The following is a 106,350-nucleotide window of genomic DNA, read 5'->3' on the forward strand; positions in this document are numbered from 1 at the left end:
GTATAAGTGACTAAACAACTTTAAAGAAGCTTGAAGAGAAGCAAATTAAAGCAGTAAAGGCATCACAAAGCTGGCCGACAGAAAACTTCAGTGAATCATTATAATATTTATATTGGAAGTTCGGTATGATGGTGTGAAAGCCAGACAACCAAGATGGAGCTGAGCCTTTGAAAACAATAACTGAAGGAGAAGACAGAGTAACATCTTATCAAATATTGACATCAAATACAATTAACAGTTTAAAACCTTGAGCAGCTGGCCAGCATGTATTGTATTTACTTAGGAGTACCACTGGATTATTTAGGATTTGGATCTAGAGACAATTTCATAGCTAAATCCTTCAACAATGTGGACTGTGAAAATATTTCTCCCTCATTCCCTCAGTTGACTCTCAAAAAGTTGAGTTGAGCTAAGAAGAGACTTTCTGACTCATCATTGAACTTAGACCATTAGATTGCGTTTCTCGTTTTTTGACTAGACCATATTTACATTTAGTATTTCTAACAAAAAAAGAATACTGCAATTATTTTACTTTGTCTGATGATGAAGATAATGATCTTCACATGAAATAAAATCAACACTCAATGAAAGAGCTTCCCCAAAGTCAAGTGTCTTTTTCATAATTCATTTCCATTTATATTTAATTTAACATGTTTTACATTGCAAGCAACTTTCCAAACAAATATCACCAAATGTGAGCTCTGTTCATTTGATTATGTTAATTATAATAAATAAATATACACTTGCTGTTTTATCTATGTGTTATTTTTAGTGCTAATTTAAGCCAATCTGTCACTTGTTTGGCACCTTGCAAAAGTAGAGTCATTTTAATAATTAAAGCTCGACTTGGAGCACAGTTTGTAACAAATTAGGTGACAAATATTTTCAGCCAAAAGAGATTAAAAACCTTTTTTTTGTCAGCAAATTAATTTAAATGATTTACTGAAGTACATTTATTTGCAAACATAAAGAAGTATTCTAATTCAGATCCCAAACTGAAGCGTGTTTTCTCACCTGGACTTTCAGGTGTGGCCTGATTCCGTCTCCACAAGGACCAGGTGCGATCTCGGGAAACGGCCAATAAGAGTTGAGAATCAGGTGAGAAGGCCATCTGGGTAACGGTGAGGGTGTGACAAGGCAGCATCTGCAGCTGACGCCACGTGGCTGTGCTCCACAGCAGCACTGCTGCGTGCTCTGCTTTAGAAGCCTGGAGACGCAGTGACGAGAGAACAATTTAAAAAGGCAACGAAATGAAGACTTGCTCTATTTCAAAAGAATGCATGCAGCGTGTACAATGTACTTCATCTTTGTTGTGAAGATTCAGACATGTGATTTTCCATGTGCAATAAACACTCATTTCTACAATACAGTCTACCTCTTGTAAGTCAATTAGATATACACCTTTCAAGGTCATCCTACAGGGTGGATTGGACCCACTGCCATGTAAGTTTTGGCCCCGAGGCCTCATGTTTGACAATCCTGTTCTACAACCGTCTCATTCCTTTTGCATATTTAATTGTTTAGGAAAGTTTCACAAAGGGGAAAAAAGCACAATTATTTTTGCTCACAAATCACAAATGGAACTTCTGATAAAACGTAACGCTGGCTTTCATAAGAGATTGTGAGGGAACATGAATAAAATAAAGAGGATCAGACGACAGGACAAAAGGACAAGTGATATTTATGGGGCGAGTGTGAATCTATTTGCCCGCACAGGAAGGTCGGGGAAAAGGGTAGGTACCCTCATTACTTGACTGACAGCACAGTTTAACCCTGGCTGGTGTGTGCTGTTGTTAAAAAAATTTTTAAAAAAAGCATTTATGTCAGGATCTCCTATCTCCTCTGATCTGATGGCCCTTTGTGCAGCAGGGTCACGTAGTCCTAGCTGTGACACGGTCTCCGGCCCTCTGGTCATGTCACACTGACCTTGCACGCGGATGCCACCACCGTCCTGTTGCTGTCAGACGCGAGACAGAACATCTCGAAACCGTGGCCGTAACTGGAGACAGGAAAGGACAACCGCAGAGTTAATTTGTGAACAACACGCGCTGAATAAATGCAAGGACAGACGCAGATCTCGGAGACAGACAGGTGAAGGGAGGAGGGGAGAGAGAGAGTGCTTTGTGTCTCACAGTAAATTAAGTATTCTGTTATTTCAAAGCATCACTCTGACAAGCTTCCAGGCTGGAGCCATCACCACTCACTGACAGGTAAACAATTAGACAGAGTGTGAAATTAAAATACTGATCTGTGATGACTAGTCCTTCTCCCGCTGACAGAGATGAACAATGACGATGCTCCGGCTAATCACTCACAGCCTTAATTGCTTTTAGCTTGCTTTCACCTGGCTGTTTTGAAATGTCAACAAACCCAAATTGCAGCCTGTAACTCATTGGAAAGAAGTCCCTCCCCCACCAGGAAGCTTTCAATTGCTGCAGCAATTTGGCTGCAACAGTGAAAGTATTATTTATGCTACAAAAATAATTCAACCACTTACTCATTTTAATGTTTCTATAATGCAGTAAATGATTCGATGGACGACGCCAAATGAAGGTAGAAAAACACTTTCGAGCACACACAATGTCCACACCTCCAACGAATGCTTGTGCCATACATCATGTTTATGGCAGATTGACTGCGATATGGATTTAACATTGGCCCTAAATGGAGGTAATATATTCTGCCGGGAGGAAAGGCTCATGGGGTGGCATGAAACTGGGATGATAATGATGGTACAAACAGCATCAAGATACTGATCATCTTTCTGATAAACAAACACAATTCCATCCAGAAATGTTTCTTCTCCAAAAGTCATTTCAAAACTTTGCATTTTACTGAAAACAAAACGGTACTGTCCCACACGCTGAAGACATATTTTGATACTCACAGTTTCTGGACCTCAGGCCAAAGAGTATTTTGGAGAAGATGGTCCTCTGGCGGTGGTTCTGTATATACATGCACGTACAAATGACACACAGATATCCGTTACTATGCCTTCGGGAGACATTTTCTATAGATATACAATAAAACTTCATCTATCACTTTCCAAACCATGAGCTCAAAACACGGGAGGGTCCATGTATTGCCCATTCATTCCCAGCTACATATGCCCAGTCGTCACATGAAACATACAGAGTCAATGAGAGGTTTGGATTCCCTTGAGTTCCTCGTCCACTCCTGGACTCGCCACATATATTCACCTAATAATGTGTTTATTTGTCTCACGAGGAACATCACTTTTGTCCTCACAGGATGTGTATGCAATCGGATCGACATCTTCACCAGTAAAGAAGAACGGAGTGCCTCAGACATGTGCATGCACGCAAAATACTAAGTTAACCGCAGACCTTAAAATCCTTATATAACCGTCATTTGCAAAGCTCTGAAAACTGAGCTGTTTTAAAATTCAAATACAATCAGATTCCAATTTACTAAATGAGGATTACACCCAAGTGACCACTATAATTTTCCTCTTTTAAATCCCTGCGCCACTAACGCGCAAGTGACAGATGGGACTTTCAATGCATGTGTGTTGGAGTGGAACCCCCCCCTCCCCCTCCCCAAAAAAGGCCATAAGTACCATAAAGAGAGACAGTGAGAAAAAGAAATGTACTGAGAGCTACATGCTAGAACGAGAAGGCGATGATCACCTTGAGACATTGTTCTTCCACATTTCCATTCGTTTCCCACTTGCGTTTCGCTTGCATGAAATCCTCAGCTCAACGACCTGCTGCTTCCCCACACCTCACCAAAAAAGCTATTTCGAAACAACTGCAGCTATATCTGCTGGTTCTGAACGGCGGATGGCTTTGAGGGGGATCAAATCGAGCCGAGTGCCAATCCTCTCCCTCACGCCGAATGAAATGCACAAACCCTGTTCGCCTTTGTGCTGCTTGAAAGTGAAAGCTACAGTCCTTGCATTTTTGTTATTGGTCATTGGCTTCCCATTTAGCCTGATTATTAATTTCTCTCCCCGCCTGCGGAACTCAATCAAACGAGCGAAAATGCATTGTTAACAACAGTCTCCACGCCCGGCTGCTCCTTACATAGCCCAGGGTCATCGATACTTAAACTTTGCAATCACATAAGCCTGCTTCCTCATTAGCATTGCAGATTAAGGAGTGGTTTCAATCGTGCTGATGACAGCCCTTGACACTTTCTAGCCCAGAGGTTTTGAAACTGTGCTCTATACTCCCTTCATTTGATTCGCCTTCATTTTTGCAATTAGTTTCCCTTTTTTCCCCCTTGTTCTATCATCTATTTGTGTTTTTGGCTAGTTGACCATCTTGTGCTGCACAATACCACTATAGTTTCATATGTTATTTAGTTGATGTCGATTTTAAATACAAACTCTCTCAGTCTTTTCTTTTTCTTTTTTTTAATCAAACCCCTACTACTTATTACCACTTCTCGGCTTTCACACAAACCACCTCGTGGCTATAACACCATCACTCTACTGCAGATTTCAGACACTATGCACTCCATATTCAGAGCAATAGCGAACTGTCTGTCCAGCTGCATATCAGTGTCTTTTACCGGAACGTCCAACGACAGGCAGGCAGGAGCTGTTAAGTGTGTGCCGCGGCAGCTCAAAGACCACTATGAAACAGACGATCATACTATAGGAAGGACAGGCATGTCCTTTGGCTCTAAAATGATGAAATAGCATGGTTTAGTACATTGTCAGCCAGGACAATGAAATACTACAAATACAACCTACCAGTCAGGTTGAGTGGATGAAAGTAACGCTCCTGGTATTGGTCAGATGCACTGCTGAACCGTTCCTCTCCATTGGTTTTTGGGGCAAGGTCTCCTGTAGATTTAAAGAAAACAAGAAAGACAAGAATTTCTACTAATTTACTAAGATGCTGGATAAACTCTCGAGCGAATAAGGAACCGCTGTTGCCAGCTACTGTGTGCAGTGAAATTGATTTTCAAGTTAAAAACTGATTAGCAGACAAAAGCTGGACTCAGAACCTGAGCCTTGAAGCGTTGGTTTGACTGAGCTGAACAAGTGTTTTACCTTGAAATACGGCCTTGTTGGAAAGGCCCAGGGCAGGAGTGCTGGCTCCTTCTGGAAGGTTAGCACAATCCTGGCAAGGATCACACAAGTAAAGGATGAAAAGGACTTCCACACAGCAACATATGTAGGACTCTGTGTCCAATCAGCTCATAATACAGCTAACAACCTCAAAGAAATCACAACATAAGGTACCTAGCTTTTCGAGACAATATGCCATTTCAAAATACATGCACTATACACAAAAAGTAAGAGACATTTGGCTTTAGGGTGAAATTTATGGAAAATGTAAAACGTTCATGCGATGCGATATACTATCGTAAAAGTAGAGTATTCAAGTAGAAGTATGCAATTGTGATTTTGTTTCAGAGTGGTATCTTTTGGGGAAATCATATCGATATAACAGTAGAACCCAGCATTTAATAAAATCAATTAACAGGACAAAAAAAGGTGAAAACTGAAATCAGGAATATGCATATGCATGTTTTGGTCAAATTTGCATTTACGCAAAAATCTTTTCTCCATCAAAACTATGCATAGCTAATGCACCTTAATTTTCTGCCACCATCAAATCTATCAACTAACACCAAACAAAGGTTAACACACACACAAAAAAAGCAGTTTTTGGCATTTGCAGGGGCAATTTGGTAATTTTTTCAAGGGAAGACAAGAAGTGCATGGAAATAGCAAGTCTTTCCAATTGGATAAAATAAATTGCTATAAGGAGCTTTGTGACGACAAACAAAAGTTCTTACCAAACACAATTTTTCTTCATGATTTTTCAAAATGATTTAAAAAAAAATTATTATTCACATGACAGCCCTGAGCTAATCCTAATGCAAAAGACACCAATTCAAGTTTAAGCAAGACATAAATCTGGGTATACACTTACACTGGATGTCAGCAGTTTCTCTTTTGACGTCCCGGAGATGTTGGCAAAGTTTTCCACAAAATTACGAGGCGCTTGAAACACTCTCAGCACCTTCTCGTCGGCGCCAGACACAAACTGAAACCTTCCCACCATGGCGAGACACTGCATGTCGTATCCGTGGATCTGCGGCCGGGAGATTTCATGCCAGGTTGCCTGTCGTCGTGAAAGCCACAGAAAGATATCTAAAGATGGCTGCTGGAGGATGCGGCAGCCTTTTTCAATAGCTCTCTGTTGTTCCAGGATCGTTTTCTTGGCCCTAAATCCAGGGCTCTTGAGAACAAGCCAAAGACAACATTGATTCTCCTGTTCAAATGAAACATTTCCGGGAAAAGATGCAAAGTGTTCTCAAAGGGAAAGATGGAAGCCTGCACTAAAGTGACCGGATTTCAATTGACGCTGTGGCAATAATCCAAACTGGCATCCTGGATAATGTAATGGGAGTCACAGCCTTGATTATGTTTCTACTCCAACTGAATGCTAAAATACTATATTTCACCCAACTTCGAGTAACTTCAGAGGGACAAACTTATAGCGACGTTGTTTCTGTCGCCTTTCCCTCTAATGTTGGTATCCTGCAGCACTTAAAGAGGGTAATCAATCAATCTCAGCGGGCCAAGCCTGGACTCCATCCCTCAAAAACATACATCATTACTTCTGAGGAACTCTTTATTACTTAGTCACAGCAAACTAAAATTCAATCAGGGACAGGGCCTGACCATATTTTACAAACCACAGCAAGTAGGATATATATTAGCTGCTGACTATAATCCTGTAAAGGTTAATACGACTTGCCTGTGTGGAAGGAAGAGCTGCATACTAAGTAAACATTGCTGAGAGGAGACGGGAAGAAATAGAGCGGCAAATAATTTGAATGGCAAAACATTCTTCAAATGCTAATGTCAACATGTTGATGCCAAGTGTGTGAAACATGCCCTCTGTTTTATATAGTGTCCCATGAATAAAGAAATGTGGTGTGGTAACACATTTGCGAGGAGATAAACCTGAAATAGCAGCCTTTCACAGGAATCAAGAAAACATCTCCTTGACAACAAACCCTGATGGTTTAAATAAATACAATATTCTTATTTATGATGTCGCTTGAGATTGTGGTGGTATGTCAGTCATATTATATACAGTAAGTATTGTGTGATCGCAGGGTAACTATTCCTTGGAGCATCAAGCCATGTTAAATGTATCTGATTCATTGGAATGCCAAGGAGTTTTTAAACTGTAAACACACACGTATGCAGAACACATATCAGTGCAGAACTTGACTGTTGTGATGATATCTCAAGCATTGCCTAATGGATCATATTTTGTCCACTATCCTGTCTTCTCTTCTTGAGGACTGAAGCTGTGGCTTGAACATGAATTGTGAACTAAGTTTAACTGACTTCCTACTCTGGCCTGGTGTAACTGGGGAGCGGATCAGTTCTGTGTTCTCAACTTTCCTGGATTAAATTTTGCTTAGTTGTGATTTGGATGCAATCAGTTCAGTTTTTGTAGTGAATGAATGTTCTCCCCCGTACTGACAAGCAGTTTTAGAGTTACTTTTGGTTTGGTCATGTTTCTTCACATTTTGGGGTCTCTCCTGATTGGTCATAATTCATACCCATGTTATGAAACTCTACAAAGAGCAACTACTCACCGATTAGTAATGTTGTATCTATTTATGTCATTAACGTCCATAATCAGATTTTACATAATCTATTTTCCAGACATCCATTTCTCTGTTTCATTTTCCTGTTGTTTTTGGGTTATCGCTGTAATTTTGCGTAGCTTACACTACCCACTGAGGCATATTTTCCCCTGCAGACATAATTTATCAAATTAATGATGTCTGATTTACCTGTTTGCTGCCCTGCTTCCTCCACGGCGTAAACAGTCTCGTGGTCTGGTCTGAGCCCACACTGAGGATGAACTCACCCTCAGGATCCCAACTCATATCTTGGACTGCATTAAAGTGACCGGATATCGCAACTCCAGGTCTCCATTCCTCCTGGATAGAGAGTATTGTATTAGTCCAGCTCCAACCAGATAAATAGCTTACAATTTCCACCATGTCTGCTCCCTACATGTAACCCCAAGTTGATAGTAGCAACAAGTTTGAGCCGGCCATTACAATATGTAGATTTTGCAAAGATTCATTTGAGAATTGGATCTCATGTAAAACATTTAAATTTATGATCAGCATCTTCAGGCATGTGCTGAATTTTTAGCAAACCTTTTATTCACACGTATTTGAAACCTGTTTATATCTGGAGCCGTGTCAGGACTTTGGCATATCTTTTGCAAATCCAAGAAAAACACATGTTTTGCCACAGAGTGGCAGGGTCTGTTTGTGCCATCATGGCAACCAGGAAGGAATTCTGATGTAATTTGAACAGGAAATGTAGATCTAATGTTTGATTTCACATTGAGGATAGTATGATGGAAAAACAAAAACTATGTGCTAAAATACCATCCTCCCATAATACTGAAGAACCACATGTTAAAGGGCAAATGTCATCAAGGGGACACCCAAGACCAAACAATGACAGTGGAAATGAAGAAGTTGATTGAAACCTGTTAAGTAAAATAAGGCAACAAAAAAATATATATATATATCGACGTCAGGAGTTTTTTGTTCTAATGACTTTTTGATGACCATTCAAGCGGAGTGGGTTGTTGCAATTGCAACAAGACAAATGTATATTTTTTTGGAGCAAATCAAGTCAAACCATCACATGCAAATTAATCAAGAAAAAAAATGTTTTTACTGCATCAATTTGTGATTCTGACCTCTCTGTTTTGGTCCTTACACCAAAGATGCAGAGCTCCATGGAAAGCATGAGCCATGATCATGGAGCCATCTGGACTCATCTGGCAGCCGTAGAAGCCCAGAGTGTTGCCACCAACCTCCCCGACACGTACCTGGTGTGAAAGAAGAAAAAAAGAAAAGAAAAAAAAACGTGTTATGGAGCCTTCAGATCAAGAACTCAACTGCCTCTCCATTGGCATCTGACATCCAATGGGTGAAGAACATTCAGTTTCTGGATCGGAGATGATGATTTGCTGCAGACAGAGATAAACACAACATGTAACAACATGGATGGAGAATAAGTGTCACATATGGAGAAAATGTATTACATATTGCAGCTATTTTTGAAAGTTGTGACTTGAACACCTGCTCCCATCCAATATGACACATAGCAGAGGTTCAGACTTATTTTGTGTAAACCTACATACATTAATTTACAATGGCACTTTCTGAAACTTAAGAGAGCACAAGCAGAGATGCAAACTCTACCAGCATCATCTGAGAGCTTTGTGTTGTTCTTTCCCTATTTTGTGAAGGTGTCCACTTCGAATATAAAAGGTATTCATCCATCCATTGGTTTCCAGCTTTAACAGCATGCCAGTCCATTACAGGACCAATACAGAGACAGACACACACAATTGGCTAATGCATAATAAAAGAAGTTGCAGCCCAGTATATCACATCTAACAAAAAAAAAAATCATGTGAAATGACAAAGCTTGAGAAAATGGAAAGGTTTCCATTAATTGGATTAGTTAAATAGAATCTGACCCCTGTGTCCTGCTCATAAAGGCGAGTGTAACCCTTCAAACAGGGGTCTGCGCTTCCACTCAACAACTAATCCATTGCTAAAAACCACTGCCTCTCAGGAGAGATCAATGCTAGAAAAGCTAAATCACTCTTTCAGGATCGGCACCACGTGTCTAATCGAGCACGTCTTGCTTGTGTGCATACACACAGCATAGCGTTGAACTTTGTGGATTCAAATCACCACCCGGGGCACACAGTCAATTTTGATGCAAGTGCAGTTGCCAATTATGCAGACAAATGAAAATTTACTCCAACTTAGGTCATTCCAACTCACTTTAAGTTTGCCCTAAAGTTATTCAAAGGTGAGGAGAGAGAGCGAGAGAGCGAGAGCGAGAGCGAGAGAGAGAGAAGCAGAGGAGGTGAAATGAATTAGAACAAAATGTAAAAGATTCACAGTAACACAAAATAAACTAGATTTTTTTATATTCCTAAAATTATATATATTTAAAAAAAAAAAAAACATTCAATTCTTTATTCATTGGCCCATTCATTGCAATTAATATCCATGGACAAGAGAAACGACACACCAAAAGAGGAAACAAGACAAAATTAGAATCTTCTCCAGTTGCTTGTATAAACAGATGGATTATATGCAGGATTATGGATGGAGATCAACTGCAAATATATAGAAATTAATTTTAAAAAATTTAAACCCAAATTAGCAGGTTTTTGTAGCTGTTTTATCAATGAGCTGGAAATAAATGAGCCAGTCGGTAGCTCATACACAGAAAAAGCTTCACACCAGAGTCTCTGTTTTAGTCTCGGAGGCACCCTGCTTTTCGTTGTCTTCATGATATGATTATAGAATGAACAGATTTCAGACTGTGTAAAGACTTAGTGAACACTTTTTAGACCAGGTTAACCCATCACTGCTTCAAGTTAATAAAACCTTTATTGTGTCTGAGGTTTGAGATCTCTCCCCTGGGCCTAGTTTTACTCTTTGAATTAGTCGCTGCTGAATCTATCTCAGAGAGCAAAGTTACCCCCACTGCACTGTGATCTGAATTCACATACAGATAATATGGCATTGTCTCCATCTTTAATTGACGTTGAATTATGTGTATGTGGGCTGTGAGGAAATACGAGGATTTAAATGTGGAGTTGTAAAGCTTAGCCTGCTATCTTCTCTCGAAAAACAAAGTGGGGGAAGCAGGTTTGGCTGCAGCGGTGAGATGAGGCAGACTGCAGAGGAAACACACGAGTCTGTCAGGATCCTTGTTAAACAAACACACAAACACCAGGGCAGGAGAGCATGCGTACTGTGTCTTTGCTGTGCCTCTACTGTACGTGGCGGAGAAGTGAGGCCCTCAATCATTCAGTCTCCTCGGCCACTTGTGCTGGTCATCAATGACCTTCAAAATAATGCCGGCATGCAGGCTGAAACACAGCGGAACTAATGACTGCAATAAAAGCTCGCCTTCACTTTGAATGGCATGATCCTCCAGCCATCCAGAGAAAGAAAGAGAGGGAGGGAGAGATCGAGCAGGAGGAGAGACAGCCCGGAAGAAACATAGATGTCGAGATTGAGAGAGAACGAGATGCAACATTAAGCACATTGATTTTAAAATTCTGCACACAAGAGCCCGCCGTAAATCATGCAAAAACCCACAGAGGCAAAAAGCGGTCATCTGTCTTGTTTACGAGAGGAGGAACAATATGGATGCACGGCACGCCTTATCGCCGGGCAGTGGGGATATTGGGTAAGGGATAGCACAAAGACGTCAAAGTTGGGAAGGCATATATCATTTCTGGAGAGAGAGGACAAAGGGTGACGAGCACTAAACAAGCTGAGCCAAGATGTGTTGAGCACAGAGTTTCAGATGAGTGATTCAGACACAGCGAGAAGCAGCGGGAAGGAGTTTCTCTGGATGATGTACGGCAAAAAAGAGTCGGAATGGAGGCTGTAAATAAATACTTATAGCATCTCTACAGTTGTCAGCCCATCTAATCAGTGTGGAGTCAATTAGTGTTTCGGAAATGTTTGAAAAAACATGAGCATAAAAAAGTTGGCCATTTCGTATTTTCTTGCTTTAGGAAGAAAGCTGGTTCCAATCCCACTGCCGTCGGATCACCACTGAGAGCCCCCTGAGCAAGATCCTGAACCGCCAACGACTCTGCTCGCCTCACAAAGGGCAACCAGTGTAAAATTTATGCCAAATCAAACTTGCTTATCACATGATCCGTCTTGGCGATCCTAGAAGGGAGCAGCCAGAAGCCTGCTGCATATTTGCAAGATGACTTGTGTGACTTTCTGGAACAGTAACTATGTTAAGCATACAGTGACTGAGGTGGGAGCAAAGGTCAGCTGACATTAAGTGGAGGGTATGGTGACAGTTCACCAGTCCATCAAAGGGCAAACACACACACGCGCACGCACGCACACACACACACACAATCAATTTAGAGTTGGAAATGATACCTGACAAACCTATGCATAAGGCAAATATGCAAATTAAACACACAAAAAGTCCCCCAAACCTGCAATCGAACCAGCGATATTCTCACTGTGAGGCTAACCTACCACATCAATATATTAAAAACAAAAATAAAACACACACACACACACACACACATAATTTCCTCCCATATGTGCACACAGAACGCTATGAATGAGGATACGGTTATGACATCAAAAATGTTTTAAAACATTACTCAAAGATTTTTTTTACTCTATATTTAGCCAGGAGAACCACATTGAGATTAAGAATCTCTTTTACAAGTGTGTCATGGAGAGATGGGGGGGGCCGAAGGTCTTGCTCAGGGACCCCCAGTGCATGTGTTTGGGACTTATAGTCATTTCTTTAAAATCCAACCTGCGTTGCAGTCCTATGACTCATTTTCAACATAATACAACAAAGGAGGAATGTACGCCAAAACATTTATGCCTTAAAGCAGCATATACTGAAGCTGTCTGCCTCCTCTTTGTGCTGCAGGACGCTCAAGAGTAAAATAAAAAAAATAAAAAAATGCAACTTGATTTATGTCTTTAATGATAAATGGACATCTATTGAACATTTCATTACTTGAGCAGTTTTAATGTGCCTACACATGATCAGTCACACAGACACACACAGACATGCAAAGTGCTTGCACACCATTGGGAGCAGCTTGATTTAGATTTGAAGCTGCTACGTTATATTTTCTACATCTGGTTTTATCTTTGGTTTACTATAAAGCCTTTATGGATATTTTATGATAAAATCATTATAGTCATTTGCATTTACTTATACATGAATGTTTTTCATTATTGTTTGATTAGAGAATTTAGTCATTATTAAGCAATATTGTATTCTTACACTCTCAAAAGATAACGTCTATTATTTGGAAACCCTAAGCCCATGTTGGCTTTGTTTATGTATTTTTAATTAGTGTTTACACCAAACTTGACTTCAAACTGATGCTAGTTCCAAACTTCTGAGTCAGCGTTTCAAGAAAATTATCCAGTCAGCAAATCAATACCATCCGGTGTTTGTATTAATTAAAAATATTAACTCATTATAGCCCCGAGAGCTGTTCTTGATCTGCCCTGTGGTCAAGTGTCGAAGTCTGAAAATAGGTTATCGCTCAAACACACACATACCAACTGATAATCCCTCCAGGCGTTGTGCTGGCCCGCTGTGGTCAGTCGGAGATGTTAATTACCAGTGTGTCTCGTTAGCAAGATGTGCTTTACGCAGCAGTGGGCCGCGACCACCCCACTGCTAACCATGCTTTCTATTAAATCTCACCAATTACTCTAATCAGCGTGAAGAAGTGGAGCGCTTCTTTGTAAAAACTGACTAATTAAGACACACATGGCTGGTCGTTTAGCGCCGTGAACTCTGTCATGGCCAAAAGAAGTTTTGTGTGACCAAAAAAAAAAAGAGAAGAAAACACTATGTTAATTCTAACATGTCGCAAAATACAAATAAATGTTTAATTCACTGGTGTTGCATTGTTGTGCGCCTGTGTGTGCATGACGGAGCTTCAGAGGTTAAGCTTCCTTTGTAGGCAGGGAGGCTGTCAGTTCAAAGGGTTTGAAATAGAAAGGGAGAGAAATAGAGAGGAGACTCATATGTGATGCACTTTCACATTCAACAAAAAAGGTTATTCCAGGTGGGATGGGTTATTTTCTTTTATGGCATGAAGAAGAGGAAAAGAAAAAACTTGAGGAAAAAGACATTGGCCACACCAGACATGATGCCCACTGCTGCTTTTTCTTTTCCTACTGACTGCCTTTGTCTCATCACGCTCAGAAGAATGACATCGGCGCTGGCTTCAGGCCCTCATCATCATCCCTTTGTCAGAGGGGGACAGTGAAGATTTTCAATGCCCCCCCCCCTACTTCCTGCTCTCTTTGTTGCTCGTCGTTGTGGATGTGAATGATGAGATCAAAGGTGCAGAAATGCAACTGATAACAAGTGTGGAATTTTTCTCATCGCCCCCACAATGTGATCACACACAGAGTTGCCCGCTGCTACGGCGAGGTGAGCTGGCTCTGTGGGATCACATGGGGTGGGGCACGTTTGAGGACGTCAGCATGTGAGGGTAGTTGTGTCTCTCGTTCGGAAATTTCCTGACGTAACAAATTGTTCCCATATGTCAGGCAAAGGGAAAGGTAATCAGAGGTAGGCCTTTGCCACCTGAGAATAATTGTTGTGTCTATTTAGGAAAAGAAACTGTGAGCCAGATGGGCAGAGAAGTGTTTTTTTTTTTTTCTATGCCATCCACACTTGTGTTAAATTTAGCCCCATTCTGGCACAACAACAGCTGCAAAGAGATGAGGTGGAAGGTACAGAAAGGAAAGAAGGAGAGGGATGACAAAAGAGAAAGAGAAGAAGAGAGAGAGAGAGAGAGAGGCAAGCGGTGGATGGAAAATATGGAAGGTGGGTGTGAGGAAGGCAAGGGAAGGAGAGATCATGACGAAAAAAACTTTTAAAAATCAGGGTAATGGTGGAGCAGAGGCTACGGCAAGCGTTCCACCTGCCTCCCCGTCGCTTGTTGAACGTGTTGGGGAGTGGGCTGTAAAAAAGGGGGTTCGGTATGAGTGAGTGAGTGATAGAGAGGAAGATGGGGGAGGACAAGATCTGCTTCTCTAAACTCACAGTGGTGCGCCGGGCTCAGCGCCTTTTCATCACTGTCTATCACTTCTATTCCTGACACCTCAATGTCAGGCAGGGAGGATGCCGACGCAGGGGCCCTGACAGGAGGAGAGGGGATACCGAGGAGGGCTCAGGCTCCAGATCCCATCACTCGCTACTGAAAGGAAAGCTGGCGGAAAGAGAGCAGGGAATAGGGAGTATGACTCATAGCTGTGTGTGCCTGAACTTCTTACTCCGCCATGCACTCTCCTGGTATTCCAATCAACACTGACCTGCTCGACCCACACTCCAGATCCCTCCTCGGGAGCCCAGACGATCATGGTTTTGTCCATGGAAGCGGAGAGCAGCCGAAGAGGCTGTTGCAGCTCTCCACCTGCAGAGGGAGACAAGGAGACATAGGACGTGTAAACAGGAGAAGCAGATCCAGCAACAGGCAGGTTATCAGGCCACAGTAACACCTGCAATCAATGTACAGGTGCATCTCAATAAAAAGGAAAAGTATATTTCTCATAATCTCATTCAAGCAGAAAGGTTTCCTTTTAGGTTAGATTAGAATGATTATTATTATTATGGCGTTTTTGACACTTATACAGAATTTAACTGAATTTCTTTTCAAACATCAACATATGCCAGCAGTAGATATTGTAATTTTATTTTTGTTACATCATTTATGGGCTTTTTACTTTTTGGTTGGATAAACTTGTTCCAGGCTGAATGAATGTATAAGAAAAAATAACAAGAATTTAGAATGGAATGGAAATATGAAACTACATTTAAGACAATGAGTGTGAATTTTGTGTTGAACAGAATAAGTGACTCCATTTGCACTTGTGCTGGTGTTGCTTTGCTTCCTCAAAGTTATCTGATCGTGAGATGTATGAGGACGTGTGTGGAGTCATTCTGATGTAATAAGCTTTTTAGGAAAATAAGAGTTTAAAAGAAAACCTCCATCCATACTTCCCTCGAGATCTCATTAAGGCAATAACTGTTCAAACCAGTGTTTTTGTTCCTTTTCAATTTAACAGCCTCTTCCTCGCTTTTGTAACCAGCAGCACTGAACGACAAGGACGGGGACACAGTGACTCTCTTCTTTGTAGGCAAGCCAATCCATTTACTTCCACTCGGTTCTTGGGAAACCCAGAAAATGATGGGCACATTGGAGGGGGAATGACATTTGATTTTTTAAATGAAATATTTTATGGTTAACTTCGCTAATGGATGACAGAAAGGCCTTAAAAACGGCTTGAAATGTAAGACAGTGCACAAATTGATCACCCTTAGCAATCGCAGCTTTCAAATTAAGATACCTTTGAAGAAAGGAGGCTGCCAATGGACTCCATAAACCCAGTTCTCATGTCCTGCCAGCACTGTCTCAAGGGTCACAGCATACATTAAGGACACTCCTGCAACACACAAAAAAGGGAAAACAAGGAGTTTTTCTTCAGGTATACTTTGCATTTATACTTTAAACATTCAAATACATGCCGACATTGTGCTTTCAAAAATCCTATACACGAGTCAAGAAAAGGTTGTGGGAAACTGATAGGAACAAATATGCATCCATACTAAGTACGAGTCAGAACCTGCCATGTGCTCAAAACATTAAAAATAAAACAGGTCTTCATTTGGCTAATTAGGGGCTTTTCTCCAATTGATTCTGTGTGGCGCACTCACCTTTCTCCTTCACTTCAAAAATGTCCTCTTTCATTCTGATGATGTTGTGACCGTCCCCTGTGGCAGTGTCTGTGTGAGACTTGACACACAGCTTCCACACTCTGATGAGAGAGTCCTGAGAGCAGCTGGCTAATAACAGCTCCACACCTGAAAGGATCACAGGGGGAAAAAAGAAAACCCTGAAAGCGGCTCTGTCTGAAAGTTATTTCCTCCAGCTCTTAAAGTGTCCTGCTGTAAAAAAAAAAAAAAAAAAAACAACAAAAAAACTATCTGTCTTGCTGTTGGATTGTTTACTCTACTGTGGTGGCTTGATGGAAGGCATGTTGTTGTGAAACACGGTGGTATTGTTGCGGTGAGTCGAGGAGCTCATGGCCCAATAAGTGATGAGAAAACCTTTGAGATCAAATGAATTAAGTTTGGCACCTCTGGCTTTGACAGCTGTTTAGATTATATTAATAAAACCCACGAGGATATTTTCAAACTAAATGCGAATTTTTTTACTCGAGTCATGAGCAAATGCTTAATTCCTCAAATTAACTCAATGAGGAAACCGTACTTACTACCAACACTAGATGGCAGTTTGTCTGTCTTAAACATATGTGTTTGTTATCTTTTGTTGATGTTTTTAAGTTAAAAATTACAACAAATCTTTCTAAATTCTGAAGCCCTTCATTTAGATAATATTAACAGTTGTAGTTATTACAGCTGAGTCAAGTTGGACAATGCAGAGGTGAGTTTTCTGGGTAACTTTGGGTATTTCATCAGTTATCTGTTAGAAGTGTAATCAAAGCACAAGACAGCTTTGCTCCCGACTGTGATTCAGCCAGTAAGACAGCAGGAGGGCAGCCTAAATCTGCATAGACAGGTGGTAAACAAAGCACAGCACATTATTCATTTGTGTCCCCATCTTTCACAGCGTGTTTCAGTTTTAGCCCAGTGATCCGACTTTATCTCTGCCAACATGAAGAAACTAAATAAAACCTCTTCTATTATTAACAACTAAGGCTATCGGAGCATCAGGGGAGAGCGAAGGAAGGCATATATGGTTTGTCAATCAGGCAGTATTGATCGGGATGATGACAGCGATGATTTGATCTGGCGCTTCCCTGAAATGCTGCCACAAGTCCTAAACTGATGAGCGTCTTGCAGTCTTTTTCCCCCACAGATATTATATCTTCCGACAGAAATACACTTGTTTCATCAAATAAAGATTTCGTTTGCTCTAAATGTCCACTTACAAATGCAGCTCAAAAATTTAAAAAAGGTAAAAGTTTGGTTTTCTCCATAGTTTAAACCAAAGATTGAAACTTCCATATATTTACATAAATACACATAAATTGCAATATTATATCATTCAAACCTTTATTGTGTTATCTTCATAAGGTTCGATTTTAAGAAGTACGAAAACATCAGATCGTCTTATAATATCAGATGTTTTATCTTCTTTTAAACCAACAATCAAACCTTAGTGATCGCAAATGAAATGTTGGCAATGTTTGAAACGAGTGTCAAAATAACCGGTTTATTTTTATATGCATCTGTACTTGTTTCATTATAACATCATAAAACTGTAGTTTGTTTCAATTTGGTTTAGTTTGACTTCATGTTGGATTATCAGCTGAGTTCATTAAAGAAATAATATTACAACTATTACAAAACAAATTTCAAAAATACAAATAAGATGAACATCCAAATAGAATCTTGTTCCATTCCCAGATATTTAAAAGATACTACGAACTGGCTTTTTGTGAAGCTGCACAACCATTTTTTTTTTTTTTCAAAACTACTATCACAGTAGAGTTTTGTCGTTCCAGTGGGAATACTTCATATAAACAAACTTCACTCTCTTTGCTGGCTTGCAGCCTGGCAGCATGGAGGAGGTCATAGACTGTGAGTAGGAAGGAGACACTGGTGAAGAGTGCTGGTTAAGGAGGTGAAATGGCTTTTACACAGTCAGAACAGTGGAGTAATGAAGTGGCCTTGAAGAGGATTACACAATTAGCTGAGCCTGGACTGGATCCATGTATTACTGTGTGTTATCACAATGCAGTGGATAACACAGCGGTTGGTGATACGAAGCAGAGAAGACAAACTCACATAACCCACAGTGCACTTGTTTGCTTTATTCAAAATATTTGCCTTTTTCTTTCTTTGTTTTAAGTGTTTAAGAGATTTTGCCATGCCTTCTCTTCAAATACAATAAGGGCTGCGATTAGAAACCTCATCCCACCTTCCATCACAAAATTATCTGCAGGTTATTTGGGGGTTTTTTTTGCCTGGAAGCTGATCACCATGACAAAACAAACAGATAGGCCAAACCTGCCTTCCTAAACACATTGAGGTGAAATTAAATCTTTCTAACTTAACACATCTTCGACCTGCTGAGGAAATTTTATACTGCTATTACTGTCTTTAAAACATAAGATTAGAGCCAAGCTCCCTTTGAAACCATAATACCCCCAAAAAGCTGACAGGGACCGGGAACATATGGCGGTTTTGCTCCTCAGACTGCAGAATACGGATTAAGATGAATCTCTTTTTCAAAAGCACTTGAGTCTTGCAAGGTTTTTATTCCTCAACCTAAACTTTATATATATATATTTTTTTTTTTTTTTTTTTTTGCATTCTCCCTTATTTTAACCTTACATTTATACGTCATAAAATAAAATGAAGCAGAGCTCACCTGTTGACGCCCACGCGACCCCACGGACCCAGTCTTCATGGCCTTGCAGCGTCATAGCTTTCTTCAGCTATTTAAATAAATAAATAAGTAAGTAAAAATCCTGCCGACAACTTTATATATTGAAATCTCTGATCTGACAAGTGAACGAGCTGCTCCTGTCTGACCATTTATCACAACGTACCTCCCCACTGGCCAGTACATACAGATGAACCCGGGAGTCGTCACCTCCGCAGGCCAGTATGGGAGCTGTGAGAAACAAGGGTTGCGCGTGGCCATGTCAGCACACCCACGTACACAGCAGGATGCATACATTAATATCACTGTCTAGGTTTCATAAACAGAAGCGAGGTGAAGAAGGAAGATGAAACACTGCATCAAACAGACGGTAGGCATGTAAAACAGCACGACAAAATGACATGAGACACTTCAAACACAGGCCACGATTTGAATATGACATTCGGTTACAGGCACCAAAGCAATAGTGTAAATTGAGATGGATAGAGTGTGTGCGTGTGTGTGTGTGTGTGTGTGTGTGTGTGTGTGTGTGTGTGTGTGTGTGTGTGTGTGTGTGTGTGTGTGTGTGTGTGTGTGTGTGTGTGTGTGTGTGTGTGTGTGTGTGTGTGTGTGTGTGTGTGTGTGTGTGTGTGTGTGTGTGTGTGTGTGTCACAACTTAAAGGATGTCTCTGTAGGAACAGCTTAGGCTTACCTCTGCTGCCTGGCAACAGCACCAGAGAGACATCCATCATGAAACCACTGCCAAACGTTAAGTTATGGAGGCACTCAGCTGAGGAACACACATGCACCGAGTATTAAAATCTCAAATGCACAACAATGATGTTGCTTTCCCTGCTTTATTATGCTAAACATGCATGAGCACTTCTTCTTGCAGTTCTCCACGTTTTATGATCTGTCTCACCTTCTTTGGGGAAGCTCTGTGTTTTTGAGTGTACATACAGCCACCACCATTACATTTACACAGATTTTCATCTGTAAGTATTTAACACAATGACAAATTACCAGAAATGCTCACAATAAAAGAAACTCAAATGGGTGAGACCGTAAGAAGTGTTGAACTAAATTTAAAAAAATAACATTAATAAGTCTGTGGTTGTTGTGTTACATGTTATTTTTTGGGAGAAAACATTTCTGACCAAATTAAGAATAAAGATGTCGCTTCAGTTTTTTAATTACGAGCAGAGTAGTTACATTTTCAAATACATGTTCAGTCACCTGCATAATACAGCATTCTAAATGCGTGGGGAAACTACTGATACAACATCCCACATGTGATGCACTTTAAGTGAGCTCTGCAGCAGAGCAGAGATGACGCAAGTGATGATGTGGATTTGTTAACCTTGCCATTCTCCCCAGTACCCAGGAGAGGGCAGCAAATCTGTAACTGTGCGAGTCACCAAAGTCTGAGTCTAATATTCTCTGTATATAGCAGCAACACTTTATAGTTACAGTGATTTCTAACTTGACACTACGCAATGAGTGAAAGTACATCACAGGTTGAAAGGTATGTTCAAAGCCACGGCAACTAAGCCAGTCATAATCTGAAATTAAACTTGTTTTGATACATTTTTATTGTTTCTATAATACTAATGATGCATTGTCACGACCACAGAATGAGTAATGTTTCTTTCTGCATTATTCACCTTCTTTGGTTTCACTGCAGAGCCACAGTCTAACTGTAGAGTCAGAAGCAGAGGAAGCCACCAGGATCTCTGAGTTCTCCATGTAAATGGCATCCATGGCACAAACCGGCCCCGTGTGGCCCCGACACTCCCCTGCCTGGCTGAACTGAAACCAAGAAGAAGCAAAACAAGTGCATTCAGTATAATAAAGGCTAAACATAGCTGCAGTGTGTCATATTCCGATGACAAGTTTCCCAGGCGACCTGACATAAGCTTGAGTCAGAAGGAGTCTTGTGCAGCAATTATCTTACCTTCCCATTTTGGGCTTCCCAAAGGATGAGCCGATTGTCTGAGCCTCCTGACACAAGGAGACACTCTGGAGCTGCAACAAGAATAGCTTCATTCAGTTAAAACAAAAGAAAATTCTGATTCTACAGAAGACAACACTTTGCAATTGGTTTGTTATTCCTTTGGCTCCAGTCGACACGGGAGGAACGCTTCCATTCCCTAAACAAAGTAGTAAAGTCCCAGCTGTAACATCTTTTTTCTATGCATGTGTCTATAACATGGCACGATAAAGATATAGGACTTGTGAAGTTATGGTGTTGGAGCTCTGCATTATAAAATTAAATGGCAGTGGTTCACATGGAGGCCTTCATGACGAAACTGATTTGGGTGCCTTTCTGTATTTCGCTTGTTGAGTTTCAAACCAACTTAAAACACAAAACTCTGAAATGTTAAGATTTTCCACACGACATGATTTCCACTTACACACAAGGACTAGTCAGATTATTCACAAAAGCACAAAATCGGGGTGAAGAAGAGTTTCTGAAGTTGAGCGAATTGAACCATAAGATGATAATCAGCAATGCAAGCCTCAACACATCGGAATAGTCGTCAGACAGTGCCCGTTTTCGCAGCCTCCGTAAATAAATAAATAAATAAATAAATAAACACAATGGTGACAGTGAAGTGGCCCATGTTGAGGTTGCATCCAGCAGGTTGACAGTTGCATCAGTCTCTTCCTCCCGTCACTCACCGCCATCCTTCCTATGAACCCACTGAACAGCATTCACTCTGCCTGTGTGTCCATTCAGCAAAGCGATCACTGCTCTCTCCTGCAAACATAGCAAATTATACGTTTACTTAAGTCATATACAAATCATTTACTTAAGCACTGGTTCAATCAGCGTTGGCTGCAACGCGAAAGCTGAAGTTGGCAGCGGATTAAAACTCGTTTTTCTACCTGAGGATCGTAGAGAGCCACAGAATTACATGTTCCGAAAGCAATGATCCCTGAGCGGCTCCAAGAAACTACATTTGGTGTCCTGTTTGCACAACAAGCAACATGACATGTTTCAAACACGGCTGCCGCCATGTTGGAAGTGAAAGTTGTGGTGCAACTGTAAATGCGTCCGTTGACCAACAAGACGGCAGACACAATAGTTCCCGAACAATTTCATGATACCGCATCTTAAATACCACGATGTACATGTACACAGACTTCATGCCATTACAGTAAGTATTGTATTTTTTAAATTCATGTGTGTTCGGTATATTTTTATACATATGATTTATGTCGCATTATGCTGTTGAATATTGAGTTGACTTGCATCTGTAATGTTAAGTAAATTCCAGTAGATGGCGGTAGAAAATCATTAAATCCCGAGAAAAGCTCGCAGCAATAAATCAAGCTGATAAAATCAACACTTTTTTCATTTTTGTAATTTGAATGAAAGGTTTGTACTTCTTGGAACACACTAAGGCTTAAACTTTGATTACGCTCGAGATTGTACTGTACTGTCGATATCATAATGAACATCAAGAAGTGTGCACATCTTTTGGGCAATAATGCAGAAGAAGAAGAAGGAGAAGAAGAAGGAGAAGGAGAAGGAGAAGAAGAAGAAGGAGAAGGAGAAGGAGAAGGAGAAGGAGAAGGAGAAGAAGAAAACAACGATACTGTCTAACTGTCATAAATTAATTGTGATAGCTTTAAAGGGGATTTTGACAGGGTCCAACAGCATAACAGAAGCACATTTTACTGCTTCAGATTAAGAGAAGAAAAAACCATTGCATCTCCCCAAAGAATGACACCTGACATTTTGAATTATTTTTTGCGTTGCTCCATCAACAGTGAGGATGCCATGGTGCACACACTGCTATGTCAGTCTGTGTTATCCCCTTGCCAAGTCTTGATTGAGGGTGACTGGTCACAGCTGAGCTAGCTTCCAGCCAGACAGGCTTGCTTGGTAAAAGAAAAGGAAAAAAAGCGGATGGGGTGGGGAGAGCCCCTGGGACTTTTGGGTTTTAAAGGTTGTTTTGTTACAAGAAGTTTCCAGACACTCATTTGACATGATTGGGGGGGAGGGAGGGGTGTGTGTGATGTTGTCTGTGAGGCCTTGAGACAGTGTCATAAATAACAACGAAGCAAAGATAAACAGGGATCTAGAGCCGAATCACATGAGGAAGTGAGAAGGGATGGAGGAAGAGTGGCTGGGTCCTTTTGGCTCGCCTTTGACCACGCTGACTTGTCAAATATAAGCGTGACAAAGACAAAACAGACACACTGTCACCAACATTTGGGAAGAAAATAGATTATGTTTGTCTTCTTGTTGGTTTGCCTCCTCACTTTGTCTGTGATATCCACGTTTACAGAGGAGGCAGAGTTAGTTAACCTCTCAATGGAGAAACCCCATACATCTTTGTTTTTAATTTCAGGAGTGTCAGTTAGGCAATAATTGGGATGCAGCCAGACAGCTATGTCTCCAAACAAGTGTCTCTATTATCTCTTCAGTACTTTGACTAGGTATTCATCATCTGCTTGTAGGAAAATCCATGTACCTGCATACATAAGGCAGGGCTAATTTGATCAAATCAAGCAGGTCATTGCAGCCAGGAAGGGTTTATTGAGGGAAGATCCTGTCCTACTTTTCAGGACTGGAACAAAAGAGTATAAGGTTACGCCTTTCTGAGAGATGTTTTGTTAACAGGATTTGTATCACATCATTTAAGGAAATGTGTAATTCCAATTTTTCAGTAGAAGTCTTTCTTTTACCCTGTGGTTGTCCAGGAGAGCACTCATACTGTGGTTTATTCTGTTTTGTATTTTATGTTATTGCTCATGGAAAGGGTGAATTATTTATTGCTTTCAAAATAATGTCAATTGTGAATAATTGAAATCCAATAATTAAAGGCTTTATGTTGAAAATAGCAATTGCCCTCTTTCATTTTAATGTGCTCTATGTTGCCACCAAGCACATTTTAACTCAGTGTAACCGAGGAGCTGTAAAGCCATTTCAAGAGAGTAATTCAGAGTGCCTGTAATAAACTTTATACTTGTAGAGGCCCCTAGAGGTTGATGGATTATGGCAAGACCTCCCATACATACAATGTTTTTTTCTCACTGCATTCATCTCCCTACTCACTCACACGTAAGCTGAATTTGCCAATGTTATTAACTATGTTGAAACAGGGCATGTAGTCAGGTAATGATATTGCACCTTGGGCCACATGTTGGTGTAGTGGCCAGCACATAGTAGCAATAAAACCCCTGGATCAGGGTCTGGGGGGCTGATGGGTGTGGAGTTTGAACGTTATCCATGTACATGTGTAGGGTTTCTCCCAGTACTCTGGTCTCCTTTCAATGTCTGAGAACATGCATTTATGGCGAATTGGTGACTCTATTGTTTCTATAGATATGAATGAGCGGAGTGTGTGTGTCTGTCTCTCTGTCTGCCCTGCGATGTTTAGGGTGTACAGTACTCTTTCTTTGTCCATTTTAATTTGGGATCAGCTCCAGAGCCCCACAACCCTGAGTTGTAAAAAGCGATATAGAAGATGGACGGATGGATATTACACTTTGAATATCTTGAATTGTATGCTTATTTACATACAGTACATATGTGTTTAGTTTCTGAGTGTTCTTTGTTACAGGTGTAGTATATGAAGATTAACTTCCCAAATACTGGATAATGTGCACAAGCTTGCAAATTCAACTAATGGCCAATTATGTGTGTCACTTCCACATATTCCCACGTGTTTACATTTGCTGTGACTTCAAACTGCAGAGAGCTAGTTTGACAAATGAGACAGCCTTCAGACAAAGACATGCTGGATGAAAACAGAATGATAATGAGTATATGCAAGGTGTCCCTGATTGTAGAACATAAATAGAGGGACAGGAAAGCCGAGCTGGGTGTCTGCACGGCACAGTGCTGCTTCCTGGTTTGTTTGTTTTTTTCACGTGCAATTAAATTAGCCTTTTCCCTCAGGGCGCCTCTTTGGCAGGTGGGAAGCAACAAACGACAGACAGATGACCCTCTCCTTATTAACACCAGTGGTTCAGTGTGTCCTAATTTAGATTGCAACACTAAACTGTTTTATTTGAGACCCATTTCTGATTCTGTTGTCATTTTGTTTGCAGGAGAAAGCAGGCCAATAATTTTTTTTTCCTGACGAGAGCCAGCGGAGCATTAGCACCGACGCCTGTAAGCCAAGCAGGATTAAACGCATCTGACATTATCAACAACTCTGAAAGCTTTAATGTGTAAAAGCACTCAGGGTCAGTAAGTGAAAACAACGACATAGCCAGCTAAATAGCTATCCAGCACCTCACCTCAATTTGAACTCTTTCTCTTCACGTGGGCCTCTCGGGTCACTGTGTCGTGTTAAGAGAATGAGTTCAGCTGCAGGTCTCCGTCAGGGCCATGGTAGCCTTACATGTAAGCATTCAGAGTCATACGCCTCCTGAACACAAATGTAGAAATTATATTGTGAAAACTATACATAAAGCATTAACCTACAAAACATACTTGTCTAGGAATATGTATAAGCTGGGTCAAATTCATGTAAGAACATGTCTTTTCTTCATATAATGGGCTTTTTATTTCCCAGAAGGAAAATGTCTACTATTATCAAATGCAAGAAAAATTACAATTCAGTATTTTACCACAAGCCTGCCTTTGAATCCTAAATTTGAATCTACTTATCCAACTCAGTTTACATCTTGAAAAATCATGATCTCTTCAGGCTCAGCAGTTCCCTGCTCCGGGAGCTGCACAACCAAAAAGAATGATGCAAAGTGGGGGAGAGGAAGAGAGAGAAGTCAGCACTTCGGATGCATGGAGAGAAAAAGAAGCAGCTGTTAGCAACACAATCACACCACGCATAAGCATCTTTTATTTAATGAGTGATATCCTGGGACTGTGCAAATGATGTGCAGTATTCACAAGCGGGGCTTCCTGTACTTGCACAATGTTTCAGGCAAATTGTCAAAATGCAATGTGTCTAAAAGACATCAGAGCCGGAGGAGCAAATATTGAATATTGTGGAACAAATTAGATACTATTTAGCCAAAGCAGCTTGTTTCAGAGCTTGGAGCATGGCACTGACAATGAGAAAAGACACTGTATTACATTTGTTGTAGATTGTGGATATAAAGCTTTTTGTCTGAGTTATTTCTTCTGATTATTACTTGAGGTATCAGTTTTTTTTTATCTCTAATTCTTCCTCTTGAACTCAGCTATGGTGCTTGGAATATTTTGAACCAACACAAATTAATACTGCATTAAGCCCAAGTGGAGTTTCTAATCTTATCAGTCAGAAGAGAGCCTGGGTGCAGATTAAAAAATACATACTGATATTATCTATGTGGTGGAATAGCTATTTATCAAAGACATAACCTTGTCCGGTCATAGCAGCCAAACTGCTTGCATGCCTTCATAATGAGCCATTGTACGTGTGTGTGTGTGTGTGTGTGTGTGTGTGTGTGTGTGTGTGTGTGTGTGTGTGTACATGTCTGTGTATGTGTGGAGTGAAACCAATGTAAACAGGGAGGGGTGAACTAAAGCATAGCTCTGGGGTTTTAAATAAATACTGGCTGGGCCTGTGAATTGCGTACACACATGCACGCACACATGCACAGAGGGATTGTCTCCAATGCTGACACAGAGAGCCAGCCAGCATCCGAACTTGATAATAAAGCAGGCAGCAAAAGCCGTCACTATATCTGTCCTCTGCTGTGTTTGTAGTATGAAGTGCTCACTGCTTGTAGTCCAATAACTGCACTTGTAAAGTTAGAAATTAGCCTCTGGAGCCACTTGAGGATACAGTGATTTGAATGAGATGAAGATCAAGGCTACAAAAAAAATATAATAAGTCCTATTAAAGTGTCAAGTCAGTGGGCCACAAAAGAAGAGGAACTGTGTGTTCCTTGGATAAACCGTTTGTTCCTCATTTCAGTGTATGACAGGAAGGTTGAGAGAACTACTTGTCTGAAACTTCTAAATGTATCATGTCACAAGGATCATTTATTAGTTCCTGTTAAACTTTTACACCGAAATAATACACTTTTATGACTATTTGGTGAAATGTAGGGGTCAAGTGTGGAGGTAGAGCTGCACAGTGGCACAGTAGTTGGCACTCTTGCATCTTAGTGGAGTTTGCATCTTCTTCCTGTGCATGCAGAGGTTCAACATGCAGTTTAACGTAATTGGTGACTATAAACTGTAATTGTAAATATCAGTGTGAGTGATTATGTCTCTCGCTCTCTGTTTGCCCTGTGATTGACTGGTGACCTGTTCAGATTGTATCCCACCAATCTCCCACGATCAGCTAGGATTGCCTCTGGTGTCCAGTGACCCTGAGTTGAATACTCAGTAGAAGATGGAGGCACGGAGAAATGTTGACTGTTGTATGTGAATCGAGACTGGGTCATTTCAATTTCTGGATTACAATGTTTCTGTATGTACATACTGTATGTAATCAAACTATGTTTACCCGTCAATGGAGGCTCACTTCTCGGTATTATACAGTACGCAATACAGATCTGTGTGTTCCAGTTTGTTTTGGGGTTGTTGTTTTTTTACACAGTAGCTGCCCTTTTATATTTTGTCAATGTTTGCAGTTTCAACAACAAACGAAAGTTTGCTCAAAACATAAATATACTTTTCCCAGGCAATGTTATTGCTTTAAAACCCTTTGTGGCTTTGCAACCAATGTAACCTGGAGCAGCTCAGATGGCAAGACTGTGAAAATGAGTGTTTTCTCCACAGAGACCAAAGCTCAAGTTTGCAGCATCCACTCATGCAATCCAGTGAATGGACAGACATCGCATGTGAATGAGTGCAGTCAGGTTTGATTGGTATGTCTGTTGTGTGTTGAGGATATGAGGAGGGATTCTCACTCTGGCGGAACAATATAAGATTCTGTGTCTCGGGGATCAAACTTGAGCTGCGATGTGAGGAAAGCATCTTTCTCCCATCTGCTCGGATGGATATGTGATACATTTCTAAAAGATACATTCGTACACCAGGTGAAACTTGCATGAACTGATAATCCATCCTCAAACATCAAATCCTTTTTTGCATGTTGTAGTCTAAACATAGCACACATGTAACATGCTTTCTTTTTTTTTTTTAAATAAGCCTATTTTTTATGTGACTGCACAATTCAGAAGAACCAAATATGAGCTCTTTGTACACTCTGTGCAATTCCAAACAGATCGGTTCCACGCCCATCATCCAAACGGGATAATTTTTACTTTGAAACGTCTGTATCGTCACGTCATTAATACTTGTTTGACCTTAGGAGCACCTCTGCAACTGCACTGGGCTCTACCTCTGCAGATGGTCAACAGCTTCTTGCACACAAGTTACAATGCGGTTTGTAGTCCATTTCTTGATGTTAGTCAACGAAAACGTCCTCGGTGTTCCTCAAGCATATGGTCAATCTATTGTAACGTTCTTCTGCATGCCATACATATGTTTTATATTGAATTCATCGTCAAACTCTCTGATCGCTAACATGTTGTTTCAAAGTTAAATTAGATGTGTGCTCTCCCATCTCCACATCTCCTCCCCCAAGCGTCCTTGAGCACGACACTGAACAGTGGGTTGTGAATGAGTGAATGTAACTAACAGAGTACAGTGCTTAGGGGGCTCAAGAAGTAGAAAAGTGGAAATCCATTTACCATATTGTAATTAATTTTTCTTATTTATATATTTTTTCTTTCCAAGAAAAAGTGCCAGGGTATAGTGGGGTTCTGGTCCCCTCACTTCCCCCTGTGATATCCGCCTCTGTTGACAGTAATCTAAATAAGCGCATTGACTTTAATGGTGTGTGTGTGTGTGTGTGTGTGTGTGTGTGTGTGTGTGTGTGTGTGTGTGTGTGTGTGTGTGTGTGTGTGTGTGTGTGTGTGTGTGTGTGTGTGTGTGTGTGTGTGTGTGTGTGTGCTGCAGTCCGCTCCCTGCCGTATAGTTGAGTAAACTCCGTGAACGTTAGCGGGCGCAGCGGCACAGCCAGCCACCGAGCAGGAGTGGATTAATACGCCGCGTGTGTGTGTGTGTGTGTGTGCAGAGCCGCTCGGAAAAGAAACCAAAAAAGAAGAAAGAAAGAAAGAAAGAAAGAAACAAGACTGTAGAACCAAGTGAGAAACCCCTGCAAGGTCCGCTGCTCCTCCAGCCAGCTCTCAGAGGGAAAACGGCTCCCGGTTCGGTGTATTGTGTGTCGGTGCAGGAGGACTCGGCGGGAATGGCTTCATCTCCGTGCGGCAACACGAACTTTGATTCCGGGCTGGAAATCAAAACCCGATCGGTGGAGCAGACCCTTATCCCCTTAGTTTCGCAGGTGAGTACCCCAGCGATTGTTTAAACGAGCTCTCCTTTAGCTCCGGGCACTTTTCTTTCTTCTTCTTCTTCTTTTTTTTTTAAAGCGCAGTTTGAAGCCGTGTCGGGGCTTGTTTACCTTGTTTGTGTGCGTGTTTTAGTCTCGTGCAGCATTTTACCCCACGTGTTAAAAATGTACGCAGATGTGACATTGTTACTGTCATGTTGGTGTTACACACAGTCGTTCCAGCTGAGTACGATCATTAAGCCGAGGAACCCTGGGAAGCGGAGGCGATCCAAACTTTATACAACCACAGTAATAAAGACTTACGACACATTTGTGTTGTTGTTGTTGTTGTTGTTGTTGTTTGTAATGGAACATAATTACATAACAACTAATGCTTGAATACGGGAAAGTAAAAGCTATAACCGATGACTATTAACTATCAACTAGTCCTGATTTTAATTGCAGACTTTGTTTTTTCTTAAACGAATTCTCTTGAAAGCAGAAGTCATACAAGTTTTCACAGTTGTATTCTGTTTTGGGGGTGTTTTTTTCATTGTGACTCCAACTTCTCTAATTGGGCCACTTTAAGGCACGTGTTTTGTTTTTCAATAAACAGTAGACGTTGAAAGACCCACTTAAACCCCACTGCACTCTCTCAACAACTCTCCCATAGCACACTCCAAACAGTAGTCCCTGCTCAAAAAGCATGGAGTTCAGGTCGATGAGTTAATTACTTATTTTATCTTAAAGTGCAACAAAGTGGCTTGTGTCCTCCTTGCTGCATTATATGTCATTTTGGGAAGGTTGAGTGAGACCCACATCAGCTTATCACACATGCATGTTGATTAATAATGTGACACTACTTAAAAGTAAAATAGGCTTAAATCTGTGTTTAGCATGTATTTACACTTGCCATACTATGAGTGTAAGTCCAGTCACATATTGTTTATTTATTGACTATATCAGAGTACAGATCTTTTTAAATGTCATATTTCTGTATGAAAGCAGTGGTTAATTTGTTCAAAAAGAGAGAATGTCCTTGTTTGAATTAAATTGCAGCAAATTGAGTACAAAAGGTCCAATTTCTCTCTGTGGTATTGCCACATGGTGGTCAATGTGGTTTACTATTAAACTTGTTTTTTGTCTGAATAGAATGAGATTATATTCTCCAATATCAATTAAAATGGCATTTTTTTGTCTTGAAATAAACTGAATATTTTCCTCGATTATCATTTGTTTGTCATTAGGGGGTGATGGTAGGTCCAGAAACAGGTTTATTTTATGGTGCTTCTGCTTTGCCACTGCTACATCTTTCAAAGAATAGGGGATGACAACTCCTTTCATAAATGATCACTTCCCCTTCATTTGTACACAATTGTGTTTCAAACATATATTTCCGCATGTCCCATCTTCTTAAATTAGCACAAACAAACAAGATAGGAGATCAAGAATGCTGTCGACTTTCTCTTACCTAACTTTTTGACAAAATGCCTTTACTACCAGCTATATATGGCTCCTTAATTAAAATCATTTGCAACAGAAGACTTACTAGAAGATGGATTGATTGGGAAAAAAAAACAACAAAGGTTTTTCTTGGCAGAAGGTTGTAAATATCTTGTTGTCTTCAGTGAAAGTGAAAGGCAGCTTAAAGCTGCTGCACTCTTCAACTCTACTGCAGACTGAAAACAGCAGTCCCTCTTCTCAACACTAAGGTCAAGTCAATAAATTAATCATTTTATTGTATATCCCAACCAAGTTCCCTTGTAAGAATTTGTCCTCAAACTTTTGTGGGGAACTTGTAGAAACAATAAATGAACGATTTTATATAGCTTCTGCATTTTCCACTGCAGAATGGGTAATGAATGAATGGGGAAGTGACCACTCCTCTCATAAATGGTAGTATTCCCTTCAGGTGGAAACCTGTAAATGTCTCGTCGCTTTCAGTTGAAACCAAAGGCATCTCATGGTTGGATTGAATGAGTGTGGTTAATATCCTCATTGGGGGGGCCCTGTGGCGCTTTGTGCCCCCCCCCCCGAGTACCCCGACTGCCCGCTTCCTCCCTGTCATCACACTGGCTCATTCTAAACATGTAAGGCCATCCTGTACTGAATGGATATGGGTAAGTTATCAACACATGATAGCAGTGTGTGCTTTCTGCTTTCTTACATTGGCAATCAGTCATTCATAAGTACATCCAAGTAAAAGGTTTTTAGGAGTTTGCGCATATGGTATGAGACATGAAGGGATATGGCCAGATAAAGTTTGTCCTGTGATGCAAGCAGCAGTTTGTTTACAAATGGTTGTACTTAGGGCTTTTATAATGCTGTGGGAATGTGTTCAGTAAATCTGCTGTCGTTATCTTAATGGTATTTACTCTGCAGCAAACTTATAGTGCACTTCGGCCCGTTGTAAGAGCCTGGCTGTACTCCAGTGTATAGTGTAGGAGAATGTGCCGTTCACTCTCACGGCGTTCAGCATATCGCAGGCCGCTGTTGAATGGTGGGCCTCAAGGACAATGTTTCCTAATTTTCCTTTTTCTCAGTGTGAGGCATGTCCCCATAGCAACAGAGCCCTGCAATGCTGAAAGAAATCACATTTCCAAGGACTGTCAACTCCCTAGAACTTTTTTTCTCTTTTGTTGTTGCTGTGACGTCATCGATACATTACGCTCGGTCACTGTTGACTGCTACATTAGTTCCACCTGCTGTGTGTGTGATTTTCATGGTCCCATGCACTAGATTAGTGCAAATGCTCACGAAACATGCTTAAAATTGTGGCGGTTAGTCGATTTACAGAAAGAAAAAACCTTCTGCTGAACTGATGACTGAAGACTTGTCTTATCATCTATCAGACAGCACTATGGATTTTTTTTTTTTTTTTTACTTTTTACTTTATATGCACAACATATGGGTGCAAGGCTGCTCAGCCAATGACAAACTAGATGGAGGAATTCTGCCACATATATTTAAGCCACATAAAAATGTGACTTTTTGATCCTCAATGGATCTTCTTGTGCACAACATTGTGTTCCACACTTTTAGAGCAGTGTTGACTTGACAAACTTCCAATAAGGATCTACGGGTCTTCAATGAATGATTTTGTGGCAGGCAATCCTCCGTCAACAGTTTAAAAACAAATGCCTGTCCATCCTGATATCGTCTCTTCTAGCTGACACTGGGCTGAAGGCAGTGTACATCCTGGACCAGTGAGCACAGAAACGTACAATGAATATATCCACACATGCTCCGGGTGAATATGAACACTAATTGTGCATGTTGTTGTTGTAATACCTGTGTATGTTCGTAATTATATGTGGTGACTTTCTTGTTGTTTCGGCCTGGTCACTGCACCTTACACCACATGACACCTTGAACTGGGACCAGGGAAGACTGATGCTTAACTGAGCTGTAAAAATTTGATTTTCACCTTAATGTTTTTAAGATTAGGTTTGGTTAACAATTAGGTTGCTGAGGTGACATTTCTGAGAATCAATGCTGCCTTCCATTGGTTTCAATGCAATTATCCTCCTCGAAGCACCAAGCTTGTAGGCTTTATTGTAAAGCGTTGTACATATTTATGTATGTGTGGTTGCATTTGAATTGTGATGGTCGTGAGATATCGATCAAGGAGGAAATGAAAACCTGATGTTTGAGAAGGTATCATGTGGTGCCCTCTTCTTTTAGTGTGACTCTCGTCTCCTCTCCGCTCCTCCTTGCCTCGTCTTGCTCTGACGCTGATATCCTCGGGCCGTGGTTATCAGCTTCACTCCCACCACAGGGTGTAATTATAGGCCTGGGAGACTCCCTGGCTTGCACCACATACAGTAACTGGTTAGATAGATGAACACGGTCCCACCCACACTTTTTCTTTTCATGCTTGCATGTTCACCTGTCACATTCACCATATTCTTTGTGTGCGCGGTTTTTGCTCTGGCAGTAGATCTGAGTGTCAACTCAAACTCGATGTTATGTTATGCTGCTCTCATTTTTCTTTGCAATTTAGATATGTAAATGTGAGTCTTGTTTATGTGAAGTTCTACCTGGATATTATTGAGGTACTTTCTCCATTTTTGTCTATATTCTTTTGGCTTTTCTTCTAAAAAGTCTTTGTAAAGCAGAAGATGCCTCTCTGGTCGAGGAATATGCTAACGTGCTTTGCTTCACCTTTGCCGTCACGCTCATTCTTTGGGCCTCTGCGGGGCTAATGACTTGCTTTCGTGGTGGTCAGACATGTAATGGGTATCACATGGAGAGCTGGAAACTAAGCGAACATGTCTGCTGTTGTTTGTGTATCCTACCTGTGATGTGGTCTGTGGCCAGCTGGAAGGCAATTAGCAGTAATCTGGCTGCTTTTTCTTTCAGATCTGAGTTCTATTTCGAAGTGGTGATTAGTGAAATAACAGTTCTGTTCCTGGGCTTTTGTGAGGTGTGTTTCTTTGTTAAAATCCCAGCCGTCCAGTCTCGGTGCCAACATGGTGGTCCGCACCGCTGAGGTGTAAAGGTGTGGTTTTTGAGGCAGAATTGTGTGGGAACGAATAGTACGATGGGAATAAAATCCACCACTTTGATCAGATCAGTGCATGTTTAAACACTTGTGACACCTCGGCCTTGTGATTACAAAAGCTCACCCGTCTCCATCATTTTTCTTCAAGACCGAGCCAGGGAATTCTTTTTTTCAAAGATGTTCTGCTATAATTGGGCCTGGAAAATCCGTTCTCTGTCCAGGTTTGTTAGCATCGACTTTGTCATGCTTCCAGGGGTTCTGCGACGCTTGCAGTTCTACCGTCTGATGTGCTAAAAGGAGTGAGTGTAAAAAAAGCTTTTTTCATGTTCATTTTGCTCACTACAGGATTGAATGGTGTTTTTATAACCTATACAAAAGCTCAGTGGTAGCATTACTATTTTATACATAAATGCCGCATTAAAGAAAATGCTGGAAAAAATAACAAACTGGCCCAACACGCACTCCTGAACTAACGGTTTTGTAAGCACAGCTATCAATCAGTATTTCATCTTTCCCTCTGGAAATATTGGAAATGGAGTTTCATTGAGGTACGAGGCACTATTTCCTTCTTAATATGCCTGGTCCTGTGGTGGAGGCACATGACAAACGTCCAGGTAGTGAAGCTGTTTTTTTATATCCAGACAGAGAGGCATTACGGTTGCCATGAGCCCTAACAGATTTGCTTCCTCCACCCGAATGATGATAATGAAGACAAATGGGTCTCTGGCATGAAAGCAAAACCACACAAGGATTACATAGTTGTGCAAGAATGCATGCATGTACACATCCACAAAGCAAAACAAGCCCATCTTACTGAACAAAATACACTTTTGTTTTGTTCATTACTATTTCCCCGAAAAGTTTTGGGAATTCCTTTGTGTTTCCTCTGGCTTCGTATTTGCATCCATTCTGATGGAAACTCGATGAATCTGCGATGGTGGTGTGTTTTCACCTGTGTTTCAGTGTTGTAACATGTTTTCGGTGTTGGTCAGACCAACAGCTTGTGGGTCACCATTTTACCCGATTGGCCATTATCAAACCTTGAAGAATGGCCAGTGTGTTCGTAAACACTTAACAGGTAATCATCTGTCTGAACAGAGATTATCTTTCATCTCCTAAGGAGACGAGCAGAACATGTGGTTTGGTGTTTTGTTTCAGCAGATCCCTGCAAATGCATGAATCGCTGGGTATGAGGCCTGAACAATAGTCGATAGTAAACTCAGACAACAGCCTCATTTCACCCAGTTGAAATGCGATGTAATTCCACTCAACTCCTCCATGTTTTCTGGTAAAGAGGGTGCATTAGTCAGCTAACTTGGTCAATTTGAATGATTGAGATTCATGTTCTTGATTGTTCTGTGATTACACTCACTCTTCCAAAGCCTTTTAACTTGCACTCTTTTTACATCTCTCTCTCTCTCTCTCTCTCTCTCTCTCTCTCTCTAGCTATTGCTATGTGGGGACTCATTACAGATTGCTATTTTCATGACGATGCATGGACCTTTCTTCGGCTGGTATACTTACAAATGTTTGTTTTATTGTGTTTTGTATTGAGAGTGTGATTGGGCACGTGTGCCTGAAACCTCCAAATAACCCAGGCCTACAGAAAGTCGTCACCTTAATGGTGACAAAAGCTCTCAAACCCTCTGTAATATAAGTTGTTAAAGCTAAAACAGCTTTTAATTGTCTCAAAGAATATAGCAACGACAAGACTTATTTGCTGTCTCAGTGAGGCTATTAAGGTATTGATTTTACCTCCACACTACTATCAAAGAGTCGTAAATTGGCATTATCTGTATCCACATTGTCCCTGCTGTGTATTAAACAGGAAATGAAAGCATTCTCTTTAGAAACCTGTTCAGATTAGTTGGGTTAGGCAAGTTTTTATCATATCAAGCACTAACATTTCTGGATAAGCAGTGGGTTTAGATATATCTGCTTTTACTAGGCTTCTATCCAAACTAACCAGGACATATTATCTGTAAAACTATGTTCCTCTTTTGCTATTATTGTTTTGAATTTTATTTTCATCACACACCTAAAAACTATTGCTTTTTTAACATCAAGCACAGCATACATTTACTGTGTGTAAGATGTCATGTCTTGCAGAGGCTATTAAATGGCTCAAATTCTTGTTAAGTATGAAGTGGCTTTCTGGCCTTCTTTCAGACTGTATATACATTATATTTTTGGTTTATGATGATGAGAGTGATGAGACATCCCATAAGTGTGAGTACACAGGAGGAATTCTCTTATCAGTGGGGAAATGGTGCCTAATGTAGCGTGATGCTTTGTGCTGTCCAGCCTCACGTAGAGAACCCTGTGGAGTGAAACAGATGCATGAACACACGCCAGAAGTACAGACAAGGACATTCTTCCTCTCATTAATTACTTTTTAGTTGCACAGGGAGCCATCTGTGAACTCCAGGGAATAAGAACTGTAGTTTTACTGCCAGTCTTTGTGTGAAAGGTGTTTTCTGTTGATTTAAAAAAAAAAAAAAATGCAACATGATATGTGTGTGAATTAGGGCAGCACAATATATCCCAAATTTATTGTTATATTGATATTAACTTAAGATTGACTGAACTGTAACTCTTTCCAAATTAAGGAATTTTAAATATGAAATAATTAATTGTAGATGCACATGTGATTGGAAAAACAGCAAAAAGAGCAGTGTTATATGATAGAACAAACTTCCAAAGTAAAAATACATCAGCATTATCTACTCAAGTGTTTGTATTTATAGAGTTTCATACTGTCATCACAGTACTCAATAACATTACAGCATGTCACATGTCAACTGAATATCATGCAGTATTGCTTAGAAATGTATTTTCTTCTTTAAGTCCTGCTTCTCCTCTCAGCATTGAAAATAATTTGCAAAATCTAAACATGTACACAAACATAATGTGTCAATGTAGAATCTGTCAGGACAAAGGACGCCAAGGACAGCATTCCACTCACTGTGATCTTATCGGCATGTACTCTTTCATTTGCCTTGTCATGCATTGCCAGAGATATCACAAGGTCTATCTATATCATGTGCTGCCCAGACAACCCCAGGTAAACACATCACTATTTGGCAGGCAGCTGTTCATCTCCCATCAGTTTCCTGTTGTTTCCTTCTTGACTTAGGGATGATCCCAGTCTGGATGACTCATCATTGCACAGGACACTTATTAACACTGAGGGGTTAAAGACTCCACAAACCCCAGATTTCGTTGAAAGCTCTGGAATTATACAATTTAAAATGTTTCTCCAAGTGTTATGAAAACCTCTTCACTCATCATTTTATCTTGGACACTCAGCAGTCACAGCATCAGCTACACTTTTATACACTATTTGCTCGTTAGAATACAAATCCAGTCACATCCCATCAATCTAATGCTTCAAACTCATTGACATGGCCATTGTGAACTGCTGATGCTTCAAAATGGTGAAAGTTTTTTGTTTGTTTGTGCCAGACAGGCTAAGTAGAGAAGATTCCCAATTGATAACAGAAATGAGAGAAGAACAACTGGTTTGAGTGACAGAGAGGAAAGAGGAAGCAGAATAACCTCTCGTTTAGATTCAGGTTTGCAAAAGCGGGTCTATGAATATTACCTGGTCTAGTGTGTTATGGTTTTCTGTTATGACCTTTACATGGTGGGTTCACAACTGATTATTGAATAGTCATAATCCGAGCTCAGTTACTGAGCACATCTGTACCTGTATGTGCATATGTACCTGTCTTTGATGATTAAATGCGACAGGACAACAAATGTCACAAATCTCTCATGATTTCACACTGAACACAACTGAACATCCTGGATAGTAGTTTCTACAGTCATCGGATCTCAATAATGCAAATGATCCTTTGGGTGTGATGGAAAACATTTGTACCCTGGATCCAACAAGTCGGTCTCAACTGTGTGATCATCTAATTACAGAATCAAATCTTTGTGGAATGTTCCAGCACCTTCCAGCTATGAAGATTAAAGGCAGGGTTTTAGGCTCAAGGGTGTCATACCTGATATTGTTTGTCTATATCAAGCATGATGGACATACGAACTGTGGGCTATTGGTTGGTGAGAGGGTTCAGTCAGGCACACTGGATAACCTAGCAAATTGAAAAACATATTCACATACAAAATTATTTTCTGCAATGTTGCGATCAGATGTAATTTCTAATGTTCCCCAATATGCATGCTGAATCGCAATTTTAAATTGTTCAAATAAATTATGGAAAAAGTGCATTAAATGGGAACGTTTTCAGAGTGCCAATGTATTGTTTTTTGGGGGGGTGGGAAACTGAGGCAAACTTTTAGAAAAAGTGTCTATGTTACCATTTTACTGAGCAGGCCCACTTGAGATCAAGTTTAGCAGCATATAGCCTCTGAACTAAAATCGACACCTCTGGTTGACGTCATTCACCGACCACCCCTAAACTTTTATGATCCTCTCAAGGATAAACTCACTGCTCTCCTCACATCACAACATCAACATACCAAAGAAGAATCCAGCATTTGATAAGTTGAATTAAGTGAATTAAGCTGTAATGGGGAAAAAAAGCAAATGATTAGTAAATTAGAAAATTAACAATTACACGAGAAAACAAAGTTTACTTTTGGTAAATATGGCAGGGCTTTTCCTTTATTTGTTAAGTATTGTTAATCATGTAGAATCTTGCTGTGTAATTGTCTTAATATTTGAGGCCAATCAAAGTAGAAATGACTGACATTCCAAAGCCGTCCAAGTCATCATATTTGTTCTTCTCTTCCTCTCCAGCAGCATCATTGCTGACTGTACCGCAGAGGAATCCTTCAGTCTGGCTTGTATGTGTTAATTGCCTTCTTCGAGCGTCTTTGAACTTCTCCCCTCTCGATAATGAGTTCTTTTAAAGAGATGAGGTTTGACATGACAGAACAAAGGGAGTGTGAAGGACAGCAGGAACACAGAATACCAGGCATTTTACTTCTCTCTTCTAATACCGAAGAGTTTGAAATTTTGGAACAATTAGATTTGGTGCGTCACACCAACCTTCCTACTTTATTCTTATATACTGTATATTGGACACCATCAAGTGTTGCACAGGCATGAACGCAAATATTAACTTTGCATGGTCGTGCTACTTTCAGCTAGTGCAGCTTTGAGTAGTTACAGGGAGTACGTGTTGCATTGCTTCATTTTACGAGGTGACTTGAGGGTGTAAGGAAGTATCAGTATGTACGAGGCTGTAGCACCTTGTTTGTATGCCTTCCATCCTTCCTCTGTTGCTCTGCCCAATTTCCTGAATCTGTTTTCCTGTCACACACCTAACTCTCCAGCTCTCGCATTTTCTGTCTTCAGCCTTGTGCTGAGGTTCTTCCCACCTCTCTTCACTTAGTCCACTGTTTTCTCACTTTTAAGCTCAACCTCTCTGGAGAGTCCAGTGTCCCCATATCAACTTATTAATTATGCAGCCCACTGAAAACCTAGCCAGAGGCTACAACTATTGCACAGAGTCAGAAAAGCTCTGTTTTGCTATTCCTCTTTGGACCTGTCCCTTTTTCTGATGCACTGTAAACTGATACTTAATCCCCTGTGAGGCACCTATTCATAAAAATAAAAAAAACTGCAAAGGGGATAAATAGCCTGTAACCAATTGAGCTAGAATTAGCCTGCCCCTTTCTTTGACATAGAATAACTGAGAGAGATCAGGATGGTGGTTTTCTTATTTCTTTTGTGTGAGCATCATACATCTTCAGGGGGGATCCAGCAAAGTGTTAAAAAACACAATTGTAACAAGATAGCATCTCGAACATTGTGAAAAGACTCTGAGTCAAGAATAGGACACCATCATTTCAACTCGAAGCTGATAAAAATGCACAGAAGTAGAAGTCTGAATAAATCAGGTATTGCTCTACAAACTGTACAGGATAAACCCATATTTCACAGGTTGTTCTTAAATCCAGTACGCGGTGACAGAAACCAAACACAGCAGGGCAGACTGGCAAATCATAGTAAGCAATAAATTGGTGCAGCTTGCATAGTAATATATGAAGGCAGCTACTTTTGCTGGCTTAAAGCAGCGTATCGCGGCCACTGATCAACAAAATTGCAGATGTCTTCCTTTTTTTCCCCCAAGTCTAGTGATATATGTTTCTGATTGATTACTTCTAAAGCCCTGAAAGCTGTCTGTACTGATAGGGGAGTTCAAATCTTCATTCTGTTTCTGGATGCCTCTTACCGCAATTTGACAGTCGTTCTGGATGGGTGGTTGTACGTGTGCATCTAATGACACATACTCAGAATGGCAACACCTATAAATAAGTTAAAGTCAGCCTCATCCTATTAATACAGTTGTGGTTGTTACAGATATTCTGTTGGGCCAGTGAACAGCTAAACATGGCTTTTGAGGTGCAGATGGTTAAAATATATAATTTTCATTTAAATAAGGCAGTTATTTAATAGGTTAACATGTTTCTGTTGACCCTTATTTTTGTGTATACATGCTTGTGGATTAGTACATTGTGGTGCTAGTTAAAATATTGTATTTACTTTAAATAGTGCATTGACAGAAGTGTAACTCATAGTCATAGATATGTAGAGGAAATATGCTCTTTACACCTCTATAAATGTGTTAAAAAGATCCCATGTGTGTCACAGTGCAGGCCATTATGCAGTTAAGTGAGGAGGGGCTGCATTCCTTCGGGGGCTCATATTTCCAGCTCCTACAATGTGCATCGGTGTGTGCAGCGTCTGAAACTGTGTCTATGTATTCTTTATTGGGGCATCACAACCGGGGTGAAATGTCAAAGTCTCAAAGGGTGAGACCTTTATGCACTCCCATTCAGACTGGTATGCATGAGTTAGCGCTTCCCCCAGGGACCCGGCCTCGTTCACTCACCACTATCATCAGTGATTGATCCTACTCCCAACCCCTACTCCTGTGACACACTTCATTGATTTATTAATGTCATCATTCACATTTTATTGGCTGTTTCTTCTCATATATTAAACTTTATCTAAGATTTTGTTTCACTCTAGAGATAATTTGTGGCTTTGTGGTCATTTTCCTCACTTGACGTCTTACCTTTCTTTAACTTGGAGGACATTTCAGTCCTCGAAATCGAGAGGACTGCAGTACTGCTGCCAGCTTATCAGTTATTTTATCAATAAAAGACACTTCTTTTTATTTAATTTGTTCCTCGCAGAGGATGCAGAAACCAAATATGCTTTCTTAGCATTTGTATTCAACAAAAACAAGATATATTAAGGCCACAATAAGCCACCATCAGGTGTATTAGGTCAGCATCCTCCAAGCAACTAATGCAGTCAGTCCTTTTATTCTGCAGAACATGGTATCACTGAGAAAGGCTGTCACAGTGGGTTGGTTAAGCCACACTCGCACACTGTTTGCCGCACACTATTATTTGTCCATTACTTGTAATTACCCATCATGATGACTGATGGAATGTTTTCGTGGCTGAGTTGGCAAACAGTTGGGATTATCCTGTTGAGGACTTCATACAATTACTCAGTCATTAAACACGACTCGGTGTGAGGACAACCTTGGAGGGGCGGGGGCAGCTTGGCAGTGGCTTGGTCGTATTGTTCGTACTTCCAGGTTCGTCAGACAGATTGTTGTCATCCTGCTCGGTCGGATCTACGGAAAGTGACTCGAGAACAAATCTTTGAGCAGTTGCGGCTGCTTTCTGTCCTCTCCTGGGAGCGTCAATATATCCCCACACGGCGTTGTCCTGTGATTTGTTTCTCAAAGTACGGTGTTGACAAGGACAAATCGGAAGTTCAAAGTGTCTCAATCGTTTTGATTTCCTCCTATGTAGATGATTGATCTGGAGACGCATCAATGATCGGCTGCTTCGATTCCACAGTTCCACCTCTTTTCACTGCTACTCATCAATCTCACCAAGATAATTAGATAACAGGATAGAAGAATACAATAGAGTCTCATCGGGAGCTTAAGTATGCCCTTTTCATGGGCTTTCATATCAAGTTTCAACAACACAAAAATGTGGTGGGTGATAATCAAAGCTTGTTTCGCGATAACACGAAAGTAGAAGCACTGCTTTGGGCCACATTGTATTATTTTTTAGCCTTTTGAATGGTTTCAAAGAAAAAGATTAGTCACAGCCAAGGCAGTTTTTTTCTATCACTCGTTTCACTTGTTGCTTTAGAGGGTGTTTCATCTTACAAGGTGAAACTGATCTAAATTATTCAACTTGTAGGGTAAAATTGATTTTATGGTTGAGTTTGTGCAGTGTGTCATCTTTCATGCACATTACATAACAGAAAACACCTTGAGATTATAGGGTTTAGCTATTCAATAATATGAAATGTTGGTCTGCTATACCGGTCTGTATGTGAAACCCTCCACAAAGGCATTTCTGCTCCTTTGCTGATATAAATTGTCAGTTACAGAACCACACATCTCACTAAGTGAAACTAAATAGGACTGTAAAGTACGCAGGCTTATGAGGCACGCTGTTAGGAAGTTGTAAACTTTCCTCTGAATGCTGCCAGCTGCCGAATCTGATTGAGACTTTGAAGACCTCACACACAGATGTCACATGTGATGTCCCAATGTCCCCCTGCTGTGCTTTGCTTCCTTTGTTAGGTTACATTTCCTTGCCAGATTAAACAATTACCATATCTTCACTCTAGGGAAAGCACGAAACAAGCAGCCCTATGAAATAACCTGGTCTCCCTTGGAACAAAGAGCCCAGTGTAGCCTGGAGAAATCTGTGACTGCATGTGGTGTAAATTTCCAAATGGGTGGGATCTCATCTGCATCGCCTGCTGCCTGCTGCCTGGGCTCGAAAGGTCTTTGATATTGCATCTTGGATGTTTTGCGAAAACTTGCCGACATCAAAGACATCTCTGCTGTCAGGCTCGCTATATTGGTTTCGCTGCAGTAACTGGTAGAGCCACGTTAAAACAAGTGAGAAAACTCAGTGTTGTCATTATCCACTGTTTGAGAGTGTTACATGCTGACATGACTTGCTTCACACCCCGGGAGATTTGGTTAATGTACCCTTTACCTTGTACCTTTAACCATTAAGGCATACATTTTTATGCTGTAAACAAAGGCATGTGTGCTCTGGTCATTCACTTCCTCTGGTATATTTATTATTTCTGTTGTCCTGTGTTATGGTCAGCTGCATTATAACTATTATCTGCTTACTGGAATGAAAATGTTTCACCCATCAACTAAATCTGCACTAATGATACGCCAAAAGAGATGTGTAATTTTTTGGATTTATTTTTCATTTGACAGCAAACCTCCTTTGCTTTGTGTTTTGCTCAAAACATATCCATCTAAACTACAAATGCTCAGCTATTCCTTTGAAAAGCTCATTAACGAGTGGTGATGCAATGTTTTTTTTTTAACAGGCTGGGAAGTCGAATGTATCGAATGGCTGCACATTCACGGAGGCAGACAAAGTGCCATGGATCTTTTGATGGGCTTTTAAACTGAGCTCATAAAAGGGCATCGCCTTTCGATTAATCATGTAAAATCATAACGTATGACAAATTTGTATGAAATTCTTGTTTGTTATTCACCTGTAAGTTACCCAGAAATAATTGTTTGGGTTTCACAGCAAAGCCAGGCCGTGTTCCACAACGGTAGTTAGTGTCATGGTCTGGTGGTCAGCAAACGGATGAAATCAATTCCCTTCCCTCCCACGTTCCCGTCTTAGTTAACCTTGGATTGTGGTTAACAGAGCAAGAATTGATCCACAGACATATTGTGTTTGTTTACCCCCCTGCAGGGACCAGTGTATCAGAGGTTAATCTCACTAACAGTGACTCATCCTGTCCATTCGAAGCATTGCTCTTAACTGTAAGCAAGCAGTTCAGTCCAAAGATTTTAGATAAAGGAGTTATTCCTGATGAAGATACATTTTGCTTTGTTCGGTCTGTACTTTCTCTCAGCCAGACCGGGTGTTTCTCTCTGTTTTAGCTGGCTTTCCTTCGTTGTTGTGTCCTCTCTGCCGTTCTCTGGCCTATCGCTCCATCACAGCTGTCCATCTGTTTTTCTCCCAGGTTTATCATCCTCTGTTATCAGCTGCTAGTTCCTCTGGGCTTCCTGCACCTCATATTGGCCTGACTGATTACACTGTAGCAGCACTTCGTTTCAGGAGATATCATGTGCTCCTGTCAGTTCTTCCACAAACAAACCGGGTCACTGAGCTTTTTCATCTTGCGATACTTCCAGTCTGTTTTCAGGCCACTTCAGCACAAACAATTAGGAAAACTGTTATGGTCTCTACCAATAAAAGGAGACTGTTTTACTAACTGTCTGTTTAATTTGGCCTGTCAAAATTTGTTATCCCATTAACTGCCACAAGCTCAGGTTGGAGTAACTCCGTAGAGCTCTTCGCTCAGCACACTCAGTGGGCCCACTTAATACTTGATAGATTTCCTATTTCTTTTAGACAGCAGTGATGGAGTACCAGGCAGCATACTGCCTTTTCCCCCTTTCCTTTGAGCTTCTCCTTCCTGAGTAGAAACACATTTCCAGCTATGGCACACAAATGGTAAGCCAGTCTGCTGCTAAGCCCCAGAGATGAATGCCTCTCTAATGTGAAACAATCACAAAAATGTAATCTGGAAACCCCAAGCCATGTTTTCATCCCTGTTTGGAAATCCATCTCTGAGAAGTTTCACAGAGGCTATGAATGCTTGAACCGTGGCAGAGCACCAAGGATCAATGCCAAACTGGGCAGTAATTGGGATTATATTCGTTGTTTATTTGACAGCAAATGGTCCCTAGGAAAATATGAGCTGTGTTTATTGGTTTCTCTGCTCTGTGCCAACTTTGCAATCTTGTCTGATGTTTTGCCTTGGCTTGTCTGCCCACACGTGTGTAGACGGAGCTGATTGACTGTCAGATTGCTTTAACATCGAGCCCATTGACCTTCACAGTCATAGCACTTGCATAAGGAAGAACTGCTTACTTCAGACCAGGCTCAAAATATGTTTAGATCGAGCATTTGACTGACTCTCACTTTTTTACAATTTGTGTGTTTTTGGCATTCTTTCAAAGGCTGATCCAACAAGAAAAATTACAGGGGTCAGCAATCTCCACATAGAAATAGTTGAATTTACATACCCATTGTGAACCTGATGTAAGAGCTGTGTCCCGTGAAATAAATCTGCATTTTACATTATTTCTAAGGGGGCTTCCTGGTGAGTCAGCTAATTTAATCAAGCCTGACATAGTTTACTACAAAAAAAAATAAAAAAATATGCACATTGCAATAAATCTTGCAGTTGTGTCACGGTGCAACAAAAAATGTTGATATGATGGGCGGGTTATTGTGTGACACATTGCTGTGCTGTGAGTCATTCAGGGAAACCTCTCATTTAACTATGAAATGGTTAGATCCCATCTCATATTCAAATGGATAGTCATTGTCACGTTGGAAGAATAGAGCAGAAGTGACAGTTTCTCGCATGGACCTTTATCGGAATACGAGTGATCAACCAGTTTTTTTGAATTTGTGATTCAAGTCGTCGTGGCCGGAGCTGAGATCAGATCCTCCAAAGCAACAATGGAAAGCTGAGCATGAAATCAGTTTTAGGGCCTGCTTTAGTCTACAATAGTACTTTTTTAATCAAATGGGGAAATGATTTGTTAAAAAAAAAAAAAAAAAAAAAAAATCTGGTGTTTGTCAGTGCAGTCAAAACATCCATCTCATCCCTCTTTCTTCTATAGCACTTTACCACAAACACAGAGACACAGCCACCCACACACACTCACATTCATACCTAACGTTAATTTAGAGTCACTAATTAACCTCACATGCATGTTTTTGGACTGTGGGAGGAAACTGTAGTAACCAAGGGAAATTCACTCATTCAGAACAAACTCAGGGAATAGTCTTATCTGAAGGTAACTCATTGTTTTTGTCAAAGTGTAAAAATTCCATTTATGCTGGGAGAAGCCAACAGGCAACATTTTAGGTACATATTCAATCTACAATACAGACGTGAGAGTTGTATAAATCTTGTGATTTAATTGTTGACAAGATAATGTATATTCACAATATACATTTGAATCTTTGCACAAGGTCTAAACACAGACAATCTTGGTTTTAATATGAAATTAAAGACTAGTATCAAGGTGGTCATCCAGAATGCTCATGAGCAATATCTTTAAATATTTTTAAAGTGAAGAAATAGGTTTAAACATTTGGAAATATATATTTTTTAAAGTATATCTAAACATACTGCCACCGGTCCCTGCTAAGCAAACATTTAGGTGAGAGGAGACGCTCCCCTAAACAGAGGAGACGCTGTCAGAGCATGAAAAGCCTGGTGTAAGTTGGGCTGCATGCCGAGGTGAGCCGCCGCCTCAGGCTGCTCTGTCTGACTCTGACCCCCACAGTATATTCCGAGGCTGCTTCCCCAGGTACAGTGCGGAAGGGAGCCTCTGAACTGTGAGGGCAATAGGAGCAAGATTGACCCAGCAGTTGGGCTTTGTTCAGGGCACATCTCTACTCTCCTTGCTTGACCCTCTCCCTGACTTTCCTTTTGTCTCTCTCCTCTCTCTCTCTCTCTCTCTCTCTGTCTCTCTCTCTGTCTCTCTCTCTCTCTCTCTCTCTCTCTCTCTCTCTCTCTGTTTCGGTCTCGGTCTCTCTCTGTCTCCCTCCCACCTACTATCCTGAGAATTACGTGAGCAAGGAGGAATGAAAAGATGTATTGTGCTAGGTTGAATAGCGTGCGCGCGTGTGTGTGTGTGTGTGTGTGTGTGTGTGTGTGTGTGTGTGTGTGTGTGTGTGTGTGTGTGTGTGTGTGTGTGTGTGTGTGTGTGTGTGTGTGTGTGTGTGTGTGCGCGCCCGCGCGCGCATACAGAGCTCTTTTCTTTATGCTACCACTGTGCAGCTATGCAGATACTTTGGCCTTGGCATGCTGCTGTGGTCTGAAGAGTAGGGAAGGTTTTTTTAACCAGCAATATATTTGCCATCCTCTCCATATGGCAGAGTCCAGTGCCGCATGCACCACACACAAAGCATGCTCTGACAGCACCCGTGGCATATTTTGCTGCTGAAAATACTTTTTCTCTAGAAAGAGGCTTCATTTCTCTCCAACTTTATATAAGTTGTTTTAGTCACTGAATAATGTAGACAGTGAAGCTTAGTCAACTCAAGCTCTGGACATTGCTTCAGGCTGCTACCTTGACATCAAGTTGGGAACCAAAAGCCATAGTCTCAACACAATATACCAGACAGTGAGCCAGCAGTGTTTATGTGAGGCTTTACTCTGTGGAAACACAGAGAGAATGAATCGAGATTCCATCATGCCCCATTTTTAATCCTTAAAAAACTAAGAACTGTCTCCCCTTAACGGAGATCTGTTGTTATCACTTCAGGCAATGCAGTGATAACAACAGATTTTTGTTGTTTTCTGTTGGTGAATGTACATTACAGACAGCATAGACACTTGGATTGAACTCTCAGCACTCATTTTGAGAGAACTACGTGCTCAGCACAGATTAAAAGACAGCCAAAGCCGGTCGCCCACATCTGTGCAGACTTTTAAACTCATTACCTCGTTCTTTTATCAGATGGGTCTTGATGTACACTGAAAGTTGTGCTTTATGGAAATCTGGACCTTTCTATTTTATTCAAGTTGAAAGAAAACTGTTTTTTGGGGGGAAAATAAAAATGTAAACTGTGACTGCACAAAAATGAAGCCCCACCTGAATGTAACATATCCAGGAATGTAATTGTGGTCAAAACTTTGTTTATCATGGTTGTGTGAATCAATTGAATAAAAGACGTTCAAGGAATACAACCGATTCAGTGTGATTCACTCTGGGTCACTAAAGAAACGTGATACCCTGTCAGGGGTCATTGTGCTTCTTAAGTGATTTGTAATATGCATTGGTACACAGCTAGTTATCACTCATCAGCGATAACCTTTCTCGTTGATGTTTGCTGTGGATTCACTCTGCCTGTCCACGTATTCAAATGTCAACTCTGATTGCTGAGCCAAAGCTTGAAGGCCAAACGGTGCCCTTTTCTCAAACACGTCCAACCAGCTAGAGTCTGATAGATTTCCAAACTCTACTGCTACCCTGTGTTCTGTTGAGCTTGTCCTTACTGTCCGTAGGTCGTTTTTTTTTTTTTTTTTTTTTTTCCATCCCTGTTTCCCTGCCCACGTATCTGCAAGCCTCATTACTCCCCCACTTCTGTCTGTCTGCCTCCATCAGTGTCTCCGCACGCTTGTCTGTCTCGCTGGCTGAATGTCTGTTGACGCGCGCGAGCGAGTCGGCTAAGGTTCATGTGATGTGCTCATCTTCTGATTTGTAACCTTTGTCACATGCCACCCGCTTTCTTGCCCGTCATGTTTACTGGCGCTCTCCACCGCCGTGATTTTAATCAAACAATGAAAAGTGGCTCCAGGAGCTACAGGATCACAGACAGATGACAACACTGTCAAAAACAAAACAAAGCTGCCAATTACGGCTCGCTTGAGCAGTAATATATGTTTACAACTTTGTATTCATATATGAAGAAAATGTATTATGTGGTTTATAAATATTAACCTCATCATTCATCTATCTTCTACAGGGAAGATAGAGAGAAATACCATAATAATAAAAAAAATACTAACTGCAATAAATTCCACAAACATGATCTGATCTGAGCTGAACTGATAATGAAAGTAAGTTTGCGTGTGACTCAAACATGCATTCTTAAATTTCAGAATTTTCCAATATTTTCCATAATGCAGTGTGAAACAACATTTTTTTCACAAGTTGGGAGCAGCAATTTTAAAGTCAGGCTGCTATGAGGCTCATTTAAAGGCAGATAAAGGGGGGGGGGGGGGGGGGGGGGGAGAGTGATGCTCGACTTCTCTCTGTGAGCTCCATAGGTTCATTACAAATAGCTTAGAGTCTGTCTGAGCCGATAAGACTCACTTTCACCCCCCCATTTCCCCAGTTCCCTGTCCCATACACTGAGTCATTAAAGAGTATTTATTGTGTTTATGCAGAAGTTATTAGGTAAGTATCCAGACAGACTTGCACTGTTCATGGTAATAATTGTGAATAGCCACTTATTTTCTCTAATTTACGGAAAACGGGGTGGATGTCTCAACCAGGCAAAACATTGTGCCACATCAGTACTGAGTGAATTCTTTCCATTGTGCTTTTCTTGTTTATGTTGATGCTTATGGGGGTTTTAGAATTATTTCAGACATTAAAATTCCCACAACAACTCCTTTGTCAGCTGACAAAGGTGGGTGTGTGTGTGTGTGTGTGTGCGTGTGCGTGTGCGTGTGCGTGTGCGTGTGCGTGTGTGTGTGTGTGTGTGTGTGTGTGTGTGTGTGTGCATTCATGCATGTGAGTGAGTGAGAGGGAGAATGTAACATGAAAGCAGTTCTGAATATAAGGTCTAATTCCTAAAGAATGCATGACCAGTCAAGACTACATATGGAGGTGGTTTGGTCAGCTTTAATGCTAAATTGAACTGCAGCATTGTGGATATAATTCAACATCGGAAACCAGAAGACTTCTTTTGTCTTTGGTGCATTTTTCTCCAAGTAACTCTCCATTGTGTGTGAAAGCCGCTGAAAAAGCACAAAACAGGTTCTTACATTTCTCAATTTGTCAACCTGTGTACATAAAATAATGACCTTTGAGTGGATTAATTTCTTTGGAGAATAAAAGGGTCTATGCTCTCGAACTTCTAAGTTATTGTAGTGAAAGAGTGGGATGGTGCAGTAGCTGAACTCTAGAACATTTCTGCTGGTATATGCTCACGTGGTGTTACAGTGAACCCTAAAGGATGCAGCTTAAACATTGCAAGCTGTTACTGGAGTGTGTTGCAGCAGTGCAGCTCAGGGGACACGCTTCAATCACTTACTGTGCACAGGAGGCTGATAGAGGAGAGAAAGATGAAGGCGAGAAAGAAGAGTGCTGAAGTCACAAGGGAGGGGATTTTTAAAGCGAGGACACCAGATATTCTGTGAGGAAGAAGGGAACACAAGGTGGAGTGTGAGGGAGATGTGACATGTCCTTCTTTATTCTCTTCTACTCCTTCACCTCTCCCACCCTCAATCTGCATCAGCTCTACTCCCCCTCTAACTCGTCTCCCTTTTCATCTCCTCGTATTCTCGGCTCTGCCTGTCGACCAGCGCAGCATCGAACTCTTGTCTGCTCGTGGCCAATTTGGAAGGAATTTGCTGGCCCATTAAAGTGTATGTTCAGTGCGACTTTCATCCCTTTCCTCTTAAGTCTTTTTTTTTTTTTTCCCACCCCTCGAATGGTCCCAAGTGAAAACCCAGCCATGTCTCTCCTTGCTGCAATAGAGACCAAACTTAAAACTTGGGCTTTTTCAAGGGTACCACGGTGCAGATTTAAAAACAAAAGTAAAGCCCGGAGACCTTCCGGAGAAATCCACATGAATGAGACAAACAATGATGGTGTCCTTCTGAATGCAGTTCTCCCTGCAACAGTGATCCCTTTGTGCTGTAATTGGCTGAAATGAGATTGGTAAGTATGTGTTTTCTTTTGTTGCAAAGTGATCCATATGCTGTTGCGTTAATGTAATGAGACTTGTATGCAACTCTGTCCTTGTATGCCAGGACAGAGTTGCATAACTTCCTACAGACGATATTCATTCTCGCTTTTGTCCCCTTTTGTTTTGTTCCCTTTTCTCTGCACATTATGCCACCCAATTGTTTTCTTCCTATGTATACAAATTCAGACATACAGCAGTGCTGCAGCCAAGTATTTATATCTGCAAACACTTGCTTCTATTCATCCGTCTTTTAAACAGCTTTTGTCCAACTTAGGGTTATAGATTGCTTGATCCCAATGGGATAATGGCGAAGGAGGATACAACACCCTGGACAGGTCGCCAGTTCATCACAAGATAAGCACGGAGAGACTCGTACGCGGTCACATTCGCACCTTCTGGTAATTTAGGGTCACAGATCAGCACATTTGTACTTTAAGAGAAAATTGCAGTGCCTTAAGAAAACCCACGCATGAACTAAAACAACACGCAAGCTCTCCATGACCCAACTTGGATTCAAACTGGGGACCAACCATGTTTATGTTGTGACTCACACTCATATATTCTCCTTTATAGATGTTGTCATTTCTTTAGAAATATGTTTCTAGTGTTTTTTGTTTTTTTTCTAATGTTGTTTTTAAAATAATATTCACTTTGCAGCCTGGTGGTCTCAGCAGGATTTGATCGGCTGAACGGAAGTAACAGATACAATTGAGACAAATAAGCAGGCAAGCTTGCCAAGCCCAGCAGTCATCGTGATGAACATCTACAATATGCATTTAATAAGATCCCCCAGCAGGCCTCCGGGATCGGCTTGTTCACACTCACTTTTATCTGGCTGGTGCTGTCGAAAGGACTTTTTTTAGTTATTAAATAACAGGACTGACACAAATTCCCCCCAGGAGGAAAGGCTTCGAATTGATCTGCTTGGAGTAATCCACATTTTTTTTTTTTTTTCCAGAGCCACACCTCTTTATCGGCAATTTTCTTGAGAATGGAGCAGAAAATGGTCATAGATAATGGCTCTGATAAAACTTCCTCCCTAGCATTGCTATTCAGTGAAACTCAGTCAGTAGCCATGGGAGGCAGTCACAAACGTTTCCAGCTTTTGTTATACTCTGATTTATAGTCATTCTCTGCGACCTTGAGGTGTTGGTCCTGATTTAACGCTAACCAGCACATTCATGTATTGTGCTGCTCAGAGTTGGTCGCTGTTGATGGCCTTGTAATTGTCATCCTAATAATACACAACAAAGAGATGAGAGTTGAATGGGTGAGAATTAACTGGTTGAGTACCAGAGGGAGAAAATCATGAAAAAGGGAAGAAAATGCTTAAGCTTATAAAACCTTCTCTGAGATCACAAATGTTGAGGACCTCCTGATGTCCCGTAAAGCTTTTATGTGTATACACAGGCGAAGTATTTCTGAGGCAATTTGAGAAAGTCTGAAAGACTGACAAATGAACACATACATCCCAACCGCCATATTTTTGTTAAATTAGATGAAGCTATTTTTCTCTGCAGTGGATATCTTTGTATTCCAGCCAGTGAATAACTGGGAACTCAACAAAACCAGGAAAGAGGGTTGGTTTTTTTTTTCTTCCTTTTTTTCAACCAGCCTGTGAAGGTATTCTCTCATCCCGCGTCAATAAACAAATCTGTTGTGCTTCTGGCTTTGCATGTGAAGCAACATTTGTGCTTATTTAACAGATTTTGTTCTTTGTAAAATCCTCAGTAAGTTAGGATCCTGCTTGGTTGGTCGAGCTCATGGGCGTTGAGGCGCTGCTGTAATGCACCAGACCACAGCAGTCTGGTATAGAGAGGCTGTGAGTTAAACAAAGAGTTGAGGAGTGAACTGAAAAGAGGCATTTTCAACATATAGGCAGTAGTGAAATATGAATAATACTGTGCAAATGGAACCTTTGGAAAGCAATCTCCATGATTGGAGCAACTGTCTATATGGGGTTTAAATCAATATTTTAGTGGTATTAACTTCTTGTCTCTTTCTTGATTTTTTTGTTTTACAAAGGTGTCGATTCTTGAGATGTAACTTTCTGAATTTGCTTGTCAAAATACGTTTTAGAAGCTACAGCTCATCAAATCTAGCTTTTTTTTGGTCTCACAGAGGTTTTCCTCCTCTTCTCATTGTTTGCACACTGCTGCATTCCTTTTCGCAGCACTGTCACCACTCTTGCTGCAGGAATTTATTTCATGTTGCACAGCAGCGCCTGCATCCTTGTGAGAATGCATTACACACAAAGCAAGGACCACTTGGAAAAACATTTGCTCCTCAATGCTGCCAGTGGCGAGGATACAGAATTCAGTCAAAATACCAAATGGGGGGGGGGGTTGGATAATACTAGGGTTTTTTGTAAAAATGCAGTTACTGATCATCTTTTTTTGATTCTGCTTCTGGGGGGATACAGGTCCAACTGTGATACAAACATGAACTCTGCTTCTGCACCATGAGCCTGACACAAGTGTTGAGACATACACAAACAAAGGGGCCTCTCTTCTGTGATGGCACTGTATCAATATTATGTTTTCTCCTCCCTGCTCCGTTCCTGTTTGCACAGGCCAGCGAATGTACCCACCTAGTAATCCCTAATGGAGGAAATCCTCGGCAGTGGCTCCTCTCTGCTCTTTCTGTAATTTATATAGACTTTTTTTTTTTCTTTTCCCTTTATTTGTCTTTCACAGACCCACTATTTTACCCTTGTTAAACCAACCATGTCAAGCTCAGGTGCCTCAGTGCTGGAGAAGCTTTTTCACACAGGGATATCTGTTTAAAGGTGTCTTCTTAAATGTCTCCTTTCCCTCCTGTGCAGTTTTCACCCCCATCATTTTGCATCCAACTCTTTTCCCATGTAATCTTCACTGTTATCACTGACAAGTTGCCGTCCTCTCTCATGCCCTCTACCCTGTTGGAGACTTGTTTTGGAAGTGTGCCAGCCTGAGAGTTCATATGCATCACCATTAGCTGTTCGCTGTTCCTCTGAAAAAAATCATGCATGCGTCATTAACCTTCAGACATGCATGCACTGGTGATGAATAAAATGTTTGCACCAGAAAGATATCTATTTTACATCTCAAAAGCTGGGTCTGTTGTGTAACATCAACTCCACCTGAGATTGAACAACAGTCTGCTCATAGCATAAGTCTGAATCATGTGTCACAGTGCTCTGGCTCCTTCTTTTCTTTCATCGGTGGTTTCAAAAGGACTATCCTAGTCTGTGTGGATGAGTCATTGAAAAAGTCTGACCTCGCAGGAGGGAAAGCTGGCTGAGTGAAATAGTAATAGGAGAATGCTCGTTGATGTGACAAGTAACGGACCAAAAGTAACTGCTTCATGAGCTCGTCCGTGTGTGAACTCGCTACAGAGCAACGCTCAGATAACGGACACATCCTGAAGTGTATTGGAGAACTATGGTGACACTATTTAGATGGGCACTGACAGAGGAGAATCTGTAGGGGAGACAAAGGGAGCAGCAGGGTGCAGTGGGTTTATGTCAAGCAGGTCTGTGGCATTTATGCAGCTTCTCATCAGAGCAGCTACTGAAGCCCATTATGTCATACTAAGCTTAAACACGTATATTGCCACAACTGCGGCCTTTCATTATTCCTTTAAGCACCTTTGTGGCCTTCACTTGTTGGACTGATAGCTTGGCCACAGCACAACATTTTCTGGATTATGTTAAAACAAACATTCACTTTGTTTTGGTGAACTCCTGCTTCTGCAGTTGTCTAATAACCCATTGCCTTTTTTTTTTTTTTTTAAAGCTTCACAGCACATTTTCATACTTGACACAAAAACAAAATATATGTATACTGAAAAATATCATGACTGATTACTTCACATTTTACCACTTATTTTCAGTCCAGTTTTTGTCCGTATATTTGAGTGTCAGAATTGAGTGAGAATATTGAAAATCACTATCATCACATCCTGAACCAGCCCCACATCTTGATCCAGAAATGACAGCTGTGCTTCTGCAGCCACGTGGTGCTTTTCTTTGCTGGGCATCTGGCTCCTAGATCCTGAAAGCCAACAAAGCCCCAAAGGCTCGAGGTACCAGCAGACTAATCGTGTGTGCGTCATGGCTGCAGAAGCTCGATATCCCCTTGTAAAGATGGTTGAGATGGCAGCTGTACTCAACTGGCCGTGTCCCTATTAAAAAACTAACAGGGGTGAGTTAAAGGGTTTTGTGGTGCAACATGTGCTCTTAACCTTCGTCATCAGAGTACATTTATATAAGGATGCATTGTACAGAAAATCTTATATTAGCAATTTATTGTTTCAAAACATGGCCCAGTCATCAAACTTTTTTTTTAATCCACTTGACACTTTATAATGCTTTGCATTGATGAGCACGTGACAACTAAATATATACTGTATAATATAAAATATAATATGGAGATGAAACAATTTTATGTCCAGAAGGAGTAAGTAAAAATAAGCACTTTTGTTAATGCTTAATCTTTTTAATGTTCTCATACTACAGTGATCTAGACTTGCTATGCAGAGCAGATCTGGTGCAAAACTTTGATCAGTGTTAAACGTGTCAGACTCATTCTATGCGACTCAGTGGCCCCTAAAAACCTGCCAGTGGAGGATGATGTGTGATGTACAGTTTAAATGTGGGCCATGTCTCACAGGAGAGTGGCTCTGAAAGGAATGCTGACTCAGCTTAATTCAGCTATTGGCACAATGGCACGTCGTCATGGGGTGCTGTCCTGATAGTTGTATAACTTTTGAGAAACAAATGCTCCTCTTACTGCGTAAGGTGGGTGTAAGAATCAATGTATTTCAATCCCATGTAAACAGATTCATTTTCCAAGTTGCAACATGCTTAAACAAACTGTCCACTTCCATGCAAGAGGCTGATCTGTAACTAGTCAGCACATTGAGGGTTAACTCTGTAATAGCCTTTCATAATAAATGTGAACACATTTCAAAGTGTTTCATTCAGATTCTTCCCTTTTTCTCCTCACAAAAGCAGAGAAAAAGAGAAGCGACAGCCTGGAGAGAGAGAGTTGCATTCCTGTGTCAGGAAGCTGCTCGTTCAAACAGCCATCTGAGCTCGGAAGAGCCAGCATGCACTCTGAACCCCACAAAGACTTTACTGTAAAAGATTCTCCACTTGGACCACCTGCAGCCATGAACCAATTAAAATCACCACCCACCACTTCCTGACCCAAATGGTTTGGCACAGACACACACATGCCCACACTGGCAGATACACACTCACACGCACAGTGGTGACAGCTGGAGCAAGTACAGGCAATCAATAAATAACTGATGATAATTGGCCCAACTCATCCATAATTGATAAACTCAATCACCACTAAGAGGACCCACCTGAGTTCGGTGTGTGTGTGTTTTTCCTCTGTGTCCAGCGGTGGATTGTCTTGTATATTTTATAGGAGACGTGCGTACGTCACAAAAGACTCGCACCCAAGGCTGTTGAGTGATTGTCCCCGTGTGGACTTCTCCATTGCCCATAGTAGTAAAAAGATAGCATAATAACCGTTAAATAAATCCACGTTTCAATGCATATTTACACTATGAATACATTAAATCTACATTTACTACAAGTTGGTTTAAAAAAAACAACTAAAGGAAACTTTAACAATCCCTTCTGGTGCAAAATACAAGGGCATGCTAAAATAAGTCATGCTCTCAATCTTTTCCACACTGTGGCTCTTATAGGCAAAAGCTTGTCATTCCTCAAGAGACAATTTCTTCAGCCTGATACGACTTCACTGGCAGAGTTTGACTGTATGTTGGACTGCTCTGCTCCAGACCAGGGATTGGTAAATGATTTTCCCCAGGGGTCACATGACATTGTTGTACTCCTGCGGGGGAGTCATAAGATAAAGTAAACTCTGCCTGGGAATGATACTTGATGTTCATATATGAGCTTCACAATTGTATCTTTGTTGAGTAAATCATTAATTATGTACACAGCCCTGTCTTGTTTAAAAAAAACAACTCCAAAAAACCCTTTTATTTCAATCATACCTCTTTGTTGACTTGAAATAAATGTTTATCCTTAAATGTTTGGTTTAAAGTAGTGTGAGCTTTTTTTTTTCTTTTGGAATATTTACATTCCCTCTCCAAGGAGTTTATAGAGCTTTATAACAGATTTGTTGCAACTTCTATCATTGTTGCGGTTTAAATGTGTTTTTCTGCCTACTTATTCATGAAGATTCACTGGTATTCCTCTTTTTTGGAAGTTTACAAAAAAAAAAATTCAATCCATTTTATGACACAAACATTCTCTCCTTCCTTTCCCCCCTACACATTCCTGCAGATCACGACTCTGATCAACCATAAAGACAAGCCAAAGAAGTCGGAGCGCACCCTGGCAGCTATACACAGGGTGGGACAGGCAGTGAGCGTGGCCGTGGGGCGATTTGTCTCCGTCGGCGAGGCCATCGCTGCAGAGAACCATGAGTTAAGGGACGAGATGGGTCAAGCCTGCTTCGAGGCTCGCAGAGCAGGTAGGACCGAACCTCATCACTATATTTTGCGGCTGTCGGAGCTTCTGTTGAAAACCGATGTTAATCGGTCTTCATCTCAAAGAATTTGTGAACACTGTCATGATAATGTAACGATCATACTTTTCTGCTGAGGGGGCGTATTGAGCTGGTCAGCCAATAAATTGGCTGCTTTCTGAAGACAACCTTCGTCAGTTCCATAAAGCATCACAGGCATCACGGTGTTCTCAAATATCAGCAAATTTCCATTCGACTAGACAGCCCTGATGTCCGACAGTATTACAGGAGGAGACCTCCCCGGAGTGCTCTAAAGACACGGTTTTTATTAGGTTTGGAGTGAAGGATGAAAAAAACTGTGGCTGCACCCAAGGGTGCTGTAAGCAGGCATAGAAAGCAGAGCATAATGGACTCTGATAGAAGGTTATTGAAAGACTTTATGCGTCAGGCTGTTGGTGGAATCAAAGGAGTTGTAGCTTCATCTTCTTTTTTTTATTCAGAGTCTGATATTCATGTAGAGCCCTCAACTTAAGGTCACGATCAGAAAATGTTTTTGTTTTTTTTCTATTGACTGGTTGGCACTTACTATCTCTGCATTGCTGCATCTTTCACCTGTTCTGAAACATACATATTGAGTGGTGCACTTGCTCTGTCCACAATAAAGTCTCCTTTTCTCTTGATGTGCACTGCAAGAGATTTCATTGCCCTGAAAACTAGAATAGGTCATTTATTTTGCAAAATGGATGAAGTATTAAGTGGAAAGCTGTTTTGAAGACACTGAGCCAGGAGGTTCAGAATTAGTAAAAATGGCCACCAGTGAGAAAAAGTAGAAATATGTCCATCCCCTCGATAGCACTCTTGACTATTATTGAATCTGGGAAAGAGTAGCTGATGGTTTTATCAAAAATGGGTTTCTCTTACTGTTTTATAAAGTTTTGCCTTTGAGGCTTAAAATCCACCCTTATGTGTCCCGCTCTCCTTCCAAACAGTCTCCACTTAGATAGTTGTCACCACTCGCGAGGTGTAACTTTTCTTCATACCTGTCAGCTCGACTGTTATCAGCCAGAACAAGGGCCTCATTTGGCGTCTGACAGAGTCGACCGGAAACAGTATCGCACGGGATAAGAATTTAGACACAACACTGTGATAATGGGTTTATGCTGGAGGAGCCAGCTTGTGTAGCAAAGCGTTTAATCCTCACACAGCTCTGGTTTGTAAAGACGACTAACACTCAGACAAAGACAGTGGCTGGTGGGAGGAGGAGAATAGACTGATGAAACTGTGTGTGCATGTGCGAAAATGAAGCAAAATCAAGTGTGGATGTGTGTTGCACTCAGTGACTAATGTATTCCAGTTCTTGCTTTCCTCTCAGGAAGGTGTTTTCACAGTTTTCTTTTGCAGTTTTCCTGACAGACGCTGTACAATTGCTACCTGAGTTGTTTTTTTGCTTTTTTAAAGTTTTTGTCTGGTCTCCATTTAAAAAAAAAAATAAATAATAATAATATATATATATATATATATATATATATATATATATATATATATATATATATATATATATATAAAATAAAGATATATTGATGGATGAACAAGAATCCCTCTTTAGATTTAAGTCGTCAGTGGGGCGAGTTAGTGAAGGATTGACATTTATTTAACGTGTAGCTGGAGGGAGAGTTTAATCAGGCGCGCTTTAGCCTTGTGTGCTATAATGAAAACTAAAAGCAGGCTCCAAGGACTAGTTTAATTAGGTGCTACCCATCATCGGAGCAGTGGAGAGATCTATTGAGGGAGGTCAGTGTAGGCAATCTCTAACTCTTTTTATTCCTCAGTCTCTCAGTGCCATTATCACATTCGCTCGCTGCTTGTCTCACTTTCTTTCTGTATCAGGGGTGATTGCAGATGTCAGATATGGTAGGTGGAATCCAGATAAACTCACATAAGATACAGCCCGAGTGAGTGTTAAACATGTGAGCTCAAAGAAACAATGGATGTCGGCTGATAAACTGGTATTAAAGTCTAATTTTCAATCGAGGAGTATATGAAGTTCTTTCATACTACATATTGAAGCACAGTGGCGCTTTTAGTTAACCTTGATATTCAGGCTGCAAAATATATTGCTTTTTTTTTTCTTTCTTACGCATGCATGTAGCACAAAACTGAATCGCAATGAATTATACATTTCCATGTACTTTGTATTCATGCATGTCGTCATACTTGGGAAGTCGTCTGTAGCCCTACTGCTCTGGATTTTGTTGTCCTCGGATCGCATTTCACTTAATTATTTCAACATTACATCATACCTGCTACCTAATAGCCAGAATACAAGCATTTAAAAAAAAAAAAATTTACTTGGACTTAACAATTGTTCCCCTTGTGAAAGGCTGCGGGTGGGAGTTTAGTACATAATTCAACATAATTCATTAAATAGGTCGTATTTGTTCAACTAGTCCTTTCAGAACAAACACCTTATAATACTTGTTCATACACACCATTTATATTGAAGATGGAGAGTAGATCATCACCTCAAACCTTGGATTTACACCCTCTTTTAGTAAACTTGGCCTGTTTTTTTAACTGGTTAGGGGAACTGGCTCCATAAAGCAGCCTGTCTGATGCAATCTCCTCACCAGGGCTGCTTTTTATAAAGGAGCAGCCAAACCAAATAGACAGCCAAGCTGCATGACCTGATACCGACCAACAGCCCCCTCCCCTACCACCCTTCAGTAAAAGAGAAAGCTTTCTCTTTCACTGAGATTTTCTTTCTCTGTTGCTCTTAACCCTGTACACATTTCTCTTGATAGGACTGTTTGGTGATGGATTTTCAGCTTAGAAATTCCTCTACCTGGGATATCATGATCATGAAAGAAAAGGAAGGAAAGAGGGCGCCAGAAAAAGAATATGTAGAAAGCTGTCCTCGGTCTAGGTTCAGGATCAGGTTGGCATAGCTGTGGTGTATCTGTGCTGAACATGATATTATTGCATTCTATCCCTTCCGGAAATGATCTTTAATACTTGAGGTGAAGAGTGGTCTATTTATGCCGCCATGCTGTCTGAACTAGACAAACTCTGTCTTTGCATGCCCAAGTTTTTTACCCCTGAAATGGCAGCCAGGAAGCCTGCCAGCAGAGTTTGGATCAGGATGGCACTGTTGAATGAGGTACTGCCGTGTTTCGTCCTGTAATATGAACTACCAGAGGTACACTAGAAGACTGTGGTACTCAAATACACAGTAAAGGGCAATCAGGACATTTTTTTACTGACTAGGATCCAATACGTGTTCCGTTTTACGATTGGGTTCCGATATCAGGAGGTCATCGTAGAGACAGTTCTGCCAGGAAACATCCTGCATCCCCGGGGTTACCAAAGAGCTTCAGGGAAAATGTAGCGACGGTAGAAATGTTGGGGTCCGAGAGTTGCCTTTTCCCTGCGAGATTTTTATCTTCACTTTTATTTTTCAAATTAAATCATGTTAAAAACAATTGGAGGGTAGAACTAGTCATTGTTTTGTCAAAGCACACATTTTTATCTCTTACTTCTTTTGTGATTTTCATTATTGAATTACATAGAATATAAGACTCACCAAAAACGTGTCATAATTCAACAGTAACCACAAAATTCCATTTGATATAGGTATCGTTTTTAACAGGCAGCTGCCAAGCCAAACGAACATGAAGGCAGAGAGGCGATGTTGAGTGAGAGCGAGAAAGACGTAGCGAGCACGTAGAGCAGAGATCTGCAGGCGGGCAAATAACAAAACTGAGTGAAAGACACCATGATTGTGAGTGTATGTGGATGGTTACAAACATAAAAATATATTTTTGGAGAACAGAATAGATTTTTGTTTGCTGAGATGAAGTTTCTTTTTTTGGCTCGTTTTTTTTTTCCTGGGTTCAAAATGTCCCACTGCGCACTCAGGATCGTGGCACAAATTCCATATATATTCTCCAACAGTCTAAAAACCTGCATTTGGGGTTAATTGGAGACTCAGAATTGTCAATCAGCCTTAGAGCAGTTTGAGTCACTTTTTAGAACCTGACACAGCCACATCAGCAACATGGCTAATCCAAACAGTGAAGATGAGGGAGCTAATTCAGAGCAACTTGGCCCGCATCTGTGATCAAATTTCATTTTCCCTGTGCATGAACGCACGCACTTCTGCTACTTTTGCTGATCAACCAGGCAACAGCACTGTTGTTTCAAGTTTACAGAGCTTCTCAAATGCACACAATGTCTCATCGTTGGCAAATTAAATAAATAAAACCGATGAAAGATTGTTGTCTGATTCTCGCTGACAGGTGAGAAGTAACTTTTTCTTAATGTATTTTTAATGTATTTTTTTTATGTTTGATGCTAGTCAGCCTAATGCAGTGAAATTGCTTTGAGCGCATTTAAATTAAGAGAGCTGTCATCAGATGTGGTTTTGACATTGCATGGACTGATCTTATGTCCTAATGATGATGATGATAACTTTTATGTGTATAGCACTTTTCAAAACATAATTACAAAGCTGTGTAGTACATTTAAAGCAAAAGAGATTTAACTAAAATGCATCAACTTGACTGGAGAAAAACAATGATGACAGTTTAAAAAGTCGTTTTTAATGGTGTTTTAAAAGATGAGAGTGTTTGCAGCTCTGATGTCGTCAGACAGGTCGTTCCACAGTCTCAAAGCCTTAATTGCACAGGACCTCAGTCCTGAGACAACCAATGTGGGCTTGTCTGACTATTGCAGGGGAACAAGAAAGAACACAGGGAATTAAAAGTTCTGCTAGAATCTGAACCTCTCTGAGCTTTGTAAGTAAGATGCATGGTGTTATAATCAATTCAAAGGAAGGGGAAGCTGGGCGACATTCACATTTCTTACAGTTACAATCCAGGCTGCAGAGTTTCAGAGGAGCTGAAATATATTTCAGAGCCACTTGTAACAGAGAATTAAAGATGAAACAATTCATACATCTGCAGAAAGTAACTGAGACGGGATATCCACAGTTGTTAAGTCTGGCTTCCCTTCCATTCTTCTCTCACAGGTGATGCCATCGCCCAGTTGACAGACGTCGGATCAGCCACGCCGCCTCAGTCAGACGCTCGTGTCACCGTTTTCAGTGACAGGACAGGCATGGTGAAAGCCGCACGCCTGCTGCTCTCTTCAGTCACTAAAGTCCTGGTGCTGGCCGACCGCATCGTCATCAAACAGATAATCACATCACGCAACAAGGCGAGACTTGCAAATGTGACAGTGCCCTGTTGAAACACACATGCACACACACACACACACACACACACAGGAAGTCCAATGCTTAATAAACGTGCCCAGGCTTTCCAAAGGAGTACTCTGGGCCTAAATGACGGTAGGCAGCACATTTAATGATCACATGAAAACAGAGGTCCAGATACTGTCTCACTCCATGTACCTGGCTATGCTCTTAGCCAGACAGTTGGATATGGATGAAGTAGGAGCCTGAGCCAAGAATGGAAACGAGGGGGGGGGGGGGACTAATCACGACTGGTTAGCGTTGTTTAGACAGACACTCGACAGCGCCCCCCCCCCCCCCCTGTTCTCCATTACTGGCAAACACAATTACATCTCTTCCTCTTCTTTGTTTGGCATGGATAAAAGCTTCTGCCTTAGTGCTGCCAGCTCACATGCCCTCTGCAACCAAATTAGCAGCTGCATAGACTACTATTAAATAAAATGTGGGTTAGGATGCGCTTAATGTAAGGCCTTTATTTAGGCTATCACTGATGTAATTATACCACATTAAACCACCAGTATCACTGAAGGAAGTACAGGAATAGCACAGAAATAAGTAAGTAGTAGAGGTTACATGTCACCTGTACAGTTACTTTAATTATTGGGCCTGCTGCAAAGTAGAGATTTACATGTCAGATATATACAGGTTTTTTTTTTTTTTTTTTCTTCCTGTAGTACAAATTTTTTACCATCGTGCTCTGGTTTCTCACCTCTGCTAGGTTCTGGTGACACTTGACCATCTGGAAAGAGTCAGCACCTTCCAGGAGTTTGTGCAGATCTTCAGCCAGTTTGGCAACGAGATGGTGGAGTTCGCTCACCTCACAGGAGACAGACAGAACGTGAGTAGCACATGCACGTATGCATACTGGATTTCCATTTGAACAGCACTAATATAACAGCTCCCTGAAGAAATGGAAAGGTAGTTTTTGACTGAGATGCTCCCGACTATTAATTTCCCCGTTAACAAAATAAAAAAATCTTATTAAGACAAGTGTACTTGTCTGGGAAAGGAAAACCTTAGGAAAACAGTCAGAATTGAGCACAATTTAGTTAAAACTGTTTCTCACACCTGAAGCCCCCACTAGTGAATTGGTTAGTGGAGCAATATTTCAGGTGTGGACTAGCAAGGAGGCGGATACAGTATTTAATCACTGAGCCAATTATTTGTGGGAATAACCTTGTGTTTGAAGCTGAAGGTGAATAATCAGCTAATTTCTACAAAAAAAGAACCTTTTTTAATCCCCAGCTGTTCAGTTGTATATTGATTTTGTAATAACAATATTCTGAAAGCAGATGGTGAAAACAAACTATTTTAACCAGCAGCATCTACACTGCAAATGTGTAGCAACAAATCATAGTCATATGATTCCCCCCCCAACCCAATGCAATTTTCAATCCATTCAAAAAATGTTCTGAGTCATACTCCTCAAAGCCGTCTCGCATCACGATTCAGCATAGATGTGAGCTGACCTGTGCTTTCATTTGCTGTTTTTTTCTGCAATACGTCAGCGATACTGCGCACTTTACTGTGCAAATTTGCAAAACAAAACTTTTTTTCTGAAATCTTCAGAAAAGACACGGTGCAACTTAGGAGTTCTAGCTTTGTACTGTCAGACTGCTAATCCTACTTTGATGCATACATTCAGCCTTCGCAGCTAAAGCGCTTTGCCTGCAGAAGTTTATGTAAAGTGCAACGGCTGCGATATCTCGACAGGGAGGGAGGATCGTCCATCCCTCTTTCCGAATTTCATCTGGGCTCATGTTTTGACACACACGTCACGTCTCTCTCCAACACGTCTTGTTGCTGCTAATGTGTTCTCTCCTCATTTGTCGCCTTGTTGTCTTCATCTTTTTTGTCTTTTTAATCGCATTTCACTCCTACTCATGCACACACATGCACAGGCATGCATCACTTTAGAAAACCCACCATCTATATCTATTGAAGCCAGCGAGCGCATAGGCAAAAATAATGACAGATAATCACTTCGTCTTTGTAATCTATGGCAAAGTGCCCAAAGAGGAGTTGATTCAGCTGCCTTTTTTATCTATTTTTTCAAAATCCTGCATCTAGATAGTTCAAGCTGTCTATTTCTGTGCAGAATTGCACAGAGAGGGATGAAGCAGTTCGTATCCTATCCTCTCTTCTATTCTGGTAGCATCCCTTATTGTTGGATGACGCCTAACTTCCAAAGTTTCATGTGCATAAACTTGGATAGGAATCAGTGTTATATTTGGATGTCCTCTCATACCAGCACAAAAGAGATTTGCTGGGTATTTTTGGTGTTTTATGTCCCTGAGACATGCCAAGAGGTCTCAGAAGTTGTAACTCAAGTAAAGCCACCTATCACCATATGGTGTGCGTGTGTGTGTGTGTTTGGACTGTAGGACCTGAAGGATGAGAAGAAGAAAGCCCGGATGGCAGCAGCCAGAGCGGTGCTGGAGAAATGCACCATGATGCTCCTCACCGCCTCTAAGGTACAGTGGAACTGGGATTAGCACTCGGGCTCCCAGCAAGAGTTATGGATTATGTCCAGCTTAAAGATTTAGGCTTTCTCAGGTTCCTTTAATTCCTAGACTTTTGACATGCTTAATAGAATCTTAACGCTCAAGTTGAAGTCTCGTTTTCATTGATAAAAGGTGAATCAACAATGTTGAGAAGCATGGAAAAAAGACAGAATTTGTGAGCTTTGACATTTCACATCAACCCTCTTCCAAAGACTTGCCTGAGGCACCCCGACTGTGAGTCGGCGCGGATCAACAAAGATGCCGTGTTCCACCGAATGCGCTGCGCCCTGGAGCAGGTCATTGAGATAGTCACCGAGGCCCGGAGCTGTGGGGAGAGCAAGATCCTTCCTGCCAGCATCTACAACGGCATCAAGGACTTCAAGGTAGATTCAGATCATCGGTTTAAGTGAAGTAGCCGATTGATGAAACTCACCTGCAAATTAATTAATGATCCGCATCTTATCTGTCCAGGGGTGTCAGTCTATTTGTGTTACATACCCTGGAATACCCATTTTCAAAACTTAGAAACATTGTCAACTTCAAAGTATTTTTCATTAATGTTTGCAAAACAATATGAGCACATCCTGAAAATGTTTATTTTGCCGCTGCAGTATTTCTCCTCTGAAACTTGTGTGGGAAAAGGTATACTTCCACTCAGAACACAGGTTTTCTGAAGCAGCACAGCCATTTTCACAAACTCACATTCATGGTATTCATGGAATGATGCTAATGCCATTCAACTCGCAATAACCTTTCACTGCTGCATCTCTTAGCAACAAGCATTGTTGCCATCTGCTGTTTAGTTTCTGTGTCTCAAATGTTACAACCTCTCCATCTCCCATTTGTTTTTTATTTAGGATTGTGGGGGATTTTTTTTCCTGTCTAACCTCAAACTGCCTGAAAGGCAGGATACGACTCTGGAAGGGTTGCTGGCGTTGTAACTTCCACTTTTACTGAAACAATGAAACAATTACTTTCTTTATTTTTCCACTTTGCAACATCATCCTGCAGGCTGGATCTAACCTATTTTTGTCTGCATGTAAGAAGAGCACCATTATTTTAGGCAAAAATCCCCAGATCTCTGCTTCTCTACAGTGCAAGCCCATGTTAGTTGCTGAGGAAAGCCATATTTACATTCATTGTGGTTGTGTTGTAGCTTCAAGTGTGACTCAGACGCGCAACATGAACCAGCACACTTACTCGTTTTGTGATTCTGTTAATACAGTTTGTGTGAATCACCAATCGACCTACATCACTCTCGCTGATCTCTCTCCTCCTCGTACGCCTGCAGATTAAAGGAACAAGCACTTGCAAAAACATTTTTGAGGGGTTCCTTTCAAGTTGAGAGAGACTAAGAATAAAGTATTTTCAGAAAAACTCTGGAGATAGTGAATACATTGTATTTTGAAATGGTGCAGCAGCTTTTAGCGGCAGTTTATTGAAAGCCCTTATGAACTGGGCTTCTTATGATGCATAAGCAGGAACTTTTACCTCTCCTAAAACTAGGTCTTTGTTTGACACAAGAAGGCTGAAAAAGAAAATCCATTAGTTTTTGTTTGTGTTGAAGATGTGGTTTCCAGAATGTATTCTGCACTTTTGATGGACCAGGGTGAGACTTAACCCCATACGCAACCTAAATCCTGCAGTCGCTGCTACATAGTGATAGATGCATAATAATGATATACTGAGTTGTGCTTTCTTCTCTTCAACACACTGGTTACCAAAGCTGTTCTGCGACAATGGATTTCTGTCTTCCCCCTTCATCTATCCATGTTCTTAAATGCTCTTTCACCTCACACAGTCCAGCGTGGAGTGCCTGCGGGAAAACCTGCACTGCGTGTCACAGCAGAGCCTGACCGGCCAGCTGGAGGCCCTGGTGGAGCGGACAGAAGACTTCACTGATTCGGCCTACACCAGTCACGAGCAGCGTCAGGCCATCCTCGGCCTGTGCCAGCTGGCGCGCCAGGACGCTCAGCAGCTGGTGCACGCCTGGGTTGAAGCGGTATGTTGGCACAAGCAGGCACGGCGGTGCAGATGCACGCACAGACAGAGGAATACTCATGAAAGCATATGCTGGCATATGAAGAACGGTCAGAGTTTCATCTGAGAGACGCTCGTGTTGTAATAGAAGGTTGTTCAGGGAAAAAAAAAAAAAAAAAGGGTGAGGTGTGGACTGAATTTACATTCACTCCAGATTCTCAGTTCATGTGTTTTTGCATTTTAATATTCTGCTTATACTGCTCAGCATTGCGCAGATCAACAGATTAATCAAGAGTCTGAATGGATGGATGGATGGATTTATTTATTTATAGATTTTTTTATAGATATTTTTTTTTTTTTCCCCATGGCTTGTTCAGCCGAAGAAAAGAAACATTACATAGTGTTCCTTAGTATTCAGCACAGGCTCCTTGGCCTTGAAAATTGAGAGACTTATACAACACAAGTCATTATGTTGCAGCTTCTCATTGTCAACTTTTTCTCTTTGTGTGCTCAGTATACACAGAGCGGCAGCTGCTGCATAATTGTACAGGAGTGCTTCATCTGGCCCCCTGCAATTGCAGGTCACGTGGAGAGTTGAAAAGACCAGAAAACTTGGAGTGATAACATGGAGCTTGTGAATTTGCAAATATTCTTGGGTGTCCTGCCCAGTTCAGTGTGGACTCCTGGTTGTTATTGTAGCCGATTCGGCAGAATCAAAAGACCGCTTTTGTATTGGCTGCTTTTTCAATTCAAGCTCATCTGAAATTAAGAAAATGATTGTGAAATATTCAAATATTATTAGTTTACGTGGTACAATCTTCAATTATCTTTATTTTTTGAGAACAAAATGACGATGATTTTGTTTTTTTTAAAAAAAGAGAAAAAAAAGACCTGCTTTAAAAGCACAATCCTAAATTGCTAGTCTAGTCTTTTGGCAGTGCTTTGTCACGTCTCTTGTAGACGGTCTTGAGAGATTGTGCCCGAGTCCATGAAACCACATTGGGTCTCATGTTTTATTCTCTCCTGCTTCTCTCATCGGAGCAGCAGTCTGTCCACGCCAAAGAGGCCCCGGAGGACATGGAGGTGGTCATCCTGAAGACATGCCAGAGCATCAACGACCTCAGACGTGAGGTGAGCAGCGGCCTCTCTTTGTGTCTGAGTCGATGTACAAACATGGCGGGAATGTCTGGCTGCCCTGCCTCTGTGGCTGCGTTCCCACCTTACCTTAACACGTCACCTCACCTCCCCTGCTACTGCCATCTCACTGCCAACCTATACTCTTTTCAAAATCCTCCAGATTTCCATCCCGTCTTTCTTTCTCGTGCAATCTCTCCTCCTCCTTGCTCCTCTTAGGGTGCTGTTTAATCTCTGATTCCTCCCGCAGCTGCACAAGGTGGCAGTGGGACGTGCCTCACACCTGCTGAAAGTTCAGGGGGAGCAGTTGCCCCTGCGTGCCCTCAAGGCTGCCGGCGCTGAAGGAAACCTGGAGGCAGTGTCGGAGTATTCGCGCAAACTCACTGAGCAAAAGGAGCAGCTTGTGGAGGTGGGTGGGATCGGGGTGGGGCAGGTATTCTGGCTACCGGTGGTTCTCGCTGTAGACGGTCAATAAGGATAGATTACATGTTTACACTTCCAGAAAACCCAAAACCACTTTGCTGTACTTTACTTTTAGAGTACATCAGCAATTTCGCATCGAATTATGACCTATATAGGTTGGGACTATTTGTACCTTGTTTGGTTTTTTTTTGTTTCTTTTTTTGGTGTTTGTGAGTTTTCAATCACCAGACTAATATCAGACGAACCAGTCTCATCTAATGAACAGCATGAAGTGGTGAAGCCACTTGGATAAGAGACGAAACGTCTCCCAACACTGATGATACTTCAAAACTTTTCAAGAATGCAGGCTCAAGTCATTTGAGTGTTTTGCAGAAGTGGCAGTGGACCGGAGCCACAGATTGTACAAATCTCACACTCAAGAAATCCCCTCAAAGCCATGTAGTATCCAAATGCAAATACAAATTTAAAAATGGAAGAACTACCAAGAATGATACAAAGCATCTTCAGGAAAATGTGTTTGACATTCATTTATTGATTTTCTTTGGTTAAGCACCCCTCCTACTCTCTAATGAGATGTTTTTGACATCCAGCATAAGCTACTGGGGCAATTCAGAAGATTTGACTCCTTTTTTAAGCCATTCAGGGGAAACTGTAGGTGTGCAAGCCACTTGCAGCATCTCCATTGTGAAAAAATCAATAAAGTGTTGGTTTCACATTTATACAAAAATGTATAAATATGAAACCAACACTTTATTGATACAGTATTAATTCTAAGTTAAAAAAGAAGAAGAAGAATAGGCACATCTATGTTGAATGAAATGGCTATTAGTCCATCAAGTTAGCTGTCATAATAAAATAATTGTCTTACATGAACTTGATCACAACTACATCGTATTTCTTCAAAAACTACAGATGACAGATTGTGTGTGTGTGTGTGTGTGTGTGTGTGTGTGTGTGTGTGTGTGTGTGTGTGTGTGTGTGTGTGTGTGTGTGTGTGTGTGTGTGTGTGTGTGTGTGTGTGTGTGTGTGTGTGTGTGTGTGTGTGTGTGTGTGTGTGTGTGTGTGTGTGTGTGTGTGTGTGTGTGTGTGTGTGTGTGTGTCCGTCCTCTGATGGTCTGGGAGCTTTTGCTTAGTGCACTTTGCCGTTTGCCCTGTTGGCCAGGAGAGGCTTCACCCCACCCCTCTGACCTACACTCGATAAAAGGGGTATAAATGATGGATGGATGTTTTATTAATGTCACAAGCACCCAAATTCTCATTCTCTGTCCGTGTGTATTTCACTGCAGACGTGTCGGCTGTTGTGCCATGTGTCGGGAACAGAGCCGTTGGAGATTACCTGCATTCACGCCGAGGAGACCTTCCACGTCATCGGCCCACAGGTTGGTACCATATTTCTACGTATCATTGTCTATAAGTTTGTGATGATGTGGTTGCCCATTTGCCGCATGTGTATTAGCAGCACATAGCAGACAGGAACAGTGAAACGCATCAAAGTTGCGATGCACTTTGTTCCATTTAACACTAAGAATTACACGTCGTTCAAATCAAAACTGGTTACTCTGCAATTCAGGAGTAAAATCACACATGGGTAATATTCCACTAAGATAAGGGAGGGAAGATAGACAATTTACTTTGTCTGCCTCCTACACCTTCCATTCATTCAAAATGGCTGAGAACATGCTGTCCACCCAGTCCTCCATCTCAGATCTAATTATATTTGCTCTTGGCAACCATCCATGCCAGTAATTATCAGCAGTGTTGAATGTTCCCGTCCTCCAGCCCTAATGTCAGGCCCCGTATGACTTAACGGTAATGACGTCGCTCCGAAGTTCAAAGGTCAATCAATCAATAACGACACTATATGGGTTGGAACTGGCGCTATCTTGCTGTCTCTTCCCAAAGTAATGCCGAGGCAGCCCAGAGGGTAATTGCCTATTAAATTCTACACTGTATGTGTGTTGTGTGTGTATGTGTGTGTAGTGTGTGTTTCTTATATTGTGCTTCAATGGAGCCCAGAGACCAGAATTTATTTACAGTTATAGATATTTAAATATTGTATGTTTTGGACTTAAGATAAGCCTGAGCTTGTACGCTTGAAGTGTGTTCAGTCACACAAAGATTACAAAATTCTTAATCTTCATATTTTGGGAAACAGTGGGTGGTTTAGATGACCTCAGTTCAGTTCGGGGCTTAGTGCCTTTCTTTGTGAAGTTTGCATGTTTGCATGCTGGTTTTTGCCTGGTTCTCTGACTTTCTCCCCTTTCTGTTGGTTAATCGGTGGCTCTAAATTAGCTGTCAGTATTAATTGATGTTTTCAACTGTGTTGGTACTGTGAGGGACTGGTGATCTGTTGAAGTTTTACCCTTCTGCCAGTTTTAATCTGGGATTGTCTCCAACCTTCAACTCTAAATTGAAAAATAGAAGCTTTAGAAGGCGGAAAGAAAACTTTAAGCTCTAAACACCCTCCATTGATTCAGATCAGCAGGAGCGTCTGGCAATAATAATTATAATCATTATTATTATTATTATTATTATTATTATTATTATAAAACAAGTACACAAAGACCAAACAAACAGCACTATAACCACAACTTCCAAATACCAAAAAGAAACCAGAATAAAAACTGGAAAGAGTTATAAGACACTGCAATAAAAAGTTGCAAGGACTCAAATGTTACTTGACTTCTCACTGTTAGCTGACAATTCCCATGATTCCTTCTTCTCTCTGCTCCTCAGATCATCTCAGCCGCTCAGACGCTGGCCCTCCACCCATCCAGCAAGATTGCAAAGGAGAACCTGGAAGTGTTTTGCGAGGCCTGGGAGTCGCAGCTCTGCGACATGGCTCTGCTGCTCCGAGAGATCAACGACGTGTTCGAAGGCAGGCGAGGTGTGTTTAAGTCAATAAGGAGTGTATGAGTGCAGATGGGAGGAGGAAATACATGTAAATGTGCTGCCCATGTCTGAGTCTGATGAGAATCACATTTTCAGATGAAAACCTTCATGAGTCATTCTGTTCCTGAACATTTCAGCAGAATTAATAAAAGTCGAAGCGCAGGCAAAGCCGGCAGTATGAACATATCTATTAGAAATTAATCATCGCAGACTATGGGAAGTCTTTTGTAAAAGGAATAATGTCGATGTCATTGCGCACCCATGTATTCATTCCTCCTCTGTACCACCTCACTCTCTTCATTATTGTGTTGGCAACCAGATGTGTCCAAGTCATGGACAAGCCTCTCTTACAAACATTACTCTTCATATCCTCACTGACAGAGTCAGCAACAGAAAACACACACAAAATCTCAGGTGTGTGTGTGTGTTTGTACAGTTTGTCCCATGCATTTGTCCTCCTACACATTTAGATGTGTGTTTTGTGTCATGAAGGCAGGACATAGGTTTTTTTTTATACTGGTTTCTCTCTGTAAACACTTGTTGTAGTCTCAGGATTACTGTCAGGTACGTGACTTAAATGTAAAGTGTGTAAATATTTTCAAGTGCAGCTGAGTGTGTGAAAGACGCACAATCGACGAGACCATTTTATTCCGGCGGCATTAAAATGTTTTATGGACATTGTGAAGAGGCATTTTATTATCTTCTCTTTTATTATTCTTGCTAATCTTCCCCTGTGAACATGACAGCTGAGTTTATTGCCCCTGTTGTGCATCGAAATGAACCGTGCTGTTTATATTCATGATGCTCGATAAAGATGTGTCAGAGGTGGGCAGTGATAAAAGCAAAATAATTTCCCGTTCTTTAATCACTAAATAACTATAATTGTAATCAGTTGAAAAGTGCATTTATCTACACAGTTATTTAAAAAGTAGGATATAATAAAGTGGAATATAATATGTAGTTAATATAAAAGCTTAAAGTACATGATTATTTAATCTTTTTTGTTTTCTGTGATTAATCCCTATAACTCTCCTCTTTTAGGAGACAAAAGACCCTATTTGTCACTTCCTCGACCAGGGGTGAGTATCACACATCCATCCTCATAATTGTTCCAGTGATACAATCCTTAATAATCCTCTGATTAATTTCACTCGCCGCTTTTCCTCTACAGAAACACTCGGCTAACCTGAAGACTGCGAAGGCTGTCAAGTTGGATGCAGAGGTAGCCTGCACCACAAACCCCACTGGCACTCGGCACAATACATCATGTCAAATCTTGTACCGTGTGGTGGCGGCAGTATATCCATCTCTGGGAAAGCCTGTCACTCTCTTGAAGAATGGATCGTGTTGGTATGGTAATATGCCGCAGTTTTGCTGGCCAGCGCCTTTATTCCACACGCTGCTCCTCCACACACAGCAGGATTATGCTGATTACAGGCTTTCACAGAGTATAAACAAGTGAAAAGAACCCTGTTTGCTTATATGTTTTTTTTCTAACGGCGTACATTATGCCTCAGTCTTTCTCACATTTATTTTATGTTTCTATTGCACACTTGAAGTGCAGTTTCCTGGTCAGGACCAAAGTTCAAGAATCAAATGACTCCTTCGAGTCCTTATATGAGGGTACAACGTACCTAAAGGTGCAAACAAAATACAGTAAAGGGGCCACAGATAACCCAGTATAATTGAATAATTGAGTGATCGTGTAATTGTAATTGTGCCAGACAAGTAAAAATGAAAACTTGAGAAACATTTTTTTTCATGTCCGATATGGCATGGTGCTTTTTTTCAAACTAATGTTGGCAAAATAAAATATATACCTCGTTAATCTCCAAAAGTCCTACAGCCTTCAGCATATTTTCGCAAACTCTTTTTATGCTGAATCTATTTCACCAGCGATAAGTTAGCGTTCACTGCTGTGTTGCGACGTGCCATCTGCCGTTCAGTTCAGGGATTCAGTGTTGTTTTACGAGAGTGATTCTTATTAAACCAGTGCCGCCCATGGGGAACAGCAGTGATGCCTTTATTTGTAATTTTTTTTTAGGCTATGCAACGGCATTTTGTAAGTTGTATTAAACTCCAGACTGATTTTAGGCTGTGTACGAGAGCATAACATTCTTAGCAATGCAGCAATGTTCTATTTTGCATTCAATGCAGTATAATACTTGTTGGATTGTTGTGTTTGGTTTTCTGCCAGCTAAGAACACACCTACAGCCTGTAAAAAAATGTTTTTAAAAGAGTCAAAACAGCAGAAAGAGCTACTGCATAATTTTTGTTTGATGGGTTTGGTCCTGTGTTTGATCCGCCTGTAGCTCTTTAATCAGAGCTGCATTCACACTCCGAGTGGACTTTAATCGAACTGCACTACAGTAAGTTTACAAGCGGTCTTGTTCCTCGTGTTTAGTGCACACCGGGGTGGTAATGACGGCGATAAGAATTACATGGATAAACTGCACCAACTCTGCAATGGCACGAGTGTTTGCATGGTGAACACCCCCCTAAATGTTTTTTGTCTGCGTGTGTGCAGGAGCAAACCAGCATGGCCAAACTGGGACTGGAGCTTCGTCTGCTGTCGTCGGATGTGGACACGGAGGTAGAGAAGTGGGAGGAGCAGGAGCACGACATCGTGCGGCAGAGCCAGAGCCTCGCCAGCATGGCCTACAACATGTACCTGTTCACTCGGTAAACCCACCAACATCACCACGTCGAATTTCAGCTGGTCCATTTGTTTCAAAGCTCAACCTCGCAAAGCTTCTTATCCCGGCGAATCTCTTTAGAGGCCTGGTGTTAATTAGATGTTCGGACACAGCTATTGATATTTTACCAGGCGCAGCTTCAGGCTCCGACCGAGTTGACGTGGCATTGACTCGCTCAATCAATGCCACAATTTCATTATCTCAGGTCACATTTTGGATGACAGACGTGGCGTGTTGTCCTCGTCAATCTTTGTGACCCGTGAACATCTTTTTAATATTCTCTCTTTTCCATATTGATTCCACAGAGGGGAGGGGCTGCTGAAAACAACACTAGATCTTTTCCATCAAGCTGAGGTATCCGCTCATCTGTCCTGCTCTCCTCTCCTTCCTTTCTTCGTCCTTCCATTTTATTAAAAACTGTATATTGATGCATGTCTGGTTTAATTAGTCTGAAGACACACTAGATTAACAATCAATGCCGGCTTCTATTCACATCTGATAAGCCATGACAAGAACGTTTCGCCGTGGCCAAAATGCAGTGCAGTAGGTTCCTGAACATCTTAGACAGGACGGGAAGTAGAGATATATCCCGCTGAACTGGGATCATTGCCAGTAATATACAGTAATTTGTAGAATCATGGCCCCAAATGTCAGCCAGAATTCATTCAATTTAGAATTGAGCAGTGGAGATAAGAGAGCAAGAGGAAAGAGAGGAGAAAGAGACGGGAAGGCATACTGATAAGAAAGCTGAGAAAAAGTAAATGCACATTTGCAAAGTATGGGGTTTTTTTTTTTTGCCATTGAAGGACTTCCAAGTGAAAGTTGAAAGACTTTTAGTTCTGCTTGTTGAGGGAGGTTTTTTTTGTTTTTTTAAAATTTTCTGTTTGTTTTTGTTTTTTTACTCCTAAGGTTCTTTCTGAGGAGGGACTCCAGCTGTGCTCATCTCTCCGCACTTTTTCTACTCAGGTATATACTAATGCGATAAATCTGTCACACACACACACACACACACACACACACACACACACACACACACACACACACACACACACACACACACACACACACACACACACACACACACACACACACACACACACACACACACACACACACACACACACACACACACAGAGTTTCAGGCTGTAAACCAAAAAGCAGTGCATTTACATAATATGGTTACAGAACATTTCTTGCAAAATAAGCACTAAAATATGAAACTAATGCACATTAAATGAAATAAATACCACATTTTTAGAGACATGGTAGAAATACGAATACACTAGAATACAAAACAATGAAAATATACCCTATATGTTTGACATAAAGCACGTTTTTTTTTAATCTATAAGAATCTTACCAGCTACCGTGACATAGAGCTTTGCGCGAAGAGGGCAAAAAAAAAAAAACTTGTTTATTCACTTTTGAACAGGGTGAGCTTCAAATACTCTGCTAGAAAAATGCGTGTCGACACCTGTGCCCCCACCCACATTATGCTTTTCACAACACTACGCGCCCATATCACCCATTCTGACGTGCCGCTGTGTCAGGACTGCCTTATAAATCACACGGTGAGAGCAGGATATTAAGGCTGTCACACGCACACGCACACACACACACCTTCCTCTTCCTCTCTACTCAGACTTGAGATCCAGCAAACAAATGTAGCCTTCCTTCCGCCTGCCCTCTACCACCTTCTTTCTTCTCCAGGTCCTCCAAGTTTAATTAGACGGCTCTTTTTGACAGCCTTTAACGACTGCCATTTGTCACCGCAAGTGTCTTGCGGGTGTGTACGTTTGGGCACGTGTGGCGGGGATCAGGGCGGGATGTGCGACGACCGCGCTGCACTAATTCATAATCAGGAGGCGCAGCTCTTCAACGTGCCTCATGCTTTCTGATTAATTACATCAAACAAAGTGGTGCTAATGGAGCTCCCCCGTCTCACCCGCCACACCGATAGTTCTCTGGCACTACACATGCCTACAGCACACCTGGTTTGCCCTCAATGGAAATTAAAAAAAAAAAAAAAGAAAAAAGGTGGATGTTGATTAGCTCAAGCATTTTTATTGAGATTTAAGAGGTTTTCTGGGCTTTAATCAGTGATGATTAATGCTACCCTCCATAAAAGAGCATGTGCTTTTAAGTCAGTAGTATCTGACACATTGACAGCCCCTGCCACTGAGATTTAACTCAGCTGGATTGTTTCTTTTTGTGCTGCACTGTAAATTTCACCCAATAGATTTATCAGCTTCTCCTCATTTCACCAAATCGACCTGTGGGGGGGAAAAAAGAAGAGGAAATGGCACTCTAAACCATAGTCTGAAAGAAACCTCTTCTTTCTCCTTGTTCCAGCTAGTTGATGAGGAAAAGTCAGTGGTGATGACAGAAATGGAGAAACTGGTGGCATTGTGCCAACAGCTGCAGATGGGGGCCAAGACTCCTGTGCAGGGCAAGACTGCCACCTTCCAGAAGGTACCCATACTGCATTCTGTGTGTTTCAACATGCATTACTTCATTAAAATGTATTTAAATGGTTGTGGATTAGCTGTTGTCCAGAATCCGTTCAGTTGAGAATCACACTGAGTCTCAACAAGACAAAACTTTTTTCTGTGTGCAAATGGCTTTGATTGCATTAAACTGTGTATCCAATGAGGCAGTTGACCCTTGACCAGGCCAGCAGTGGTAATTAGTGGCTATAGCATAATCTTTGAATGACCTGTGACAACATCTGAGACTTAGTGCTTCATTAATGAATCTCTGCACGGAATTAATGAGTGTAGATGAGTTTGCCTTGGGATAACTTTGTAATAAAGGCAAAGGTTGAAATAAAATGGAATAGCCGAGGCATGAAAAGACCCCTGCTGATTAATGATCATCGTTTTTTTTTTTTTCATGTATTGACTCAGATTTATGAGATAGCAACCTACTTTTCACTTGATCTTTACCACTGCTATCAGCCTGTTTGTCAGGCGAGATTTGGTTGCAGATTAATGATTATGTTAAATGACACGCTCTTAAAGTACTGATGTATAATTTCACGTCTTTGTCTTCAGGTGGACTCGTCAATCCAGACAACCAGAAATGTTTTGGCTGTGGTCCTCGCCCTCCTCCCATTCTGTAACAAGCTCAACAGAAAGGTGACCGACACAACAATCATCACCGAATATGTATCATGACAGGTTGGGTAGTGATATAGAAAGAAACAAGCACCGTGAAAAATGTACATTCTTTCGAGAGACAAATGGTTGGACAGACAAATCAGTTGATAGCGAGACATCTTTGAATTCAGAAGTTGCCGGTGATCATGTGGCTTTAGTGTCTGGCCCAAGGACACTTGTGACTATACAAATAAACATCTTTTCACCACTGAAACTGAAAAGTCAGGATATAGGTGATATATATGTCTTAAGTGTGGGTGGATCCTGGTTCGAATCCTGGCTGTGGCAGGAAGGGCATGCATTGTAAAAACAAGCTCAGTACACTGTGTTACTTGCTGTGGTGACCTCTGTTAAAGGAGACACAGGGACTACTATCAACATTTGGATGCCAATATAACTGAAACAGACAAATTAAATAAGAGAGAAACAACAATAGATGGAAAGATGTAAGATGGAAATAAATACATTTCTGTTGCTTTATGAGTGCAATCACTCCCTCTCATTGTTTCCATAACCAAATAATCTGTTTTCCTTGCAAATTTGATAGCATCAAGATTTGCACTTCACTGGCCTAACGTGTTCTGCTGTGCATTTTCTTTTTTTTTTCCATGTGTCATTTCTCTGTGCTGTCCATTTGCAGTACAAGTCAGACAGGAATAGCCTCAGCTCTCCGCAGGACTGGAGAGAAAGGCAGGAAGCCTCCACACCCGTCAAAGAGGAGGCAGCCATCAACGGCAACGGCTTTGGTGTCAAGTCCTTGGAGCAGCACATGGCCGGCCTCAACCTACTGGAAAGCAAATAGTCCATCAGACACTGTCCTCGGTCTATGTTTTTGTTTTGCTCTTCTTTTTGGATCAGCACATAGCCAGCCTCACCTCCAGGGATTACTGCCTTCATCCTCATCGTTGTGTATCCACTGTCGAGTGGTCTTGAGCTGCCGGGTGAAGTTGGCCGCCTTAGGTCAGCTAGAGTTTGTATTTGTTGTCCTGGTGATTAATTATAGAAGGCTCCTAGAAATCAGAAGCACATCCAAGCTCTCTTTGCCCAATGGTGCAGTTTTACTCCCGGCTGAGTTGATTACCAGAAACACCGGTTCCACCTCAGTCCACATGGTGGAGACAATCAGCCAATACTGTATTACGTACAATAGTGAGTCTCCAAAGAAAGTGGGGCCTGGCACAAACCTGGTTTTAAAATTCACTCTCGTCACATCTCAATCCACTGAATTGATGAAGTGATGAGGGAGCAGAGGAGAAATCCACTTGATACTCAGCTCAGCCATACATCTGTCTTCACTATGTGCCTCTGTGTAACAAGCTTATTTGTTCTGTGACGTACTGTAAATGTGTTGCACAAGTTACATGGAAAAAAAAAAAAATGAAATCCCACCATGCATGAGCACCCAACCCTTTGTGTTTGAGTACAATGATCATTGACTTGTTAACACTTTATATCTAATATTAGCCATAGTGGTACCACATAACACCTATGATCACTCGCACTGCAATGTTGCCCACGCCATATGATTAAATGCCATAAAGTTCACAAGACATTCCCCATGTGCCATGCTAGCTGAAAAAAGAAATGCAAGAAAATATATATTTATTAAAAATGTAATGCCAAATATTATCCTCAAGAAGAAACAGCGCCTCAGCTTCTTAGTATGATACTATATGATACTTGTTGTCCCGTCATGCCTGGAGGCATGTTTCTTTGGGATAAAGCTTATGAGAAAGATGCTTCTGGAAAGTCAGTAAAACCATATTTGCTGACTTTCTTTCTCACAAAGAAATGAAAGAAAATATATTACTGAACTGGCACCTGCGTCAAATGAAAACTTGAAGTGTACTTGTCATGAAGACTATCATTGTGAAGATGCCTTGTGGGCCGATGTGTGTTTAATGGTATATTATATAGAGAAATTATGGTACTTGAAGCATATACTTGTGTGTATCCCAAGGTGGTGACTTTGGTACGAGATGGGTATGTGGTAATGTCTGAAATGTATATCATACATACAGCTTTTAGGAGTCTTTGTACAGTGTGAGAGCAGCTAAGAATGCTGGGTAGTGTAGTGGCACTACATAAGAGATGAAATCATAAATCTAGTTTTGGAGCACCTATTCTTTTGACGAAAGGTTAATGAGAGTGAGAAGAAATAAACAATATTTTTCTTAAACGACTGTTTCTTTATGTTCTGCAAACGTTTGTTTGTTCATTTACATTACTTAACAGAATGAAACTTTTGCTTTAACTAAAATCAAACAATTCTGTATTCCCTTCAAAGTCTCATACAAAAACAAAAAGTTCAAATGCTATATACACAAAAGTCTATACACATAAGTAACTCCAAATACAAATAGAAGTGGCTATCTTTCTAGTGACTTTAGTTGGGCCTTATCCAGTGCTGGGAATACAGCCAACCAAAATCATTGGCCAAAAGTTAGAAATAAAAGGTCCAGATAAAGTTCCAGTTACTGGAATATATAGAACTTCTACATAATCCTGCACCTGCTGCTTTGTAGAGACTGGAGTCAGTACGAGTGAAACCATCAGTCAAAACAAGACAAAAGGCAAGATTCACCCTGAACCTGCCATCAGTCTCCCACAAGGCTAACAGAGGGACGATCACACAAATGTACATTCCCAAAACAAATAAACATTACCAATAGGCATTTTCTTTTAACATGCATGCAGCAACAGGCCCCAGTCAAGACTCTAACCTGCACCTTATTGCAGTAAAAGTGTTAATTATTTGTCCCAAAAGCCACGAAGATAGCCACCACATATATATTCATATTAGTCTTCAGTCTTATATGGATTCGGTAAGAAGTGGAAAATATTTTCCAAGAAAAGTACAGAGCATCTGTAAACTTGGAAAAGGCCTCTGTGTGGAGTTCTGTCAAGAAGGCTGCGACTGGGCAACGCCACGCTTGGAGACGATGCTCTCGAACTGCTCTCTGTTCAGAAGGCTCTCGGTAATGCTCTTGCTCTCGTCAAACTTTGGGAGGATGACAGCGATGTATCCTTCAGTGGACGGCTGTACAGATTTAAAAAAATAAAGTTAAATTCTGTTGATCTAATATTGATTGATTAAGTATCATCTAGTCTATTTAAAGATACACAGATGCATGCTGTAGAGAGTATGCATAACACACATTATAAAGTGAAAATACATGTAACATACCTTCTCCAGTAACAGATGAGGAGTTTCTAAAATATTCTCATTGACTTCTAGGAGACGACCTCGGATACAACTAGAACAACAATTTGTGTAAATGAATAAAATGCATAAACATTTAGAAGACAGAAATGTTTCAGAACTATAGCCTCACCTGTAGATGGTGAACTCTGTGTCATCTGTGCATGTTATCCTACACAACGGGGCAAAATCTGTAAGAAACTGCCCTCCCTGTTGTAAATACAAAAAGATAAGGTTGAAGCATTATTAGCACATACAAAAAAAATACAAATCTGTACATGTAGAACAAAACCATGTGAAGCTTTATTTATTTACCCGCTTGGACTTCCCAGAAACTTTATTATTCAGCCGACTGCAGCCATGACTGATCTGGTAATTGATACTTTTGATTGCTCGCCCGTTCTGAAGGATGGGATGGGTCTCTGCTAAGGTGACAACACAGATTCTGCAAAACAAAAAACCAACATCCATCATTATACAATTCAAAATGTACATCCAAACGTACACTTCTTAAACATAACAGTGATTTTAAGTCGCTCACGGTGGATAAAGGCAACAGGTTGTCACGTCAGGACGTTTAAAAATAAGAATGCACACATATCCTGAAGCCTTAAAAGTTTTGACATGAGCTTGTGCTGTTCAGAGCTCTGTAACACTCACTATTGTACCAAGTCCAGCAAGAGGTTAATAATACAACAAACATAACCATAATAAGCAAATAAGCACTACAGATACTGATGATCTATATCCAGTTACGAAATTCATACAATAAATCAGAATCTATATATTTTGAACTTCCTGTATCCAACACCTGGTGATGTTTCTTAAAGCATAACTCTTACCTATTTGAATGCTGCAGGATGCAGTGGTCCTCACACGGTTTGCCCTTCATATCTGATTAAAGCAAAGACATACATTCACAACATCATCATTTATTTTACCACAAATAAAACGCATGTGTTTATGAGAGCTCGAGCTAGCCACTTAGCATCAACTTCACGTGTGATAAACTAAACTCACCAGCTCTGTACCAGCGTGTGTAGTACCGGTCTATAACCGAGGGAGCCTTTGTGTCCTCGTCTTTCTCCTCCGGACAGTCCATTGGTACTATTTACCGCACAGATTTTAGATTTTTGGAACAGAAATAAAAATCTCACTGCACAAAATTTAACCAACTTTGTTGACCGGACAGATAGTGGTGCAACACCAAGCTGTACGTCACTTCAACACTCCCCAAAGTTGCAAAGAACAAACGTTCCGCCTTCCCCCCTCCTTTTTTTCTGTCGCTATTTTTAAGAAGATTTGAGTTGTTTAGTTTTGTCTGGTTCTCTTTAAACGAAGGAATAATGTTCAGTCCAGTTAAAGGATTGAGTTACACTGACCTTCTCAGAGCTTTCTCCGGAGGACCTTCATCATCATATTGACAGGTATATAACAGATGTTGACCCCGAATTCACCAATTCTCCAAATTAATGCAAAAGAGAGACCTAAAAACATGTATTCTTTAACACGTGGCCTGTGCAAAATCATTAATGTTAACAATACAACCGTTTAACAAACACTTTTAACAAAAGTTGATTAATTATACATACTTGTGCGATAAACTTGTTTAAATGAGGACCCACATACTTTGGTAAATTAGATCAGCCAAGCTAAATGATGTGACTGTTTTAATTCTGCTCTGATTACGTTTTTATTACTGAAAATTCTGTCAGAGTGATTTTTCCACATTATCCACTAGATGTCAGACTATTGCCAACTACTAAATAATGTTATATTACAAATGCAACTTAGGAAGACACGCAAACTCATTCACTCTGCACTTTTTGTTGTTGTTGTATTGACTGCAAATTATTCCCATGCTCAGCTAAGACGTCCTTATTAGATAGACTAGTTTTGAGAAATCTCATGTTATAATTTCTTGGTAGCACATGTGGAAAATCATTTGTCATTTCCACACCTTTTACGAATATGTCCTATTTTTTTTCTTTCCACAGAGGTGTAATGAACGTCACGTCTCAGGTCAGTTTGTTGAGTCTGCATTATGTAATGCAGTGGGAGGGATGGGATGCAGGAATGAAGGAATGTTACCCTCCCTGGATCTGAGAAATAGCCCCTCTCAGGTCAATCACATACCAAACGTGACTGGGGTGATATCCTCCTCCTGCATGACGGGCACTGCTGAGGGAACCTCTACCTTTCTGTGGCACTGGCCCCAGCATCAGTCAGATTATTCAGCGATGACTTCATCTTGGTTACAACAGAGAGAGTGAGAGGGGACTCAGCTGACATTTTGTTTGCACAATGACTTTTCCACACATCCACTCACCATTTACCAAAGCCCGGAAAGTTTTTCTGTCAGAATCCGTTCTGATGACTTTTTCCATGACTCCTCTGCCTGTGGTAGGTGGTAGTCTGCAATTAATTTAGATGAAACATAAATCCATTGTGGAAACAGTGCACACAAAGGCTGTGTGCGCTGTAGATGTGCAGTTGTGCATCATGACTGCAAGGCACGGACATAATTATTGTGATTTAACTGCTTATCTTGTTGTTGCTCAAATATTCTTACACCACATTTTATTTGCTACAGTAGTGTAAGGTATTAGTAGAGCAGCAATTAAATGTTTCATGCTACACATCACAACTTGTCCTGCCAAGGATTCCGTGATAAATCATGAAGATATGGAGTGTTTCGTTTTAAATGGTTGTTTCAGAGGATAAAGAGATGCATGTCCCGTTAACTCACATGAGAATGTGTTTATCAGTCTGATGATTGCCTACATGTATCTGTCAGACTGTGTACATTCCCAACCGTTTACTTCTTGTTGTTGGGATTAAACAAAACTTCCTCCCAAACTCTTCATGACTTCACTTTGAGGTTCACTCTCTGGCTGTCAGACAGGCAACTCAAGTGCCTCCAGCTGTGTGTGTGTGTGTGTGTGTGTGTGTGTGTGTGTGTGTGTGTGTGTGTGTGTGTGTGTGTGTGTGTGTGTGTGTGTGTGTGTGTGTGTGTGTGTGTGTGTGTGTGTGTGTGTGTGTGTGTGTGTGTGTGTGTGTGTGTGTGTGTGTGTGTGTGTGTGTGTGTGTGTTTGCCATGCACACGTAGTTCCACGTCAGCCACTGTTACAGCAGCCATTCCTCTCTTGGCTTTGCTGTTTGTCTGTTTGGCTCCAGCATTCTTTCCCTCGACACAGAAGATGTCCAGTTCTTTTCCGTGAATGATTCCCTCCTCCACAGGACAGCCTGATAACAGAGGGTTAGAGCTCTGGCCAATGTGGGGGTGATGTTTGCGTGGTTTCCAGTTCATATGGTTCTTCATTTTGTCATTGGGACTCTTCTTAATAAAGACTCAGACCAGGAAACTGATGGCTCACAGTCCCACAATTAGTTGTGGTGTCAGCAAGAGAGACACATGGAATATGCAGTGGCCGGCGCAGATGAGGTGTCAGTAAAGCACTCATTTGTTGAAGAGAGGAACTTCACGCAGTTTGAGAGCCCACGTCAGTATTTAATTTAATAAATATCCAGGATAACAGAGTTGCTGCTCGTCTTTTTCCTGGAAAGCAATAAGGCTACACATCTGTACTTTGCGTTAAGCAGATTGAGTCGTATACATTTCAGCCAAAATACACATTCAAAACCTTCTTGATTTCAAAGTTCCTATAAGTAAAAAAATAAAATCAGTCACATCAATATGTCATTGTTGTTGAACTCTTTAAGATGTGTATATCTTCATTTGGTCATGGTGAGAGCACATTTAATGCTTTAATGAAATGTTTGATCATTGCTCACGGCAGTACAACCACAGGCACTTTTCCCTTGAACATTTTCAGATAAACAAGCAGAAAGTTAATTTGCACTCAGTCTATGTGCTCATATGTGGAAAACCACAGGTTTCGCCTTCCCTCCCTGAAAACTGTGAACTTTAAAAATGTTTCAAGATGCATAGAGTATTGATCTAATTCACTGTCAGAGTCACATTTCTCTGTAGCTTTCAGCGTGGTATATTTAAGCTGAAGGTGCAAACAATTGTGTCAAATGGTTTGTGGTATTTATGGCTTTTCTCCAGTGGCAACATCTGTCGGGCTCTGAGCTATGTGTCTTGCAGGCATCGCTATAGTAAACATATTTAATCACAGATCTGTTCACATCATGAGGTGGTCCCTTAATTCACAATGCAGGAAATGTTCAGAGAAAGCCAAATAATTTTTTGTGAACTGTCACATGAAGAGGCTGGGACTCCTATGGAGGGCTGAGTAGTGTGTTGAACTCAATTCTTCTCAATGTGGTTTTATTTTTTCAATTACAAAGCAGTCTGTTCTGATTTTGATTAGCTACCGTTTCTGCTTTGAGCCAGTGGCATCCTTCTATCAGTGTGTTGTGATTCAGGTTATTCATAAAGTTTTCACACACCTGCATCTAATAAGTGTGTGTGTGTGTGTGTGGGGGGGGGGGGGGGGGGGGGGGTCGAGATGTAAATATTGTGAATAAGCAAGTCAAATGGGAGTGTGATGTGGAGGGATTAAGTGTCCCTGCGGCCAGCTGCATCTTCAGATTGTTGCTCCTCCCAGAGATCAACTCTGGGTACATCGCTGTTGTGTATCATGCTAAAACTCTGCTACACAGACACACACACTTATAAAACTGAGTTTTGCTAAGTTTGACCTGACATTGATCACGTTTCACCCTGAAACGTGTGAGCGAGAGGAAGTAGTCTAAAATAGTTTATTTAAACTTTCAGTAACTGTCCTTTCAGACTTTAAAACTGTGGTGTGACGGAAAGGGAATTACAAATTATCCAGTGTCACTTCAGTAGTTTATCCAGCATCATCGATCACACGTTGTTTTAGTGACACATTCATCTTATCCTGATCCCCATCAATCTTGACTGTCTTCATTTTCTCGCTCGTTTCAGCGACTATAAAGAGCTTTACACTCCATCCTGATCCTAATTGCTTCTCAGCTGCCATCCTGCTTGTCATTTCTACAGATGCATGAGGTGCAACAGGAGCATTCAAAAGAGATGAGCATTTAAAAGGCATTTGGATTTTTGCCTTGTGCTCTCATCTACCAGAGCAATAAAATGTAGTTCTCTGTTATTCTATATTGGAGATATATATTAAGTGATCAACTTGGATTTTTAAAAAGTGCCTACTGTAAATCTTGTGGTGATTATAAGCAGCTACGTGGCAAATAGTTGCTTCCAAATCTCATGGAAAGTATACTTCCCTCCAAGAGGCTCGAGTACCTCTTGTGTTTGGTCGTAGCGCAGCAGCTCAGCTGGCGGCCGAATGACAGCTGAGACTCCGCCGTACATTTTTATCCAAATATCCATCCTTCAACTGCTTCCCACAAAAACTCATTTATACCTCCGGCTGAGTGAGGCTCTCCAGATCCAGATGCCTCGTTTCTTCAAATGACACTCTCATCCAAGCAGCGCAGATTCCTCAACCTTCCACTAGGCTGTGGCTGTGCTGGTTGGCTAAATTGTAGTTGGTTGTATATGAAGAATACCGATTGTAAAGTATTAGCAAATAGCAAAGTTACATTTCCCATGCCGCCACGATCTTTGCACGAATCCATCTGATACACCTCACTGTGAAGGATTGAAGGCCCATCGTGTGTTATTTGGACTGTTGGAGAAACCTGGAGTATACCTGGAGAAATCCCATGCACACGCAGTGAGAACATGCCGCCAACACAGGAAGACCCACAGGTGTGAGATCAAACCATGGTGATGCTTCCTGTGAGTCAGTTGTGCTCGCCACTACGCCACAGTGCGACCCTTGGACAGACTCAATATTGTTGTGGTTTGCACTTGTCCGATGCCCTTTTCATTTCATTCAGCAAAACAGCTATATTATGTCATATTAATTGGCTTCAGGAGTGGAAGCAGACGTAAATTCGTAGCAGATCATATAAATTCACCGCCTACCCTGGCAAATAAAAAAAAAGTAAGTCAACATTTGGAGCTTTTCCTTTCTGCTTTTTTATGTTTGTTTTCCCGAGCTCCTCTGGACAGCTTTGGACTTGGCTGTGTGTATTGGCTCGAGCCTCTGGTTCAGCATTGAAAAGGCCGTGTTCTCGTGTGCTGCTTTCTGCGCTCCAAAGCTGTTGACAGAACTCCTTGGAAGCCATTTATTCACAGGATCGGTGAAAAACTGTTTCACTTGCTGTGAGTTAATTTATTGAAGAAATGTTGCAAGAGAAAAAAAATAATTCTGCAGACAATACTGGATGTTTTAATAGAGCTCTGTACACGTTTGTCTTCTCTTCTTTGGCATATGTTTTTCAAAAGCCTATTTAATAGTGTGGCGAAAGAAAGCAGCGGTTTTAATTAAAGCAGTGTATCTTTGATTTCACTAAAGAAACATTTTTCTCAATTTTTTTTTTTCCTGATCACAGGGATCACCTCGTGCTGATGTGGTGAGGTCAGAGGTTTGGACAGCTGGACCTGGAGGTAGAGGCGAGGGATGTGGTGAGATTAGACGTGTCAGATTAACAGAAAACAGGCTGTAGAAAGAAGAATTCCCCTCCTTCCATTAATTTCCTTCATTTATCCCCTTTCCTTGTCTCTGCCTTGATCTCATTCACACAGGCATGGACAGGACTCAACTCTTCTTGTTCTTTTTGTTTTCATTCAGTGGAAAAAAAAGAACCCAAAACAAAACACAAGACCGGAGAGAATCGGAGTGTTTTCCTTGGTGCGCGCATCCTCTGTAACATCAAACAAATATCAGATGGAGACGAGAGGAGTAAATTCTGAGAGGTTCTGTTCATCAAAAGGTCATCGGTTTCTCTTGTAAGACAACATGCGCAGTGCGGGTATCTGTGCTTTGGGCCTTTGTTTTCCCTGCGTGCGCACACAGGCGTGTGTGATGATTGGCAAGGTGTGGAAGTATTGCCTTTCTTATCTGCATCTGTGTTACAGTAAATGGCTGTATGCTTTTCAGGGAAGGATTGTTTTTTTTTTTTTCTGGAATCCTCACTGATGTGAATATGACGGATTAGAGCAGTCGGAGGGAAACTCGGGTTTATTTTGAATGCATAAATGGCCTTTGATAGACGATTATTCCCATAAACTCTCCTTTCAATCGGGGGTCGTAAGGCTTGACCTTTCACACTTTGCTCGTCCCTTCTTGTTTTGCACATGTAAGTCAATCACAACGGCACGTCGACTCAGTGAACGGCCTCTCGGCAGTCTTCCCAGTCGGTTCCAAACAGGTTACACATGGTCTGCACCCTGATGTGAGGAGTGACTAATGCTGACTGGACTGCAGTCTCTGCATGGTGCAGTGCAGCAGTGGCCTGCCACGTGTGTGTGTGTGTGTGTGTGTGTGTGTGTGTGTGTGTGTGTGTGTGTGTGTGTGTGTGTGTGTGTGTGTGTGTGTGTGTGTGTGTGTGTGTGTGTGTGTGTGTGTGTGTGTGTGTGTGTGTGTGTGTGTGTGTAGTGCTAATTGTTCCATACACTCACACACACACACGCAGCCTTTGACTTCACTCCAGAAGGTTACTTGCAGATATTTTACGAGACTTTAAAACAAGGCAACCATTTGATGCTCTTTTTAAACCGTGAAGAAAAAGTGCTGAGCTTGTCGTGACTGATCGCACACAGTTGGCCACTAACTCGTAAATTTAATTAAATCAAATAAATAGGGTTGGTGATGTTGCCAGCTTTGTATCTTTGCAACACCAATTTCCTGTAATTCGTGTGAAACAGCACGTTGTTTGCACTCTAACAAGGAAGTTTCTCATTCTTTCAGTCATTTTGAATTGAAAGCAAGGAATAGTTTATATATTGTATGTCGTTTTTTCCGTATTTCACATAATCAACCTAAAGTTTTCCTCATTGATGCGGCCTATCTGACTGCCTCTCGCAACCTGCACTCTTCGAAATATTCGTCACGGTTTACTTTCCGAGAAAGATAAAGATAGTAGGCTGAGACTTATTAAAGACATCATCCAGATAAGAACCCTATCTCTTTAAATAGACCCTAGGTTGTTCTTTTAGTATGCTCTTTTGGGTCAGTGGTTGATAGCATTTGGGCCAATTGTCAGTGACATAAGAGGAAGTTGCTCAAGTGCATATCTGAACCTATCATGTCAGAGGGAGGTTTGGTTGACGTTTTTCTCTTTTAACCACATATAATTCCACTCATGATAATCTTTCACCGTTTTTTTTTTTGTGTTTTTTTTGTCTGCAATAAGTTGGGTACAAACTTCTTAAAAAGTTGCCGCCATGTCAGCCATATTGTCACTGTGCTGAATTTATTGGGCCCTTATGCCACCGCTCAGCAGAGGAAGTTCACCAAATATCAATTTGAAGGTACATTTAGGAAGAAATTCATATTCAGGAACTCTGAAAACTTCTCTTCTGCTTGTTGCTTCAGCTTTCAACTCTAGACTTCCTTAAAAAAACAAAACTCCGTGAACATTTACAATTTAGCAGCATATTTTCCCATAACTCACAGTGAAAAAGAGTGGATACGGTTCATTTCCACAAAGTCTTCATTCGTTGCACCAATATGAAATTTGGTAAATGTATTTGATATTACATGAAAACAACAACTCACTTAGATTAACCTAAACCAGAGTTTGTAATTTAAAAAAAAACAGTAAAAAAATTTTTGTTTATTTACTCAGCATTATTCCGTCAATCAGAATTTTTTTCTACAACAAACAAAACTTAAAATCATCAATGAAATTGTTGTAATCATGATTTCTCTGCAAAAAAAAGTCTGTCAAACTGGACCCAACATTTTATATAATCCCTGCAGTAAACAGCTGACACACCAAACCCCTGCACCACTCATTCAGATGTTTCATTCAGAAGACGGTTCCATGTGAAACAAAGCCGAATGTAGAGTAAACACTGGCTGAAATCACTGACAGGACTCTGTATTTTGTTAATGCTCCTCCATATTTACATGCGATTAAGCAGCTGCCTCCCTGCAACATTCCATTTGATCTCATGTGCCAAAAAAGTATTGACATTGCCCTAAAACTGGCCAATCAATATTTAAGAAATTGAAAGAAAAGCCAATAATACACACATACACATAAACTGTTTTGATCACATTCAAGTCAACTCTTTAGCATAATAATAGCAAGTTTTATTCTACAGAACAGACATGTCACAGTTTCACTGCACCGTCTCCCACTTTAACCAGACGTAGTTCCTTCTTTTGCCTCCAGTCACAGTGTGGCTGGTCGTGCAATCAGCATTATTGTTAAAGTACTTCAAAGTGCTCACATTTTGAAAGTCCAACCCACCTTCATTTTTGGAGTCAGCTCAGTGCAGCTGACGTTAGGAATTCTTAGTGGACTATGAAGCAGGTCTCCACTTCACGGTGTTAAAAGTCTTTTGCGCTCCAATGCTTGTCTCTAGAAGTCCTCGTCATTATCAGTGTGCACGGGGACGCCATACACCGACTTGCTTTTCTTCTTCCGGCCCTGTGCTCTGACCTGCGCAGGTTGCTGGTCAGCAGAGAAGGACAGGTAGGCGGCGATGCTGTTCCTGACTCCGTAGCTCACCGTCTCGTCACTGCGACTGTCCAGGTTCAACAGCTGGTCCCTGGAACGAGCGAGGACGAGGACACAGAGGATGGATGATACTCAGTGAGGAAGTAGTCAATATTCAAACATGGCGTCAAACCCGAGCTACGGCTTAAAACATGTTATCTTATCAATTGCCAGATCTGCAGCACAGCCGAACGCCATCAAAACCCCTAAAAGCAATGTATTCATCTTTTCTGTACCTTTCCACTTTCTTCCAGTCAAAGCCGTGTCTCATAAGTACAGGTGGAGCTGCTGGGTTTGGCTCTGACGGGGATATGGTGCCCGAGAAACAGGGAGAAGTGAGAACGCAGCACAGCCCATCTGCAGCGTCTGAGGTGACAAAAATAGAGGAACGCAATCACAACTGTCATGCATGCGCTGAATTACCAAATGAACATAAAAGTTGCATTGATTATTTGCACACTTGACTGCCGAGGCAAACAGAAATGTCCGACTGGTGAAAGGGCTGATCGGAATGAGGTTCTGTGCACCGTATTGCACCGTTCAGCAGTAAAGCACCGGCATGTTTTCTGACTGCACGCACCAGTGGTCATTATCAAACAAACATGTGGTATTGCATTTCCTGTTTGGCTCTGAAGATGTTTTGTCCGTGCAGGAAATGAGTATTAAAGAAAGATAAGAAATACTTCTATATTTAGAACATGGAAATCATTTTCAGTAACTAAACCACATGCGTTCACTTCAGGTTAATTTTGTACTGCCACTGTGCAAATTCTGATGGAAAAGAGATTTATCAACACAGGAAACATCTATTTACCATTTTAGATCTCAAGCTATGATTAAGTCGCCATTTTTTTTTTGTGATTATCTATGAAAAATGTGTTGTTCCTAATACCTTGTCTTACAGTTTTCATATCATATTACTTTATTAATGCTCATTTAGTTGGTGTGACTAATTACAAGAAAGATTTTCTTAAAAGCAAAATCAGCGATTCAACTTACTTCTTTAGTAACTATTTAAAAAGGTATAGTTTTTGAAATGTTAATACATACAAAATTGTAAAAAAATTACAGCATACAGGATACAGCAGCAATCATTAGCAATGATACAACTTAAAATAAAATTATTCACTAAATAAAGCAAATTTCAAAGGAATCATTCAGCCACATAACCCAATCACTTTTACATTGATAACCGTTACTGTAGTTGCTTTGGTCCTGTTACTGTAACTCTGAGTCAAAACAAGTGAGTTAAAAACAAACCAACGAGCCAGTATGAATAATGAACAGAGGGAAAAATGCATGTTTTTCAACTGCAGGAAGTAAAACTGAAAGTAAAGAACCATTTTTAGAATAAAAGTTTAAAAAAAAAACATCAGAAGAAAATAACTGAAAAAAAATCTAAAGCAATGTTGTCTATATTTTTCTGCGTCCACCCACCTGAATAATGATTCACCAGGTCTTCAAGGCACTGGAAAGTGAGCCGTGGAGAGATGTAGTACCAGCTGTTGTCCAGTCTGAAGATCCGATAGTGCTTTACAACCCTGTGCTTGACTGACAGTGAATACAGACCTGAGGACGTGGCAGACAGTGCAGGTTAGTAACAACATCAAATTGTTTATGTTTTAAAATAAACACACAATTCAATCAGCCGGAGAATATGAATTGATGGAGTCATATTGAAAAATAGTAAAAGCAGAAATGAAATGACGGTCAGTGTCGTGGTAAAGTGACTTTGTTTTTTTATTTGTTAGTTGTCAATCTGTTTTAATCTCTTCATCTATCATTTCTTCTGCAGAGACTCTGGAGACAAACTGCCTATGACCCTGTGAGCCTTGCTTGTCCGTACCTCTTTCCCTGCTACTTTCCCGCACCAGGAACGATCCCACTCTGTTCACAGGGAGAAGCAGCAGCTCCTCCGCCTTCTGCCTCTCCACCCCTTCAAACAACCAACTGGTAAAAACAAGAAAACCAGCTATGATTTTTAATTCTGTCACGTCTGCAGCCTCTTGTACACTGTCAACTTTTCCAATCGGAAACGATTCTTATTAATCTTCTAAATCACACTTTTCTTTTAAACACACACACTAACGAGGTAAACAGGAAGATGGTGTTGGTGTAACTTCACTTACCCATGGTAGACTCTTGCTACATGGCTGTTGGGGATGTAGTTGTCCCTTCCTGTTTGAACAGAGCGAACTTTCCACCAATGCGCCTCCCTGACCACCGCAAAGACGGAAAGAGGAATCAACGGCTGAACTTTTGGTGCGACCACTTCTCTACGCTCTAAACTTAGAACACATTAAATATCATTCTGTTTCTTCATTTAGACTTCGCTATTTCACAATTGTCTGTCATAATCATCAAGACTTGTCTTCCTGTGTCGAAAGCAAATGTCTAATCTTACCGTGCAATAAGTCGGAGCTTATCCCCCATCCGATAAATGGGCTCGCTGACTTCTGGAGATGGGTAGTCGTCCAGCACCACCACCATGTCATCTTCTGAACCTGCCAAGAACAATGTTTACAGCACAAACAGTCAGATGCTGTTACACAAACAACATGATTTGGTTATCAATTGAAATGATAAAAATCCGACCTCAGGCAGAAATGGCTTAAGTTTGTTTGTTTAGGGTTTTTTTTGTGGTGTAGCTTTCTATCGTGTGACACTCCCACACAGATCATCATAGCCGTGCCTAGTATATATTAATTTTCTTCTACTAATCGAGATGTTGAGATGTTCCTTCCAAATTCTTAACTTACCTGTACATTAAATAAATGTAAGAAGGTGAGAAAAGCTCCTACCTTTCAAAGAGTTCTCAGGATTGTCATTGCTGACTTTGTTTATGGCGCTCCCACCTCGCATCATATTCCCCATACTCCACATGGACCAGACACCAGCCTGACGTCATGACAAGAAGTGTAGAAAAATAACATATATATATATATATACATATATATAAAAATCAAGGCGCTCCACTCATAATGCAAAGCACAACTATTACGTAATTTACACACATACACATTCACATATGAATCAGAGCATTTCAGCAGGTATGAACTTTGCTCTTTCAAAAATTGAGACTGAATAAACTGTGTACAGCTATACCTGCAGAAATTGTCGCCCACTCCCTTGGCGTCAGTGGTGACGAGCTGGACGGCGGCCCGAGCCGGGCATGGCGGCAGCTGCAGAGTGTGACATTAGCGATGTAGCATGTTCACAGGAGCAGGGACAAATGACATGTCACCGTGTGTGGCGACAGCTCTGCATCTGACGACAAGCTCACTTCCTGAAAATGAAATGAGGAAGAGGTTGAGACACACGTTGAAGCGTGTAAGAAGCGAGTTCCCACTGGCATTCTTCATAGAGAGCAACTGACTGCACTGTTGTAGATTGACTTTACTCAATACAGATGTTTTACAAGACTCTCTTGGTTTGAACTTCCCATAGAGACACTGTCGTTAATGAGCTTTTCACAATGTGTCCCCCAGTTTCTTCCTGCAACTAGTTATGCCATGTATTCATTAGGTTACTAATGTTTTTTTTTTTTTCCCAATAATCCCTTTGAACGACTGTGCAGTGTAATAAAATTAAGAATGTAGTTAATATTCATGAACGCGATTCTCTACATGTCCGTTTTAAAAGCTGCAGGGAGCCACAAGAGAGGCTGAAGAGTCGTATGCTGACGTCTGACCTCGCTCGATGCTCCACTTCTCTATGACGCGCAAACCACCAATACACAATGCACTGCTGCCTGCATGGATAAAATGTATTTTAAAGCTATCATAAACAAACCTTTAAAGATTTGTTTCAATAATGTTATTTTTCATAATTTGGCACATTTTGCAGTTTTCATCTTCCTTTCATTTTTTTTTTTGCATCAACAAATTAGACAGTGCCTTGAATCTATGTTAAATGTATCATAAACTCTTGTCCCGAAAGATCAAACTACCTGAGAGGGTGAGTTAGAGCTACTTTATTTACTTTACATATGATAGTTGGTGGGATATCCCCCTCAACAAAATCCATACTAGTCCAACCTTTGCTCGTCTTGTTAGATGTCTTCTCCCAGCATTTGTTCTACTCAACGATCTTGTTATTTTAAAATACATTTCAAGCTTTTTGTGGCAGTAGCCGGCCGCTATCAGTGAGGCGTCTGCACATATCTGTTTAAAAGTGAGAGATTTAAGAAGATGACAGTTTCATTGTTGCCAAAGATTGCGACAAAATCCAACAGTCTCCCTGTAATTTAATGGTGGTTTTTTTGGATTTTGGGGGGATTTTTTTGTCCTGAATGTCCTGCAGGTGCAACAGTCTCGTCTGGCCACAACATACCATAGAGCACTTAGCACACCCCTGGTTTACTCCACTGTGGTCTGTGCTGCCTTTGCTGCAAGCAATGTATGTGTTTATAAGTGTCTGGTATGTGCCTCATTATATATTTTTTTCTTTGTTTAACTCTTTCCTTTCTTGCTGAGAAACATTTAAACCTCATCTCCTCTCCAATCATGTATTTTTGAGTTGCAGGATTTGGAGGTTTTGAGGTAGAAACACTGCTGAAGGAAGATATTTTACTTTCATTTTCCATTTTAAAAACTCCTGAGATTTCAAAACAATTCAACTGGACTCTCACCCCATATGGCAGTGGTGATGAGTATATCCAAGCTCTTCATCTCAAAACTGTTGAGCTCATTAATTTTATTGATTAAATATTGAAATAATCCAGCCGTGCTCTTTCGACTAAAACATTTCTCTTCTGAGCACAAGAGGACATCCATTTATCCATCTATGATATATACTTGTTTTGCCCAAACTATAGCAAACTGAACTGCATTTAAGCTGGTCTTCACACCGAAACAAACCTTGACTTTTGTTCTGCTTTGGAAAAAGCAGCCACTGTGGCCTAATGGCTGGTGGCTCGTTCGGATGCCAGGAATGTATCTGTTGTGGTTGCAAAGACGGAAGGAAGTCTTCAGCTGTAGATGAAAATAAACTCATGGGCAACCTGTTGCTTGTGTTTGTGACACAGATCAGTTTTAGCCTGAGAGTTTGCATTATTTCCGGTGGTGATTCCTTTTATAGATGAGGTTAAAAGAACAGCGTCGTGGGAGTTGTTGCAATATCTCTTCTTTCTTTTCTCAAGTCCACGATCTCACAGGAACATCTGAACACCATCTGAAATCAACCACAATGAACATGAAAGTCCACAAATACGATGACTTACAATGCAGTCAGCACTTCAACAATACATTTTACTTCATCCTTTAAAACATTAAAATCAAGACTATTTAACATGTCTGTCTTTCTTTCTTTTTTTTAATCTTCTGAGGTCCTGGCTCCTGTCAGTGACCATGTGTGGCCATGTTTGTCTTTGAGTGAGTCACAAGCAGACATAACACATGTGAACCAATGAAGGCGCCGGCTCAAAGGGCTCTTTGTTAGAAACTTATTTCCCCAATTACTTAAGAATATTTCTCTGGACTCTGCACCTTCTCCGGTGCCTCTATTATTAACCCTTCTCACGTTGGATTTGGCGGGTCTGCTCAAGGTAAAATACGTGGAATAAGTAAAAAAAAAAAAAAAAAAAAAAAAATCATTAAAGGCCATTAAGTTTTAGACCTTAAAAATAATTTAAGAAAACCATAGAGACACTCTTGCAGGTGATTGGAGCTGATTGAAGGTAACAATTCATGTCTCCTCACAAGTTGTGTTTTTTTGTTGTTGTTTTGTTTGTCTTCAAACGATTGATGTCTCAGAGTTGTTTCTTAACACGTGTTAGAGGAAGTTGTGGGCTTCGGCCTTTGACGGGGGCAGATGATTTGTAAGCACTCATTCTAGGCCATGCAGTCGCTCTCTCTCTCTCTTTTTTTTTTTTTAAATTCTTGTGAAGACTCTGTCTGTCTGTCTTTCTGTCTGGGGCTGACATTGCCCACAGTTGCCAGAAGCTACTGGGTTGAGCTCTCCATGGGTTTGCACAGTTCAAGGAGAAGTGACTACCCACGCCCTCTGCCTAAAATTATGAAAATGACTGACTATAAGGAATACCCATTATGATGTATCTTTTAAGCCTGATCATAGACATTCACAAATGGCTGAAGCCTCTCTAGTGGGGAGTGGGGGGGGGGGGGGGGGGGGGGGAAGAAGATGTGTGTTGTTATAAGGAATCTCTCCACAGTTCCTCTTTTCCTAAAAACAATACACATTCCACATGTTCGGACACGGGTAGTTACTCCTCATGTGGTTGTTGTGTTCTCGCACTGTAATAAGCAGTATCTAAATTCAGACGGAGGGCTGACCCCACCGGACTAGAAGCCACAGGATTGACAGGAACGGGTGTGTGTGTGTATATCTGGATGTATCTGCAGTTTTTTAACCCTCAAGTTTTATCCACAGGCTTTATTTGTTTGAAGCTTTCGCTGCCAAAAATACTTGGGCAAAGACCCTGAACTCCTTCGCCATTTAGCCTGTAATCATTAATGTGACGTGGTGACTGTATGTCGGTCAGTCATCTGGAGCATCTTATCCATGAAAACATCTGCACAAGTAATCAGCTCGCCCTGCTTCTCACATCTATTAACGCATTCCTCCCAGCTTTCACAAATATTTCTTCGAATAATCCGATGATGCAGTGTTATTTCTCTTTGCTTATTTAGTGGTTTAAAATAACTATAATGACGGGGTATTTTACGTCCTTCTGGTCATTTTAACAGCAACATAATTGGATGAAATTGCATCAAGAAATATGAGCTCATGTCTGTAAAACGTTGCTTCATTATCGCAGTTCGTGATGAGAGAGAGCCCAGGACTGCTAAGGTGTCCTGTATTTGATCTTTCCTGGCAGTGACCAAAATGTAAAACACACAGCAACCGTCAGACCTGAATACCTTTCCAGGCCTGGAGCCTTAATTCCAGTGTGATAGAATAATTGAGACTCAACTTAATGGCCTCGGAAGGAATTACTCATCAGCATTACATCACTGACATCCTTCTGAACCACGACCACTTTTTTAATATACTGTTCAGTCCGAGGGCATGAGTTGGCGTATAATTAACGTGATTAAATGGAGATAAATTAGGATGAAAAATATCTGCCTGGTTCCTTTAACAACCTGAAAAAAAACTTCAGAAATAACAAGCACAGTAATTAGCTCTATGATGCCATTTTGTCTAAACCACAAAGTTGTGTGAAATCAACAGAATTAAGTATTTAAAGTTTTTTGGGTTTTTTTGATCGAACAGAAACAGAAACCTTGTATACCATTTCAATACTCTTCATTGTACTGGCTTACCGCACCTTCTATGAATACAGCTATATTTATTTTGCCTTAAATTACAGTCACAATGGTCCATTCAGACTAAATATAAAGCAACATCTATCACTCGTGAGCAAATGACTAAAAACAGAACCCAATGACAATGAAAAGGAAAAACCTCCAGCAGATCCAGACTCTCGGACCTGTTGTGGTTAGGGGATAGTAAGAGAGAAAATGATAGGACAGCGAACACCAAACAAACAAGCTGACATCACACAGAGAGCTAATTGCTAAGTGTTACCAGATGTAATTATTGTATTGTATTCTGTACAATCTCCAATGAATAATCCTTATTAAAGGATGAGATTGTAACTATTTTGTCAATGTGTGGTTGTAATCAGCCTGCTTTCGGTCTGCTGTATTTTTATTCTTTAATCTCTGAAGACATTTGGTCCCATGTGGCAAGTTTCAGGTTGACTTGTTGCTTTGTTGAGCGTGAGATGCTCAACAACACGCATTATGAGCTCAGTCGGGACAGATGGGGACACATTTTTTAGCATGGCTGATGTGAGGTCATGAATCCCTTCAGTACTGACGCCACAAATTCAATAGCAAACTGTATTTGACCATAGGCTCAACAGTATGCCTGGGTATTTCACATATGTGAGGGACTTTCCTGCTATGTGCAGCTGTTGTACCTTTATTGACTTTATGCCTTGGTGCTTAACTTTACCAACGCTCACCTGAAAAATAATATTTAGCACTTGTTTTATGGGGTGCACGGCAGCGTAGTGGTTAACATCGGTTCAATTCAGGAATCTGTGCACAGATTGTATGTTCTTCCTTTTCCTTCATGGGTTTTCTCTGGTTTAGTTTCATGCTGTAAAAAACGTACATTTGTAATTAATTCTCTAGTTGGATGTATCAAAGAAGGACAAACAAACTTGTCTTGTGACATGCATGCAGGAAGTTAAATGTTTTCTTCACTGTGGTTTGCGCTAAAACTGATATCTCTAATAATAAAGGGTGCGTCTTTTGCTACTTTGCTATAAATGTACTGTCAAAGCAAGTGTTTGCAAAAGTGTCAAAGTTGTTTCGTGTCGCTGCTGCCTGCGTATTCTTGAGAATCATATATTTAAGCAACCAAAGACCGCTATTAAGTACCTTTAGTCTTTTATTAAAGTGCTTTTAGTGCCAAAAACAGTGTGCTCTATTAACTCCTGCAATGCAACTCAACAGCTCAAGACCAAACCCTTTTAGCTTAATCGCAGTAATTTTCTCAAGCTTTCCTCAAAGCCAGAGAAGATTTCAACACAAATGCTTTCACTGGCTGGATGATTTGTAAAAGCACGGCAGTGCTATTGAATTCCGTCTTCAGGTTCTTTCGGGACAGACTTGACATCGCGCACACAACTAGAACTTGAAGCCTTGGTCTCGTAGTGTCAAACTAAGAAGTCTGACTGCTGTCTAATCCCCAAAGGTGTGCTCTGTGTGAGGAGTGAAAGTGTTCCTAATGTCGGAGCTCTGTGAGCTCTGTAATCAGCGATTCCACGAGGGGCCACCTGTATCTTCTGGCAGCGCCGCCCTCCACCTTCACATGCACACTCGCGCATGCACACAACAACGATAATGCCAGCCTTCACATCCCGGGGCAAGGTAACTATCGGTTACCTTTGCCAGCCGGCCCCGTCGAGCCCATAATGAAAGTCTGCATCAGCACGTTCGCTCCCTCCCTTCAAACATCCAGCTGGGAGTGAACCGTCTATCGCTGCGTCATCATCCTGAACCCGGTCATTACAAGGCTGCGAGCTATTTTCATGCTGGATGTATTTCGCCGTGCACCTGTGAAAGTGTGTCCACCCCTCCGAAAACATGCAGGCACACCACTGTTTTTAAGTCATGTAAATCCCAAATGAAGCCCCACGGACAGCGCCGATAAAGATCTCTGCGCTGTGTGGAGCTTTGCTGTAAGCATCTGTTTACTCACTGGAAACATGCAATGAGTGATGTATGACAGGGTGGAATGTAATAATTCACTGTGCTGGGCCGCTTTACTCTTGTAAATGTCATGTTTCTTCACTCGGTTGACCAATGGGTATGTCTGTTAAACAACATGTACCTTAGACTCTTTTAATTCAGTTAAATCATAATTTCTGATATACAATACTGTCATTTGCAGTTTGAGTCAAACTGCGAATAACTTCAAATGCAGTGGATTGTTTCAGGTGAGCACCGTCAAGGTTCTCAAGAAAGTTGACTCAAGCAAGTATTACATAATCAAGGGAAACCTCAACATGTATTTTTCCACCATCTGCTTTCCGAATCACTCACGTCCTGCTAGCAGACCTGGCAGGTTATTTGCTCTATTCCGTTTCTGAGAAATAATCCACAATGGGACCCTGAAACTTTATGGCCAAGAACTCCTTGATTTTTGGTCGATTCACTGTGTGGCTGGCTGTCAAAACTGTGCCAGCTTACTAGAAGAGACATTCTGGATTTGGGAGTTTTGCAAAAAAACAATCTCCAAAGTCATATAAATATGATGTGGTGTGAGGTAATATAGACTGAAACACAGAGGGTAATCCTGGCTATGCAGCCTAATGAAATACCATTAAATATATACAGTCTGCACTATGCTGAATTAATTTTTAAGGAAATGCTTTGTGTTACTATGGCTTCAAAGAAAAGCCTTCCTCTTAGAAACAAAACACAACATCTTTCATTTGAGTATAGTCTGGGATTTTGCAGCCTTATTTGGTCTGGTATGACCTGCTTCTGGGGCCTAATGTTGGCTAACGTTTGATAAATATTTGCCATGTGAATGGCATAACTGAGTCATTTTGTTGACTTTACGACTCTCCTTGACTTGCTCATCTGTCTCTCTTCAGTGTTTTCCAAAAGCCTATAAATTCCACTTTGTGACACCTGATCAACATATTGAATTCTTTAGTAGTTTCTGGGTTGATCTTGAAAGGTTTCAACAGTTATTTATTGTGCAGAAGCATTGAAAGCAGGGAGGATGGGGGGGGGGGGGGGGGGGGTGGTTGTAGGGTGGGTAGACATTTTCTCAGGTATTTTGTGTTTAAACCATAATTAAAACATAATATTCATGTTAAACACAATTCAGGTTTCAGTGGAATATAAATCTATTTAAGAGAAATTACAGTGAAAAAATAAGCTATTGTGTAAAATAATGAGTGTAACAGTTCTAATAGTTAGAAGCTTTCTGCAGACATGCTGTTTTCCTTCAATTGATCGGACTTTCTGTGCTTCCAAAAGCATTTGCATAGTTTAGTGATGCGTCATGTTGTGCGTGTCATGCATTTGCTGATAAGCCTCCTTCTTCAAATCTCAGTAAGTCCATTTTGGGGGATTTCTGGGAGCCAGCAAAGTCTTCCTATGTTCATTCCACTACTGTTTCTGTCACCGATGTAATGTGATTCCTGTCATTTCTCTAATTCCTGACATTCCTGTGTTGATGTTTTTAACTCTGTAATTCACCTTGTCATTAGTGTTCAAGGTATCAAGCCAAAACTCACTCGCTCTCTTTCATCAGAGTCCAAGACAACAGTTGTATATAGCTGCTTTCACTAGAAAAAGGAAATTGTACTGAATATTACATCCTTTATAAGCAAGTTTTTTTTTTTTTTTTTTGTTATCTAGGATGATACATCAAAATGTATAATGGAGGGATTTTAATTGTTAAATTGTTACAAGATTTAGAAAAAAAAAAGAAGCATAAAACCTACCCGTGACTGGAATCAATTGTGCTGATAAAACCAAAACACTTGAGGCCATATTTCAACTGTCAACAGTCGCATGCGCTGAAAAGAATCTGACCCGCGGGTCACGACCATGTGTGCACTTTGTGTCTAAGTATTAACTGCTGTGTAGGAGCATATTTCATGGACGAGTGCGGACACTGCCAAAGAGACGTAAACTGTGCGCAGGTTGTATTTCATTTAGTGTGTAAATGCCTGTCATACCTCCCCATTATAAATTTTGCAGAGTAGTGCTGGTCAGAGATTAAAAAGCAATCTGCTTTGTAGTATATAGAATAAACTCAGGGAGAAGGAGAATAAAGGGATGCTGTATCACGCACTCTAAAATGCTCCTGGCCTCTGTCGCTTTTAAGTTTGATTACTTAAGCAGACACGTTCAGATTTTATTGCGGAGGGTTTTCCGTAATGTTCACTCTTATGGCTTTGCTTTGCTCAGAGAAAATCCGTTCAGCCACAACGGCTCCAAGATCCGTCCTGACCTTCTGATTCTGTCAACCGATAGACCTGCAGACAAACTGCAGGACCCTTTAACTGATCATAATCTTGCTTTTCTATTTCTACGTGATTTTCAGCAACATGTGGTCATTTTGAACCTTAAAGGTATTGCAGATGCATCTCAAAAATGCCAATTTGCTCTTAAGAAAATCAATACAATGACCTCGTTTACAAACTCAGTCAAATTTTGTATATTTTTTAAAAACGTATAATAATTTCAAGCAGAGACCCGACTACTGTATAGTCTCCCAATCTGTAACTTAGTCTGAACCTTCAGCCAGTTCTTGGCCATAAAATAGAAGGTCTTTAAAAATCACATGTCTTCAGGCTTGGCTCTTTCGAGATAGAGGGTCAGCCAGAAATAACAAACTCCAAACAAAGCATTCCTACAGTGGGCTGAGCTTGTCCAATCAAGAAATGTCCAGGCCTCACAAAACCTGCCATTTATAACCACGAGACACCCTGAAACAGTGATGCTTGTGTTTATTTACAGTATAACATGTGAGTCAATGTTTTCCACCGAGCCAAAAGGAACTTAAATCAATGTTTGGTTTGTGTACCGGCATGAAACACGAATGCTTCACCAGGCTGCTTATTGTTGATCCTCATACTAAGATACTCTAAAAGACAGGCTTTGTTTGAGGTTGTGGTCTTGTAATAAATCCCTTGCTCTGACGACGCGTCAACGCTCACCTGCCATAAGTCAAACAAATGAACAAAGAGCTGTAAAAACTGGATGAACTCACATCATGTCACACGGCAACCAAGAACTCCACTGCAACCACGCCAAAGAGGAAACGTGAGACCATCCGTTTTATGTGCACACAAGTACAAAGAAATACAGTCTAATGCTGAGAGGTTTGCATTGCACCAGCATGTGCAATGCATCAGCAGATACATGCCCGAGCCTGGACTGCAGTCAAGAGACAAGGCTGACATGATGTGTGGAATTTGAACTTAAGGTACCTTTACTCAGATGTTGAACTTTTGATACTAAGAGACTCGGCACCGCGCTTAAAGCTTCATCTGGTTTGCAAAGAAACTTTTTTTTTTTTCTTTTTTTTTTTTAAATGCCAGTATTCTCACTCTTATTACTAAAGTTTGTGTTTTTCAGTGAAGATGAAAGAATAGAGGAACGGAAACTGAGTCTGACTTGGAACAAACATATGATGCAAACAGCAATCCAAAAGTTGACAGAAACCAGAGACAAAAAAACAGCATGAACTTTAAAAGATTTGTCTTGGAGGGAGTTTGGAAACATGTTCTTTTTATTCTTCATTCAGCTTGACAAGTCTCATGTACCGTATATTGATTTCATTTTATTGAACTTCGAGTTTGTTTTTTGTTTTTGTTTTGTTTTTTCAAGGTCCTTATAATCTAAACTTACCAGACAGTGGAAATATGATGGTTTGAAAAGATAATGACACACGTAAATGTCACCAATATAAATCACTTTCAGGAGATTGTTCAACGCATGGTATGTGAGTGAAAATGTCAGCATTTATTCACTCAGAAGGAGCAACATGACGCTCCTCGTGCACGGCCAACCAGAGCCTGCAGCAGTGGCGTGATGTGCATCTCTGGCAGAGAGCTGATTTACGAGATGTTGTACAACAAACACATGCACAAAATTTACTTTTGCTCTTGAATAGTTCAATTAATTTCCCCAACGTTGTGCAACGTGGCAGAAGAATAATGTGAAACTTATGAGCACATATTTTTCCTCTTCAACAGATTAAACAAGCAATGATTGATGTAAAGCACAGTTTTTTTTTGACCTGTTACATCCACTCCTGCTTACACTGCACATTGTTTCTATTGATCGGCACTATAAAAGGTCAGAAGCTATCATTTGTCATGTATTACATGATAAACATTCGACACAAATGCTTGTTCTCATTAAGAATCATTGACCAGAATGCTCTGCGTCGATGTGGAAATGGTATATCTGTGTAGCGCTGCAGATGTTTTCCTCCGTCCAGCAGTCCCAGACCACAGCTATATAAAGACGGTATAATTACCGGACCAGCCTGAATACAGGCCGCCATGCCCTTTCTCTGTCACAGTCACACACAGACGGGATACTTATATAGTTTCAGCGAGACTCACATATGGGGTTTTTTTTTTTTCGTTTTTATCAGATTTAAAGGAGTCAGTTCAACGCTTCAAGTGTCAACCCTGATCCACTGATAGGAGGAATGTCCCCATGCTGCTGTCTGTCATATATTGTCATTGCTGGGTCATTGAGAGCAAAGCTAAACATCTGTTTGTTGGAACCTTATGTTCATAATACAGCTGCGGTCTCTTCCTCAACTAAGAAAACAGAAACTGAAGACTGAGCACATCAGATTATGTTTTCTTCCGATAACTTGCCGTCGTTTTCCATTTTGGATGTTTCAATGTCGTTTTATCAACTCTGTTGTTCTTGCCTGTTTTGAAATGACTCTGAGCTGCTTTGTTTCACCCTGGGGAAAACAAGCCAGTCTGAAAAGGAATGATGTGATATTTAGAAAATGTTCCCACACTAGTCTTGTGGTGTGCGTAACTTTTTTATTTATTTTTTTACGCACCACCTCAGCAGTTTTCGGTCTGCCTCAAGGTGTCGTAAACTCATTCTCCCTATCCTGAGGAGGATTACCGACTGCATTCAGCTTCGACGTTCTAACATTTCCAAAACACACTTTGGCTCCAGGGCTCCTCTGCGTGTTGAGGGGATTTTAATGAGGGGATTTTCAGTTTGACCGGCTATGCAGGACTTTCGGTCTAAGATGGTCAGCGACTGTAACGGGGCCATTTGTCGCACTTTCTATACCTGGAGTGATTTCTGGCCGCCTTCACCACCGGCGCACTGATGCTACTGCTGCAGGTTATGGTTGCACACAGAGATTCGTGCACCCTCCAGTTTATTGTGCTTACCAATCCAGTCAATACCAATTCATATTTTGAATGATTTTTTTTTTTAATCTCCTGTAAAATTACTCAAATTTTCTACATACATATGACAATGTGCAAAGACGCTTTAAATACATCCAATTATTTAAAATAAAATGATGTGTTATGGTAGCATGTTAAGAGTTTTACCTTCCACTTATGAAAAGCCATCCCCTGGCCCTGACCCCCTGATTCCTGCTGATCCCCCACCTCCTCCCGGGAAGCTCTCTGGCACCTCCCCTGGGAGTCCCGCCCCGCTCTTTGGAAACCACAGGGCTAAATTAAACCTAAACTGAATTGTTAAACACTCTGAATCCAAGAAAGCAAACAAACTAGGCCCCGGATCTGTTTTTATGTGTGAGCACAGCAGCAGCCGCCTCGAACGTGACTTTCATTATGCACCACAAGAGACGGAAGAAAACTGACTATTGTTGGCACGGATCATTGATTTGAGTGTCAACACACACACACACACACACACACACACACACACACACACACACACACACACAACCACACCGGTGCTGTAGGTCCATGGGAAGTTTTAAACGTTGCCTACTGCTGCTACCGGATATCATGGCGGAAAATGATGGACAGATGCAGACATGAGGCACAAGAGTCATTAAAAAAAAAAACTTTTCATCCTTTTTCAGTAGAGGATGGAATTGATTTTTCATGCAGAACCAGTTTGAGACTGATCAACAAGGTAAACAACAGAGGAAGAAAAACAAAGGAAACATTTGTAGCCTAAATATTTTCTAGACAGGAATGAAAATTACTTTTTTCCCCATCGTCTCAATGTGTCTGTTTCCTTCACTTTTGATTTTCATTTTACTCCGTTTTACTCAGTTTTTCCTAGTTCCACTAAATGAAAGCTAAAGGACAGGGATAAAGCACAGGTTGTTCAGTGCAAGAAAGGAAAAAACAAGGACAGTCCAACAAAGGAGCGGAGACGGAAAAGTAGAGATTTGAGAATTGAGCTTGAGGGAGGGAGAAAGCTACAAAGAGAGAAAGAGAGAGTGTCTCATTGTGCAATGGAGGAGTCGGGTCGTCCCGGTCACAGCAGAGAGCCAAGCACTGCTCAGATCAGCTCGCCGGCTGACAGCTCTCTGACAGGGATTATAGGACTGCCTGTAAATAATAGGGGTTCAGACCCGGGGCACCTTGCTACTTGACAAAGTGCTCATTTCTCACCCATCACTCTTGCCCTCTCTCTGTTGCCTTTGGGTTATTCCCGCTGAAACGTCCATCCGCAGAGAGTTAGAGTGGGAGGTGTGGCTTAAATGAGGTAAAAGGCACTTTCCATGTGGCTGAAGATCCGTGTGAAGCGGAATTCTTTTGGTCCTCATCTGCATCTTCTCAAAGGGAAACATGCACATTACCAGGAAAATGGAAGGAAAGGGGAAAGAGGCTGAACGTTGGTGAGATGACCTCACTGATTTGAAGTGAACATCTGGGGACCAGCCACGGCCTTAGACAAACAGCTCCGGGAGGAAATATATAGACGCGTATTCATTCATGAGTTTTTAATTCAGAAAGTCCACAAGTAAGCAGTTTGGTTGGAGCTTGCATGTCTTTTCAAACACAAAAAGATCAGATAAGATGCTTATGGCGAAGCAAAACACCAGACATTTGATCAAGTATAGGCTACAGTCAGGAGATTATACATTAACATTTAATGTATTTCAGTCATGGGTAACTGACAGCATGTGGGGCAAGATGAGAGTCTCTCCCTCACGGAGCGGGTTTTTATCAGAGGCTCCCTCCAGAATTTGGGGTTTGAGAGGAAGGAACAGCCTGCCCTCAATCCTGACCTCAAACCTATTGAACACTTGTGGGATCAGCTTGGCCTTTCATGCCATGGCGACCAATGCAGCCACACTGGCTGACTTGTAACTGCTGGTTGAGGAATGGTAGATGGTATCCATCAAAGTGCAGCGTGTAACCAGGACCTGCCATGATGAGGAGGAAGAGGAGGAGGAGGTGGTGGTGCCAAATCACTGTGGCTGGTTCCTGCACAAGCTCCTGACGCCTGCTCATCCCAGGGATACATGCTCCTTCGTTCTCATAAAGGTGGCAACATTTAAAATGGGGGGGGGGGCGGGTTTAATTGCTAAACATACACAAAATCAGGATCAGGTTACATTTATGAACAGTGGCAGGAAAAATTTAGATGTTTTCGATTAAATTTTTTTTCATGGATTTTTTCTATTTTGCCCTTTCTCTTTTTCTTTCTGCACTTTTTTCTTTTATCTTTAATATTTCCCCTCCTCCTCTTCCTCAACGCTATATGTGAGATTAGACTATTTTTGAAATGCAAATGAAATAAAAATGAAAACAAATGTTTTAGACTGTTCCAAGATTG

The 106,350-nt window shown here is 41.0% G+C and overlaps 4 protein-coding genes across 5 annotated transcripts in view; 1 reads left to right on the forward strand and 3 right to left on the reverse strand.

The window, feature by feature from the left end:
• The window catches only part of elp2 (elongator acetyltransferase complex subunit 2), a 34,537-nt gene extending 12,522 nt beyond the window's left edge, over positions 1–22,015 (reverse strand). For both annotated transcript variants that reach the window (XR_013937076.1, XM_080516551.1), the window contains exons 1-18: positions 21,882–22,015; positions 21,675–21,753; positions 20,947–21,017; positions 20,657–20,801; positions 19,705–19,782; positions 19,180–19,244; positions 18,999–19,065; positions 16,316–16,462; positions 15,949–16,044; positions 14,914–15,014; positions 8,733–8,864; positions 7,801–7,950; positions 5,913–6,104; positions 5,024–5,093; positions 4,721–4,813; positions 2,888–2,945; positions 1,927–1,999; positions 1,015–1,207 (exon numbers count right to left, since the gene is read on the reverse strand). Coding sequence is in view for 1 of the 2 variants with exons in the window: in XM_080516551.1 (XP_080372677.1) it covers positions 1,015–1,207; positions 1,927–1,999; positions 2,888–2,945; positions 4,721–4,813; positions 5,024–5,093; positions 5,913–6,104; positions 7,801–7,950; positions 8,733–8,864; positions 14,914–15,014; positions 15,949–16,044; positions 16,316–16,462; positions 18,999–19,065; positions 19,180–19,244; positions 19,705–19,782; positions 20,657–20,801; positions 20,947–21,017; positions 21,675–21,753; positions 21,882–22,013 (1,942 nt within the window). In the remaining variant the exon portion in view is untranslated. The remainder of the gene's footprint in view (positions 1–1,014; positions 1,208–1,926; positions 2,000–2,887; positions 2,946–4,720; positions 4,814–5,023; positions 5,094–5,912; positions 6,105–7,800; positions 7,951–8,732; positions 8,865–14,913; positions 15,015–15,948; positions 16,045–16,315; positions 16,463–18,998; positions 19,066–19,179; positions 19,245–19,704; positions 19,783–20,656; positions 20,802–20,946; positions 21,018–21,674; positions 21,754–21,881) is intronic.
• A 6,896-nt stretch (positions 22,016–28,911) lies between these two features.
• Positions 28,912–78,912, forward strand: ctnnal1 (catenin (cadherin-associated protein), alpha-like 1). The gene is made up of 19 exons (XM_080516307.1): positions 28,912–29,260; positions 56,578–56,767; positions 61,788–61,975; positions 62,731–62,850; positions 64,397–64,486; positions 64,729–64,899; positions 66,318–66,518; positions 67,541–67,627; positions 67,881–68,039; positions 69,340–69,432; positions 70,790–70,940; positions 71,987–72,024; positions 72,117–72,167; positions 73,474–73,628; positions 73,948–73,996; positions 74,552–74,608; positions 75,995–76,114; positions 76,696–76,779; positions 77,441–78,912. Exons 1-19 carry the CDS (start codon positions 29,165–29,167, stop codon positions 77,600–77,602), a joined length of 2,262 nt encoding a protein of 753 aa, XP_080372433.1. The 5' UTR covers positions 28,912–29,164; the 3' UTR covers positions 77,603–78,912.
• Positions 78,913–79,086: 174 nt separating this feature from the next.
• abitram (actin binding transcription modulator) lies at positions 79,087–81,155 on the reverse strand. The gene is made up of 6 exons (XM_080516446.1): positions 81,023–81,155; positions 80,845–80,896; positions 80,318–80,447; positions 80,136–80,212; positions 79,988–80,057; positions 79,087–79,840 (listed from the first exon to the last, which is right to left on the reverse strand). The coding sequence occupies exons 1-6, from the start codon at positions 81,102–81,104 to the stop codon at positions 79,703–79,705; spliced, it is 549 nt and encodes a 182-aa protein (XP_080372572.1). The 5' UTR covers positions 81,105–81,155; the 3' UTR covers positions 79,087–79,702.
• Positions 81,156–89,231: 8,076 nt separating this feature from the next.
• Positions 89,232–92,736, reverse strand: sla1a (Src like adaptor 1a). The gene is made up of 8 exons (XM_080516262.1): positions 92,633–92,736; positions 92,329–92,425; positions 91,932–92,031; positions 91,657–91,743; positions 91,374–91,477; positions 90,965–91,096; positions 89,764–89,893; positions 89,232–89,579 (listed from the first exon to the last, which is right to left on the reverse strand). The coding sequence occupies exons 2-8, from the start codon at positions 92,408–92,410 to the stop codon at positions 89,390–89,392; spliced, it is 825 nt and encodes a 274-aa protein (XP_080372388.1). The 5' UTR covers positions 92,411–92,425; positions 92,633–92,736; the 3' UTR covers positions 89,232–89,389.
• Positions 92,737–106,350: the final 13,614 nt, after the last annotated feature.

The sequence above is a fragment of the Blennius ocellaris genome, assembly GCF_963422515.1.
Source record: "Blennius ocellaris genome assembly, chromosome: 20".
NCBI lineage: Eukaryota > Metazoa > Chordata > Actinopteri > Blenniiformes > Blenniidae > Blennius > Blennius ocellaris.

Excerpts from the sequence above, each read along its gene's own strand:
- abitram (XM_080516446.1), bottom strand. The coding sequence starts at position 81,104 with ATGGACTGTCCGGAGGAGAAAGACGAGGACACAAAGGCTCCCTCGGTT. Across the intron at positions 80,897-81,022 it reads CACACGCTGGTACAGAGCTG|ATATGAAGGGCAAACCGTGT; the intron begins GTGAGTTTAGTT and ends TGCTTTAATCAG. Across the intron at positions 80,058-80,135 it reads ACAGAGTTCACCATCTACAG|TTGTATCCGAGGTCGTCTCC; the intron begins GTGAGGCTATAG and ends TTGTTGTTCTAG.
- ctnnal1 (XM_080516307.1), top strand. The coding sequence starts at position 29,165 with ATGGCTTCATCTCCGTGCGGCAACACGAACTTTGATTCCGGGCTGGAA. Across the intron at positions 29,261-56,577 it reads TTATCCCCTTAGTTTCGCAG|ATCACGACTCTGATCAACCA; the intron begins GTGAGTACCCCA and ends ACATTCCTGCAG. Across the intron at positions 70,941-71,986 it reads CGTGTTCGAAGGCAGGCGAG|GAGACAAAAGACCCTATTTG; the intron begins GTGTGTTTAAGT and ends CTCCTCTTTTAG.
- sla1a (XM_080516262.1), bottom strand. The coding sequence starts at position 92,410 with ATGTGGAGTATGGGGAATATGATGCGAGGTGGGAGCGCCATAAACAAA. Across the intron at positions 91,097-91,373 it reads GGAAAGTAGCAGGGAAAGAG|GTCTGTATTCACTGTCAGTC; the intron begins GTACGGACAAGC and ends CCACGTCCTCAG. Across the intron at positions 89,580-89,763 it reads GACTGGAAGAAAGTGGAAAG|GGACCAGCTGTTGAACCTGG; the intron begins GTACAGAAAAGA and ends CGCTCGTTCCAG.